The sequence below is a fragment of the Terrapene carolina genome, unplaced genomic scaffold (genome assembly GCF_002925995.2).
Source record: "Terrapene carolina triunguis isolate 2854851 unplaced genomic scaffold, T_m_triunguis-2.0 Scaffold189, whole genome shotgun sequence".
Taxonomy (NCBI): Eukaryota; Metazoa; Chordata; order Testudines; family Emydidae; genus Terrapene; species Terrapene triunguis.
The window spans coordinates 13,414,391-13,537,097 of record NW_020664540.1 but is presented as its reverse complement, the minus strand read 5'-3'; the positions used below and the strand labels follow the sequence as shown (position 1 = coordinate 13,537,097).

General features: G+C 42.2%; 1 protein-coding gene across 2 annotated transcripts; it reads right to left on the bottom strand.

Annotated features, from left to right (window-relative positions):
* Positions 1–12,137: 12,137 nt before the first annotated feature.
* DDHD1 (DDHD domain containing 1) lies at positions 12,138–96,167 on the bottom strand. Of its 2 annotated transcripts, XM_024205478.2 has the most exons (12): positions 96,000–96,167; positions 88,150–88,251; positions 81,404–81,532; positions 77,417–77,564; positions 53,928–54,034; positions 53,536–53,642; positions 37,519–37,778; positions 29,181–29,256; positions 23,440–23,589; positions 18,214–18,466; positions 16,516–16,710; positions 12,138–13,413 (listed from the first exon to the last, which is right to left on the bottom strand). In XM_024205478.2, exons 1-12 carry the CDS (start codon positions 96,151–96,153, stop codon positions 13,232–13,234), a joined length of 1,863 nt encoding a protein of 620 aa, XP_024061246.1. In that variant the 5' UTR covers positions 96,154–96,167; the 3' UTR covers positions 12,138–13,231. The 2 variants fall into 2 exon arrangements, with proteins under 2 accessions (XP_024061246.1, XP_024061245.1); XM_024205477.1 differs by lacking the exons at positions 12,138–13,413; positions 88,150–88,251 and having other exon boundaries at positions 16,511–16,710.
* Between the last annotated feature and the right edge of the window lie 26,540 nt (positions 96,168–122,707).

Genomic DNA, 122,707 nt, shown 5'->3' with positions numbered 1-122,707 from the left:
TTTGCTCCTCCCCCTCCCCCCGTCCCGATATTTGACCTCTGTCATCTGGTCACCCTAATACAGTGGTTCCCAAACTTTAACAACCTGTGAACCCCTTTCACTAAAATGTCAAGTCTCGCGAACCCTCTCCTAGAAATGAATATTTCCAGGGATTTTCTCCTTTACCTGAGTATAAATTATAAAAGCAGTGATCTTGGAAATATAAAATTTGTTTTCATGACATGCTTATTACACACTATTTATTATAAATTACTATTTATCATTACAGTATTTTTATTACATTATGAAAAGGGCAACATTCTTCCAAGATCTCACTTTCATAGCTTGTATCACTTTGAATAAGCCTGTTATAAGACAAGGCTCCTATGTTTCATCAAGGAGTATCAGATATGAAACAGCAGGAAGGTATTTAAGAAGCCAACTCAAAGAGTTCTTCCTACACAAGCATTCAGGTCTTGAGCAGTCCAGGCAAACAACGCACGTTACAACAAAGCTTAAACTTATTCTTCATAATAATTTTAAAAACAAGATTAGCTGCCCATTTAATTTTAAAAACAGCAAAAAATATCCATCTCCCTTTCCATTTCTTATAAGGAGTCTTGAAGTTTAAATCTCCTCAGTGTGATTAGATATGTTTGCTTTGATCTGCTTAGCTCTTGGAAGTCCAGGGGCTCCGGGCTGCTGGTCCCGTGCTGCCTGGGGTCCCTAAGGACAGCTCTGTCCACCATTAGGGAATTTTTTCCCGAGAACCCCCTGTAACATTTCGTGAACCCCCAGGGGTTCACGAACCCCAGTTTGGGAACCACTGCCCTAATACATATACACAGTATAAGTTTTAAACAAACAATTGAATACTGTACACAGCAATGATGATTGTGAAGCTTGGTTGAGGTGGTGGAGTCAGAGGGTGGGCTATTTCCCAGGGAATGCCTTACTACTAAACGAACTAGTGCTCGGCTGAGCCCTCAAGGGTTAACACGTGGTTGTTAATGTAGCCTCGCACTCTACAAGGCAGCACAAATGGAGGGAGGAGAGACAGCATGGCAGACAGAGAGACACACCCTGTGTAGGACAGAAAGATGTGCATTGCCCCTTTAAGTACATTGAGCCCACTCTAAGTACATTGCCTTTTTAAGTAGATCAGCAAGTTGAGACAGCAGCTGCTGCCAGCAAGCTCCCTAGGTCCTGAGCCCTGTCGTGCCCCCCCCCCCCGCTCTATAGAGATGGGGTAAGCAGGAGCATGGGGGAGGGGGACACCCTGACAGCCCCCCTCTCCTACCGCACAGCAAGCAGGAGGCTCCGGGGAGCAGCTCCAAGGCAGAGGGCAGGAGCAGCACATGGCAATGGGGGGAGGGACAGCTGAACTGCCAGCAATTGATAACCTGGTGGATAGCTATGCACAGGGCACTTAGGGGAGCTGATAGGGGGCTGCCGGTCCACCCTGGTTCCAAGCCCCCACCAGCTAGCTCCAACGGACTGCTCTTCCTGCAAGCAGTGGACACAGCAGGCGGCTGCCAAACGTTGTAAGGGAGCATTGGGCAACTTTAAACGAGCATGTTCTCTAACTGATCAGCAACGTAACAATGAAACGACGTTAACCAGGATGATGTTAAGTGAGGAGTTACTGCATAGTCAAACTGTTCCAAACCACTGGTTGTAAACACTCTGCATTTGATGTAAACTGTGCTTTCATTGTCACTGGTGCAGCCAACCCTGGCTTCAGACAATACTTGTTTCAAAACTGAGTGAGCTGCACTGGTACACAGCCCAGTTCACGCTGGTGCAACATACCTACGCTAGGGGTGGCTAAAACCCAGTGTTGACAAGGCCCATGGGTTATTTCTCTGGCAGTGGCACAGCGCGCACACCTTCCGAAATAACATTTTTATTTTGTCATTTTTCCTCATCTCTTTACTGCACTGAATCCACAAACTTCTCTTGGGACACTGCCCAGCAGCTCATCTGTAATACTGGTTGAAGTTTATTTGAAAATTAAAAACAAAAACCTTAAACAGAAAGTGAGAACTTCATGTAACTGGAAACCCGTGCAGCCTGTAGAAAATGCAAATGAGAAACTTTGTAACAACTATTTCAATAGAAGTGGCTGTCTCGTCCTACCATCTTGTCTCATGAACAAAGGAATCCAGCTGAGACTTCTGATCAAAAGAAACTCAACATAAACCCTCAGTGTAAAGGGTGTATTAGTAAGGAGAAATGCAGTCACGATTCTTTAGCTAAGGCACTTCTTCTCTGCACATTACATCAAGTTATGTATCGGACGCAGAGGTTAACCACAGATTTTTATTCTCATTCCAGCAAAAGAAAGCTAAGGGCCCTTCACATTCCAGCATGTGAAGAACTACCTCTTGAAAGTACTAGTGGTATGCAGTCATGATTTTCCTGGAATAAATTCCTTTAATTCTGCAGCCATGGAGGAAACTGCATTGATTTTGCTTCCTCATTTGTACCCTGCCAGCTGACTTCTATTGAAACTACTTCCAGCTACAGATGAGCCCAAATTGTAGTGCTCAATACAAAAGCCACTCCAAGCTCCAGGGAAGTTCGGATCCAAATTCCGTCTTTGCAGCTCAGGCCCCTTGCTGCTCAAACCTCAGTTGGTGTTAATTAGCATTGCTCCATTGTCGTTATGCCAGTTTGCACCAGCTGAAGATCTGGTGCAACATTCCAAACCTCGGAGCAGCTTTTGACCAGCCACTGTTTTGTTTTTCCAAAGAACCTGGTGAATCAACCTTTTGTTCTTCCCCAGACCATATGGATCCTTCCCACACAACAGTTAATTGGTTGAAGTCCAGGAATGAAATTACAGGTGTAGACCAGTGAGTGACTAAATTCCTGAATTACATGAAACAGCAGGGCTAGAAATCCAAGTTCTCTCTCATGGGAGAAAACGGGGAGTGCAGACTCTTTCCAGTGTTTCACAGACTCATTTCTAGGTCTGGTTGGTCACAAGGCAGTGCTGGACATTTAAATTGAAACACCTTGATTGATAGAGAAGATGATGATCTTTTTCTCCTGATGCCTATACACAGTTGGACTCATGTTGTTAAGGCACTTTGGCTTTACAGACAAAGGGATGTGAAAAAATAGCAATAAAGATTTTGCACTAAGTATAAACTTTGCTGTGAAATGTTTGGCAAAAGCGAGATACATGTTGTGGTGTGGTGGCCAAAAGGTTACTGGCAACAGATGTCTGGGTTGGCTTGCCGAACTGATTCAGGGGTTTGACACTTGCAAAGTGACTAACTCAAATGCCAATGCAGCAGCTTTTTCTTTTTGTATGCGGACGTTAGAGCTTGTTGTGCAGGTGCCGTAACGAGAGGATAGCCACTGAATCAAGGGAAGCTAGGCATTGTAAACTGCCCTCCAGATGTCGAGTGAGGCACTCTTCCATCACATGAGTTATTGTCTGCAGCACTGCCCTACAGTCACAACACGGGGAGGAAATCAGGCCAAGCCACTGCATAGTTGCTGCAATTCCAGATGAGCCAGAAAGTAGCCTGTTGAGTCTGGTCTGGACCTACGATCAAGTGGACATGGAGGCTGGTGCAGTGATGGACTTCTGAATTTACTTGGTGTGTCAGACTCTATTTTCCACCAATGCTTTCACTCACGCCACCCGTGCATGGGAAAAGGCCAGTAGCGCTCTTGTCCAGGAGTGGGTGAGCTGCTGTAGACAAGGGGTGGCGGTTGAGAGATCAGCTGTGGTGGCATACCCTGGTCCGCAGGAGCGGGATTCCTCCCCTGAATACGTGCAAACCTTTGAGTTGGTGCCACGTTTCCTGTCTGAAAATGGAGAATAGGTCAAATAGAGATGTAATAAGTTGGTTTCACCTGTCACAGCTCTCCAAGCAGACTTAACAGTAATAGCATCTTGTCGAAGGTCTGGCAGAGCTACGTGCTTAGCACATATGAACTGGAGATTGGTGGAGAACTCAAGCAGCCACTAATAAGAAGAGAGGATGAATTCAGCTCGACAACAAGCTGAGTGTGGCAACTGCTCTCTCAAACTGCAGAACAGTATTCAGTTGGAGCAAACAACAGGCTCAATACACATGTACAAAAGACCAAAGGGTCTGGTCCCCAGGAGGTTCCCTACACTTTCCTTCATCTTTCTCTTTGCTCCTACTGTATTTATAGAACCTCTTCTTCTTGTCTTTTCTGTCCCTTGCTAGGTGTAACTCATTTGGTGTCTTAACCTTTCTGATTTTGTCCTTATATACTTGCGCTATTCTTTTGTATTCTTCCTTAGCAATTTGTCCGTATTTCCACATTTGGAAGGATTCCTTTTCTGATTTTCATGTCATTAACGAGCTCTTGATGGAGCCATATTGGCCTCTTCTTATCCTTCCTATCTTTCCTTCACATCTGGATAGTTTGCTGTTGTGGCTTTAATATTGTCTCTGAGAAACTACCAAACTCTCCTGAACTTTTTCCCTTAGTTTTTCTTCCCATGGGACCTTGGCTACCAGTTCTTTAAGTTAGTTAAAGCCTGCTTTTTTTGAAGTCCATTGTTCTTATTCCGCATCTCTAACTCCTTCCTTTTCTTAAAATCAGGAAATCTATTATTTCATTATCACTTTCACCCAAAGTGCCTTCAGCCTTCAGATTTGCAGCCAGTTCCTCCCTGTTGAACAGAGGCATAAGACCTACAATAATCAACTGGAGGAAGCATTTACACACCTGGAATGTTACTATTAATAGCTACTATCTATAGATGAGGTAATATTGTGACAAATTTCCACGTTTATGGCCAAACAAATACAACTTCATAATGAAGTCAAGAACAGCAAAATGCAGTACACTTTGGTTAAGAAATTAAGAGAGAAGTTAATAAATCTGTGGCAGACAGTCACATAACGGGAGAACGAAAATGAAAGCCTCTTTCTAGATAAACTATGGAGGAATTCAAAACCACATGAGATTACACATGGGACTAACTCATGTTTGCAAGAGACTCACTGACTCCTCGTACTCTTACCCAAAAGATCAGCTGAGATGTGTTAGCTGGCAGTCCCTACAATTTCATGCACAGTCATCTAGGGTGACCAGATGTCCCAATTTTATAGGGACAGTCCCGATATTTGGGGCTTTTTCTTATATAGGCTCCTATTACCCCCCACTCCCATCCCAATTTTTCACACTTGCTATCTGGTCAGCCTACAGTCATCGGAGGTTTTTGCCTTAGCGGTATCCATAAGGTCGGCTGTGGCACCCTCTGGAGTGCTGCATCATACGTCGGTATATTAGGTGCCGCTGGTCCTATGCCCTCTCAGTTCCTTCTTGCTGGCAACTCTGACAGAGGTGCAGGAGAGCGAGTAATGGAATGGACATGAGCAACACATCTTGAAGAACAGTTATGAAAGGTAGGTAACTTTTTTTCTTCGCATGCTTGCTCATGTCGATTCCATTGTAGTTGACTCTCAAACAGTATCCCTAGAGGTGGGCTCAGAGTTCACTGCAGTGCAGCTGGCTGCTCTACCGAAACCAGCATCGTCTCAGGCCTGCTGGATAAGTGTGTAACGTGATGTAAACATATGGATAGACGACCAGGTAGCGGCCCTGGAGACATCTTGAATCAGCACTTGGGTCAGGAAGGCCGCCACCAAGGCCTGCACCCTAGCTGAGTGGGCGGTTACGATCATCAGTGAAGGCACTTTTGCCAGATCATAGCAGCAACGGATGCAGGCAGTGATCCAGGATGAAATTATCTGAGCAGACACTGCACGACCTTTCATCTTGTCTGCCATCGCAACAAACTGTGTTGACTTATAAAACAGCTTAGTCCTGTCGATGTAGAAGGCAAGCGCTCTCCTGACATCCAGAGAGTGCAATTTACGCTCCTCCTCCGACTTATGAGGCTTCGGAAAGAAGACAGGTAAGTATATGTCTTGGCTGGTATGAAACTGTGAAACTACCTTGGGCAGGAACGCTGGGTGTGGCCACAGCTGGACCTTGTCCTTGTAGAACACTGTATAGGGTGGCTCAGAAGTAAGTGCCCTGATCTCAGAGACCCTGTGGGCAGACATTGTTGCAACCAGGAAAGAAACCTTACAGGAGAGGAGGAGAAGGAAGCAGGAAGCCAGAAACTCGAAGAGGGGACCCATGAGCCGTAACAGCATGAGATTCAGGTCTCAAGGAGGGCCAGGGTCCTGGCCATGGGGATTGAGTTGCTCCAGACCTTCCAAGAACTGAACCATCATGTCGTGAGCACAGACCAGTCTGCTCTGGAGTGGAGGGTGGAAGGCCAAAATAGTGGCCAAGTGGACCTTAACTGATGACAGGGATAACCTTTGGAGCTTGAAGTGCAAAAGATAGTTCAGGATTGCCTGCAGCGAGGCACCTTGGTCTGAGGACCAGCATGAGAACCTTTTCCATTTGGCCAGGTAGGTTGCTCTGTTGAAGGGCTTTCTGCTACCCAACAAGACCAGCTGGATACAGGCCGAGCATTCCTGTTCTTCCGTATTCAGCCATCTTGTAGCCAGGCTGTCAAGTGCAGCGCCACCAGGTTCGGGTGCAGAAGATTTCTGTGGTTCTGGGACAGCAGATCCGGCCAGAGAGGCAGCTGCAGTGGGGTAGCTACTGAAAGGTCCATCAGTGTGTTGAACCAGTGCTGATGAGGCCAAGCCAGGGCTATCAGGATCACCTTTGCCTTGTCTTGTTTGATCTTCATGAAGACTCTGTGGACCAAGGCCACCGGTGGGAAGGCATACATTAGAGCCCCCAAGCATGGGCGCAGGAAGGCGTCCGACAGGAAGCCCCTGTTCATCCCCCGAATTGAGCAGAACACGTGGCACTTCCTGTTCTGACGGGACGCAAACAGGTCCATCTAGGGAGTTCCCCACCTTTGGAAGATCACACTGACCACCTCCTGATGGAGCAACCACTCATGGTGAGAAGTGAAGGTCCTTCTTAGGCGATCTGCTAACACGTTCCTGGCCACGGTTAGGTGCGCAGCCATCAAATGAATGGCATACTGCACACACAAGTCTCAAAGGCGGAGAGCTTCTTTGCATAGGGCTGAAGACCTGGCTCCACCCTGCTTGTTGATGTAATACATTGCAGCGGTATTGTCCATCAGGACCTGTACCACCTCACCCTCCAGGAAAGCCTGGCCGGCCAGGCAAACAGCTTTGAGCTCCCTGATGTTTATGTAGAGGGACCAATCTTCCCACGACCAATGACCCTGTGTGCTGAGCTTGCCCAGGTGGGCTCCCCAGCCCAGGTCTGAGGCATCAGAAACCAGGGTCAGTGATGGGGACAGGGCTACAAGCAGAACTCCCTCCGATCCCGGGTCCAACCACCAATTCAGGGATGACCATATATAATCCGACACCCTGACTACCGGTCTAGATTGTGCCTGTTGGGGATGTAGACTGATGCCAACCACGCTTGCAGTGGCCAGAGATGGAGCTGAGCATGACAGACCACGTACATACACACTGCCATGTGGCCGAACAACTTCAGGCAGATGTGAGTGATAGTGAGCAGGTGGTCCTTCACATGGAAAATCAGGGCTGACACTGCCTGGAAATGGGCCTCTGGAAGGAAGACTCTGCCCACGTGGAGTTGAGGACCACCCCTCTGAACTCTATCCATTGCACCAGCCTTAAGGTTGATTTCTTTTTGTTTATCAACAGGCCCAGGTTGTGGCAAGTGGAACATATCAGACTGAGGCTCCTTTGGTACCAGTTCCCGAGACCTTCCCTTGATGAGCCAATTGTCGAGATACAGGCAGACCTGGACACTTCGACGCCTCAGGTAAGTGGCCACTGGTGCCATACATTTTGTGAACACCCTCAGGGCCGACGAGAGTCCAAAGAGCAGTGCTGTGAATTGGAAATGGTGCCAGCCCATTACAAAATGGAGGAACTGTCTGTGCCCTTGGAAGATGGAGATATGGAAATAAGCATCCTTCAAGTTGAGAGTGGAGTACCAGTCTCCTAGATCCAGGGAGGGGATGATGGAGGCCAGGGAGACTATGCAAAACTTCAACATCTTGAGAGATTTGTTGAGGCGTCGCAAGTCCAGGATGAGTCTTAGGTGCCCTTTTTCTTTCAGGATTAGGAAATAATGGAAGTAGAACCCTTTTCCTCACACTTCCAGAGGAACCTCCTCCACTGCCTGCAGCTGCAGGAGGTTCTCGACCTCTTGAACGAGGAGTTGCTCGTGAGAAGGGTCCTTGAAGAGGGACAGGGAAGTGGTGGGGGGCGCCAAGAATTGGGGGGTGTAGCCAGAGAGATAATTTCTAACACCCAGCGGTCTGAGGTCACACATGACCAGGCCAAATGGAAGGGATGTAGATGGTTGAGGAAAGAATGAAGTGGATCTGGGAAGTTGACTGGGATGTCACTCTTGAGCACACCCTCAAAGTGAGTGCTTCTGGCCTGTGATGTTTTGCTGGGCCAGGTTGTGCAGGTGAGTGGGAGGAGGAAGGGTGGCGATGACTAAAACTCATGTTTCTATCCCTTCTCCTTACAGATCCCTGCTGCGGCTGCCAAGGCCTTGGCGGAGGGATGGCCAGAACTGCTTCCTCGCCGACTGCAGCGTACGCAGACTCAGCGAGCAGAGAGTGGCCCGAGTGTCCTTCAGTCCATGCAGCCTCGCATCCATTTGCTCTGCAAACGGACAATTTCCATGAAACAGGAGGTCCTGGGTGGAGGGCTGCATCTCCTGCGACAGGCCTGCGATTTGAAGCCACTGCCTCATGACCACTGCCGACGTGACCACCCTGGCTGCTGAATTGGCCTCGTACCACGCCATTTGGAGGTAGCATCTTGCCACTGTTGTACCCTCTTCAACTAGGGCCCCGAATTCTTGGGCCAAGTCCTGCGGCAGGGAATCCTTGAACTTACGGAGGGAGTCCCATAAGCTGAAGTTATATCTCTCCAAAAGAGCCTGGTGATTTGCCACCCTGAAGGCTGGCCGATGAATACATTTTTCTTCCAAAAAGGTTCAGCCTCTTGGCCTCTTTATTTTTGGGGATAGAATTGGTTTGCCCCTATCTGTCTCTCATTGGCCGCAGAGACAACCAGCAACCCCAGAGGCGGGAGGATATACAAGTATTTGAACCCCTTAGCTGGGACGAAATATTTCTTTTCAGCCGTCTTGGAGGTGGGTGGGCTGGAAGACGAGGTTTGCCAGAGAGTTTTGGCTATTTTTAAGACCCCATCGTGCACTGGTAGCACGACACGTGCAGGTGTTAATGTTGAGAGCACATTAAACAAGGTGTCTGATTGCTCAGTCATCTCCTCCACCTCCAGACCTAAATTTGTGGCCATCCTTTGGAGCAGGGCCTGATGTGACACTTGACCTTCACATGTGATTCCCCCAAGCACTTCAGGCAGCTGCTATGGGGGTAACTAACAGGCACAGGCCTGTTACAGCCAGAACAGGGCTTAAAACCTGCAGACTGGGGCATGCTGCGCCTGAGACAAAGTCCCTCCCAGGACAATAACTTACTAACTACACTACTTACTAAATACTGTAAACAAACTATTTACAAGACACTTAAAACTCAAAGAAAGGAGAGAACCGCTAACCAGTTGCTAGGCAAGGGAAAAAGGTGCTCTGACCAACTGCTATGGGCAGTAAGAAGGAACTTATACCGATGCATGAGCACAGCGCTCCAGATGGCACCACAGCCGACCCTATGGATACCGCTAAGGCAAAAATCTCCAATGACTGTGCATGTAGGTGTGCACACAGATTCCCAGCAGGTGAGGCAGCGCTTGAATCTCAGAGATCCTGGCATACCCCAGCAATAAGCCCCAAGGACAACCCCAGACAAAGGGGGAAAAGGAGGAAGAGAAAAGATTAACAGAGAAAAAACCATCGAATGAAGTAAAGGAACTATAAAACTATACATAAAAGAGGAAATTCTAAATAACTACAAGAAATGAATACTAGAGAAACCTAAGGCTAAGCTAAAGGTTAAGTTAGAAGTAGGTATGCTAGACACTCCATCTCAGGCCAAAGCAGCTGAGATGGAACTGAGGGTGGTTTGCCTGCGCAGCTCTACGTATCCTCGGTGTGGGGCATGAGGATGTCTGGAGCGCATGCATGGGCTGAAAAGGCACTGCTACCAAATATCTGACCAAAGCCACGTGGACACATCTGGACATGGAGTACCCATGAGGACACTACTCGAAGACATGTTCTTCCAGAACAATGATGCCAGGGAAAAATGCCTTTGAGGTCATAATTCCATTTTTAATTATGGTCCATGGGCCAGGGTAAAAATTTAGGATTATAAAACATCCTCAATTCACTGAGATAAATGGAAGGTTTTCACAAAGATCAAAATTAGAGCATAGCCTTTTGTAGGTATGATATCAATGGGAGAATACGCCTCCTTTAGGACTCTTCTATTTCTGCCTTATCTCTTCCCTCCCCATCCTCCATTTTCACCATCTTTTCTGTCTTTGTCTCTCTTCTCCTTTCTTCTCTCTAGCTATTACCAAATTCTTAGTCCCAATCTATGGCCTTCCTTTCCAAATTCCCACCAATAATATAAGCAATGAAATAGCTAATGCTCACACTAAAGTGTCTTCAGATTTAACACCCCAAGGGGTGCACATCTCTCAGATGTCGTTTCATAGAATCAAAGGACTAGAAGGGACCTTGAGAGGTCATCTAGTCCAGACCCCTGCTCTCATGGCAGGACTAAGTATTATTAAAACCATCCCTGACGGGTGTTTGTCTAACCTGCTATTAAAAATCTCCAATGATGGAGATTCCACAACCTCCCCAGGCAATTTATTCCAGGCAAAAACTTCCTGTCAGGGAAGTTTTTCCTAATGTCCAACCTAAACTGTCCTTGATGCAATTTAAGCCCATTGCTTCTTGTCCTATCCTCAGAGGTTAAGGAGAATAATTTTTCATCCCCCTCCTTGTAACAACCTTTTATGTACTTGAAAACTGTTATCATGCCCCCCCTTAGTCTTTTCTCCGCACTAAACAAACCCAGTTTTTTCAATCGTCCCATATAGGTCATGTTTTCTAGACCTTTAATCATTTTTGATGTTCTTCTCTGGACTTTCTCCAATTTGTCCACATCTTTCCTGAAACGTGGGACTCAGAACTGGACACAATACTCCAGTTGAGGCCTAATCAGTACAGAGTAGAGCGGAAGAATGACTTCTCGTGTCTTACTTAAAATAATCCTAATACATCCCAGAATAATATTTGCTTTTTTTTTTTTGGCAATAGTGTTATACTGTTGACTCATATTTAGCTTATGATCTACTATGACTCCCAGATCCCTTTCTGCAGTACTCCTTCCCAGGCATCATTTCCCATTTTGTAGGTGTGCAACTGGCTGTTCCTTCCTAAGTGGAGTACTTTGCAGTTGCCCTTATAGAATTTCATCCTATTTACTTCAGACCATTTCTCCAGTTTGTCTAGATCATTTTAAATTTTAATCCTATTCTCCAACACACTTCCAACCTCTTCCAGCTTGATATCATCCACAAACTTTATAAGTGTATTCTTCATGCCATTATCTAAATCATTGATGAAGATCTTGAATAGAACCGGACCCAAAACTAATCCCTGCGGGACCCCACTCGGTGTTGTCCTTCCAGCATGACTGTGAACCACTGATAACTACTCTCTGGGAATGGTTTTCCAACCAGTTATGCACTCACCTATAGTAGCTCCATCTAGGTTGTATTTCTCTAGTTTGTTTATGAGAAGGTCATATGAGACAGTATCAAAAACCTTATTAAAGTCAAGATATACCATATCTACCTCTTCAGGCTGTCTCCAGCCTCAGGAAGACATTACTGCATTTGTTTACACTGGGTTTGCATCTGTTCGCAACCACCAAGGACCCTTTTTAAAAAAAATATGCAGCGTAGGTCACATGAACACATCATCTGGGTCCAGCACACAGGTCATATATTTGACACTTCTGTTCCAGAGCCTTAAAATTCTGTTTTATGATCCCAGAATTGACTAAGTGATTAATTTGAAGATTTCCTTTCTTCATAACAGTCCTCTCCTGGCTCCTTGGGAATTTGATCCAGCTACAACTGCAATCCTTTTACTGAAATCACATGATGGGGTCTGATTTTCATAAAATGAAACACTGGCAGAACTCTTTTGTTTGGCTTTTAATAAAAAGTATCACACTGTTTGCTTCTGATATCAATTATGCAAATGCTTCTGAGCTCACCAAATTCATTTTAAGTTGCACTCTTTCTTCTCAATACATTATTGCACATATTTTCAGTAGCAGTAAATGGAATACACTTCGCTACTGCAAATTAAGTCTAATGAGAGGTCCAAAATAAGCCTTCAGTCATTTGTGAGACACGTGACCAAAAAGGCAGGGGCCTATGAAAGAGGTTACTTACCTCTGAGAAGAATGTAACTAGTGTCATTTGTGTGAAACCACAAAGATTTATTTTTAATGAAAAAAATACTGAAAGTGTGCCACAGTGTCCATATATTCATTTGAATAGTACAAAGATATGTATATCTGAGAAAAAGTCTTAACACTGTAGAAAATAAATGTGGTTCTTAAATTAAGCCAAAAGAAACCAGTAAAAAAGTAATGTTTTGTACACTGGAATAAATGAAGCAATTAGTCAGAGGTAATAATAAATTATAATTACAGTATTTCAAATATTTGTTTCATGCTTTTTCAGCAGTTTCTAAACAAGTTATGTGTAATACACCCTTGAAGTCAGCAGTAAGAATGGTCTGTCAATGGAACTGTGGGTAATATCCTGTAGATTTCAATAAAGTCTTAGAAAAATGATACCAATGTTTATTATTTACTGGTACATAAAACATAGGAACATGGCAGTTTTAGGTTTGCAACTAACATATGTTTTGTTAATTAAAGTTAATTTAGTTTCAGTTGACTAATCTTTATATTTTAACGAACTAAACAGTAATGATGGTCATTAGCACATATGTCACCCAAGCACAGTGCTTATGTGATGCTACATGTTCTGGCTTGTTTATACAATCAAAATCATGAGAATTTGGAATAATTTTCTGCAAATGTTTAAAACTAAATGTTTTTAAATGCAAATCATTTTTGCTCTTTAAAAACAGGAAAAAATCCAAACATGCACTTAAACCTGAAACTTCCATGCCTTAGAAACTACGTTTTAACAGTAAAATATCAGTTTTGTGCCATTTGTTGTAAAATTCCCACCCTCCTCAAAATAAAAAAAAATAAAAAAAAAACCCAAAAAATTCAAACAGGGTCTAAATTTGATTTGTCAGCATCTTCTTGGTCCTGTTTATACATGAAGGTAAGAAGAAAGAGAGCAATATCCATAGATGACCAATATGCAGTGTGCGATGTTACTGCAGACCAGTATCTGCTCTCCACAAGACCTTCCCTGAGCTCAAAGTCAATCCTGTGCTCCAGTTCCACTAGAAATGAAATAAAACAGAAACAGGAAGAGTTACTAGATCCATACTTTGACAAAAGAAAAACCACATGCTAATTCTTCTATCATTTGGTTTTGTTTCTACTTGCCTGTATATAAAAAGTACCCAATATTCCTGTGCTGAGGGTTTAGAGTGTTCTCTTGTTTTGTAATTTGTGTGTGTGTGTGTTTTTTTATATTTATATATATGCAATTACTACAAATAACAATACTAATGGATAGATCATGCAGAAAACTCTGAAGGTGTTGGAAAGAACAGTTTAACAATCTTATTCTTCATGTAACTAGAGGGAATTACTCAGCAAGTATCCTGATCTTTTCTTCTAAAAACAGGCTTAGGCCCAGATTTTCAAAAGTGACTAGAGAGATACTGATAACTTAATTTTTAGGGGCCCAACTTAAGACACCTGGAAGGTTCTCAGATTTTCAGAAAGTATGGAGCATCCGCCCTTTGAAAATAAAACTCCTTTAAAATGTCTCAAGTTAGGCACCAAAACAAATAAAGGCATCCGACAATTGCTGACGCTTCTGAAAAATGTTAGCTTTAGTCCCAGTCCCTACCCAGAAAGTCAGTCCTTTTAAGTTTCCAGATTTTTCCAAAATGTTTCAGCAGCTTCCCTTTTATTTCAACAGCTGCTATTGTAATACCACATACATCAAAGCAGCCTTTACTGCACATTTAACTGGCTTAGTTGCTACCACAATTAACACACTGTTGTCAACTCATTTGTAGAGATTTTCTTAGCTCTAAAGAAGCAACCGCATGAAATGGATAAACTAAAATTCTAGTTAGCCACAAAGGCCAAAAAACATACTGGGGAAAAAATAGAATTGCTTGTCAAAGCCATTGGCTCAAAGTAAAAAACTATATCACTCAAAATCTCCACAATCATGATATCAACAACATTCAGGGATGTATAGGGCAGTGGCTCTCAAATTTTTTTTTTTACTGGTGACGCCTTTCACATAGCAAGCCTCTGAGTGCGACCCCCCTTATAAATTAAAAACACTTTTTTATATATTGAACACCATTATAAATGCTGGAGGCAAAGCGGGATTTGGGGTGGAGGTTGACAGCTCGCGACCCCCCATGTAATAACCTCCCGACCCCCAGTTTGAGAGCCCCTGGTATAGGGCTTAATATTTTCCAACCAACATCTAACTGGTTTCCAAATACAGTAAATCAGACGACTCTGGTTTCTCTGCAAGCCAACTGCTAAAACACTTCTATCTCTCGGCGATTCCACTATAGAACCTTGGGATACAAGCAAGATTCACACACATCCATGCAGTAGGCCTTTCAGAAGTTAACACTTCAGCCATGGATTGAGTCAGCCTGGCTGGGCTAGGCTGTGGGATCTCCATCTATAGAACACAATAGAGAGATACTGGGATTGGGTGGCAAGGCTGGAGTTGCTGAGTTTCCTAAAAAGAACCCCCCACTAGGATTTAACCACAATCACTGTTACTCCTCCATATTTTCCCCTACGTTTAAAATTAAACCTCTGCCCTATATGATGAATGAGTCACTCAGATTATCTTTTGAAGCTCTGGGAGGAGGGATAGCTCAGTGGTTTGAGCACTGGCCTGCTAAACCCAGGGTTGTGAGTTCAATCCTTGAGGGGGCCACTTAGGGATCTGGGGCAAAATCAGCACTTGGTCCTGCTAGTGAAGGCAGGGGGCTGGACTCGATGACCTTTCAAGGTCCCTTCCAGTTAAAGCTAGCTCTTATCTAGAGCTAGAACTGTGATGTACCATGTGGACGCTACCATAAGATGCAGCACTGCTTATATTCTTGACTCAACTGTTATACAGAGATAATTTAAGATGCACGAGCCCAATCCAAAGCCCATGTTGACCACAACACTTACATTTTTCAGAAAAGGAAAAACAAAACTTCAGCTTTTTCTTAATTCCAACATTAAAATTGTCAGAGTGAAACAACTGACTGCACATACAGAGCTTGGACTTCCTATGATTATTTAAAGTCATCTCTTTGAACTTGACTGATTGGGCAGGACTGTGTATATGCATCTAGGGAAAACACCTTTGAGAGCGTGTGAAGTCAAAAGAGATGAAACAAGGAGTCACTGAAAAATTGTTGAAAGTTTAGATTAGATTAAATCAGATTTTTGACAGTAAATGCCTTGACAATAGAGTGATTGAAAAGTTTTGAAATTAATTTTATCAACATTTTGAATTTTGGCATAGGAAGTGCTCTCATTTTCATAAAAACGTTTGCTAAATTTTTGTCCTGTATTTGGACCAGCTCTGCTAGGGGCAAGGACTGTTTCTTTCTCTGTATTTTGTACATCACCAAAAAGTATGTCTTAGTGCCAGACATATACTGGAGAATTAAAAAAAATGCATTCTACTATAAATGAAACTGGATTTCTGAGGCAATTATGTTGATTTTTCCAATGATATTTTAGAGACCATTGTAGCAGAGAATGGACAGTAGAACCTCAGTGTTACGAACACCAGAGTTATGGACTGACCAGTCAACCACACAGCTCAATTGGAAACAGAAGTATGCAATCAGGCAGCAGCAGAGAAAAAATAAAAAGCAAGAAAGCAAATACAGTACAATACTGTGCTAAACGTAAACTACTAAAAAAATAAAGGGACAGCAGCATTTTTCTCCTGCATAGTAAAGTTTCAAAGCTGTATTAAGTCAATGTTCAGTTGAACTTTTGAAAGAACAACCATAATGTTTTGTTCAGAGTTACGAACATTTCAGAGTTACAAACAACCTCCATTCCCGACGTGTTCGTAACTCTGAGGTTCTACTGTACTAGCTAAAGTTCTGTGAAATATATGTACCATGTAAAGAGCAAAAGAAAAAAAAAAAAGAACAGATCAAAGAGATTTAAGCCTCTGGAAATAATTGAAAAATATTTAATGAAAGGGTATGAACCCAGTTTTTATCATCGTAAAGCTACCCAGGAAACAATTATAACACACATTTCCATGTCCCCCGCCCCCCCACAACAAATGCATCCAAAGTCAACTTAAAAAATAGTCTCCATTTCCAAAAGAGAAGCCAGAAGATACGGCTAGCTGCTGAACGTAAAGGTACACTAACATGTGGGGTCAAGGAAGCCGGAGCTGCTGTGTGGGAAGGTCAACGTTCCAACAGTAGAATGAATGGCAACTGGCTTCTTGTCTTCGCCTTCTGTTCCCTCTTTTCCAGTCTCAGATGTTTGTGAAGTGGGTGCACTTGATCGGCCAAATCTTGAGAACAACATCCCTCCAAGGCCCTTCCCAATGCTAGCAGCTCCTGCATTCAGCACAAAACAGGACAGGCACCATGACTTAAATCATACCACAAATTAAAGTGGCTATAACACCCATCAATTACAGCTGAATGACAGTGAAAGAAAAACACTACTCATGTTTTTCCAGGGTGGGAAAAACAGCTTATTTAAATTAAGTCTACATTTTTTATCATGTGACTCAAGTCTAGCGTACAATCAAGGTTATAATTCAGAAACTGTAGTCAGGGAAACAAAAATATGCAAGAACAGTTTTGGACCAATAAAATAAAATCCAATACTGAAAAGGTCTATTTTAATTCCTGTTTTACAGACAAATTCTTTTAAGATCTCATTCATTTTGCTACACAGTAGGTTTGGGTACTTCACAATAATTACAGTACCTTCTATGTGAAAGAAGAATCACATTATCATCTTTAATGAGAGGACACTCCTTTCATCAACTTCTTATGCTTGCACCATTTTTAGAGAGACTTAGAAGTGCTAGATTATCATTGAAAGGGGATGATTATTGTTTGAGAATCACTGCATGAAAGTTTAAGATAGTTTACAGATTCATAACCTTAAGAGTGATAACATTTTCTCCTGACTTTGCTGCCATCTTGTGGCTACGTTAAAAAGTTACTTTCACAGTAAAACAAAGTTAAAAACATAGATCTTACATGGAAAAAAAAAGCTGTGTAGTGAGATGTGTCAGATCTTGCTTAGGAGTATTATATAAATCAGACTAATTCCTTAAGAAGATAGGAAATATGGATTTACTTGCTCACTAGGGAAGAAACTCAACAGCAGGCTACCTTGTTTAAACTTTTTTCAAGTTATTTTAGTATAAAACCCAAACAGTGTAGGCCCACACTGAGCAACGCTCTTAGGCACATACTTAACTTTAAGCACAAGAGTAACCCCATCAAAAGCAAAAGAGACTGCTCATATGTTTAAAGTTAAGCTAGTGCTTAAGCTGGATCAGGATGCTAAAGGACAATGAAGGGGACAGAAAAAAATTTCAGGTTAGAATTTTGCATCTGGAAATTCATGTTATATTAAGTTAAATAGAATCCGAACATTTCTCATTACTAACTAAGGACCTTGCTGCCACTAACCAATACTGTGAAATGTGATTTTAATGCAAACATTTTAATTCTTCATGCTGCAAAGTAACAACATTTGATTATTGGATACTGACTGACGCATCAGGATGTTATTTCAATTAAACATGCAACAAATAAGATAGCAGTAGCAAAAGAATAACATTGGCTGTAGTATATATAAACATCTCATTCCCTTAAGTAAAAGTTTATTTGGATTTAAATTAGCACTGCACTTATGTTGTGGAAGTACAGGAAAGATACCACTACAGCACATTTATTGTTATGCCTTCAATATCACAAAGGAAAAAAATGAAGCTTTATATGAAAATAGGGCTCTATTAACAATTAATCAAAATGTTATTCCATGAAACCTAATTGCAAAATGTTATGTACATATGAAAAGACTTAATTAGCAGTTACCTAATATACTTGCTTTGCCTATATTTGTTATTGACTCCCCATAATGCCGTCGAACCATGACTGGTGAAGTAGCTGGGCTTGGTATGGTTGGTATACTTTCATTCTCGGTGACTGAGGTAGGTTCTTTTGTTGGGTTGAGAAAGCTTGGCTTCATGTGCTCATAAGGTAGAGGGTTTGCAGTGTTGTACCAGTGGATCTGGACAGGTGAAATGTTGCTGTAGTGCTTCAAAATTAAAGGTTCTAGTCTATAGGCCTGCAAGATAAATTCAAGAGAAGAAAATCCTGAGCAGTGACAGACACTGAAAATTAAATTTACTTACCAATATATAGCGCTCTTCATCCTCAAATTACTGAACAAACTCTAATGATTCATCCTCACAGTCCCCTGGGGATGAATGGATAAATGGCAGCAATCCCATTTTACAGAAGAGATACATACAAAAATTAAAATAACTTGCTCAAGGCAATAGAGTGAGTCAGTGGGATAGTCAGAATTAGAACTCAGGAGTTCCTTGCTCCCAATCCCTGTCACTCTGTTAAGAAAAGAAATCTTGCTACTGTGAAATAGTTGCAGCAAATTAATAGCCAGAAATTGACTAATGTTGAAAATACACTGTGGTCATGTTTATTTTCATTTTCCTGGAAAACTGACGAGTTTCCTCACTGCTTATGCACATATCCTTGTATATTCCTCTGCAACACTGCTACTACTATATTCTTTCATCAGAAGTGAAAAGTACTGTTAATAGTAGGCTATTACAGTACAGCAAAAGACTTATCCTTTCTATATGGATAAACTGATTCTGCATTTCACAGCAAATTGCTAAAACTGGCTATTTAATTTTGCTCGCACAATCTGAACAAACCTCTGTTTATTAGGCAAATGTGGAAATTGTAGATACAATTTAGGTAGTGAGCTTTGAAAGTCTGATGAGTAAGATAGAAGTCTTACTATACTTATTTTCAACAGAAGACATTACTGGACAGTACAGGTGACAGCAAGTTTTACCACTTTTCTGGCATCTCCTTGTAACTCACCACTGAGGCCTGGTCTACACTGGGGAGAGAAAAGGGGAGGGGGGGGGGCGCGACCTAAGTCGGTCTAAGTTACGTAACTTCAGCTACGAAAATAGCGTAGCTGAAGTCAACGTACTTAGAGCTACTTACCACAGTAGGTCGACTGTTGACCCTCCCCCGTCGACTCCGCCTACGCTTCTTGCTCCGGTGGAGTACCGGAGTCGACAGGAGAGCGCTCGGCGGTCAATTTATCACGTCTTCACTAGACGTGATAAATCGACCCCTGCTGGACCAATCGCTCCAGAGGCAAGTGTAGACATGCCCTGAACAAAATCTAGGTAATCTTTAGGATAAAGAACAAATGGTTGTAGGCTGGATCAAATGTGTGGGGAGGGCCACACTAGCCTTTGAATTAATTGGCACTCAATTAGCTCAAGGTAAAAAAAAGTCTATTGTAGACGTACCCAATGAACAGCTCTTCTGTAGATGGGCTGAGGTGGGGAGGGAGAAATAAAAACTATGGCCCTAATTCAGCAAACCATTTAAATGTGTGATTAGTTCAACTGAACTTGAATGAGACCATTCATGAACTTACATACTTTACTGACTTGGGGTCTATAGTGAGATGATAGTAGTAGACTGGCATGGAGGGCTTTTACAGTCCCATGACGGCTTTTATAGTCAGACAATTCCAATATCCTTAATTTGGTTTCAGGGAGCAGAGATCTTGACCTCCCTTTTGGGATATGTATTTGGCTAGGGCCAGATGACAGGATGGCATGTCAGTTTTCTAGGGCCCCTGTCACCAAGAGTTAAACAGCAGCTTTCTTTAAAATAAATCCTTCTTATATGGATCGCTCTGCAGCATCAGTCAAATAAGCTAACAGAACGTTAGGAACGGCTAGGAAAGGGATAGTAAGACAGTAAATATAATGCCCCTATATAAATCCATGGTATGCCCACACCTTGAATACTGCGTGCAGTTCTTGTCTCCCCATCTCAAAAAATATACATTAAAATTGGAAAAGATACACAAAAGGGTAACAAAAATGATTAAGGGTATAGAATGGCTTCCATATGAGGAGAGATTAAAAAGACTGGGATTGTTCAGCTTGGAAAAAAGACGACTAATAGATGTCTATAAAATCATGCATGGCATGGAGAAAGTGAAAAAGGAAGTGTTTAATCCTTCACATAACACAAGAACTAGGGGTCACCCAATGAAATTAATAGGCAGCAGGTTTAAAACAAACAAAAGGAAGTATTTCTTCACACGACACACTTGTTCCCAGGGAATGCTGCGAAGGCCAAAACTATAATTGGGATTAAAAAAGAGTTAGATAAATTCATGGAGGATAGGTCCAACAATGCCTATAACCCAAGATGGTCAGGGATGCAACCCCATGCTCTGGGTGTCCCTCAGCCTCTGACTGCCAGATCCTGGGACTAGATGACAGGGGATGGATCACTTGATAATTGCCCTGTTCTGTTCATTCCTTTTGAAGCCTCTGGCATTGGCCACTGTCAGAAGACAGGATACTGGGCTAGATGGACCATTGGTCTGACCCAGCATGGCCATTCTTATGTTCTTACATAAAAAGATATTAGCCCATTAACAAAGCTTGTATCATACATGCGGCTAATTGAAAATTTCCAACTGAAATTATATGCAGGGTTATTGTAACCATTCTGCTGGGGGAGAAGAAACAAGCTTTCAAGTCACACCGAGCCTTGATGTGCACTACATATTTACTTTGGTATAACTACGTTGTCGCTCAGGGGTGTGAAAAATCCATCCCCCTAAGCGACGTAGTTATACTGACCGTAACCCCTCCTGTGGAGGTGGAGTTATTAAGCCGATGGGAGAGCTTTCTGCCTCGGTGCAGCTGCACTGATGTAAATTTGTAGTGCAGACCTGTCCTCAGAGTGTCACAGCTATGAGGCAGTGAGTGGGAAGACTGCCTAGGATTGCTGAAGGAAGACTTTGGTACCCAAGAAGGGGAAACACATAGTGACCTGGCCAGAGGGCCAAGTCATGAAGAAGTTGCAGATACGGGTGGAGAGACCGACAGAGGAAAGCACAACACCTGGAAGGAGCTAATCCCCAGAGCAGCCAGGAGAAGTGGACCTTGTGACAATGAGGTACACTACATGTTGTGGGATTTCTGGATCTTGAAAGGCGCGTTGTGGGGGGTACTGATCATTGTAGCAGTGGAGCTATGTCTGCAAGTTTTGCATCTGTTCTGGCAGGGTCTGGTGCCGCTTTGAGTTGGCGTGTCCTGGTCTGTGAGGAGCTTGCTTCTGATGATGAGCTTCGAGAGATTGGAGGGGACGGGGGTGGTTTGAAGAAAAATGGGTTCAGGAAAGATTTCATTCAGGATGGGGTCCCCATTGAGTTTGGATTGTAGTTTGATGATACCCAAGAGAACCTGTTTCAATACAGAAATAAACCCCCCTTTTACTGCACACCCTTGGTTGTCACCTACCACCCCATCCTGGAATCCATATGGGGGTATTTGGGTGGCCCATTACCATGATGTGATCTACTTCTCTACAAGGACACTCCACCCTTTTTGTCCTATGACTACAGGGGCATTAACGGGCCATTTCACCTTGAATGGTCCCTTAGAATATGGGTTAACCACTTGTGCTAAACAATCTGTTCAATCTTGTATTTAGCTGTGACACTGAGTACCTTTCCCAGCCCTGAAGAGCTCTGTGTAGCTCAAAAGCTGGTCTCTCTCTCTCAACAGAAGTTGGTCCAATAAATGAGATTACTTCACCCACCTTTTCTCTCCAACTGAAATTGTACTTTCGCATGCCAGTGGAATTTTCAGACTGTCTTAATAAATAACTCAGTTACTGTACATGGATAAAAGGCTAGTTTTCAGAAGTCATTATGTATTGATCTGTGGGCATATGGATTTTCATTAAGAAATTACATTCAGTATGACCCTTTCAGTTTTCTTTGTTTTCATAAGGTAGGAAAGTATTTTGCACCTTCTGAGTCCACGTAAAGAATGTTTCAATTTGTGAGAGGGTCAGAGTCAATTACAATCTGATTGACCTCTTTTGAAAATAAAAAGCCTAATGGAATTTGTGCTGTCTGGCAAGTTAGAGATGTTGGACAGATCCTTAGAGGATGTAAATCAGCGACGCTCCACTGCAGTCAGATGATATTTGGCGACAGGCAAAGTTAAAAAACTGCTAGCAACACTTTAATGATGTGAAAATAGAAGTTTTATCACAGAAGTCTCGAAGTTTTTAACTGGAAAGCGCAGCTTCTTTGTGAATGCAATATTATATCATTTGTAGGCTTGGCAGTATTCAATTTTTTTCTACTTCTGACAATTAATATTTATTTTTATTTTTAAGATGTTTTCTATTTTTAACCATTTTTATTTTTACAGTTGCTAGAAATGAAAGGGGGAAGGGATGGAGTTAGGGTAGCGTTGATAGCAGGGCTACAGTGGGTTCCCAGTACTGACAGCTGGGCTGCAGAGGACTCCCTACATAACCAAGGGGCCCAAGACACCCTGGCACAAGATGCAGGGGAGGATGCAAGGCCAGTGACACCCGATCCTTGCAGATATGCTGTTACTGACAGATTTTTTTACGTCAATTTCACTTTCAGCTGAAATCAACATTTACCTAACCTTTGGAGGAGGGAGAGCTCAGTGGTTTGAGCATTGGCCTGCTAAACCCAGGGTTGGTGAGTTCAATCCTTGAGGGGGCCACTTAGGGATCTGGGGCAAAATCAGTACTTGGTCCTGCTAGTGAAGGCAGGGGGCTGGACTCGATGACCTTTCAAGGTCCCTTCCAGTTCTAGGAGATGGGATATCTCCATTAATTTTACCAACTGAAATCGAATCCTACCAAGATTAATCGTTAGTGATTAGCAGTGTTCAAATTATGCATAAAAAAATCACACTGTTACTGAGTAAACTATTTCCAAAGGAAGGATAAGAACTGCATAGGACATTATTGCATTTTCTAGTGATAATTTATTTTGCAATTACAAAACCCAAGACACTGGAAGATGACTGGCAGAAAGCTGTTCTGCAAAACCATATTGCATGCAGAAAGATACCTATGTTGATGCAAGTACTTTGAAGATCACTTCTTACATATTGTCTTTTATTGTCCTTCAGCACACTTTATTTAAAAATACGCTTGAGGTAAAAGCTTGTAACTGCAATAAAAACTCACCACTGGATCTGTTGGATGAAAAATGTTTAGCAACCGGTTACAAATAGTTCTGGGCAGAATGTGATCTTGACTTCCACTGTTTCCTGGACGGATGCCACGCAGTGCCAAAAACACTGCTAATGGAGATCCCATACAGAAGAAATTCTCAACCTAAGGAGACATTTCATTTTATATTAATAGCTGAAGGAAATGTAGCTTTCTAACACACAGTGGGGTTTGGTTTAAATCTCAATGTCTCAACAGAGGGACTTCAGAAACATGTTATGACGAACTAGTAGTAAAAGTGAAGAAGTCCACAATACATTACAGGTAAACTTTCCAGCTCCCTTAAACACGATAAGAAATTTACATGTTACTGCACAATGTAAGACAAATTTTGGAAATCTGCAAACACTGTCTCAGTTCAGTATGATACTTCAACTGAAGGAGGCATATACGTGTTACAGGGGGTGGGGTGAGGGAGCTGATTTTGGAGGATATTAAAGAAAAAATTATGAAGTTCGTAATGCTGAAGTCTGATTTCTCATGAAATCGCAGGAAGCTTACCACCACTACTAAACTTCACTTTAAAGAAGTGCTCTGTGGCTGTTTCTGATACATAGACCATCAAGGAAGCAGAAAAGCAAGTTATATTGAAAATCAAGAACTACCTACATTGCATTTGTAGTACTCACATGCACGCGCACACACACACACACACACACACACACACATACACACACCAGTGTTATGCACAACCTCTTAAAAACATCTTAGGTTGAGTGAATGGTTTGGTACTTGTGAAAAGGTGCCAGTATCACACAGACTGGGAACCGTTACACACAGAATAGGTACAGTACAGCGGTAGTTTTGCAAGCTCCCCTCATATGGACCCAATCTACTGCAATCTTGTTCTGGAGGGACTGCCTCTGACATTGAGAGGTTAGTTCAGTCTCCACTGGCGATTTAAACTTGCAAACCTGTCCCCTGAGAACTGGGCTGAGACCACTAACTTGTCTGACATAGGTCACTGAACATGCATCAGTGGTAACGACTTTTGGTCACTACCAACCTGGGCCGGGATTCAACATTGACCTAGAGGTGAATGGCTTCGTATCCCATTACCAATCCTCAGACTTCCAGTCCCCTAGAAACATCAAATGTAAAACTCTGTAGTCAAATATATTTTCACAAGTCAAAATTAACTTTTCAACCTTTAGTATATTTTCTTATAAGAAAAATTCATTCTATCATTATCAGAACTTCATTGTAACTTTCCCGATAAGCTGGCAGTGCATTACAACAGAATCATTACTAGGGCAATACCATTTAGCGGACAAAAGAAATGGCTGCATTTTTATTAAGTGAATATGCTGAATGCTTGGATTCTTGAAGCAACTGTTATATGTCAGGCAGCATATGGAGCAAGACAGGGGAAATAATGGTCCATTTCATTCACCAGACTCCAGTGCTGCTTAAGAAATTCTTCCTCCTCTAAATTGGTCTTGGTAACATACTTCTGAACGCGATTCTTTCTTCAACAGGAATGTTCTTTTCAAACTCCATTTTAATATAAGGACTTTATTTCTACAGCAACGCCAGCCATCTTGCAAGCCACAAAACATTATCTATATTACCGCTCCAGTCAATTACAGAGCAGATCTTCTCTTTTATAACCAAGCTTTGCATAGAATCCTGTATTTTCCTAATTGGATGAAAGCTTCATTTTATCTTCAATAGCAACAATAAAAATGTGGTGACCATTAAATACAGGAAGATTATCATTGCATAATCCTTTAAATCATACAAGTAGCTTCAACCCTGCCAATCTGACACACCTGCATTCAGGGTCTGCGCAATTCCTGTTTCAGAAAGGGGTATCATGAAAGCTACTGTGATTGCCATGTGATACTTGATAGTGGATACTTAAAAAGGAGATTTCAGTAAACTCAGCTTAGGTGAAATGCAGACTAGACAAGTATTTGAAAAGGTAAATAGATCCAGTGATTACAAGACACAGGAGGGTTTTTCCTGTTCCTTCAGGCCCACTGATAATGCATCACTGACAATGTCCAGGTGGACAAGGGCTTCCTTCTTGGGTCAGTGTTCTTTACTATATATTCTCCTATAGGAAGAAGTCTTTTGATGTGGTGTTCCGGCTAGGTTAGACTTGTAGATTGAAGACTTAATCAATTGTAGAGTGTATCCCATGTAATGGTTCTGATTAATACCAAAAAGTGAATCTCCACAGAATCAAAAGAGAGCCTTTCAGAAATGAAGTCCTTCAAACTGAGGAACTGAAGCCATTAGACTCTCGGCATTATCAAGCTGGTAGTTTATTTGGAAAGTTATCATATGATGATCTATTGAGGTGAGGAGGCCACAGTCTTTAAAAACTAGGTAGCATTCATTTGGATAGGCCAGACGTTGAAGCAGCGGTGGGGAATATTACCTATTTGTGTGAAATACAGCAGCAAGTTGTCAATGGCACAGTTTAATAACAGAAGCAACATTTATTTTTAATGTTGCGCTCCAAAGATAGATTATGATGACAGCTATGATTCAGAAGACAAACTGAATTACTGGGGAGGAATGATACACAAGGAGCAGAGCTAAGCTACTTTAGCAACAAAACCCAAATCACCAACAATACCATTCAAGACTTTGTGTAATTCTTCCAGACTAGAAGAGCAGCTGAATGAGAGAATGAATGTGTGACAATGCACCTTTCAATGACACAATGTGTGCAAGTGAAGGGGACACATGGGCATATTTACAGGTGAAATTAAAATGGGAGGGCAATGAAGATAACTGCAGCATATGTTTATATATTGCCTTTCATCCAGAAGAATTGCAAAGAACTTTACCGACCGAGGAAATACTTCAGTTGAGCATGAAACTGCAGCCACCTCTAGACTGTAGCCCACAGCCCTTTAACTGCATCAGAAACACCATGCAACTTTTGAGGACAAGAAATGAAGGGACGAAGCTAGTAGATTAGCATTACATGGGGAATTTAACTAGGCAGTTCTGTTCTGAATTGCTGCAGAGTGTTGCTACGAGAAGTCTGAAGACCTCCTTTTCTCTCAGATATGGTTGCATTTCAGTTGTACTCCTAGTAATTCATCAGTGTCTTTTCAACACCATTAACAGCTTTGGATAGATAGAGGATGCTGCTGTACAAAAGTTGAGTTCTAATATGTTGAAAATTGCCCAGGGAACCAGGGTTAACTGACCTTAAGAATCTTTGTGAAAAGTGCCACAGAATCCTGAAATAGCTTGGGTAATTGTGTTGACAAACACAGAGTTAAATAAACTAATCACTAGCTTTGGTATCAGGAAGTAATTGTGGTATGCCCCTCCTCTCTTCCACGTCTTAAAGGAAAATCCTTCTATCATGCTGTTATCTTTGACCACTGAAGCAAAAATGACAACTGACATGCCCCAATGCCATAGAGCGGCTAGCTTTCCCAGCATTTTTACATTCTTCAGATAAGAAACATATAGAATTCTTCCTTAGCCTCTTCTTCCTTTTCCACAGCTGTTGTCCCACAGACAAGGCCAAAACGAGACTGCATCCCTAAACTTTACATGTCTGGTGAGATACTAGTAGAGTTCTGGCATTCAATTCCTGGTCCCCTCAGTGAGGCCTACCATTCCTAGCCCTGAGAGTTTTAGTGAATCCCTCATTAGGGCTATCAGTGGGGAGGAAGTCTAAAGTCCTTAACTCCAAAGATCCTATTTCGGTGGCCATAATCTTGGCCGGGATGATGAGTTAGGAGCACTGACCAAAGACCCTCCAAATCTTCAGGTTTCCCCCCCCTCAGAAGGAGCAGTTATATGCACCGCTTCCTTTCACATTAATCACCAGGCAATGTAGTTTCTGGATTTCTTCCTGAACTTATCTTGACAGAGAAATGTGTCTATTTGCTCAAGGTCAAGCAAGCATTTAAGTCTCACTTAAATAGGACTAGTGACTCTCCCTGATCTTAGGCACTCTGGTGACCACAGTAGTGACCACATTTTTCCATCAAAGTAGTACAGGCCCATTCAATCCTATATGAAGGCCAGATGTGACCACTATGACCATCTACTCTGATTGTCTGCCGGTCTTCTTTGGACAGGCCAAAGAATTTCATTCAGCAATTACTACATCAAGCCCAATAACTCCTGGTTAAACTAGAGCGTTATTAAAGGAATAGCTCTGTCTGGGTAGAAAGAGCCAAGACTTTGGTGGATGATATCTACACAGCAGTTACTTGTCGCCACGGTAGTCACATACAACCAGCTGGTCTAATATGCCGCTGTGAAGTTGTCCTTCAGTGGAAGCATCCCGTGAACTCTTCCTTTAGTAGAAGCATCTTGCTCTCATATATTTAAGGTAAGCCTCTCCTCCTCTTGAACTGCTCTCCATCAGAATGAAGGTACTCAGAAACTACAGTGGCAGGCAACAGTATAAAACCCTTTGATACACTATTTAACAGTCTATGGAAGATTTAGCAGGATGAGGAAGAGAGAGGATGTATGACAAGGGAAAATTACCTATGAGTAATTTGGTTTGTCATAGTTCTCTCCTCTTTCCCCATCCTACTCCCCTTGCTTTGTGCCCCTTCGTAGGGCTCTTGTTCTGAAAACGTTCAGACTGAATGCAAGTGAATGAAGGACAAGTCTTTGTTCAGAATTGAGGGGTGAAGGGTATCAATCTCCTGCTTCCCAACCGGTAGAGATAATAGCATGATGTAGATTATGTTTTATTAAAATGATGGTGAAGAGAAGAGGGTTAGGACAAACTGAATTACTAGTAAGCAATTTTTCCGTTTTTCTATCAGCTGATATTGACTTTAGTTACTAAGGCCCAGATTTTTAAAGCTATTTAGGCACGGCTGTGCTCAATGACGCAATGCCTCACTGAGATTTAGTCTCAAGTGTCTAAATCCCTTTAGAAAATGAGATTTAGGCTCCTAAATCTGCTACACATTGCATCACTGAGCACAGCAATGCCTAAATATCTCTAAAAATCTGGGCCTATGAGTACAAAAGCAGTGACATCAGAAGGAGAAAAAAAATGATAATTTTAAAAACTCTGAAAAATGAGCTAATTTTCTTTTTTACATAATGTCATATTTTTAAAGTCCAATATCTCAAGACATTATAGGACTGTTAGCAAGTCTTGTGCAACCAATTGGAAAGCTGGGAATCGCCTCTTTCCAATGGCATAAAGCTCCAGTAATTGGCTCTATTGGCTTATAAAGTATCAGTCTAAACCTATCACTAAAAACTGCTTGTCCCATGTCTCAGCAGGCCAGTGTAATCTGGGGGAAAATTCCACATTTGGAGGAAGTTCAGCCAGGTTTGAAGCTGTTCAGAGGTTTGGCATGTTAGAAGCAGTCCCAGGGCAAGATGGATTAGTGGGCAGAGTAGAGGTGAGACTGTCAAAGGTGCATGATAAATGCAAATTTACAAAATGGATTTCACCACCACATGTGGTATAAACAAACATGTAATATTAATATAATTCATATAATAATATATATTTTAGATATAAATATATATTATAAATTTTAAATTGAAGAGCAAAAATTAAATATATGAATGTATATTAATCCTTTTATATACATATGTGAATATTTAAAAAAAATCTATAAAAATTACCTCAGTACAAGCAGAAAAAGAAACTTGGGTAGAGCGTATTGAAAGCAAACTTTTATAGCAAACACAATAAATATTCATTCATTCAATAAAAATCCATCGAACATACATACCTTAAATTTTAAGGCAGGTGTTTTCGATATGGTTGATGCCTTTAATTCATGTAACCTTTCTTCTATCTCTCTCAATCTAGAAAAAAGGGGTGTCTTCATTAGGCATGGTGCGGACAAAAAGCAGTTAGCCAATTTTTGAGGTTGTATGTTGTTTCCATTCGGAGAAGGAATTGATGCTGGAGTCAGATATTTGTTTGACGCAGTCCTATTTATTTACAAAGAACATACACAAAGTTCTGTTTCCCTGAGCACAGCAGGAATCAAGCAGCAGGAGACAGTTTCTTTGCTCACAGTCCCAACCCTTTCTCAGCCAGAATTTTACCCAAAACCTCTCTCTCAGCTTTTCTCAGGGTCATGGAACACGTGCATCCCCGATTGCATCTTGGCTTCCTTCTCTATCTGCTTCTGTGGTTGTTTTGCGGCTTCTCCCCTTCTCCTCCCTCCCTGCCCCCAACTCACAGCTGCAATCAAAACGATCCCTCATTCCTGTGTTTATCAGACCCCAAGAAACCTTTTGGACTGCATGGCCCAGCCACTGCCTGTATTTGAATGCAGTCTAGTCCACTGCTTCAGCTATCACTGGGGGCATTTAACTGTTCCCTTGTTTTGCATGAATGTAAGGCAGCTATCATGGCTGCCAGCTTTCCTCAATCCACAGCAGAACAATAGTATTACAAATTATTTACAGAATAGAAGAAATGACTATTAAATTTTCGAAGTGTGTTTTATGAATAAAATGTAGAACATATCTATTCTGCTGTGTATCAGTCTAACTAGCAAAAAATGGGTTTTGGGGACTGACGTTTACTGAAAAGCAGCATTTTCAACAGTCTACATGTGTTCAAGAGTATGACTCACTCAGCAAAGAAACTGAATATTTATCTCCACCCATTACATATTAAGAGGTATCATATGCTGTAATCACACATGCCACTTATAGAACATTATAGAGCGAAGTACAATTTAAAACATTTAAGAATACAATCAAACTACTCCAGGCACAAAAATTTTCACAAGCCCAATGTTGCTTTAGAAAGATTATAAACTTTGAAATCCTGACGTTACAGATTGTAACTGTATGTTTTATAGAAGCATACATATTAGATTTGTACTGAACTGCATTAATAAAATTTAAAGATGGCTGTATTCATTGATAAATGCATATGCTGCGTAACATTAGGATTAATGAGGATCAAGCTTGGAACATTTTTGCGAATGGATAGGCAGCTGGGGCAAGAGTATGGACATGGTGATGGCCACTGGTCAGATCCTAATGACGTCTAAGAGGTTATCCTTCCTCCGCATGTTTTGGGATGCTGAAGAGGTTTCTTCATATTTCTCTCAATTGAGTTGCACGTTAAGAGGGAATAGCTGCTAGCACTTCACCGTGGGGTTGCCAGGGCTGGCATTAGACTTGCTGGGGTCTGGGGCCAAAGCCCGAGCCCCCACTGCCCGGGGCTGAAAGGGCTTCAGCCCTGGGCAGTGGGGCTCGGGCTACAGGCCCCCTGCCCAAGGCTGAAGCCCTTGGACTTCGGCTTTGGCCCCCTCACCCAGGGTGGCGGGGCTCGGGTGGCCTCAGGGTTTCAGTCCCCCCTCCTGGGGTCGTGAAGTAATTTTTGTTGTCAGAAAGGGATTGCGGTGCAATGAAGTTTGAGAACACCTGCTCTATCTGGAGGCATCACACTAGCCAACTGGTAACATAACAGCATGCAATTGGATATCCAAGATAAGATCATTTGAGTGGATACTGGATAGCCCTTCATTCTGTACACACACGTGATCAAGAGTTGTATCAAAGACCTAAAAGGTATAGTCTGGTCCAGATAAAAAGCTAAAGCTCTCTAACATCTAGAGCATGAAGCCTCTCCTCACCTTTACAACCATGAGGTTTTGGGAAGGTCAGTAAGAAGACAGCTTGGTTAATATAAAAACTGGAAACCACCTAAGTAAGAAACCTTGGATAAAGGCAAAGGTAAACTGTGTAGAAAACAGTCTATGGAGGATCTGATACTAATGCTCTCATTCCCCCCCTTTACTAGCCGATGTAATGGTCACTAAAGATTCATCCTCCACAGAAAGGTGCAATAGGAAGTAGGATGCTGGAGGTCCAAAAGGGGAACCCATCAATTTCGCTAAGACTAGAGTCAAGCTGCATGGGGAAACAGGATCCTACACCTGTGGAAATAGTTTGTCCAGGCCTTTTAAAACTCTCATGGACAACAGGTTGGAAAAAAGTGAATGGCCATCAGTAGGTCGGTGGAAGGCAGAGAAAACCACAGGTGCACTCTGAGTGAACTGTTAACCCTCGATGCTTTAGGAACAGAAGATAGTCCAATACGTGCTGAACAGAAGCATGGACGAGGGAAACGCCTTTCAGTCTGGACCAGTTAGAGAACCTCTCTCATTTACCTAGTTTTCTACTATTTAGCAGCACATACCGATCTCCTCTAAAGCAGGACCCCTCTGCAGATGTCAGCCATGAAGCCTCCAGACAGTCACATAAAGGGTCTGTAGATTAGGATGGATGGGGTGGCTGCGTTTATGTTAAATCAAGTTTGTGTCTTGTGGGAGTGACAGCGGAGGACTGATTGATAGGGATAACTCTGAAAAACAGTGTTGTCAGGGCCCTGCTGAGGCAATAAGTATAAGATGAGCCTTGTCCTGCTTGATTTTGCACAGATCTCTGGGCAAGAGAGGAATGGGAGGAAAAGGCATACATAAGTCCATTTGACCATGGCAGTAGAAAAGTGTTTGTCAACAAACCCGGGCTGTGGCCTATTTGGAAGCAAACCTGGGGACATTTTCTGTTGTCTTTTGTTGCAAATAGAGCCACTGGTGGAGTTCCTAAAAATGGAAAATGGAACTTGTTATGTCTGGGCAAAGGAACCACTCATGGTGATTGATAAACAGTTTGCTTAGGCGGTCAGCCAGAGTATTCTGGATCCCTGGAAGGTAAGCCACTTTTAGATGTACAGAGCTGGCAATATAATAATTTCAAAGCAGAATCACTTCCTGACACACCAGCAGAGGTGAAAGTAAGCCGGTCTGGTCCGGCACCGCATACTGGCAAGAGCCAGTACGCCGTGACGGACCGGACCGGCTTCCCCAGGCTGGCGATTTAAAGGGCCCAGGGCTCCGGCTGCTCCTGGGGGAGACTGAGGATGACCCCTAGATGGAGGTACACCCCGAGGGGAGGGAAGGGAAGGAAGTAGCCCAGGGACAGCCAACTGTAGTCTGGCTCCGTCACTGCCTGAAGCCAGGTCAGCGTGTTGTGGCTGGAATCCCTGCTGACCCCAATGGCGGAATACTCCACCACTGTTAGGGCCCTGGGCTGGGAAACAGTGGAGTTGGGTGGGCCCTGGGTCCCCATACACCCTGCCACCCCACACCTGGGATAGCAGCCTCCCCATCATAGGCCAGGAGGCCTGCACTAGTCTACAGTCCGCTAAAGCTAGGACGCTAGATTCCTTTTGCTGCTCTGCCCTGATCGCAAGCTAGAGCCCCGACTGTTTGCTGCCCACACTGCCTGAGTGCCGAGGTTCATAGACTCAGTATTGCTCAGCCCAGTTTAAGTGGCCTGAGCTTTAAAGACAGTTAATTCCCCTCTAATTGGTTGCCGTGCCAAGGGCATGACAGTGAGGAGGTGTGGCCTCCATCAGAGATAGACAAGGAGGGACGGCCACGCTCTCTTAAAAGGCTCCTCCTTGTTTGTTTACATAGAACATGGCTACTGCATTTTTTATCAAAATCCTACAAGCCCCTTCCCTGGATGTGCGAAAGAAATGCCATGCAAACGAAACAGATTACCTATAAATGTCAGGGAGTTGCAGGTTATTTTAGATTACACTGTGTCTGTATGAGACCCAAGACAGATCACCAACCCAAACCCAACGCATCCGTGACTAAAGTGAAAGATTGTTGAGATGGAGTGAAGGGATCTTCCTTGCAAACGTTGGAAGGTTCTGTCCATCTATCTAGGGAGGATAAGAACCAATTTGGCATATGGACATGATAGTTCAGATAATGTTTCCTTGATGAATACACCTCGGCCAATCAGCTCTGTAAACTCTCTGAAACGTAGTCTGGCATACTAGATGGCAAGCCTGCATTTATGTTATGTGCCATAGCAGCCTCAACAACTACTTACTGTGGGGAGGAGATATGTCTTTAAACCTAGAATGATGCCTTGCATAGTCTGAAACCTTGACGGTAGAAGGAAAGCTTTGGCCATCATGGAATTGAGGACCATTCCAATAAATTCTATTTTCTGAATCAAAGACAGGATGGACTTTTCTGTGCTGATCAGTAGGTTGAGCGCATCAAACCTGGACAAGATAATGTTTATACTGGACAACGTTTATGACCTGGATCGAATTTTTACTAGCCAGTCATCCAGATAATGGGAGACATGGACTCCTGATCTCTGGAGGAATGCTGCTACCACTGCCATACGCTGTGTGAATACATGAGTCGGCCAACAGACCAAAAGTCAGCACTGTGAACTGATAGAACTGTTGATAGAATCTTAGAATCTTTCTGTGGCTCTGATGAATTGCCACATGAAAGTAAGCATCTTTTAGGTCAAGGAAAGCATACCAGTCACCTGGCTCAAGGGAAGGAATAATGTAAGTTATAGTGACCATCCGGAATGTCAATTTCTTTAGGAACTTATTTAACTCTCTCAGATCTAAAATAGGCCTGAGACCCCACCTCCCTTTCCTTTCGGGATCAGGAAGTAACGGGAGTACAACCACTTTCCTCTGAGCAACTGAAGGACCTACTCTATAGCCCCCACAAGAAGAAGCGATTGTATCTCTCGCAAATAACACAGCTTTGAGAGAGAGGTCCCTGAAGAGGGATGGGAAAGGGGGGCTAGGAGGGGGGCTAGAAAGAAATCGAAGGGTTTATTCCACTTCCACCATGCTTAGAACACACTGAGCCATGGTGATGTGGGCCCAAGCATGAAGGAAGTGGGATAGGCAATTTGCAAAAATCAGAGAAGGCAAAGATGGCACTCTTGGAACTGATACTCTGCTCTTGACCTACTCAACAAATTGTGTGCTAGGAGGATGCAGTCTGCCTGGATGAACCAGCAGCTGCAGGGGCAGAAGGTGAGGGTGGAAATTATTTATTTATTTATTTTTTAAACTCCTATATCTTTTTTCCTTGGTTTGAGCTACAACTCCCAGAAATTGCTGGGTCTGATAAGGACAGAAGGACTTCCTCTTTGCCCTCGGAATATAAATCCTCAGGAATTTCAGAGTTACTCTGGAGTCCTTGAGACGATGCAGAGTGTCACCAGTTTTTCCTGAGAAGAGTGATGACCCCTCAATGGGGAGGTCCTGGATTGTTTGTTGACGCTCTGGGAGAACAGAGGATAGCATCCATGAGGACCATCATGTGATGATGATGGAGACCAGGCAATGACTTGCAGAATCAGATCCATCATGACCAGACTGCAGAGCTGTTCTAGAAACTAACTTGCTCTCCTCCACCATCACCTGAAATTCTTGTTTCATATTGTCTGGAGCTCATCCTTAAACTTCAAAATTGTATCCCACTGGGTAAAATCATAGTGCCCCAGCAGAGCTTGCTGGTTCACAACACAAAGGTGTAACCCTTCTGTGGAATAAAGCTTCCTTCCGAACAAGTCTAGTTTTTTGGTTTCAATGCCTGGTGACCTTGCCTCTAGATTAACAACAGATACTACCAGGGAACCCTGAGAGGCAGGACTGTAAAAATGTTAAAACGCATGAGAGGGGATGTAGTATCTCCTCTCCGCTATCTTTGCAGTAGATGGCAGGGACGATGGGGTCTGCCAAAAAACCTGAGTAGGCTCCAGAACAGACTCATTAATAGGCAGAGCTATCCTTGATGGAGCTGCTGATGTTAAAAATGCCCACAAGCCTGTTGGACTTTTCCTGGACCTCCTCTTGATGGATGCCTACAACCAAAGACATCCTTCGCAACAACTCTTGATGGGCCTAGTAGTCATCCAGTGGCAAGGAAACAGGCTCCACCATGACAGCCTCATATGGGTTGAGGAAGAACATGCCAATGACCCTCGGGGCTTATCCGGTTTCAACTCTTTTCAGGAAAGCTCAAGAGAAGGATCCTGCCCCTGCACAGGGTGGGCCCACTACCAAGGTTGGGCTGTTTATGGCGCTGATGTTCTTGATGACTAGCCCAGGAGGTAGAGTGGGGAGGATGTGGGGACTCTTGACTGAGGGAGGAACCCCCATGGGTTCCCCAAAAGCCACTGATATGGGTCTGGCCCCCAACTGTGTGCAGACAGAGTCCTTGCGGTCTGCACCCTGCTGGAACAGAGGCTGAAACCAGGGTGGGCAGGCACTGCATACAGGTTACTGGACATGTCCAGACTGAGACACATATAAACCTACTTTAGAATTCGAAGAAGAATCCACTTCTTCAGACCATGCAGGAACTGTCCCCTCAGTACCAGAGAGGTAGGCTCAGATTCTGGAGAAGGGGACAACGAGATCCTCTGTGGATTTCCCCTAGACGGTACCATTTTAGTCAGTATGCTAATTGTCAAATCCAATAGTTCCACATGGTGTGGAGCTGAACTGCGACCATCAGTGCCGACGCCAAGCAAGAATCTTGAATTCCCAGGGAGGGCGGTATTGACAGATTCAACAAACGCCTCAAGAGTGGATGGTACAGGGAAAGTATTCTGGTCTTGTGGCACTGCAACCTGAGGTGACAATAGTGAAGCTGGTACTGAACTGGGCTCTGGAGCCAACAAACTCCCATTCTGAGGCTTGTTCTGGAGAATGCCTCCTTTTTAAGCACACCTTCGAGTCCTTGGTAGAGGCTCAACTTCTGCGCCACTGATCTTGAGGTGCCTAGTACCAAGTCCTTAGATGACTTGTGTTACCTCTTCTTTGGCACCAGTGAAATTGATCTGTCTCTCGGTACAACCAAGGCTGGAGGAGCACTGCTGCCCGATGCAGAGGCACTTCGTACCCGGATTGTGCAAGAAGGCTCCAATAGAGGATGAAGCTCCAATTCCAACTTAAGCAGGTACTTAAGTCTAGCTGCCCTGTCCTTTTGGGATTGGGGCTTAAATGCCTTACAGATACTGCATCTGTCACTAACATGAGCCTCCCCCAAATACTTAAGGCAGCTGGACTGCAGGTCACTAATTAGCATTAGTTTGCCACAAGAGTGGCAGGGTTTCAAGCCCGAAGAATGAGGCATAACTCCAGTACGCAGATAGGAGTCGGTGTCAAACAGTGCCCCCCCCCCCCCCCCCCAAAAAAACAACCACCCTAAGGGCAGGTCTACACTTACTTCCTGGTCCGGCCTTAAGCAATCGATCTTCTGGGATCGATTTATCACGTCTTGTCTAGACGCGATAAATCGATCCCGGATCGATCCCGGACGTGCTCGCCGTCAACGCCGGTACTCCAGCTCGGCGAGAGGAGTATGCGGCATCGACGGGGGAGCCTGCCTGCCGCGTCTGGACCCACGGTAAGTTCGAAGTAAGGTACTTCGAATTCAGCTACGTTATTAACGTAGCTGAATTTGCGTACCTTAGTTCGAAGTGGGGGGTTAGTGTGGACCAGTCCTAAGTTAAGCTAAACTAAACACAAACTGCTCTATAACAACAATGGGTACTAATGACAGTAACCATGCCGCCCCACAGGTACTGATAAGGGAAAACTCTCCAACAACTGCACTAGAGTGCACATATACCTACAATGGAAAGGATATGTGCAATTCCTCAAAGGAGAACCTTTATTCCTTCTCCTCTCCTCAAACCTGGATAGGTTCAGAATACTTAGTTTTTTATTTTTTAAAGAACAGTAAGTGCTAGAAACTCAGGAAATTCACAGCTAAGATTCCAACACCAACTATAACTCCACCCTGTATCACTGCTCATTTCCCACCCATGGGCAGTGTGCAGCCTCAGCTTCACCACAGATCTAGTTACTTTATTGGAGTAGAGTACTGTCAATAATGTCTTTGGAGGGCCTTGCATTATTGTTCCTTGCTGGAAGTAGTCCCCAAATTGATCAGCTGGCAATGAACAGATGATTCCTGCTGGCCAGCTGTTTGATTCTGGTACAGCACGCAGGATACGGGCTCAGAATTCCAGTCACTGATCCCAGCTCCCCTTACCTTTGACAGCTTCACTAATGTGTTTGTCCTGTGGTTAGAGAATTCCATTTACCATTGCCATTCAATGCCAGCACAGGTGCAGCAGTGGCCAGGCATTTCTAATAGAAGTAATGGTAAGCTCTGGAAAGCTCCTAAAGAGTTTCATTTAGGGATGCAGATTTCTCCTTAATAATGAGAATGTGGAATACATTACCGTTGTTTAGTTATGTAAAGTTCTTCAAGCAAATGTTGCTCCTCATAGCTCATCCAACGGTCTTCAAGATCCTCCTCTTCCTTCTGCAGCAATTGTTCATAGAGTCTTACTGGATTCCAGCCAGTCATTATGTCGTAAGTGATTACACATCCCAGGGAATGTGACACAATTGAGACTTTCCCTTTTTCTTCAAACTCTGGATTCCGAGAACAGAACAGCATATATAACCGGTTCAGCTCCTGTTGAAGGCCTTTTACTAGCTGTTTTAAGAGAGAAAACATTGTGTTAAGATTTCATCATTATCTATTTAATCTCCCTGTTCCTGTTCATCTTACTAGGAGTTCAAAGATGGGACTGCTTCATGGCTGTGTATGTGGCCATTCTAGTATGCACTAAATGTGACTCTTGAGAATTTTGCTTTGTCAATGAGTAACTTAAAACTGTCCAAAAGATAACCATTTATAAAAGAAAACAAATTAAACCTGACTCTAAATCTCCTGTTTTAAAAAAAAGTTCTAAGGATTTTATTCTTAAATTTCTGACGTACTCTCTATCCTAACTCCATTTTAACTCAGTTCCCTGTCTGGGAATTTCCAGGGCTTTAGACATGTTTATGGGCAGGGAGCAGGGTCTCTATGGTGCTTTGGAGAGAGGCCAAGAAGCAAGGAGAACAGCAGGATTCACTATGGCTAGGGGAAATGTGGAAAGCTTAGTTATGCAGGCACTCTGACCTGGCAATAAGACACACCCTGTGCTACTTAGGAGCTCTGTAAGACTACAGGAGTCATCCAGGTTCAGAACTGCAGTCCAGCTGCCTTTGCTGGTGGACTGATGCTGATTCACTTGTACACAGGGCGTCACAGTGTAAATTCCCAAAGCACCCTAGTTTCATATTAGCTGTAAGAAAGTAATTTTATAACAGTGCTCACAGAAACCGTGACTTCCAGAGACCTCTGTGACATTTCTGCTCGGGGTCTGGAGCTGTCAGCAGGCAGCACCGCAGCTCTCAGCCACTGCCGGCAGTGGGTCCCCAGCAGCTCCTAACTGCCAGGCAACAGGGGAGTCCCAGAGCTCCTAGCCGCTGGGCAACAGAGGGATCCTGCAGCTCCCAGCCACCAAGGGCAGTGGGGGACCTGCAGCAGCCAAGCTGCCCAGCCACTGTGGGTGCTGGACCCTCCATTTTGTCAGGGGTATTTTTAGTAAAAATCACAGACAGGTCACGGGCTTTTGTGAATTTTTGTTTATTACCCATGACCGGTTTGTGATTTTTACTAAAAATATCCATGACAAAATCTGAGCCTTAAATCATGAATCTTTTGATTCTTCGTTTCTCTGTGATCATCAAGACTTATCCTTACTCCCCAAAATTGGGACCAATAAGCGCCATCGGCAAGGGGGAAGCTGTGCCACTTCATGTCCGTTTTGTGGAAGTGAAAAAGTGAAAATTTTGCCGCCTGCCCGTGGTTAGATAGGGGCCCAAGATAGACAGTGAGTACCATACACAAACCAACTCAGATGGACCCAGAAGTATTAGCTCCAATTGCCATGAGCATTCAATTGGCATAAGAGTTTGAGATGCACCCAGCATATAGAAGAGACAAATAACTGAACACATCTCTTTTACTAAGAGGCTGGAGATGAGGAATTAGAGCAGGCTCATAATCACCCATAAAACCAATACTGGTCCTTTTGGTGAGTGGTGGTGTAAAGGTTGACAGCAGCTGACTACATCCAAGGCTTCTGATTAAATATTTCCCAGTAGTGTCACTCATCTCAGTTTCCTAATTGTAGTTTACCCAGCAATTCACGTATTTTTCCAAAATCTGCTTTATAAATGTAGCAACATTTAGATTCCTTCATATACAATGTGATATTAAAGGACCAATTAAGACTGCATTAAAATTTTGCATGTTAGTAATGTGCCTCAATCATCTAACTATATCAGCTCTATTATGTCATCAATGCTTGTATAAAAATGTGCCACAGACAAGTGCATTTACAACCACACCTGAGGCTGAGACTGTGTATTATTCTTTATATGGATTAATGACATATATGATTATGGATTATTTAGAGCTCCTTGTGTTCAATAGTACTGATCAGCTTCAAGAGTTTTATGAAGATATTTTGTGTGTAAAAATCCAGAAAACATTTCCCCCAAATTGCTTCTAAGTTGCTGTAAGCGCTACCTGATCTGATCAAGAACTTTACTATTCTGCTCACTGCTTGGTTAAACTATGCCATAAATAACTCCTCTGAACACTGCTCTGTCACATTTCTCCTGCTACTGGGCATCTCTGTAATTAGCGTCATTTTCCTATTATACCAAAAAGAATGAATAAAAAGCCCCACAAAAGGCAGAAAGAAGCTGTTTTGGAAGAAAAGCACAAATGAGATAGGTGGAGCTGGCATCCACTGAATTTGAAACGCAGAGAACAATGCTCAAGAAGAGAGGATCAAAATTTTACCAATAATGCAGTATAGTCTACAAGCATGTATTGCAGTAGACTAATCCTATGGTATTCCTAAAATGATGGTATATTGTTCCTATGCTAGTTCAACCTAACAGAAACTTCTAATCTGCTCTCAAATCCTGTGTGCACACACATGAATCACAAAGACAAGATGCATGGAGAAAACTTACCTTGGCAGAAATACTGACAACCACAGAGGTTAAGGAATGAGATCAAAATAAAAGCAGTTCTACATGTAAAACCCAACCCGGTCAATAACTGAAGTGATGTTTCCAGAATTTGGCATAAGGGGTAGCCAAGAACATGCTTTCATTGGGGAGCAAGCACAGTAGCACCTCCCGCTCAGGGATGGCCTGGTATTTACCAGATGTAGGTTTTGCCAGGTAAAATCAAGGATTTTACTGCTCTGGGAAAAACTAGGTACTCCCAGTTTAAAGCATTTTCAATTTTAAAAACTGTTGGTTAATGCACACCGCATTACACTTAGTTTTAGTTACATATTCAAATTGTGGTTACATAAGGCAGTAGATTTGTAGATTAATTCATGGCTGCACAAATAAAAAGTAAAACTGCACTGGGTGTAATACTAATATATGTAATTATACTGAACACCAGAATGCCTGTATACATTTTGGTTTGGTATTTTCTCAAGGACTCATATTTCAGTTTTCAATATTATATAAACAAAAGTCAAAAACATTTGATTATATGAAAACAACAACAATGCAGAGTTGTGGGCTTGAAGCATGCAGGAACCAGAAGCACGCAGAGTTGCAGATTACCACTCTAGGTCCATTTGGCCATGCAGCATTCTATAGCAGAAGACCAGCTTTGATATAGTGGATAGACCGAGCCTAATCCCCAGTTTTGAATGGATGTCTTCAAAATTTGAAAAAAGACTCGTTCTACGCTCGCTCAACTTGCTGGACACTGATGCAATTATATTTCTCCGTTTCCTCGTTTAAACCTGGTGTAAGCCAGTATTTACCAGCACCCTGTCCTAAACTAGTTTTTCCGAGGGAAAAACCAACTCTGCCTATGCCCCCAAGATTGCTACAGGAATTTTAATTTAAAAAATAACAGAGATCAAGAATTCATTTTTAACTTGTATTTTTCAAAACGCTGTATTCTATGAATCGATACTGCATACAAATATGAATGGCAGCTGTGGTTACAAACGTTTGCAGCACGTTTCACTGCCAGACAGTAATCATTTAACATCCTCAGCTTCAAAACATTTTAAAAACATTAATGAATCCTTACAACAGCCTTGTGAAATAGACAAGCATTATCTCCATTTCAAAGTAAATTCTTTGGGGCTAGGACACTGCCTACTTTGATGTTTGTACTGAGTCTAATACATTTTGGGTATTACTGAAAACAAAATAAATAACACTGAATAACACTACAGATAAAGAAACTGATTCAGAGAGGGTTACCCAAGGGCACAGAAAAAAAAAAATCAGTGTCACAGCTGGAATTAGAACTCAAGACTTCCCGCCTAACTGTCCTGTGCTCAGGTCACACCATTCCTACATGTTATATTTTTACTGGGATGGCAGAGACCTTCTGTGGAAGAAGAAAAATATAATTGGAACCACCCCCCCCTTCATTTCATGGACATCTGCATCCATAAGTGACCTTCAGGCATTTATGACATTACATTATGAATTTCTCATTTTCTACAGATCTTGGGGTAGAACAGGGTATGTTCCTGTCAAGCACATCTGAAGTATCAAGTTATCAACCTGATAGGCTGTTTCTATCTAATCTTTAAAAGCATACTGTTATCGGAGAGTTAAACTAACACACCAAAATGTACGTATGGTAGGAAAGAAACTCTGCACATGGACTTCTCAGCCGCTGTAAATTCAGAAGCAAAAGAGAGGCCTGATGACCAGATTACAAGGCTGTAGTTCAACCTGATCATCTGACAGAGATTGTTTCTAAACCCTAAATCACTGTATACCTAACCTATCTGCACAGTATAATTTACTACTATAGCTAAGCGGTAAGATTTCCGGTCACTATTATCATTAAAGTGTCATGAATTAACTGAGTATCCAAATATTTTGCAGCTATAGTAAAACAAACAAACTCTAATTGCAGCTGTAAAGCACCGTTTCCTCTGACTACATGGGTCTATATCAGCAGTAGGATTATATAACTGAATCTTTTGGTATTTAGTAAGTAAAAAAAGAAAAGAAAAAGCGGCTTACATTTTAAGTCCCAGCTAAGATATGATTTGGGTAATCAGTGTATGTCACAAAATTAAGATATTATTTAACCCTCAACAAGCTTTCTCAATCTTAAAAGGACAAAATATTCTGGCCAGCAAAAGGAGAGCTTGGTCTGAGAAAATTCTTCATCTTGTTAAAGGTATTTTAACCCCACCAAATCGGTTGTCATTTTATCCTGTTATAAACCTCATCTCCTCTCTATAAAATGCATTCACTACAAAACTCCTTTATGCTTCTTAAATCAATGGCCTTATTTTTTCACGTCCAAAATCAAAAGTACTGCTTTAATTCTCCACTGAATTTCCTTTCCTAGACTGCTTTTTTAAAAATTCAAATACAAACAATTCATTAGCTACAACTACTAATAAATAACTCAATATTGGCTTGTGTTATACAGGCAATCAGACTAAATGACCATAGTGTTTGTTCCCTTCTGGCCTTGGAATTTATAAATGTTTCCAGTTAGGTTACTTCAAAATATTCTCTTCTCTAAAAAGGTTAAATAAACCCAACTAATTTACCTTTTCCTCATAAATGATTTAAAAAAATCCCCAACTTTAAATAGGCTTAGATTTGGGGGTAATATTAATTCCCATGAGAATGTAAACAAAATTGAACACTGTTCTGTATGCTGCAGGCTTTAACATCAGTCTTTGTATCATCACTTTTTATATTTACAAAAGAGAGGTTAAAGCCTAGTGGTTTTCTTTGCTGACTTCTCTCTTTTTTAAGCAATATATTTATTTGAAGTGTTGCTCTCCCTCTTCAACCACTGAAAAGTTAAATTAATATTTAGTGGCACAAAAACCTCAAATTGATGTTTCTAAAAAAAATTAAACCCCAGGTTGTTTCAAATTTAACTGTAAGCTCTTCGAGGGCAAGAACCATGTATTCCTGTATTTATCCTAGCATAATGAAGCCCTGATTTTGATTGGGGCCTTTGAGTGTTACTGTAACACAAAAAACAATAAAAAAATTAAAATACTTCAGTTGTTTGGGTTTCTTCCTTAAAGAGAGGATCCCCGTCTTTCTTGTTTCTAGACAGAGCCAGCATATACCCTCCAAACACTTCATGGGTTATGTAAACCTGCACGTGGCAAGATCTAGGGAGCTGATGAGAAACTGTAAGTTGGGGGCTGGTGCAAGGTGGGATAAGGGTTTACTCATTCAGGAAGTTACTGGTATTGCAGTAGGAGGTGCAAACAGCTAGCGTGCCTCAGTTTCCCCTGTGTGTCACAAAAGTATCTAGGTGATTGCTGCAGAAACCCCGAGAGGGCAGGTGTGACTGCCATATAGCAGCCTGGACCCAGAGAGCCTGGACACTTTGTAACTTAGCAACTGATGGCCCAGAGGCTCACCCAATCTTGGGAGCCAGCCAGTTTTGACCAGCAGGAGAACCAAGGGCTGAAGAAAGAGTCCAGGTGATCTGTTTGCCCAGAAAAGAGACAAAGGATGGAGGAGGGGCAACTGAGCGTGACAGAGGGTGGGCTGCTGGAAGCTGGTCAGTCTCCTGGGTTGGGTTGGGACTCAGGAGGGAGAGCCCAGGGCTCTGGATCCCCTCCCCCAAGATGGACTTTCCTGAAACTACTTTCTACTGACTGCCTACTTTCTGTGCTAACAAGAACTGTTCTACATTTTGTTCCAGATGACTAATAAACTGTTTTACAACGCTGGCTGAGAATCACTGCTGATTGTGAAGTTGGGGTGCATGGCCCCTTTGGGGGGTGCATGTAAGGCCTCCCCAGGTGTCCTATCCAGGTGGATTCACTGCAGGGAGCTCATGGTGTGAACAAGAGTGCTGAACGCTCGGAGGTCAGACCCATGGAGGCCTGCCCTAGTGAGAGTGTGCCCTGAGGGGTAGTCACATTACAAGAGGGCCCTGTCTGAAGTTCATTCAGAGCAGTTCTAGAGCACCGAGACTGTTCTCTGGTGACACTTACCAATGCAGAAGTGCATAAAGATGTCATTTGAAGCACCACAAAGGGCTTCCTCTGGCCCTTGAAGCAAAGAATAGACCAAAAAGGCTAAGAGTGGGGACACATCCATGCTTCACCCTGCTTGTGATTGGAAATGGATCTGTTAGATCACTATCAACGCTAAGTCTTCCAGCCATGCCTCCATGGAACTGCCAAATGAAGTTAATAAATTTGTCTGGACACCCAAATTTAGTGAGGAATTTCCAGAGGGCAGTGAGGTTAACTGTACTGAATACTTTGGTTAGATCCAAAAACATAATGTACAAAGGTTGGTGCTTTTTGCGACATTTTCCCTGTAACTGCTGAATGATGAAAATCATGTCAACAGTGCTCCGCTGAACACAAAAGCCACCCTGTGATGGAGATAGAATGTTGTTGATTTGGGTCACAAGACAGGTCAAGAGAAGCTGTGCAAGAATCTTGCTGGCCACAGAGATCAAAGAGATACTGTGGTAGTTACCACAATTGCTTTCAGAGCCTTTATGCTCTGAGATGTTGGCATCTTTCAGTTGCTGCAGAATAACTGCTTGAAGCTAGATGTAAGAAAAATTCAAAGAGCTTGTCAATGCAAAGATTTCCCTCATGTCTGAAAACCTCTGCTGGAATGGCATCGGGACTAGGGGATTTATTATTTTTCATTACTTGAACACATCGGCTCATGTGGGTGGATCGGCAAGTGCAGCAGATGCCGACAGTTTATAGACATTATTCAGTGACTCAACAGGAACGATTAAGTAGTTCAATAAAATGTTCAAGCCACTGTTGGTGTATAGCAGTATGATCTCTGATGAGAGATTCACCATAGGCACTTGTTAGCAGTGTCAAGGCATATCAGGCAGGGCCATACACAGCTTTGACCACATCATAGAAACCGTTGGAGTCACCTTTATCAGCAAGGGCCTGTAGTTCCTCTGCATTATGGTTAAACCACATATTTTGCATTTGATGGAGTTTGTGTTGGAGTGTACTGCAAGCTGCCCTATATCTGGCCAGAGATACAGGTCAGCTGAGAGCACAGCATGTGCTCGTCGCTTGACATCTGAAAAATTCAATCTATCAGGATCATTACTGTCAAACCAGTCTTCATGACAGCATCTCATGTACCCAACACAATCCACAATGGTATTATAGTGTCATGCAGGGATACCCATTCAGCAGATACATCATCACTGATTGTTGGAAGAGATGCAATGGTTTAGTAAAAACAGTAGTTAGCTATGTTGAAAATTGTTTGATGATTGATAGATCATTCAGCCAGGCAACGTTTACATACTTGACAGGATTTTATGCATTTTCAACCAGATAGAGAGGGAGAGCTTTGAACAAACAAGACGATGGTAAGTCCAACAATAAGCTCTGCGTAATACCCAAGTTATGTGCACATCTCGTAGATCCCACTGTCAGACAAACACAGTCAATCAGATGCCAGTGACCTGAGCAAGGGTGCATCCAGGTCGTTTTATATTTGTTGAAGAGTCAGAAGACAGTATTTGTAATAACTAGATGGTGCTCGGTTAGTTTGCAAACTAAGGACAGAAAATAAAATTCCAAGTTTTTCCCATATATGGTAGCAAACTGACATCATCTAAAATCTAGGCATGTTTACAAACAAAGCAAGAAACTTGACCTCACAGGATCAAGTTGCTAAAAGGTCATCAGCTTATATCTCACGACTGAGAGGGTAAATGCACTATGACCTTCATGAACCTGATTAAGGGCTTTCTACATGCTCATGGAAAGCCATAATGACAGTCAGATAAAATTCAAGGGGAAGATATCTATAAACCAGACTGACAATCAAGCAGCTTGAATGGGTCCTGAGAAGCACATTAACACTCACACTGTGGAGTAGCCCCTTGAATCTGAATTGGAGGAATAAAGGCTGAGAGGATGTCACAAAGATAACTACAGGGCTTATCACATTGGACTAAAGTGTACACTCCCATTCAAGTCTCTTGACTTCTGACAGGGGCATTCTATTCTGTTGCCCCTGTTTCAAGGCCTTCTGATCCAACTTCAAGCCACACTTTTTTGCTTCCCCCGTCTAAATAGCACAGCTCCCTAAAGTAGCACTGTTCTACTCCTCTCACTTGAAAAGAGCTGCTCTCTGCTGCAGGACACCTCATTCTGTTGAAATGTTGAGGCTGGCCAACTGAAAAACTCATTTTCAGAATCTTACTGTCTGCTACAGTCATTTGGGATAATTTAAGTATTTTGGTACAGGCACATCCAGTATTCTGGCATATTACAAAGTTGAGAAGACATTCAAGGACAAGCAGATAAATGAAGTAGAAACAAAAAACCTGTAAAGCAGTTCTTTAGCTATTCGGTTCAGCAGACTAAGCAAACACAACATTGCATCAATCTCAGTTATCAGTATAAGTTAGAGCTTCTGGCTTCACAAACCTCTCACTTTTAAACACACAAAAACAAGTGCATACTCTTGATGCCAGGTAGGCTGTGCAGTGTCAGGAGGCTTCAAAGGTAAACTTGACATCAAGAGGGCACTACAGAGAAGATACAGTCCAGACAGCGAAAAGATTGGAAAATGGGTTCCTTTTCAGCTTATCTTCTTAGGTACTCCAAGAACTACCTTTTAAAGATTACGCTATCGGTGTGATGTAGTTTGGAAATATTTCCTGAATACTTGAGGTTTCAAGTTCCAAAAATAACAGAAGTTTCTCCCATTCAGGTCCATACTCTGAAATATTGATAACACTTAATCTTCATTTGAATAACCTTTTAAAATATGAAAGGATGTTAAAAAAAGAATATTAGATATGAGGCCTGTCAAAACTTGTGCCAAACCACTGCATCTTTGTAAACAGGGTTTTAATATAGTAATTTGCAAGATATTAATAATGCAAAAGTTGGTAAATTTTTTCTTTGTTCAAAATTGCAAGAGTATAGCTATTAAATAATTATTACTGAATATTTAGATATTATGAAAATATCAAGTAATTTCAAGGAAGACTAGGGAATACCTGCACAAGGAATCTCCTTGATACGCAGTCTGCTTATTAATTGGCCTAGTAAAGCACATTATCTTCCTTTTCTATATAGTCTGCAGTCATCGTTCCTCAGATCTCACTAAATATAGGCTGGAATGGCCAGACGGGAGACCTTCAAGAAAAGCTTAGCAGCTCCAGAAGCAGAGCTGGTCATCTGTCAGTAGGTGGCACATTTCCTTAAATACTGAACCAATGCCTAATATAGTGATAGGGGACACTGTTTCTTTGAAACATAATACAAATGTCTTCAACACTTGTAGTCAAATGGAGGTTTCATGAAATGTTCTGTTAGAAAAGAGTTGTTAATCATGATATCCTGGCCAAATTTTAATTTGTTCAGTTCTTCTGTAGTTTCAACTGGTTATAGTATTTTTCACTTCCTGTCCTATGCTATTGTGAAATGTTGCTTTATGTTTTTGTTAAATAGCAGCAGCATTCCATCCTAGCAGTGCCTGCATTTCATTAGTGGACAGAGTGATCCATATGCAGCTCCTACCAACTGTGGGTAGGTGTTGCAAGGCTTAATATAGAGAAAACATTTAGATATCCCTGAATGAAATGTGCAAATTACTATTTATACTGTATTCAGAGAACATTTTCTGCCAAGAAAATACATATAAATAATGTACAGATTACAATGAGCGTAGAAAGTTTAAGTATAGTGCAGATCACTGAAATGAGCATTTAACAAGAGAAGATAGGTGACAAAATGCTAAATTTATATTGTGTCAATTAGTCTTTTTAATCTCTGCAAAACCGTTTATTATTAAAGAAACACAAAGCTACTGTTACATGGTTGTGAAACTTTGAAACCCATTGAAATCATCTTCACACAAAGTTACACTACCATAAATGGACACCAAAGAGGAGAGTATTAAGGTAAGTGATGACTGTTCACATATATGTAGGAGATACCTGCATATCACAACAAATTTTATCATCGTTTCCCACTATTTTCTACCTAATTTAAAACATTAATATATGTGAATAATATGCTTTTTGACTTATTCATACCAGCCAACTATCCAGTTAAAATCAGAAGCAACTTTTGGAGTTCTGCCACTGTGTTACAGACAAATGCCAACTAATGTTGGAGGTGGAGGTCTTCTGCCATGTTGTCATAGTATTCAGCACAGCAATCCATCTACATTAGCAGTGTGTTTGTGTGCTGCTTCCTGATTGGGACTGAGGGTATGTTTATAGTGCAATTTGTGGGTGGGTGAGTGGGTAGGTAGGTAAGTATGTGTGCGGGGCACGTATAGACATACCCAAGCTAGCTTTAATCTAACTAGCTTGGGTACCAATAACAGTGACATTGTGGCAGTGCAGGCTTCAGCTTGTGCTTGCCTACCTGAGTAACTACACAGGATCTGGGGTGGGCTTGTATAGCTTGCACTGAAGCCCATGTTTATGCATGCAGTAATTAATTCCCCTATGTGCCCTTGCCCCCACCCCCACACTCTGTAGTGCAGACGTACCCTAAGTGACATGACACCTCAGTAAGTGAGAGGGGAGCGGAAATAAAATGGTGGCTACTGTTCATGAATCCATTTGGTCAGTTTGCTTACAAGGGTCAAAAGCTGTAAAGCAGCAGTTACACTCATAGGTGGCGAGTTATATGGGCCCGTGGTGCCCATGCTCCACCAATATTCCTGAAGGTGGGCCCAGCTCCACCAATGTTTGGGCCCCAGGCCCCATGCTTTGGGGGTCCCTGCGCCATGGGTTGGCAATGTGGGGCGCTCTCACCTCGGGGGCAGCTCCCCCACTCCCCACAAGCAGCTCCCCCGTCCCTGGAGTCGCTGTGTGCTGCGGAGAGCCCCCCCGCGCTGATCCGGCTCACAGTCCATTAGCCGGGAACCACAGCCAATGGGAGCTGCAGGGGGGCGGCACCAGAGCTGCCTGGCCACGCCTCCACAGCAGGGAGGGGGAGGGAGCCACAGGCCCCGGTCCAGCTCTCAGCCCTGGGCAGAGAGAGAGCAGCAGGAGTCTGTCCCTGTCAGACAGACACAATCACAGCTGGTGAGCCAGGGGGTTATGGGGGCAGTCAGACACAAGGACACAGCCGGGGGTTGTGGGGACAGACAGATGGAGCCATGGGCAGGGGAAAGGAGCAGTGATGGGCACCCCAGGGCTGGCATAAAATACACAGGACAGAAGGGGCTTCCCGAGGGGGCTATAGCAACACCTCCCCCCGCCCCCGCACAGACCTGGGCTGCGGCTGGCTCCGTCCATCACTCCCCCCCACCCCACAGAGACCCACACAACCCTCTGCCCCCCCGAGAGACCTCCAATGGCCCCTGTGGCCCTGTCACCCCCCTCCAGAGAGCCCCCCTTTGTGCCAGACAACTCCCCTCCCCCACTGTCTCCCCTGCTCCAGAGCTCCCTACAATCTCCCCCTTTGCCTTCCCCCTCTCCCCCAGCCCATTGGCCGGGGGGGGCTCCCAACCTATTGGCCAGCACGGCCAATGGGAGCTGCACCTGAGGCAGGGCGCCTGCTTGCAGATGCAGACCTGCCTGGCTGTGCCTCCACAGCATGGGGAGGGGGAGTCACAGGTGAGCAAGCCCCAGTCGTCATGATCACAGGCACAGCAATTCTCTGGATATTTAATTCCACTGAGGCAAGTAATTCAATCTACTCTTCCTTTCCAGACAGTTTGTGGCTTTTCCTGTAAGAACACTTACAATTTCTTTGCAAAGAAGTCCATTTGTAGTTTTTTCACTTGAGAAGTATATTTTCTGGTTGTTCATAAGCTCATTTATTTTAACTCGGTTTTATAGGCAATTTTAAAAGTCACTTGAATTATACCTATTTTTTTCCATTGGTCCAAAACCACATGGAAGATGTGCAGATTTTTATCTCTGTGGGCCAAACCACCCTGTGTAGAAATGTAAATGTCAGAGACAGAAAAGCTCTTTAAGGGTAAGGGTCCCTTCAGGAAATTGTCCTCAAGTCATTCACTCTTCTGGGCATTCCATTCTATTGTTCCCTCCTATAGTGATAGTGATCAGTGTTTCCACCCACAGGGGAGAGGCAGAAGACTGGGTCAACCCTGCATTGACTCTGCCTCTACCCTTGTTCTCTGTCTGCTCCCTCTACCAGCCCCTTTGGTCTCCCTAGGATTGCCCCTACCATTACTCCCTCTGGGTCTTCTTTCTCTGGAGCTTCTATCTCTGTAATGTATTTAATTTTGATGTATTTATTAAGTGTTAATTAATGCACTATGGGAGTCCCCTTCAGCCATCTGTATAAATTGATCCTCTTTTTTCCATATGTTTTGCCCATAGGGTTTTCTGCAGCGCTAGGGCAGCCAGCAATAACCCCTGTGCCTTTGCAATGGGGTGAGGGAAGGTGACCATGGGTTCCCTATTTATGTGATTTGCAAGAAGTGTTATCATTCCTCAAGGTACCAAATGTGTTTAAATGATATAAGTGCCTTGTAAAATCCCAAAGCAAGCTCATTTTCATTTCTCATGTAATAATCTCATATACAGTATACACACATTTTTCATTAATTGTATGAGTTGAATTTATTATTATTATTATTAGCTAGGTTACTGTTTTGTTTTTTTTTCAATGTGGCAAAAAGTGTGCTATTTTATGGGTTGAATGACATAATACTAACACCCCCCACCCCAATGTCCGTCACTAAGTCCAGTAATTTTGTCAAGTGTTCGTCGCACAACATGGTGGTGCCTACCCCTGCCTTGTGCTTCAGGGGGTCACAGGATCCAGGGCGGCCTGGGGACTTAGAGGGGGGCCTGGTGCTGGCAGCAGCGAGTGACCTGGCCCCAGCCCACTCCGCTCCACCTCGCTGGCTCCTGGCATTGCTCGGGGCAGGGGCTTTGGGGAAGAGGTGGAGTGGGGGCGGGGTGGGCAGAAGCGGGGCGGAGCAGGGTTGCTCGCTGCTGTCGGCGCCAGGCAGCCCGCTAACCCCCCAGGCCACTCTGGAGCCCGCCTCCACCTGAAGCGCGGGGCCCCCCAAAGCGCGGGGCCCGGGGCGGTTGCCCCGGTCCATCCTATGGATAGGACAGATCCACTTGGGCACCACCAAAAATTATACAAACCTGCTGCCCATGGTTACACTAGTTCTACCCTGTTCTAAATTATGATGTAGATTTGCTAGGTAGAATAGCTGCTGCATTCCTCCGCAGATATGGCTGAACTGATCCCTACTCATTGCTTAATCTACCTCACAGGGGCATAATGAGGTTTAATTAGTTGCTTGTAAAGTACTTTGAGATATTTGGATGAAAAACATTAGAAGTGTGAGCTGCTTGAAGAGAAACTGCTCAATGTTATCAGCAAACAGGAATGCCAATTCCAAGCAGGAAGTATCCAAATGAATACAATGAAAACAGAAATATATAGCAAGGAGGCTAATTTAAGTTAGAATAAGTGCTCTGAACAAGATATCACAAAACAGCAGTATAGCAAAACATTTGCCAAAATACAGTTCTTTCAACAAGGTGCTTTGCTTGATAACATGCATCACAAGCTTACTGAAAACGAGCTAAAAGGATGAGAAGGAACTAAAACACAAGGATCTTTCCTGTCATTACAGGTAAAGTGCAGTGTAATAAGTCAGGAAAGTAACAAATACTTTCCCCATGGATTATATTTTCTAAATGGACAACCAACCTAATTCTCAATTACTGAGGGACAATCTCCACTCATTGATATATTTTGCTTTCCGCAACCAAATCTCTGTACAACTTTTCCTGAGTGATGTACCCGAGTATTAGGATTCTAATATCTAAACTGTATTGTTAAACCTATTCACCTAAATTTGGGTTATTGCTGATTATGTACTCTATGTATCATATGACTTTTAAAAACTAACTTTATATTTGTGGGTAATCTAAGCCCTATACCAGATGTAAAGACATTCTTTTCCCAACCTATGTATTGTATAATTTTTTTTTTAACATTAGCTTTAATAAAAATTTTAAATCTGTTAAAAAATTAAGAGAGCTACACAATTTCTTTAAAAAAAATACTTTAAATATAACAAAAAAAATCAATCAAGAAGCTACGTTCTTGAGTGCCTAATGATATAGCCTACGGCACAGCTCAACATGAGAATGCATAACAAAGTACAGAAATTTTTCTCCCCAAAATGTTTTTGTTAACAGTGGTTTAAAATAAAAGACATTTCAACACAGACAAGTGACAACTGATTACCTTTCTGACTCTTTTCATGGGACGAAGAAAAGAACCTATACGTTCTAATACTAAAAAGCTAAATCAGACAGAAGCAAACAGCACATAAATGGTGTTGATTAAAAATGGTCAGATACAAAGTTCAGTACTGTTATTGGGATATATAATATAAACCACTCTCCGCATATTACAAGGTTTGGAATTTTTAAAAATTATTTAGATGTTTGTCTTTACCATACTGACAACTTTTTGTAGTACTCATAGAATCATAGACGATTAGGGTTGGAAGAGACCTCAGGAGGTCATCTAGTCCATCCGCCTGCTCAAAGCAGGATCAACCCTAACTAAATCATCCCAGCCAGGGCTTTGTCAAGCTGGGCCTTAAAAACTTCCCTAGGTAACCCATTCCAGTGCTTCACCACCCTCCTAGTGAAATAGTTTTTCCTAATATCCAACCTAGACCTCCCATACTGCAACTTGAGACCATTGGTCCTTGTTTGGTCATCTGCCACCACTGAGAACAGCCGAGCTCCATCCTCTTTGGAACCCCCTTCAGGTAGTACTATCATGTTTGTCACTGAAATCCTACATTGCCCCATCACAGACCACAGCACACTGTGAAAGAACTTATCATATAAATGATTTTGCCATAATAGAGGCCTTTTGTAAGTCTAACTAGTAGCTTCTTTTGTAAAACAACTGAATATCTAGTTTGAAGATATTCAAAGCAACTGAACACCTACAAAAATGACACCTACAAAAAAATACATCAAGGTTTCTGCCTTACCACACAGTGCAAGAGCCAGTGCTGAGATGCCACAATCTTATTGCTGGAACCCATCCTTACCATCCTCCCTTTATTGTTTTGCTACCACAGTGTTGCACCATGAATGGAACTGCATTCCACACTCTAGGACAGAAACCCATTTGTGTTGCACAGGACCTAGCAAAAATCTGGGAGCTATTAATATTAACGGAACTGAACTGAATACAAAGACCACCATATTTAACACGTTTTTTATAGTTCATAGACACCCCAGGATGAGCCTTTCCTTTTTAGAAGAGGGTGTAAAATTTTGTTTAAATTCTGAAGTGCAGTTTCATTTCAGCCATTATTTGCCTTGCTCTAGAGCAAAATACAAAAAACACACTTACTTCATCTCTATAGAGAGGACTTGTATAATACATTATATCCATTGCACTGCTGTTCAACATATCCCTTAAACCACGTACTTTATCAGGAGTAATGGAATCAACAGTGTCTAGAAAAAAAGAGACTCAAGTGTTAGATTCAAAGTCTTACAAGGTATATTGATGAATAAAATGTGAAAAAAATCCAGAATATGGCTACATAATTCTGAGAACACAATTACAAAATTATGATTTATGATGCATCTAAAAGGAGTTAAGTACTGAAATTAACACTTCAAGTCAACCTAGGTGTCCACTTTTCCCATATTTGTCCCAAAGAGAAGAACTTTCCAATATAAATCACTATTTTGTTAATACTTCTGCATGCCTAAAAATTGTATTTTCAGTGACTGTACCTCCATCAAGAGCAAGTTTTGATCTCCATTCAACAGGCAGAAACTCAACATGTGTTGCAAGATTGCAAAAGTACTTCTCTTCTATTTTTCTTGCAGTATCTCGCATCCTAAAAGAATTAAAATTGTTATGTTAGCTAAGATTCAAGTTGCATCAAATAAAATTACAATATTTCAAATTAAAAGTTACCTTATATACACAAATCGAACTCAGTTACTTTTCAATTATTACAGTACACATCAATAAAAATATCATGCTTACTGTTACTTCTAAATACCATGTGACCTTAAAATGTACTGTACTAAGGTACTTAATTCTCATATAATGGAAAACTTTGTATATTAATTAACCAAGAGATAAAGTATTTGAAATTGCTATTGAATTATATTAAAGCCGTGACCCAAAACCTATTAAAGTCAAAGGGAGTCTTCCCATTAACTTCAATGGGTTTTGAATCAGGCCTAGTGGTTAAATCCTGGCCTCAACTGAAGTCCATGCTATTGATTTCAATGGGCTCTAGATTTCACCCAAGTGATTCGTCTTGTACATAAAGCAGCTAATTTAGATTTTTAAAATATGACCATGAAAACAATTATCAGTTTGACTACATGTAGCCCAAAGAGTTAGACTGTCGCTTTAGAAGTGAGATGGCAACCAAGGGAGAGGTCGGAAGGCTTGAAAGGCCTCAAAGCAAGCAACAGGAGCATTTATTAGTATTCAAACTGGTGGCAATGGCTGCAAATAAACTAACTGTCCTTTAAAGCTTTCTTTTCTTTTTTTAAAGCACACTGGCGCATAGGCATTCATGGGGCTTATTTGAATTTCGTTAATTAAAAAAAAAAATAAAGTATTTTCAAGCACTGAATATGTTTCTGACTCCCTGACATTTTTAGGGCTTTTATAATCATTTTCCTTAAAAAAAAAAGTCTCCCTCCTCTGCTGCTGTGTGAAAGAGACTCAAAAAACAAGGGAAGCTGGCTAACCACCTATAAAAAGACGACAGTAAAAATATATAAAAATGCTATATAACGCACAAAGTAAACAAACTTAAGTAAAGGAAGTTATGTTTTTCTCTACTCTCTTTCAGTCACAGTAATCTTGGGTGTTCCTGACAACACTAGCAGGTAACAATTTTCAGAAAGAAGTGTGACTTATGTTGATGGTGTTCCTTTTTAAAAAAACTTGTAAACACACACAAAAACTGGTTTTAAAAAGGCAGTAGTCCTGAGCTAAGAAGAGCCATTTCCAAAATGACTGTTTATTCCTCAATTACAGGCATTCGAGTTTGTTGTGAAAAGAGGGAATGAGACTTAGTCCAGTGCTCCAACGTGCAGATTTCTTTTTAAAGCAAACTCCTTTTAGTGCCTTTAGCTGGAGTAGTATCATTATTATAGACTTGCCTTCAGCTAGGCAATTTTAGGAAAAACATCCCATTGGTATTGAAGCTAGTGTAGAGAAGTCTGTCAGTTTCCAGGTTTTTTCCCCCCTTCTTTCTTTTTAAATCATCATATCAATTAACTAAAGGTGAGAAAGCTGGAAGTGGCTGGAATCCTGTCTACACTAGGGTTCCCACACAGGAAATACTGGTTCAGATGAACTGGTGGAAGCCGGTGTGAGATTTTTCTCCTCCTTAGGTTCTCTGGTGTACATATATTGTCTACCCTGGACACAAGTGACAAACTCCCATTGTACAGCTCTGCTTTGCAGGCATGCCTACAGATTTATGGGTAAGCTGCACTTGTGGAGTTAGAAGCAACTGCATCTAGTGGAACGAACATGCAGCAGGAAACAAGGTAATCCCAAGTTCTACCCCAGCTCTGGCACTCATTCACTATACACTGCCTTATTCAAAGCTCACTGAATTTGATGGAGAGATTCGAGGTGGCTTTGGGCAAGTCACTTCTATGTCTCTGTTTTAGTTTCCCCACTTCTAAAATACGAAGCATACTCTACTCTCTCACTGGGAGGTTGTGAGGAGAAAGTAGGTGATGTTTGTGAGTGCTTTGAAAAATATATTCTCTACCAACATAATATTTGGACATTGTTTTTAAAAACAATTCCCTCCTCAAAAAGTACACATTATATCCCTCAGAAATCAGAAAGCTTTTCATTTCAATAAGCAGTTGAAGCTAACTATTCCATAAACTAGATATAAAACTTTATTTCATTTTGACTGAAAGGATTTTGATTTTTGAGGGAACGAATGAAAGGAAGGGAAATGGCCCTTTTTCACACTCATTTTAAAACAGCGGGGATGACCAAACGGCCCCCATTTTTAAAATCTGGGTTTGGTTGTACTCCTAGCCTCTTGATCCCCAGACCTATGGGATGGTAAGTGATTAAGAGGTACAGCAGCATGCTCAGCCCACAAGAGAAGGAAATGGAGAAGTCTACTCAGCAAGAAAGTTCATTCAAAGGATAAAGAAGTGGTACTGACCGGCTCTGAAGGAAGCCCCATTAGTCCTCCTCAGAAGGATGTCTCGGATATGAGTAGGGTTGCCAACTTTCTAATTGCACAAAACTGAACACCCCTGCCCCGCCTCTTCTCCAAGGCCCCGCCCCCCCTCACTCCATCACTCACTCTCCCCCACCCTCACTCACTTTCACCGGGCAGGGACAGGAGATTGGGGTTCGGGCTCCGGCCGGGGGTATGAGCTCTGGGATGGGGCCAGACATGAGGGGTTCCGGGTGCGGGAGGGGGCTCTGGGTTGGGATGTGGGAGGTGGTTCAGGCTCTGGCTAGGGGTGTGGGCTCTGGGGTGGGGCAGGGGGTTGGGATGCGGGAGGGGGTGCAGGGTGTGGGCTTTGGGAGGGAGTTTGGGTGTGGGAGGGGGCTCAGGGTTGGGGCAGGGGTTTGGATGCGGGCTTGGGGAGGGAGTTAGGATGGGGGAGGGGGCTCTGGGCTGGGACAGGGGGTTTGGATGCGGGATGGGGTTCAGGCTCCAGCTGGGGGGGGTGGGGGTTAGGGTGCTGGAAGGGTCTCAGGGCTAGGGCAGGGGGTTGGGATGTGGGAGGGGGGTCAGGGTGTGGGCTCCAGTTGGGTGGCGCTTACCTCAGGCGGCTCCCAGTAGGGCTAAGGCAGGCTCCCTGTGGAGGAGGGCGGAAACTGCTGGCATCTCCCTCTGGAGGGGCCAGAGCGCTCGTGGTGGGGGCAGTGCGTGGAGCCCCCATGGCTGCCCCTGCACCTATGAGCTGGACAACTGCTACCGGTGGGAAAATGTGCCAGTTGCAGTTTTGCCACTACCCCGGCTGCTTCCTTAGCCCCGCTGCGCCACCAACTGGACTTTTAGCTGCCCAGTCAGCTATGCTGATCTGAGCCGCCAGGCTCCCCTTTTGACCGGGCGTTCCAGTCGTAAACCGGACGCCTGGCAACCCTAGATATGAGGCCAAACGAATAATGTGGTGGGGGTAAATAGAGCAGCAGAAGAAAGAAAATCCTCAGATTTCCTGGGGACATCCTTAAGGGAAGGAGAAAGGAGGAGATACAGAATGACCACACAGAACGATACAAACACCTCAACCACAAACTGACCTAATGCTGGCAAGTAAAGAATCTACTATGCCATTTCTTACAAGATGGTTCCAGAGAAACTCATTTGAGAGCCTAACTTTACTCCCACAGAATCTCCATTTTAGAGATTATCAAGAAGTTAATGCAGGAAATTCGGTAAATATATTTATAACACCACCCTTAGCAAGCCACATGCGTAGCAAAACAAAAGAAAATACACTTGACTGAATAAAATAAGTTCGCCATATAGCACAAGACACAGGAAAAGTTAAAAACTTTAAAATCTAAAGAGACGTTCTTGGAAATACTAACACTCCTTAGGCAGAGACTAGAGAAGTTCTTGCCTCTTCTGAGAAAGAGAACAGTTTGTGGCGTACTACTAACATAAGTTCGGAAATACTAACATCAATATTAAACAGATTGCATCCTATCAGTTCCTAGCTTCAAACAACTGGTAAAAGCACAGAAGCACCAGACATGCAGAATGCACAGAATTCCACACAATAAGTACAAGAAGTTAGGATAGCAGAGAAACACCTTTGTGAAATAACTGGGTCCTAACAGTAGCCGGAGAAGGTAAAGGATTCATACAACGGTGGAAGTTGTAAATATAAAAAACAATACAAATTATAACCAGGAATAAAGTATTAACTGAAACAGTACATCAGAGTCCTTTAAGATTGGGATGATATGTCGTCAAATACTGCAGCCTTCTTTCTATCAATTAAGTTACTAACCTTTGTTGGGTTTTTAAAGATGTTTAGTTGTCTGATAAAATTCACCCAAAGCTTGGAAGATTATGGGACCACAAAAGTCAATCTCATCTCAGTATCCGTGGATCTCTTCTTTCTTTTCAGAAGCAATGGGGTATAGTCTAGGCAAATTGGAACCTTCACGTCATGGAATACTGAGTTCCCAGAGGCCCAGGTTGTGCGCAGGATTCTATTCCTGTTTGGAAGGGTTTGGCATATTACTAAAACCACCCTTGGGCAAGCTGATGAAGAGGATTTCCTGGTTAGTCTCCATTACAAACAATCATCCAAATTTGGAGAAGCAGTCCACCCTAGCAACTCTAGGGGGGAGGGATAGCTCAGTGGTTTGAGCTTTGGCCTGCTAAACCCAGGGTTGTGAGTTCAGTCTTTGAGGGGGCCACTTAGGGATCTGGGGCAAAATCAGTACTTGGTCCTGCTAGTGAAGGCAGGGGGCTGGACTCGATGACCTTTCAAGGTCCCTTCCAGTTCTAGGAGACAGGACATCTCCATTAAATAAATATAAAAATAAATAAATTATCAGCAGTTCACCAAAAAAATCCAACACCCACACACTATTACTTTTTTTTCATTTTTCTCAGGGACACCAACCAAGCACATTTTCTAGTTTGATATTTATTTCCGGATTTTTTTTATTAAAACCACCTTAAGACTCTGGAGACATTGCCCAGTCACTAGTAGCACAAGTCCAAACCTTTTGTCACAATGGATTAAAGGTAAAATTTACAAAAGCAACTAAGTCCCATTTTCAGAAGAGACTTAGGCCTGGTCTACATTTAAAGACTAAATCAACCTAGCTAGGTCACTTCAGGGCTGTGAAAAATTCCATGCCCTGAACTCCATAGTTAGGTCGACTTAACCCCCAGAGTAGACACAGGAAGGTTGGCAGAAGAATTCTTCCATCGACCTAGCTACTGCATCTTGGAGAAACTGATTAACTACATTGATGAAAAAACCCTTCTGTTGATGTAGGAAGGGTCTACACTACAGTGCTACAGTAGCAGATGTAGTGTAGACATGCCTTCAGAGACTTTGGAGCCTAAGTCTCATTGAAAGTCGATAGGATTTATGCACATCTGAAAACATAAGTCAGTGGTCCACCTAACTCTCATTCTGGGTAATGAGGGTCAGTCCCTCAGTCACTGTAGAAGAGTTGGGTTTAACATTTAGGAATGATAAACAAAGAGGGTACAACAATATCCTGTCAGTTTTAAGAAAATATTTACAGAAAGAATATGAAAAACTGACAAAATCAAAGCAAAACTACAATCTATTTATTTTATGACTTCCTCAAATCTCTCATTTTGTAAAAGAGTATCCTATCCTGAATTTCTAGTTGGTTGTTTTTTTAATTTCCACTCTCCACATTTCAAATCATATTACAATCAAGTTCCTCAAAATGGGTTTAAGTATTTTCCAGTCAGATTATATACTGGACATATTTGTCTGACTAAACATATTCATAAGTCACTAAAAATATTGCAAGTCAACTTACAAATACTGTTTTATTATTTTTTCCCCACCCAGTAAGCATTCCTGTGGTATCCATCTCAATGTTTACAATACCAGGGCAAATACAGTCATATCTACAGGGAATCAAAAGGTCCTGCAATTGGACTCGGTCTCTACTCCTACTATCCCACAGCAGCAGTGTCACATAAGGTTTCTTCTGGCCATACAGTTCTCTCATACATTGAAACCACTTAGCAAACAGCTTATGCAATCAACGCAAGGGTCCAATGGATAAAGGGCTCATCTGCACAAACATCAATATACAGTGGCTTCCCTTTAATTTTGACCAAAATAAAAATCTGTTTGAGTTTCCTTACAAATAGTCAGGGGTGTACATCAGGATGCATAACACAGGATTTATAAAATTAACATATGAATAACTTTTGGTGATAGTCCTTTTATCATAAGGCTTCTTTGTGCTCCCTCTGTTTCAATTTACCTAAGAATTTTAAGCTACTTTATTTTATTTATTTTTGTTAATGTAGACATCCTATCTCCTAGAACTGGAAGGGACTGTGAAAGGTCATCTAGTCCAGCCCCCGTCTTCACTAGCAGGACCAAGTACTGATTTTGCCCCAGATCCCTAAGTGGCCCCCTCAAGGATTGAACTCACCAACCCTGGGTTTAGCAGGCCAATGCTCAAACCACTGAGCTATCCCTCCCCCCCGTGTTATTAGATAGCACTTCTCTGTAGCAAGTGGCTGAATTAATAATACCCAACTGAAGTGATAAAAACTGATCCACAACAACAAGTGGAAATTTGTCTTCTTCCAATTACAGATGATCTGGTTACTGAAATTTTGATCATATTAAAGGGATAGCCTTCTTGTAAATCAAATTAGTGCAAGTGACTGTAGTTCTGTTATTTTAGGATTTATATAAAAAGACAAAAGAATATTAAAAATGGATGCAATGCAGACCTTAAGAGACATTTTGTTACACAGGTATAATTTTATGTATATAGAATGGTGTATTGAAAATAAATGTTTTGGGACATGTCATGAATAAAATTACAGTGCACTTTCATTCTGCTGCCTTTATTTCTGTGACTAAAATAATGAAATTATGATCCTTTAATTTAGCTGATGTGCATTACAGACTTAAAAAATCTTTACCGTTATCACTATGACTTTCTCTTTCATTACATTACTAAGCTTATTGACAATCAATATAAGGAAGGTTCAATACAACACTGAGAACTGGAAAGCTTGCAAGCAAATTAGCTTCATAGTTAGTATAGCAAGTTTACAGATTCAATTTAATAGCTGATAACATAGAAAAAGTATAGTGTCTGAAGAGCTGAAAACATTATTCAGAGTCACTAGTGTCTACTCTTCTCTGCTAGTGCTTCAATCTGAGATCATCCATAACTGAGAGAATAAATGGGTCCTTAACCCAACTCTCTCAAGATCAGAAAATATTAACACAGCAGTCAATTTCCCAGAGACTAGTCTGGTCTCTTAAAAACTTAACAGATAGGGCAATGAAAGAATGGTCTCTTACACACAGGACTGGGAATCAGAAGACTAAAGTTGTATTCCTGGCTCTGCCAGATGGTGACACGGATAAATTAAGCTCTCAATACTTCATTTTACTAATCTGTAAATTGGGAATAATACACCCTTTGTAGGATGTTGTTCACGCATATTAATGCAAGGGGTTTAGAGAAAGCTCCATCTATTGAGGATCATAAATTCTTCTATTTTTTTTCAGAAGGGAACCCGTATATAAATGTATGGCTAGAACAGCAAAACCAGTAAGTCATTCCCAAAGAAGTATAAATGGAACTGTCGTAAAAGGACTCAAATTAAGGAAGTCTTGTGGAGGTGTTTCTGTGGGAGGGGAGATAATCACCATAGGCCCAACACATTCCTTCGACTTCTACTCTTCTGGATTTTGTTTTCCACCATCTGGCTGACTGTCTGGTGGAGAAAGGAAGGGTAGAAAGGCCAGCCAGGTGAAATAACTGGGTCTTTAAAATAAACGTGTTAGTCTCTAAGGTGCCACAAGGACTCCTCGTTGTTTTTGCTGATACAGACGAACACGATACAGACTAACATGGCTATCACTCTGAAACCTGGTTCTTTGGGGTATGTCTACACTGCAGCTGAGTGTGCCACCTAGCCCAGGTAGACAGAATCACAGCTAGCTCCACTGGAGTTTGCACGCTAAAAATCAGCAATGTGGACATTCCAGGAAGGGCAGCAGCTTGGGCTAGCCACCTGAGCTAAGACCCAGGGAGTCAGGGAGCTTGGACTCAGGCAGCTAGTCCAACCTACCTTCTGTACCAAAATGTCCACACTGCTATTTTAGGCACAGTTACTCAAGCAGAGCTAGCACAAGTCTGTCAACCCAGTCTGGAAGGCTCACTCCCAACTGCAGGGTGGACATACTCTTTGCCTCCCCAAGTGCTGCTCTTTCATCCACAGCTGGAAGAAGTATGCTATTTTAATACCTGGGAGGAGCCATAAGAAAGGGTGGCTTTTGTGAGGAGCAGATCCAGGATAGGGTACAGGAAGGGAGGACAACATGATGATCAGAATAGTCTCTGTGACCTTGTGCTCCCTCCTTCTGATTGTTGTATCCACCTGTTCTCTCATCTTACACTTAGATTGTAAGTTCTTGGGGGCAGGAGCTGCCTGTTTGTAATATGCCTGTACAGTGACTGGCACAGTTGGGGGCGTGGACTCTAGGCACTACCACAATACAAACAATAAATACTACTACTAATAAAAATAAACTTGTTATAAAAACTCAGGTGAACTACTTTTCTAGTTCTTGTTCTACCACCTGAAGAATTCTTTACTGGTTGCCAGATGCAATTTTCAATGATTTTTTAATGGAAGGGATTCCAAAAAAGTCTTTTTAGCTGACACATCAATAAGCATTTACTTTGTTGGAGACACAGGCTTTTTGATAGGTCCAAGTAATTTTCAGAATGATAAAAGTGGCAACACGAACATCTTTGATCCCACCAGTCTTTAAAAGTTTCCTTCACTAACAGGCCACTCAACCACCTCAATTTGCAGAGATGAAATTCAACATCCTGAAACCTGAAGGCATAAGACTTCAGCAATACAGATATTTTAGAGACCTAATCAACTTGTAATTTCCAGAAAAGCTTCTATTCACTAAGCACTACAAGTGAATCTGGAGGACTTGGTTCATCTGGTGCAGAGAGTACAATCTGAATCCTATTCAAGTGACCTTCCAAGGCATCCTGGAATTTTCTGTTGGCAGGCTTCCACAAGGGACTGAACTGTAGCGCTCCAAGTGACAGCATTACAGGCATTCAGTCCACAACTGGAAACAAAGGGAGAGCTGAAGTTGACTATATCCAGTTTTACATTTATTAGGGTTTTTTTATTAGTAATTTTTCTCCCCATAGGTATTTTGGTCTCTTGATAACTAAGGCTACGTCTACACTACCCGCCTGAATCAGCGGGTAGAAATCGATCTCTCGGGGATCGAATTATCGCGTCTCGTCGGGACGCGACATTCGATCCCCGAATCGGCGCTTGTACTCCACCAGGGCAGGTAGGAGTAAGTGCCGTCGACGGGGGAGCCGCGGAGGTCGATTTGCTGCCGTCCTCACAGCGGGGTAAGTCGGCTCCGATACGTCGAATTCAGCATCGCGTAGCTGAATTTGCGTATCTTAAATCGACTCCCCTCCCCCCCCCCCCCAGTGAGGACGTAGCTTAAGACATCAGGATTTACCATCTAAGATGCATCCCATATTTGCATATAAAATTCTAACATATCTAGTTCTTGTTCCCCCCACTCGGGGAAATTATCCTTAATATACACTCTTCCCAGAAGTGGAGTCCAGATTAACAGATGTTTTCATTATGAGAAATTAAATTACAGACCAGGAGTATTTTTCACTTTTTGGCAGCTGTTTCAAAATCAAAACATTAAAAAGCAGATTTTGCACAGAAAGCTCCACTTACCAAAAAGTTTGAGCCCTACCCATTACCTAATTTTTTTTTAATCAAGTAAGTTTGCTTCAATGCCACCTTGGAGATTCTTAGCGTAGTACATTAGGTTCCTCTCATACAGCAGATAAAGAGTACTTTTCAATAGTGGACACAAACTGACAGTGCAGGATAAACTGAATTTATGTGGCTAAAATTTAATGGGAAAATATATGTAACCTGCTCATTCTTGATTTAATACATGGAGTTATGCATTAGATGTCTATAAAATAAAATCCACAATGCAAAATTTTAGGAAAGCATTTAAAATTGTGGGGAACACTGTTCAGTACCAGCTGCAGTAGACATTCTAAGCTGAACAGAATTATTAGTTATGTTAAGAGGCTTTATTCAACTGCTATCATTTTTTTCCTCTTTGCTGCCAATTAGATACTGCTAAGCTCTAGTAAAGCTAAAGTACTGAACGTTTCACTTCATTTACCCTGCAAGACAATCCCCAGTTGAGAATGTTAAAACAGCATTAGCCATTTGAATTCCTCAGTTAAAGATGAAAATTTAAGCGTAGCCACCAATGACAAACTATAAATAGGCAGTTAGCTGTGTCCTTATCAAAGCCAGACTACTGTCTATCAAAACAGAGTCAAATAGGTAAAAGGAAAACTTAAAACTGCAACAGCACCCTTAATGCATTCAAGTTGTTCCAAGGATAGAAGAAACATATATGAGGTGCAAGATATCCCTCTATCTACACTTGGACATTTACCAAAATAACAATTCCAGAAAATTTATTCTAGAATAGCTATTTCAGTAAAATTTCCGAGCATAGACAAAAAAGGCCAGCAAAACTTTGAGAAAGTTAAATTATTCAGGAATGAAGGTAACCTAGAGAGATTAGAAATATGGACAGAAAACAACACTTCAGCTAAGAAAAAAATGCCAACTAGTATGCCCAAGGAAAAATAATGATTTAGAAGAGTAAGAATCACTGTCTGTTTCAACAAAACTCAACACTATGAACAGGCATTAATCTAAAAGAACAAAACACAAAAATATCCATCCAAAGAGGCCCCAAAAAGCATGTAGGCAAATTAACAGGATATCAGAGATGCATTTTCTTCATTTAGGATTGTTCAAGATTAAAATCCCCAAAATAGTAAGGTTGGGTCACAGGGAATGCTGGGAGATCCAAAACCAGGAGGGATGCATTATCCAGAAAGACAGTACTGAAGAACGTCTTTCCATTCTTACATTGTAATGCTGCATTAGACTGCAAATCAAAATAACCAATAAAATAAACTATGCCAGCGGCTCTCAACCTTCATTGCACCGTGACCCCCTTCTGACAACAAAAATTACTACGTGACCCCAGGAGTGGGTAGCGAAGCCTGAGCCCCCTCACGTGGGTCGGCCAAAAGCCAGAGTTCCACCACCTTGGGTGGACAAGCCAGCCAAAGCTGAAGCCCAAGGGCTTCAGTCCTGGGCAGGGGGCCTGTAACCTGAGCCCAGCTGCCCAGGACTGAAGATCTCAGGCTTGGGCTTGGGCCCCAGCAAGTCTAACGCCAGCCCTGGCGGCCCCTGGGGTCGCGACCCACTTTGGGGTCCTGACCCACAATTTGAGAACCACTGAACTATGCCAATACTCATCTATCTGAGATTAGAAACCTATGACATTTTCCTCCATAAGCAATAATGATCCACTCTGCTATGCTATCCAGACAGAACATAGTGCAATATCTTGTTTATGTTAAGTAAGGTGAATAATTGTTCTAGCTGAGCAGGAAGTACTGTCCCTTCTTAAGATTAGTTTTGTAGCTAATATCAGCTTTGACAGGAACAGCTTGTGCCAGCTGCCAAGCTACATTTAGATAGGAAATGTGTTTAAATACTACAGTGAGGAAACAAAGTTAACAGATACATCATGCCACATCCTTCAGAAGTCTATTTCATCTGGAACTGGATTCCACTGACAGATCTATAGATCCTATCTACTTACAGGAAGACTCCCATCAGCAATGTATCTGAGCACCTCACAAACAACGATGAGATTGCACTCCATATTTTTATGCAATTAACAGATAAAGTTTAAAACCATACTTCATAAAGTAGAATTTTGTTTTGACCTTTGCAATGAACACCACCTAACCAATGGTGATTTCTGTCAGAGCCAGTGATTTGAAGATAGAGCACGCTACAGGAGCCTTGGTCCAGGTCACTAGCCCATCCATAATTACAGTTAAAATGTCCTCCAACTGGGTCAGTGTGAGAACTGTGAAATTTTTAAAACGGAAATTCAAAAAAAAATCTGTGCAGCAAGGCTGCAATTTTTTTGCCATGAGCAGAGGTGTAGATTGTACATGACTTGGAAATAAAAATATGAGATTCATAGAGAGGCACACCAGATACAGGCAAAAGTTACAGTTTATGCTTATGCCCAGATCACCCCCCACAAAGGTCAAACCCATAGGAGGGTACTCTAGTGCAGTACTCTAGGCCAGGGGACACTCCAGTGATTTTCTGCAGGGCTGGAGAGAAAGAGACAGTGCATGTTTACACTCCCTTAAAGGCCTGGCCACTGACCTGCCCGCTCCTTCCCTGCACCCTCTCCCAAACTCTACAGAGAGGCCTTCACCAGGCCTGGCGATGGATGGTGCCATGGAGGCTGATGAGCTCCCCATTCCATGCAGAAAGGGAAGATCAGCACATGGAGGTCCGATCCTCTATGCTGATCTACGGGGCCTGATTTCTCCCTAAAGTATGCATTGAGTATGGCTGCAGACACAGATTCCTTATTAAACCATACGTATTTAAAACCATACTGAACTATTTCCCCTCTACCCCCACCACACACTCTGTTTTGGTCTTTAAAACCTGGAGAGCCTTAAAAATATTTCCTGTCCATTCTGTGTTTTTCCAGTGGGCAAGATCTGATTTTCCCTACCCTCGTGTTTCTAATGGAGCACAAACCAAGGTGACTTATTTTGTTTATTTCTCTATTTGTGCAAAAGTATCAGCACAAAAGTGCACTGTGCTGCTAATATAGTTTGTGAAATCAACTGTCATGCTGGTGTGGCAGATATTTCTTGAAGAAGTCACTACTTTGTTTTTTTTTTTTTTTTTTTAAATCTTTTCCCTGGAACATAGCTGATAATCCCCCATTGATAAATTTGAATCTATGGGAAAAAAGATTAAGCGACCCTTTAATTGCATATTGTCCAGGAGAGACAGACTTTATCATCATGCAGTGTTACTGTAGCTGTGTCGGTCAGAGGATTTTAGAGAGACAATGTGGGTTAGGTAATTTATTTTATTGGACCAACTTCCATGAGTGAGAGAGACAAGCTTTTGAGCTACACAGAGCTCTTCTTCAAGTGTGGGAAAGGTACTCAGTGTCACAGACAAATACAAGATTGAACAGATTAGTTCAGCCTAAGTAGTTAGCACATATTGTAAGGGACCATTCAAGATGAAGTGGCCTATTAACACCCCTCCAGTCACAGGACAAAAAGGACGCTTAGTGGGTTACAAATTATTGTAACAGTACAATACATTAGCTTTTAGCTAAAAGTTGTGCAGCCGCCAATTCCGAGAGCGAGCCGGGGAGACCTCACCCACCTACAAGGGGGAAGGGACCTTACCCCCTGAGCCCCAACCTCACCGGCCACTTCCAATGCTGAGAATGAGCCAGGGAGACTTCGCCCACCCACAAAGGGGAAGGGACCCTTAAACCCCCTCCTACGAGACCTTACCCCCGGAGCCCCGAACCCACCCAACCTCACCGGCCACCGCCAATTCCGTGAGTGAGCCGGGGAGAACTCGCCCACCCGCAAAGGGGAAGGGACCCATATCCCCGCCCCCCCCGAGCCCTGAACCGGCCCAACCCCACTGGCCACCGCTGATAACGAGAGTGAGCTGAGGGGACCTCGCCCACCCGCAAGGGGGAAGGGGCCTATATGCCCCCCCTCCGATGGGCCTTATCCCTTGAACCCTGAACCCACCCAACCTCCTCGGCCACCGCCAATGCCAAGAGTGAGCCGGGGGGACCCCCCCCCCCCCCAAGGGGGGAGGGGCCCCTTATCCCCCCCCCCCCCCCCGCTGGGCCTTTTTCCCTGAACTTACCCAACCTAACTGAATCCCACCACGTGAGGGTCGCCCCATCACCATTACCCAGCCCACCTACCTGTACCCATGACTATTTGTACCCTCTATGTGGATGATTGACCCTCACCGCTTGCCAACTGTGCCTTGATCTCGCCCACTGCTTACCCCCCCCCATTGGAGACATCACAGTCTGTATGTACTATGTGTGCTGCCAACCCTGACATAACATCCTCCCCATACTCTGTATGTTCCCCCAATGATCGACAACTGACTCTTCAAATCTTTTGTACTGTTTATTTCTTAAATATGCTCTATGTTGGCTCTCCTGCCGACAAAAAACTTCCACCCTCAACGACAGGGGTTAGCTTTGTTGGCAGGAGTGCACCATTCATACCTGCACTTGTCGCGGCAAAACTTTTGTCTTTCGGGGGGGGAGGGGTTAACACCTCTGAAAGACAAAAGTTGTGCCATTCAATTGCCAGTGGAGACCTAGCCTAAGATTTTTAAAGTCTAGCAAAGTTATGAATTTAAGCTCCCAGACTTGTTTTTTTGCAAGTGTTGTGCAGGTTTCCTTTGAGGATGAGGACTAATAAGTCAGATATAGAATGACTGTTTTGTGAAAAGTGTTCACCCAGAGGTGATAGGGTGTTTTTGTCTTATCATTTTCATGAGTGAGTTCATTCGAGAGCATAGTGATTGTCTAGTTTTACCCATATAGCTGTTATTGGGGCAGTCGGTGCATTGGATGAGGTACACCACATGTGTAGGACACAGATCTTGAAAGGTGTGTTGTGGGGGGTGTTGATCATTATTTCCACTGCTACACGTCTGCAAGTTTTGCATCTGTTGTTCTGGCAGGGTCTGCTGCTTTGAGTTGGTGTGTCCTGGTCTGTGAGGAGCTTGCTTCAGATGATGAGGTTGTGGGGTTGTTTGAAGGCCAGAAGAAGGGGTTCAGGAAAGATTTCTTTCAGGATCGGTCCCCAATGAGTATGGGTTGTAGTCTGGTGACATACTGTACGGGTTCCAGTGTGGCGTGGTAGGTGGCAACCATGGGTGTGAGGTCTCTACAAGGACACTCCACCAGAGAAGTAGATCACCACCCAAATACCCTGAGAGAACCTGCTTCAATACAGAAATGAGACCCCCTCTTCTTCAAGGAGCTTCCCTGTGAATGCTCCACTTAAGGTTACTGTAGAGCAGTTCTCTCTGTGGAAGGAAGGGGCTTAGGAGTTGCAATAGTGGCAGATGATAGAACCGCAAGTCCCAGTAGAGCGTCTGATGACAAGTGCTGCTCTATGGAGTAATGTGTGAACATATGATGGACACCCAGGTTGCTACTTTGCAGATGTCCATAGTAGGCACATTGTTGAGGAAAGCTATCGATGTAGATAGTGCTCTGGTGGAGTGTGTGTGGGTCCCCGATGGGGGTTGTAGTTGTTGATGGGGATAGCAAAAATCAATGCTGTCGGAGATCTATTTCAACAGCCTTTGTTTGGATATGCTCGTTAGATCCCTTAGATCGTTCCGTAATGGAAAGAAATAACTTTGGTGATTTTCTGAAAGACTTTGTCCTTTCAATGTAAAAAGCTAGCACCCTTTGGATGTCCAGGATATGAAGCATTGCTTTTCATTTGTTCCCATGAGGTTTTGGGAAGAACAGTGGGAGATGGATGGGTTGATTCAAATGCAATGCTGAAACTATTTTAGGTAGGAATTGGGGATGTGGTTTTAGGGTAACTTTGCTGTTGAAAAATACCGGGCCTGGCGGGTGTGCCATGAGGGCCCCAGCGCCACTACTCCTCAGGTGCATGTGATAGCAACGAGGAAGGCCACAGTCATCGAATGATGGAGAAGCGAACACATCACTAACACATCACTAAAGGTTCAAAAATGGTTCCCGTAAGGCACTGAAGCACCAGATTGAAGTTCCATGATGGGGTAGAGCCTTGTGTTTCAGGTTAAAGACCCTAGAGGAAGCATTTAGTGGTAAGGTGAACAAAGATTGAGAACTCATCCACATCGTGATGGAACACTGTGATTGCCATGAGGTGTACTCTGATCGAGCTCGAGAGATCAGATTTTTTGAGTTCCAGTATGTAATCCAGCACCATTGGTAAAGGAGAAGTAGTGGCCATCGTTTGCTTATTTTGGCACCATGCATGGAATCTCTTCCATTTGCGCAGGTAGGTACACCATCTAGCAGACCTTCTGCTGTTTAAAAGAATGTCCTTTACCTCCTCTGTGTGGGGAGTTACATTGAGTCTGCCTGGTAGGTGCCGGCAGAGAGAGACACGGAAAACCCCAAAATGACAAGCTTACAGGTGTTCACTGACAGAGATAGCCAAGTGCTCAACAACAACCCCTTATATGGGAACAATGGTCATGAACGAGGGTAAACAAACAGGAGCAGGGAATTTAGCAGGGAAATTAGAGGGCAATTATTGGGCCGAGACCAGAACTGCCCACCTGGGGATGGGGAGGGCTGATGATTACAATAAAGGGGAAATGCAAAAGGATCTCGGTGTTCTCTCCTCGGGATGTGGGGGAGGTAAACGGGTGGTACAGCTATGCTTCTGCAGGGTGTAGTTGAGCTTCTGCTACAATAAACCGAGCCGTAACGGAAGATATTGGATAAAAGTAATAATTAATACATTTATGTTATGGGAAAATGTGAGAAAGAATGGCCCAGAGCAGACCCCAGATTTGGCCTGACCATTAGAAAGAAATACGCCTCTCAGCCTGCTGAGTCTGTGCTAACTGAAATATGCCTGTCAGTTTACAAGGTCTGTGTTAATTGTAGAAGCACATCCTGAGACAAAAAGTCTGTTCTAAAGTGATAAGATTACCATTAAGGACAGTTGCTGTTACAACTGTTTTCCTGAACTCAGGAATAAGATCTGTTAACCCCCCACTCTTGTATTTTTATCTTGCTTGCTTTTCTTTTCATATGTAACAAATGGTATGAATAGGTTTATTGGAGTCTGTCATGCCCCAATGATTTTAGAATGGTTATGTTAAAGAATGAATAGGTAATAAAATATAGATGTGATAGGAAAAATGCTAAGTGAAATAGAGTGTGATTGCGGTTGTATGTTTGGATGGGTAATAAAAGGTTGAGGTGCCAGCCTTAGAATCATAATAAATGATACCACATCTGGAGGAGGAAAAACCAACTACCCTCCGACAGGACCGTTTGGCCAAAGAATGTGCTGGGCGAGATAACCCGATAACCCTGAGGGCACACCAGAATCCACCCCCAACAGCCCCAAGGACAGGGGGATCGAAGAACCAAAGAGCAAGATAACAACAAACCGTCATTGCTGTGCCATCTGCATGATTGATTATCACTTCAAATGTGAGAACAGCATGACAAGGCAAACCCCATAGACTTGTATGAGGATGGATCCCTATAAAGACAGACTCTAAAGACTGAGGACTTTGGGTCCTTATCATGCGTATGACCTTGGCTAAAAGGGGGGGTTGGGGGAAAAGCGTACAATAGATGTGCATCCCATTTGAAGAGAAAAGCATCGCCTAGAGAACGGGGTCCCAGTCCTGCTCTGGGGCAAAAGTATGGGCATTTGGCATTCTGGGTTGTTGCAAAGAGGTCTCTATTGGGAACTCCCAGTGTCTGAATATGCTCTGTAGTACCCTGATGTTCATTTCCCACTAGTGGTCATGAGAAATTTTTCTGCTCAGTGCATCTGCAGTAGTGTTTTCGCATCCTGGTAGGTAGGAAGCTGAGATGTCGATATTGTGGTGGATGCACCAGTTCCATAGTAGCATGGCTTCTGTGCATAGGGAGTGTGGCCTTATCAGTTTATATAAAACATACAAAGCGACATTGTCTTTTCCTGATCATGGCTATGAAGTGTGAGCATTCATTGCGGACTGCCTGCATCTCCAGTAGGTTTATGTGTTGTGTGATTACAATGGGGACCAGCAGCCTTGGATCGTGTGGTTGTGCAGATGTGCTCTCCAACCTAGCAGAGAAGCGTCCGATGTGAGTATCATTGATGGAGGGGTCTGTGCAAAGGTCGTGTGGTTGAGTCCACCAATATAGAGAATTTTTTTAGTGTGGTTGGCATTGTAAGACGCTTGTTTGTGTGTGTCTGGGTGGAATATACACTGTCCTGAGCCAGTCTTGCAGGCATTACGTGCAGTCGGAGTGTTTGACAACAAATGTCATTGCTGACATATGGCCTAACAGTTGGAGGCAGGTCCTGGCCGATGTCTATAGGCTGGTTTGCATTGTGATGATTAGATTGACTAGAGTGGTAAACTTGTGAAAGGGAAGAGAAGCTGTAGCTTCCAGAGAGTCGAGGTAGGCACCGATTAACTCATCTCTGCCCCGGTGTGAATGTTGATTTTTGTTATTTGTAGACCTAGCTGTGTGAAGAGAGCTACTGTCTTTTGGGTAGCTTTTAGTGCCTCTTCTTGAGTCAATGCTTTGAGCAGGCAATCATCCAGACAGGGGAATATTATGACCACTTGTCTGCAGAGGTGGGTTGCCACCCCATAGACTTTTGAGAATACCTATGGAGCAGAGGATAATCCAAAGGGGAGTACTTTGTACTGGAAATGATCTGTTCTCAGAACAAACCTCCCTGTGTGAGGGATGTATCATTATGTGGAAATCTGCATCCTGGAGGTCAAGGGCCAAGAACCAGTCCCCTCATTCTGGTGCTGGAATTATCATTGCTAGTGTGACCATCCTAAAATCGCTGAGTCTTCACAAATTTGTTGAATCTTCTTAAGTCAAGAATGGGCCTCCAACCTCGTTTTTTTTCTAGGTTAGAAAGTAATGGGAGTAGAAACCCTTCCCTCTGTGTTGTGTTGGTACTGGTTCTGCTGCTCTTAGAGGCATTTGCGATGGTTTACCTCCCGTCGTCATAGATGTTCATGAGAAGGGTCCCTGAAGAGGGACGGAGAGGGAAGTATACTGGATGGAATATCCAGTCTCGATTTCTAATACCCATTTGTCTGATGTGATCATAGAATATCATAGAATATCAGGGTTGGAAGGGACCTCAAGAGGTCATCTAGTCCAACTCCCTAGTGATGTTTCGTCACATTGGATGAAATGGAGTCAGACGGTCTCTGAATGGATGGATGGTGTCGGATGGGCCCAGCAACAGAAAAAGTGGGAGATGTCTCTGGTCCTCAACCAAACCCTGAAAACTGTTGTTTAGAAGGAGGTTGTTAGGACATTGAGGGCTGGAACGGGAGCAGTATCTCCAGGGTATCTGCAATCGGCTTAAACAGTTCCTGGAACGGTTTAAAGTCATTCCCCATTGTGGATGGGGGCAAGGTAGAAGATGAAATATTTGCAGCTGGTGTGACTTCCTGATCCAAAGTCTCCTCCAATTCCGCGACTGCCTCTTCCGGAGGTTCTGAAGGTATGGGTACAGAGGATGATGTGGAATGCCTTGACCTCTCCCTGAGTGGATTGGGAGGCTTAGGATAGTGTTGGCAGTATGCCGCCCATGGGTCCCAGTAAGGCCACTGTGGTGGAAATGGCATAGGTGGGGCATCCATGGACGTCTGTACCATCCTTGAGTTTCAGGTCTGGGTGGTATTCATGGTACTCTGGTGGAGCTGGTCTGGTAGCTGGGTGAACAGGCAAGGAATAATGGGAGGAGTAGATATACTCTTCATCATCATCCACGTCGCTGGATAAACGAGGAGCTGATCTGGGTGGTGTGGTAAGCTGGCACGGTACCGAGCGTGCTGGAGTAAGGTCAGTACTGAGGAGTGGAGATTCTGGTGCTGAGGAGACCAGAAGATCTTTATGGCAGAGAAATTGGAGAGCATCAGTACCGATGAGTGTTGTCGTCAGTGGTACCGATGCCTTTACTGCGATTGTCGGTGACAAGGGTCGTGCACTATGCGCTGTGGAGGCAGAAGGTGGTGCCATAGACTGCGATGCCATAGACTGTAGCCCAGCGGCTCGGTTTCACATGTTTGAGCAGCTCCAGCAGTACTGAGGCAAGGATGGTAGGTTTCCCTGTAGTGCCTTTTTCTGAGTCAGCCCACTTAGGGTCTTTGGTTCACATGATACCCGTGATAATGGATGGTCCCGCTACCTCAGAGTGGACAGTCTTGGTGCAGTTGGTCCGTGATCCTGGACACAGAGACTTCTCCATCATGAGGAGTTTTAGCAGTAGGTCCCTTGCTCTCCTGGCATGAGCCTTGAGATTGTAGCAGTGGGAGCACTTTTATGGTATGTGTGTCTTGCCAAGGCAGCGGACACACTGGGAGTGCCCATCAGACACCAGGATTGAAGATCGGCAAGTGAGGCAACGTTTAATACTCGGGGAGCTGGGCGTGCCCCTTAGTATAGGGTTTTTCCTGTGAGGGTAACTATACTATACTATACTAAGGGGTATCTGAAATAACAAACTTAAATTCCTAAGAATTTTATTTTAAAGAAAGAATAAATGGGGAAGAGGTACGGTATTAAACTATTAACTAACTAACTAGTGTTCTAAAGTTAAGCTAGACTAAATATAAAGTTCAGAGGCACTGCCAAATGTTCCGTCTCAAGCCAAGGGCGGTAGAGAAGGAAATGAGGGAGGGTTGGTCGCACAGCACTATGTAACTGCCTGAGACAGTGCGAGACGGGGACAGCACATGTGTGACCCAGTCAGGCACGGCTACTAAAAATCTCCAATTACAAATGCAGGGGTGCAGATTCACCTAAAGTGGAGCACCCAAAGGGACACTCCTCGAAGAAGAATCTAAGGTTTCATATGCGTTGCTTTGGAGATTAGCCCTGTCATTTTATCAAGGGATCCTGGTCTCTGCCCCTTTGTTTTACATTACTTGCTCTTGAACTTTTAACATGTAGGAGCAGGAAAGCACTAGAAGAGAATCAGGCTATGTCTACACTACAAATTACTTCAGTATAATTTACATCACCGAGGGGTGTGAATAATCCACACCCCTGAATGATGTAAATTATGCCAATCTAAGCATCAGTGTGGACAGCGCTACGTTGGCAGGAGAACTTCTCTCGCTGACATAGCTACCGCCTTTCACAGAGGCAGGAGTTATTAAGCAGACAGTAGAACTGTCTCCCGTCAGCTTAGAGTGTCTTCAGCAGAAGCGCTACAGCGACGTAGCTGCATCAGTGCAGAAGCACCGCTATAGCTGCTGTAGTGTAGACCGTCTCAGACCAGCACATTGCTGCTGTAAGACGACAACTTTTATCTTCTACAATAGTTGAAATAAAAAGGTTTACTTGGTTTATGTGACTAGTACAGCAAGAAATCTAATCTATCCTAAGAAAACACGACAGAGTTGAATGATAATTTAAGTTAGCTGAACACTTAGATAATATACCAGTCCACTTCATAACTACAGCAATAGAGTTACTGATGCATCAGCACTGGATCTAGATTTTATTGAAGAATCTAAATGAAGGTTTACATAGTAGCTATCATTTATGAAGTCAGGTAAAAATATAGAACCCAATGCTGCACATACTTTCACATGTAATATTCTTGTTAGTAGTTACACTGACTTTTGTGAAAACATCAGTGGAACTACTCATATGATTCAAGTTACTCACATGTGCCAAACTGTTTGCAGAATCACGTCCATAACCTGAACCATCATCAGAAGTTTTTAAGAACTGGTTAAACAAACACCTGTCAGGGATGGTCTCTGGGTATATTTAATCCTGCCTCAGTGCAGGGGGCTGGTCTCCTCTTGAGGTCCCTTCCAGCCTTATCTTTCCATGATTTTATGATTCTATGAAATGAAATTTCAGGTATCTAAAAAGGTGTCATAAGGAGGAGGGAGAAAACTTGTTCACCTTAGCCTCTAAGGATAGAGCAAGAAGCAATGGGCTTAAACTACAGCAAGGGAGGTTTAGGTTGGACATTAGGAAAAAGTTCCTAACTGTCAGGGTGGTTAAACACTGGAATAAATTGCCTAGGGAGGTTGTGGAATCTCCATCTCTGGAGATATTTAAGAGTAGGTTAGATAAATGTCTATCAGGGATGGTCTAGACTGTATATGGTCCTGCCATGAGGGCAGGGGACTGGACTCGATGACCTCTTGAGGTCCCTTCCAGTCCTAGAATCTATGAATCTATGAAATTATTAAATCTTTACCATCAGTGTACCTGACAAATAGATAAATATAGTTTAGCACCTCAACACCAAGACTCCACAACAAATCCTCTGTTGTCTAGCAAAAAAATAAACAAACGTTTGTCGGGCATGAGTTCTCTGAGTCCCAAGCATGGCTCTTCCCTACTCCCAACAGCCCTCTGGCATGGTGGTAACCTGGCCTCTGGAGAACAAGTGACTTCCTGTGCACTCCCATGCCCCATCAGCTCAAACTCGATTAAAAAATTATATCAGGGCATGCTAGCTAGGACTATTAGACTGGCTAGGAAAACAAATTTTAAGGCTTCTGCTATTACATTTTAATTATCAAACTAGCTCTTTAAACTAAATGAAAACATTTAATAAGCAAACCAATCTTACACGCACCTCCTAAAAAGACGTATCTACTCAGATCTCACTAGGACACATCAGTATTTTATTGAGCTGCCACACAAGACAAAATAAAAACTGGATTTTCATTCTTAGAATGGATGAGGCACAACATACTCAGATGATCAAGTACACTTTTTTAAGAGCCAAAATGCTGATAACTCTCTTCCAGTAGATGATTTTAGGATCAGCCTTCATAGACCAGTGAAGAGTCATGAGCTTGGCTATCATACACCATAGCAAGTATGACTGTCAATGAGTGTGTGTATATATTTTATCGTCTTCACAAATTCATAACATTCACTTGTCAGTCTCATCAAAAGATGTTTATGGAAAGGTTTGGTGGTCATTAGTAAGCTTTGGATACGTGTTTCTCTTTCCAGTAGATCTCTATGCAGAATAAGTCAACCTCCACTCATACTTAAATAATCTTGGCCTTCTACTGTCAGAGTGACAATAGCCAGACTGACTCCTCATATTCCTTCTCCCCTCCAAGATACCTTTAAACTCACCTACTGTTCTGCCAGTCAAGGACAAGATGATATTCACTCTGATTTGAAGCAAGGGAACACCTCTCCTCACCTGACCAAGTGAGCCACTGACCACCAGTCCTAGAAATCCTCTGCCCTGCCCCCATATGGTGAAGGGTACTGGCCAGGACTAAAACAAACTAAAGGCCATGTCTGTATGTACAGCGCTGCAGCAGTGCAGTGTGTCTGAGGAAGACGCTCTATGCAGACAGGCGAGAAAAAAAACCCATCTCTGCAAGCGGCATAAGCTATGTCGGTGGGAGAAGCGCTCCTGATGGCATAGCGCTGTGCACATGAACACTTATGCCGGCGTAACTTATGTCGCTCAGGGGGAGGAATATTTACACCCGAGCGACATACGTTTTGCTGACATAGGCTGCAGTGCAGACATAGCCTTAAAATCTTGTGCTTCTTCCAGGCACTGCTCTAACTAGGCACAAAAGTTTAAACTTTAAGGTGAAAAAAAGCAATGAACATTGGCGCATCCACACTATCAAAATAAATGGCCCCAGAAAAAGGTATGTCTTACACTGAAGACTAGGCTGTCATTTATAAGCTACCTGAATAATGTCAGCAGAGTCTTCATATTGACTTCAGAGTCACTACTGTACATATAATAAAGCACTCACATAGCTGTGTTTTTGATGATTCTTCCTTGGTCCATTTTCTGCCCAATACCATGCACAACAAACACTATGTGAGTAGTTTGCGACGGCTTGTCTTCTAATGTAGCTTCTTCTACATAGCCTCTATGAAGCCTTGTCCCACTACTTGAAGCTGTAGGAAAAAAACAATTACCCTGGATCACAATTGTATTCCATGAAGAATGACACTTCCATATACACGGACAGAAGAGGCACCAGCTTCAAACCAGAACATTGCAAATTATATTTTGCAAATAAAATACATTTTCAAAAATCAGCATTCACAATGCTGAGATCTTCAAAGCGGCCTAAGGGATCTGGATAAACAATTTCCATGACCCCTATCAGCCACCTATGGATTTACATGTCATTTCCAGTGAGGATTTTGCTAATTTCATAGCTGTTTTGGAAAATAACTTTAAAGCAGCTGAACAATGCACTATCTATTTTGTAATACAGATAACTTTCTATACGCTTGAGTTATTAATCATTAAATTTTCTCACAGTTCCACAACACTCCTTCAGTGGTCAGTGTATATGTAAAGATTCTTGGCAAGTTTATTTCTAAACAATGGGTGAGAAAGCATCATCAGCTTGACTGAGACACAACTCCCTCTCTCATCCATGAGTAGAGCTGGCCCTAAAATTTCAATAGGACCATTTTCCATCAAAATTGAAACACTTGACATGATTTTGCTCATTTTGCTCACATTTTGTTTTAGAGGAAAACATAGAAGAATTCCTCTGAGAATGCTGAAATGTCTTGTTTCAACATTTCTGGAATGCAACTTTTCAATTTTTGTTTCACTATATAATATAAGATAAAAAATAAATCAAAATAAAACGAGATAAAAACATTTTGATCAATTTGAAACAATTTTTTCCCCAAAAACTTTTTTCAGAGAGAATTTCAAAATTTTGGGGATTTGTTCTGCATAGGAATGAAAACATTTCAAAATCTTGAAATCCTTTGTGAAACAAGTGTCTCATCAAGTGATCCTTCCCGTCACCCATTCCCAGCTTCTGGCAAAACCAACGCTAGGGACACCATCCCTGCCCATCCTGGCTAATAGCCATTGATGGATCTATCCGCCAGGAATTTATCTAGTTCTTTTTTGAACCCTGTTATAGCTTGGCCTTCATAACATCCTCTGGCAAGGAGTTCCACAGGTTGACTGTCGTTGTGTGAAGAAATACTTCCTTTTGTTTAAGCCTGCTGCCCATTAATTTCATTTGGTGACCCCTAGTTCTTGTGTTATGAGAAGGAGTAAATAACACTTCCTTATTTACTTTCTCCACACCAGTCATGATTTTATAGACCTCAATCATATCCCCCCCTTAGTTGTCTCTTTTCCAAGCTGAAAAGTCCCAGTCTTTTTAATTTTTCCTCATATGGAAGCTGTTCCATACCCCAATCATTTTTGTTGCCCTTTTCAGAACCTTTTCCAATTCTAATATTTCTTTTTTGAGATGGGGCGACCACATCCACACACAGTATTCAAGAGGTGGGCCCTGGAACTCTTCAAGCTCAGCCTATGGTCTGAAAAAATGCCTGAATTTTATTGCCAGCTGGATACATCACGGCTATTTCACCCTCAGCTTTTGGAAGATCTATGTCTTGTTTTGGGTATCAGACATTAATAAGCAGAGACATTAAAGTGGACTGAGTCTGTTTGTATAAAAAGGATTAGTTCCAATACAGTGAGTTATTTTAAGAATACATACTGGTCTCCCTTTTTGCTAGGACTTCTACACAAAAATCACATCTGATGCGATATGCAAGTTTCCTCTCCAGCCTCTGTTACACCATTTGTACCCATGGTGTCTTTATTCTGTGACTATCTCATAACAGCAACACATGCCCTTGGAATCTCAAAAGCCTCATTTATTCTAAATTTTTCTTTGAAGGGCTCTCAGCAGAGATGCTCCATTGCTTGCTTGCAATGGCAAAATTGCTGATTGGTTTTAGCTAACATGACCATATTATGCTGACCTTGTATGTTATATATGGGCTGCCTGCAAAGAGGTGGACGGACTGACTTTAAATTGACACAACTGATCTTTAAAATTATTAGTGGTGCTAGTGCTGGCTATATTTGACAACTGCTTCTACAGGCTAATACTGATGATTATCTACCATATCTTCCTCAACATTTTTAAAGATCACATTTTAAGCTTACAAGTGATGTGCTGGACTCTATGGTGTAGAACACAGACCCCTATAAAATCCAGCTCACTTTAATCACCTCACTTGTAAAAATACTTTGGGAGGAAAATATTTTGGGACTATAACCTCCCCTTCTAATCCATTTCAGCTACATATATGTGTGTGCATATAAGCAAGCCCCCTTCATTTGTTTCTAGGAGTTTGTATTTTAGCAGGGTATTTTACTATATTCCTGTATGTAGTTTTCTTTTGTTGTACAATGTCGTGTGGTATGGAAACAGGGCAGGAGCTGCTCCTGTGTTCCCTCCACAGGAGGCAAGGAGAGGCCGGGGAGATAGGATTGGAAGAGTCTATAACCACTTGAGCACACTCTCTGGGCCTTGCAGAACCTGGAACTGAACCTGTTATTCCTCAGTCTCAACAATCCTTTGCTGTCTAACAAATAGCTGTGAAACCAACTGGCCAAGTGTGTGTCCATCTCCCTCTTGGGGCAGGTCCATATAGAAGACAGAAGCCTTGCACCACTACCAGTTACTCCATCAGTTCAAGTGGTAGAGGATTGTGCTGTGAATCTGATTATCCCTGCTGATGGCCAGGTTGGGAGTCAATATAGTTCCATACTATATATTTTTAAAAAAATTATGAAATTACAGTAAAAAATTTACATTGGGATGGACAGACTGCTCATTGAATGGCAGATATGTTTATCCTCATCATTCAATGTGAGGCCCTATGCATTATTTACTGCACACCATCCAAAACCTGCACTTAGTACAGAATTATTTAATTTCCCCAAGAGTTTTTCTATGGTGATCTCAAAATAACATCTTAGTTCTTTACAAACATTAATGAACTATCTTCACAAACGCTGTGAGAGGTGGGGATATTATCATCCCAATGCTACACTCGGGGGACTGAGGCACAGAGATTAAGGCCAAAATCGTTAACTAGTTTTGGTTGCCCAATCGGAGATGCGTGGGGTCTGATTTTTCAGTGTTCTTAGCATTTTATAGCACTCTGTGTGTTCGGAGCAGAGCTCCCACTGTCCTGAATTGTAGTTAGGGATGCTCACCCCTTTTGTAAATCAGACCCCAGACACCCAGAAAATGAGGACACATGGTGGCCACCTGTGCACATTTTGGTTTAGGGACTTGCCCAGCATCATTAAGAACTCTGTGGCAGGGGCTGGGATAGAATCCAACTATCCAGGGCAGCATTCAACTGCCTTAACCTTTCTCTTTGTGCAATCCCCTGCCTCATTCACTACATATCTTTCAACTTCTGCAACAAAATGAGACAGGGTACTATGGACAAAAGCGTCCTTTGCTACATAACCCTTACTCATCACCAGAGCAGGTACATTCTGTGCAGTGAATGAGGCAGGGCTCCAGTGGCAAAAAACAGTATGTGATCATGTAATTAAAGACCATTGTAATGGTTGCATACTGGGGGGGTCAAATTAAGGTTGCACAGACAACATTAATTCTGGCATTTCTTAGCTTCGGAATGCTCGACTTTGTAACCTTAATGTACTTTAAGTTATATGAAACTATATCAGAGTTATTTGGTAATAAGCTGCAGTAAACCTGTTTTATTCTTAATTACAAATGTGCACGACAACCTAACAGCGCCTTTGAGTTATTCTCCCACCAGAGTGCAATCACAAAAATTAACTATGCATTAGACAAAAATTTCAAACTTGAAATTATGGATGGAACCTGGAATTTTCTTCTCATAGCATTAAGTAACAAACTATTAAAGCAATAATCTTTACAAAATTATTTACAAATGCTGAGAAGTATTACCTTTGGAAAATCCCAACTTTTGCGTAACAGTTCTTGCAATTTTAGATGTTGTTGCATCACTGTAAAGATACACTTCATCTACACTGTGCCAGTCCACGTGGTTGCGACTCAACTTGAAACTATGAACAGCTGTAGCAAAAAGGAACAAACCTTTAATTTAAAAGTGTTAACAAAATATGGCTTTAAAAAGCCAGGTAAGAGAGAGATGCACATAGGTATGACTGAACTCTAGATTTGAACTTAAGTCCATTTATAAAGGTAAATATTTCTTCTTACCTTTATATTTTGGATCTACCAGTCCATATCAATTGGGTAGTTCCTTTTGGGAATCCTCCCACACCCTTTTTTTTTGGAGGGGGGGGGGGAAGAGTAGGGAGGAGAGGCTCCCTAAGGGAGAATACCCTTAGCTGAAAGGAAAACATGAATGCTCTCTCTCTCTCTCTCTCACACACACACAAATTCTGCCAAACTGCCCAAGAGCAAAAAGAAAAATTGAGATCCACATCCACAAGGTGAAAGTGTTTGCTAAAAGCTGTACCACTGAGACACCAGGGGGGCTGAGGTGGATGCATCTCCCCAAATAATGCTTGAGTAAGTTGATGCAGTGGTAGGTGTACACTTGTGCTCATAATGTTACACTCATGCCATCTTTTTGTTCTGTTTGTAGAGCTCGTAGGCACTATGGGGTAATACAAACAAATAATAATGAACATTCTTTCCGGTCTCCATTACTAGCAATGAATGTTAACACATGCAGTCACTTTGGGGACCACATCGTACTAAGTTTATGAATGTTTTATGTATTTTGTGGGCCAGTGATTGTAAGCTACTCTATTGGGTGTGGGGGAGGGTTACCACTGTTCCTCCAAGAACTGAAAGGGTGGAAAGACTTAGGCTTATGAGGGCCCCATGAGATAGAAAACATACCAGGATCCACCTAAGCGTACAGAAAGCAATAGAAGTTCCTATATGCTTTCTCTGTAATGCTTTTAACCTAAGAATAAATTTATTTTGCTTTGTGAAAGCTGGTTGGTAATTAGTATACACCACTGCAACCCTTGGAGAAAGGTTAACCACAGTTGCTGGACCTGGGTCAGATCTGCTGGGGAAATCACAGTGAGATGCAGAGGGACTGCACCCTGAATCTGGAGAGGAAGAGAGACATGGGTCTCCTTCTGAGAGAGGAGACAGCCAGGAAGCTCAAAACCTTGATGAAGACTGAGGGGTTGAGGTGGTGATGGCAGCGGGGATCAAAGATACAGTTAACCCTGAAACTGGGACATATATAGTGGCAGTTATGACAGTGCGGAATTGCCAGTGAAGTGCCAACAGCAGCGAAAGCAAGTACTATAGAAGGGAAAAGCACAGAGAAAAGTCTCAGTCTTTTCAAGACTGGAACAGCGATAAGAGATGGTAAAATGAGTTATGAACAGCTGAAAAAAGGTTGTCTAATTGAGATATGCAGAGAAAGGCAACTCATCTCTGAAGAAAGGACAAAGGCATAACTAGTCAACTTGCTATACTCTGGAGGACCAGAAAAAAGAATGATGGTCTAGGGCAGTGGTGAGCAATCTGCGGTCCATCAGGGTAATCTGATTGCGCGCCGTGAGACATTTTGCTGATGTTGACCGTCTGCAGGCACGGCCTCCCACAGCTCCCAGTGGCTGCGGTTCGCCGTTCACAGCTAATGGGAGCTGCGGGAAGTGGCGGCCAGCACATCCCTGCGGCCTGCCGCTTCCCACAGCTCACATTGGCTGGGAACAGCGAACCGCGGCCACTGGGAGCTGCGGGGGGCTGTGCCTGTGGACGGTCAACGCCATCAAAATGTCTCACGGCGCGCAATCCGATTACCCTGATGGCTGAATGAGGCCCACAGGTTGCCCACCACTGGTCTAGGATCACAGAGAACATCCAGCCCACTGTCAGAGAGTCCAGCAGGCGGGGAAAATCTTGGAGACACTAGAAGGGATCAGGGAAGAGGCAGACAGAGACAGCAGCCATGTTCTATCCAGAACAAATGCATCACTTCAGCGGAGATACTGGACAGATCTACAGTTAGAGCAACAGAAGCTGGATGGGGACACAGTGTGTCTGGAAACCCAGCTGCTTGCTGGCAGGGAGAGAGAGAGAGAGAGAGCAGTCTGGGAGAAGCAGTATCAGCACAAGGGGGAGAGAAGGACAAGGAATGTCAACATGAGCTCGAAATGGAGAGACTGTGCCAGTAAAATACTGATCCAGTAGGTGGAACCAGACCCCATATACCCAGTGGATGGCACAGACTCCAAATTATTTCCTCACTTTAGAGAAGAGGATGATATGAATGTGCTTCCAAATCCTTTTGAAATGGGATATGAATTGAACAAGGTGGGACACAAGGACATGGTATGGGGTCTGGCTCTGCTACTGTCAGGGAAGGCCTTAGACACTTTCACCCATATGGACAGAGAGGGTGATAGAGATAATGGGCTCTATAAACAAGCTTTCTTGCAAAAGTTTAAATTGACCCCTCTCCCCCACGGGTACAGAAGTTCAGAAAAAGGGGATATGAACTATGATGAGGTTGCAACTTGGATTAGGGGATATATCAGAAAATGGAGAACTGGTTGTGAGGTTACCACATGCAAGTGATTGATTTCCTTGTCTACACCAGGGATTTAGACTATTGAGTAGGTACACAGAAGGGTGAAATCATAGTTAATTCCAGCCTAGACAAGGCTTTGGTCTTACAGTCCTATGCAAGGAAGCTACATTTTCTGGAGAGGCAAGAGCAATGGCCCTACACCAAACAAGAACGATTTCGCAATGTCATCAATCCTCAACCAAGAGCCTGGCCTGAACTCAGGCAAAGCAGGTTTTTTAGGACAGGTGAAGAGGTGTCCTCTGTTTCCTATTTGAGGCCACTGAAGAGGATTTCCTTCTGCTCTCATGAATTCATTCAGGGAAAGGTTGAATTATTATGCCTTGAACAATTACACTTCAGAGTTTAAGTCACTTACATTACAAGACCGCTACACAGAAATGAGCATTCATGTCCATTCCTGCTGTATGATTTTTGGTCTCATTGTCAGGGTATGTGAGTATGCCATCTGATGATAAATTAAGTCAGCACAAAGGGCAGCAATGAATTAAAAGAGGATGAAAACATACCCATGATACAAAACTGCTTTACAGACAAATAAGTGAAACTATATAGTTGCTCGGGATTGGTGGCTCCAAAGGACAGAAAAATAAGTTTTAGTTCTGAAACAGAAGCAGAAATATTTTTAAGTGGCAGAAAAACCAAAGAGGAGGTATGTGGATTTAGGGTGACCTTTGGCACGTGTAAAAGGCCACTTTATATAATCATTCAGTGGATTATTGAATGATACTTCCATTTAAAGTTAGCCACTGTAATCTCAAGACTCCATGCTCACTTTGTTTCTAAGAGCAGGGATGAGACCGTGTCCAAGGACCTCTGCTTGGAGTTGAGAAGGGAAAGGAGGGCTCCTTTCCCTTCTCAACTCCATACTTCTCCTTCATGACATCACAGAATTCCCTGTGTGGGGGCTGTGGCTCTGAGTTGGAAGGAGGTTAGGAGGACTGGGAACGGAGGCAGACAACTTTCCTAGGTATCTCTGTGAAATTCTTCCCTCCCCAAAATCCATGATCACAGTAGTGTATGTTTATTTCATACCAAGTCTGCAAGAACTGATGCTGCTTCCCGGTTCATGCTGTGGAACATCACACTGAAGTGAGTCTCTGGGGAAGCTGGGGATCAACTTGGAAACGTGGCCCCTGCAAATGCCATTATGTTCAGGTACTGTAGCAAGCTGGGATCTGGGTTAGGCAGCAGTGCAGTGGCAAGACACCTGTTGTGGAAGTTCCTTGCTTTTGGACAAATGGTGGCCTGGGCTGGCAGAATCCTTGACCTCTTCCTAGGACCAAACCCTGCCTTCCTAATGGCAGGATTCCACAGGAACTCCACAAGTTTCCACTAACCTACTTGGGTTATGGAGAATGGGGACCCCAACATTTACTGCTACATTATTCTCCGAAAAAGTATAGACTGAATGGCACCTTGTTTGCTTCCCAGCTGTCAAAGAGCAACTAAGAGCCACACACTAAGGGTGTCATAAGGAGGAGGGAGAAAACTTGTTCACCTTAGCCTCTAAGGATAAAACAAGAAGCAATGGGCTTAAACTGCAGCAAGGGAGGTTTAGGTTGGACATTAGGAAAAAGTTCCTGTCAGGGTAGTTAAACACTGGAATAAATTGCCTAAGGAGGTTGTGGAATCTCCATCTCTGGAGATATTTAAGAGTAGGTTAAATAAATGTCTACCAGGGATGGTCTAGACAGTATTTGGTCCTGCCATGCGGGCAGGGGACTGGACTCGATGACCTCTCGAGGTCCCTTCCAGTCCTAGAATCTATGAATCTATGTATTGTAAAAAGCAAGCAAAAAGTGCAACAATATTTCTCTGCATATTTAGCACTGGATATAAAAAACTAATGTTAAAGATTGGGGCCTATTTTCGCCATGAGCAGCATGTAGAACTACTACTGACATTCAGTAGAACTGTCTGAGTCCACCATGTGAGAATACAGTATATTACCTTATGTCTGTTGAGTTCAAAGTTAAATACTTTTTAAAACAAATATTTGAAAAGCATCTGCTCATCTTGCACTTGCTAACCAGAACCAAAGTAAAATTTATTGCTTTTTATTTCTTCTGTAAAAATCTACAAAAATCAATCCAGATAACTGCAATCCCTGAAGTGCTGTAGCAATTAATGTAACAATTGTGCAAAAAGGAAACCCGCTTTGGTCAGATCTAATATCCAAAGGAGAGGGACCCTTTAACAAATTTACTTTTAATTTTTATCTCTACATGTTCACACATTATATATTTATTTTTAAAAATGTTTCATTTTGGAAGTTTTGTGGATAATAGTAACACAGGCTTCATTATCAACCACATGCAACAAGGTGAAGGAGATGCAGATACGTTATGAAATCTAGAACCAAATTCTCCTCTTAAATACATGCATGATTTCCTAGTGACATCAGCAGGAGTTCCACAGTATAACCAGGAGTAACATCTGGCCATTTGTCTGGACAATTCTGAAGTCTTGATACATAAAATTGAGGCTAAAATCTCTGCTGATCTAAAATGCAGTTTTATTTTTAAAGAAACAAAAGCGTTGCCATTCAACCTAAAAAGACTATTGTTCTTAAGTAAATAGGGCTGTTCTAAATTGTTCACATTATTTACATTATACCTCAATTTATTCCTTGGCATATCAATTTGTCAGTGTCACAATATACCACTTTTAATTCAAATGCATTGAAGATCACACTTGCACGTTTGGGTAAACCAAGTGTTACTATTAGAGTTATATTTCTTGTATATAAGTAAAAATGCAGGACAACAGTACAATTATTAAATGATTACAGATTCAATCCCACAAAGATTTACTCGTGCTTTATTTTACATACTGCAAGTAATCCCAAAACACGTTTTGAAGTTAGAAAGGCCAACCTTTATGCTCCTCAGTTTCCCAATTTTTCACATGGGACTCCTTGTTTATCTTTGTAAAGAGCTTTGAGTCCCATCGATGAAAAGTGGTACACAAGAGCTAAATATGAACAGCTTGCTTTCAGAGATTTTCATTTTGGACTCAATTAAGGAAAATGCAATTAAAGAGGTCAGAGGGGCAATATTTTTATGTGCCAAATGATATAGTCTTTTGGGTGAGACATACTTAAACACATCTATATCCAGGGTCATCCAGATCTAGGCGAATACAGGGACAAGTCACAATAACGTCACAGCTACCATCTAAATTTAAACTGTAGGTCTAGGGTGGGATTTTCAAACTCACTCAGTATAGGGCTAACTCTGCTCCCCCTGAAGTCAACAGGATTTTACCATTGGCTTCAAAAGGAGCAGAAATAAGCCAATGCTGAGTGGGACTTTTGAAAACCTACCCCTAATCACTAACGGTTCTTAAGGATCCATCCTGTCTATGAAGTGCACTGATTTACATCATGTGAGTTCAATTACTTAAATTCCAAGTTTCTTTTTCTGAGGAATAATGTCCTGATCCCATGGGCAACAGCCTCCCCTTTCTCTTTCAATTGCCTGAAGCCTCACTTCAGATCAGTGCTGACTCCCATTGCAAAATATTAATTTAATAAAGAAAAGGAAAACATACATACAGTGCAACTAAGTGAAAAAACACACAGAAATCTACATTTTTAAAATGTCAAAAACAATTTAAAAAAAAGGAGAAACACACGATGAATGTTACACAAAAAAAGCGATCACACAAAAAAGCAACCTCTTAATTCTACCTAGTGTTTCTTTCCTTTAGCTCCTATTTCTTCTGACATAATTTATCTCTAGGTCACATCTACTTGTGATTGTAAGCTCTTTGGTGCAGGGACCCTGTCTCATTGACTGAAAAGCTCCATACATACCAACAGTGCTGCAAAAATAAATAATGCTTAAATTTTTCATAATTGTCATAAACACTGTAACGAAGTGTTAGCACATATATATTGTTAGTTTCTACTTTTCTCTAAGAGTCACAATGCTTCTACTTTTCCTCTAAGATTCAAAATGCTTTTTCTTCCCCTTCCGAGGGAAGATGACACAAGAACTGGAAGCACAGAGATCTAACACATTTCACTGAAATATACAAGCTACAATTTAAAGCTTCCTAAGCCGGGAGGAAACTACAAGAAAGAAATCTACAATTACTGTACCTTGGGAACGCTTTCGTTTAAGACATGCAGCATCTGTACTCTCCTTATTTCCTCTCCATTTGAACAGAGAAGGGAGGGAGAAGGGAGGGAGGTGGTAGACAACTAAAAGTAAAAACACTGAGCTTCAAAGTAAAATTTTAAAAAGGGGCATCATTTCTCTTTTCATTAGTATCATTATCACTGAAATGAATTGTCAGATTTGGAAAATCAAAAATACTGCAAGCACATAATTTCTTTTTTTTAAATGGATTTTGTAGCAAAAATGTCAATTCATCTTAGCCAAATGTTATTTCTTCAGTTCTCATAAACCAAACATTTATATCATCCTGGGTATGGCACATCTAACACCATCAGTAAAAGACAAACCATGCCACAATGTGATTATCAACTCACTCAGTGCCTTTGCATTAGCACGTACAAAAACAAAAAGTAGTACATTCGTGCAATGGGTAGTATGCAGGAATCTTAAAAGTAATCTGTAAACAATAAAAAAGTTAGTAGCTTTAAGGACAGCTGCTGGATGCCTCCCTCAGTAGTATGAGGATATGGTCATCGGAAGGTAGTTAGGCTAAAATATCCTACTGTTTTCCTATTTCGTAGGTCTGTAAACAGCTGCCTCTCAGAGTCATTCAGCCCAGCATACACTCTGCTTGAGATATCCCTTCCATTCTTGAACACTGAAGTTTTCTCATGGTGGTAAGGCAAGTCCATCATTTTTGTAAGGTTTTCAATAGTCTTGTTTCATTCCTTCTAGGATATAAAACAAGACTATTGAAAAGAAAACCCTGGGACTACTTTGCAACATTTGATGGCCTTACCTTACCCTCAAAGGGAGGCACCAGTGCTGTTCAGTTATGGAAGGGACACCCTGAGAGGAATGAAAGTTACGGTATCCCACCAGGCGGAAAGTTAGGTGATCTGGAAGAAACTGCTCTCACACACCTGTGAAACAGGAAAACAATAGGTACCTTAAAGGTCAGTTTTGATTAACTGCTATTGTACTTATTTGGGGCTTCCAGCAGCTAGTCTGAAAGTGAGGCTCTCCCCCAAAATTGACTGTGTAAAAATGGCATCTTCTTAACTCAGTACAACTGTTCTGTACGTATTCATTCAGTCATATCTTCTTTCTTTAGTGACTAAGGGCCAGCCTACATGGTATCTAAGTCCACACTAGCTGGGGCGTAAATTCTAATGCACAGTAGCGTGTTGTGCACTAATTAGTAGGTGTGGACCCTGCTAGCACACACTAAGGCTACATCCTCACTACGGGGGGGAGGGGGGGAGGGATCGATTTAAGATACGCAAATTCAGCTACGCTATTCGCATAGCTGAATTCGACGCATTGGAGCCGACTTACCCCGCTGTGAGGACGGCGGCAAATCGACCTCCGCGGCTCCCCCGTCGACGGCGCTTACTCCTACCTCCCCTGGTGGAGTACAAGCGTCGATTCGGGGATCGAATGTCGCGTCCCGACGAGACGCAATAATTCGATCCCCGAGAGATCGATTTCTACCCGCCGATTCAGGCGGGTAGTGTAGACGTAGCCTAAAAGTTCCCTACCACAGGTTAACTTAGTACTGCTTGAAACAGGACTACATTAACTTGCACTAAAGAACTTTTAGTGAGTGCCAGCAGGGTCCACATGGGCCAGCTAATGTGCTAGATGCTGGTGTGCACTAGAATTTACACCCCAGTTAGTGGGGACAAGCCTTAAGGAAGCTTTCCCTTTTATTAAAGAAACCTTTTAGCTCCAGAAAGCCAATATGGCTAAGAATATGTGATTAAATTCTGAGAGAATGAAATGGATTCTCTATTCTGGTTCCTGAATCAACAAAATCACTACATTCCAATTGAAGGGACAGGTAAAACTTCCACAACCCCACTAAAAACAATGGGCCTCATTCCTCCTTTCACGTAGATCAGTATAAACTGGGAGGAGATCCACCATGTGAAGAGAGTTACAGAAGTGTAAAGCTGATGTATGAGAGCAGAGAATCAAGCTCAAAAGGGCTGCACTTGTGTAACTGAAGAGAGAATTTGGTCTGCAGTCTGTCACTGCCTGATGATTATACACTAGTCAGGAAATGCCTGGTTTTACTTTCCCAGGTTGAATTTGTCAGGTTGGCAATTAATCAAAAAATCCTCCTTTAAAAAAATTAAAAAATTAGGGATGTCAAGCAATTAAAAATTAATTTTGATTAATCGCGCAATTAAAAAAGTTAATCGTGATTAATCGCGCTGTTAATAATAGAATACCATTTATTTAGATATTTTTGGATGTTTTCTACATTTTCAAAGATATTGATTTCAATTACAACACAGAATACAAAGTGTATGTACAGTACTCATTTCATATTATTTTTATTACAAATATTTGCACTATAAAAAACAAAAGAAATAGTATTTTTCAATTCCTCCATTGCAAGTACCGTAGTGCAATCTCTTTATCGTGAAAGTTAAATTTACAAATATTTAAGTAAGTAAAAAAAAAAAAAAAAAAACAACAACAAAAAACCCCCTGCATTCAAAAATAAAACAATATAAAACTTTAGAGCCTGCAACTCCACTCAATCCTACTTCTTGTTCAGCCAAGTTTGTTTACATTTGCAGGAGATAATGCTGCCTGCTTCTTGTTTACAGTGTCACCTGAAAGTGAGAAAAAAGTGTTCTCATGGCACTGTTGTAGCCGGCATCACAAGATATTTACGTGCCAAATGCCCTAAAGATTCATATGTTCCTTCATGCTTCAACCACCATTCCAGAGGACATGTCCATGCTGATTAAGGGTTCTGCTCGATAACAATCCAAAGCAGTGCAGACCGATGCATGCTCATTTTCAGCATCTGAGTCAGATGCCACCAGGAGAAGGTTGATTTTTTTTTTTTTGGTGGTTCGGGTTCTGTAGTTTCCGCATTGGGACTGTTGCTCTTTTAAGACTTCTGAAAGCATGCTCCACACCAAGTCCCTCTCAGATTTTGGAAGACACTTCAGATTCTTAAACCTTGGGTCGATGCTGTAGCTATCTTTAGAAATCTCACATTGGCACTTTCTTTGCGTTTTGTCAAATCTGCAATGAAAGTGTTCTTAAAGAAACAACATGTGCTGGGTCATCATCCGAGCCTGCTATAACATGAAATATATGGCAGAATGCAGGTAAAACAGAGCAGGGGACATATGATTCTCCCTCAAAGAATTCAGTCACAAATTTAATTAACGCATTATTTTTTTAACGAGTGTCATCAGAATGGAAGCATGTCCTCTGGAATGGTGACCAAAGCATGAAGGGGCATACAAATGTTTAGCATATCTGGCACGTAAATACTTGCAATGCCGGCTACAAAAGTGCCATGTGAACGCCTGTTCTCACTTGCAGGTGACGTAAATAATAAGCAGGCAGCATTATGTCCCGTAAATGTAAACAAACGTGTTTGTCTTCGCGATTGGCTGAAGAAGTAGGACTGAGTGGACTTGTAGGCTCTAAAGTTTTACATTGTTTTGCTTTTGAGTGCAGTTATGTATCAAAAAAATTTACATTTGTAAGTTGCACTTTCACAATAAAGAGATTGCACTATAGTACAGTAACTCCTCACTTAAAGTCGTCCTGGTTAATGCTGTTTTGTTGTTACGTTGCTGACCAATTAGGGAACATGCTCATTTAAAGTTGCCCAATGCTCCCTTATAACGTTATTTGGCAGCTGCCTGCTTTGTCCACTGCCTGCAGAAAGAGCAGTCCGTTGGAGCTAGCTAGTGGGGGCTTGGAATCAGGTTGGACTGGTAGCCCCTCTATCAGCAACCCGTGTGGCAGCCGGCCAGCAGGCTATCAATTGCTGGCAGTTCAGCTGTCCCTCCCCCCACTGCCATGTGCTCCTCCTGCCCTCTGCCTTGGAGCTGCTCTTGGGAGCCTCCTGCTTGCTGTGCGGGGTTGGGGTGGGGCAAGAGGAGGACTAATGTCAGGGTGTCCCCCTCCCCCCTGCTTACCCCATCTCCATAGAGCGGGGGGGGGGGGGGGGGACGGACGAACGACACACAACAGGGCTCAGGATGGAGGGAGCTTGCTGGCAGATGCTGTCTCAACTTGCTGATCTACTTAAAAAGGCAATGTACTTAGAGTGGGGTCAGCGTACGTAAAGGAGCAATGCACTCTCTCACACACACACATAGGGTGTGTGTGTCTGTCAGCAATGCTGTATTCCCTCCCTCCATTTGTGCTGCCTTGTAGAGTGTGAGGCTACATTAACAACATGTTAACGCTTGAGGGCTCAGCTGAGTGCTAGTTCATCATTTAGCAGTAAGGCATTCCCTGGGAAATATCCCACTCTCTTCCTCCCTCTGACTTCACTACCTCAACCATGCTTCACAATCATCATTGCTGTGTACGGCATTAAATTGTTTAAAACTTACTGTGTGTGTGTGTGTGTGTGTGTGTGTGTGTGTGTGTGTGTGTGTGTGTGTGTGTGTGTGTGTGTGTGTGTGTGTGTGTGTGTGTGTGTGTGAGAGAGAGAGAGAGAGAGTCTTTTGTCTGGTGAAAAAAATTTCCCTGGAAGCTAACCGCCCCGCCCCATTTACATTGATTCTTATGGGGAAATTGAATTCTCTTAACATCATTTTGCTTAAAGTCGCATTTTTCAGGCACGACTACAATGTTAAGCGAGGAGTTACTGTACTTGTATGAGGTGAATTGAAAAATACTATTTCTTTTATCATTTTTAAAGTGCAAATATTAGTAATAAAAATAATAATATAAAGTGAGCATTGTACACTTTGTATTGTGTTATAATTGAAATCAACATATTTGAAAATGTAGAAAAACATCCAAAAATATGTAATAAATTTCACTTGGTATTCTTTTGCTTAACAGTGTGATTAAAACTTCGATTAATCAGAGTAAATTTTTCTAATCATGATTAATTTTTTTGAGTTAATCGCGTGAGTTAACTGCGATTAATCAACAGCCCTAAAAAAATATTTCTGATCTGATCAATCTGATCTGGATTTACTGAGGCAAACAAACAAACAAGGTAGCCCACAATGCAATTTTTACAGAGTCAGTTATTGGAGTACAGCCGCATTTTAAACATGCAAGCGCATAACAAAAACAAATACGTAGTAAGTGAAGGTTTCCAACATGAAACTCACTCAATTTCAAAAAAAGTAAATTTCAAAATTCATTTAAATGAATAAGACCTATGCTAAACTGCCTCAGAGTGATTTTCAGAGTGATTTTCTGACCTACGAAGAAAGGTTGAAAAAAACGGGCTTGTTTAATCTGAAGAAGAGAAGATCGAAGGGGTACATGATAACTGTCTTAAAGTATATAAAAGATTGTTATCAAGAGGAGGGTGATAAATTGTTCTCCTTATCCACTAAGAACAGGATAAGAACTAACAAGCTTAAATTGCAGCAAGCAAGATTTAGGTTAGACATTAGGAAACGCTTCCTAACTGCAAGGGTATTTAAGCACTGGAACAAATACCTAGCAAGATTGTGGAATATCTGTCATTGGAGGTTTTTAAGAGCAGATAAGACAAACACCTATCAGGGATGGTCTACATAATACTTTGTCCTGCCTCAATACAGGGGGCTGGACTAGATGACCTACTGAGGTCCCTTCCAGTCTTACATTTCTGTGATTCTAATTTTATGAGGCTTAAGAAAGAAGAAAATCCCACCATGGGCAGGTTATTCCATTAGGGGGTTTCCTGCACTTCCCTCTAAAGCATCCAGTACTCGCCACTGCAAGAGACAGGACACCTGACTAATGGACTATACCCTGATCTAGCAAAGCAATTCTTACTTGCCCAAGACCTACCATTGATATGTCTTAAAGGTCCTGCATAATTCATGGTTATTTTCCTTGATGAGGGATTGGAATCCAGGATCAGAATTAAGGAAAGGGATAACTCGACTCAGGCTTTCTCCTCCTACAGAGTGGGACATTCCCCTGAAGGGAAAACACAGAACTAAGAAAGACACTGATATGAGAGTAATACTTGGGCTATGGCTCTAGGTATTATGCCCTTCACAACTGGTGCATATGGAACGCACTGCGATGACTTTCTGCACACAGCAAATACGAATACATTTGCTCTCCTTGGCACTTTTTTGGGGGTTCACATTTACTGGGATTATTCATGTCTAAAGAGAGAGCAGCATCACTTGGCATACACTTAAGCTGTGTGATTCTACTCCAAGTGCTGCACTGTGGGATTGCAGAAAAATGGAGTGAGAAACATCTGATAAGCTATTGGTTTATTTTCTGCAGAGGATCAGCTGGGCAATGGCAACAGAAGAGAAGATGAAATAGTAGAGAGGATGTGCCTCAATCACTAGAGTAAAGGATACCACAGGCTGTCCCAGGGTTTTCAAGCCAAATTAGGGAGAAAAAGTTGCCCCTAAAATGAAAGCAGTTAAAAGGAACTAAACTACTTCCTGTCTATAGGGAGGGAGGGGGATTTCTGCTCTGAAATTCTTCAGCCTACAGCCACCTTCTGCATATGGCTGGGGCCAGCTCCAATAGTATAATCTGGATTACTGATGTCTGGTATACAAACAATGTGCTTTTTTATACTATAGGTTAGTTTTTAAATATAGATTAATATTCCATAGTATATTTTGCGAAAGTAATTAAGTCTCACTATTCTGCTAATAAATCTTTGCTGAGAATTTAGGACTTCTGTTGCTGATTTGTTAGCATCAGCAAATTTCTATAGTGCTCTCAATAAACAGTACAGCTATGAGTGATAATTAGAGGTCTAGTCTACCATCAGTTAGTATTAATGAGAGCTACATATGAGCCTTGAGAAGATAAAAGACTGCTTATTGTAGCACACTATTATATCAATTGTAGCAGACGTATACAAAACATTTAATAAATTTACACACATAATACACCACTTTCCCAATTAACTACTCAGGGGAACACTTCCAAGCACAGGGCCGCTTTCGGTAATTTCTGTCCAAAGTATTTTTAAATGTATATTTAAAAAAAAAGTTTAACAGTAAAGTTGTCTTAATAAAAAAAATGAAATCTAAAGCGCTATTTAATTAATTTATATTTTGAATCTCCTGTAATTGCAGTCCTCGGTTTAATGGGAACTTGACAAATAGTGGCAAGCAAGGACAAAAACTAGAAAGTTAAGAATACTGAATTTTTGTTGTGCTGTACTTACCCAGAGCAACTGATTCTACTGCCTGTGGTAATTAGTTCAACAACAGTAATTTCAACAGTAAGCGGGGTGATCTTAAAAATGTGAAATCACTTTGACTCACAACCTTGAGAAACATCAGCTCAGTGTTTTCAGCCTGATCATTGAAATACAGGGATTTCCATCACAAAAGCAACACACAGAATTTAATAAAATTGCAAACTACGCTGATAAAGTCCTGTATTGAGCCAGAATGAAAAATGAAATATCTGATCTGTGAAAATGATGCTCCCTTCAGGTAGAATTAAGGTAATTGGCTGGACTTTTAGAGCCAGTTTAGACTGAGGTCATCAGCACTTTTCTTGGCCCATGGACAGAAAAGTTTAGTTTCAAGTGAGACTTTCAGATACAATAAAAAGCCACAACATGAAATGAGGCAAAATGGAGATATGACAAGAAATTCACCCACGAGTTTAGTTTTACATAGAATGCTGTGAATGGTACCATTTTTGTGATTCAGTAATAAATCCTAGAACCATCAAGCTACATTGAAAAATGGGAAAAGCAACCAGAGCAAATAATTGCTAGTCGCCATGCAAGATTACAGAATACACTAAACATTCATATTAATAGAAATCTGTTTCACAACCACAGTAATACAAATAAAGAATAATGGTATGAACAACAGTCCAGGCAATATCTTACCCTCTTTCCCATCTACAGGTTTTGATACTTCCATATCAAAGTTCTCTTGCATTTGTTGGCCTTTGAAACAACTGAGATGTTCTTGTTCTATTAGATTACTTTCTTCTTCTTCTAATGGCTGCCATGTACCATCAATAAACCACTGCCCACGCATTACAGGGATTTTATCCGTTTCTAAAAAGCAAACAGGAGGGATTTAGCATTCAACATACCAGAAATTGGCACTAAAGTAAAAGAATTCAAATTTTGTTATGTTTTGATGACAATCTAACTTCACGGTTGGAACCCTTAATGTGGTAATTACTGTTGACTTATTACTAAAAAGTAACTTTTCCTTTGGGGCCCAATTCAATATTTTTAAAATGGTCCAATTTACATGCTGGCAAGAAGGTGATTTTTAGGGATTTCTTCAGTATGGAAGCCAGAGATTCTATTAAAACATAAAACTGCATTCTCACTAAGGGCCAAATTTTTAGTCTCACTCCAGACTCTAAATCTGCATGAAACTATTTGTATTTACAAAATGAATAGCTGGGCATTCATCTTCCCCATTTGCACACAAAACATCAGAGGCCTGTGCTGAAAGTTTGCACCCAAGTGTATCCTTATAGTCATTTGTGGCTGTTGCCCAATGTAAGTGGAGGATCTGCAGGTAGCAATCTGCAACCCCTTCCCATTTGCAAGCTAATATTATATTCAAAGTGAAAAACTGGCACACTGTAGTCAGGGGTGTCACCATGAAGCGTTTCAGTGGAGGACAAAGGAGTTGGGGGAGAAGTGGGAAGCAAAAAGTGCATCTTCTCCCCCTCTCAAAATGAAGAGCTGGGACACTTTTACATAAAGGGCACAGTGGGAGAACAGTTTTTATTCCTTTGTGACCATTGTGCTGTTCGCTCCTAGTCCCAAATCATTCACCTCAAACCTCTCTTACCCTTTCATCACTCCTACACTCTCTCTCTTTTGGACACCTACACCTCCTCCATGTCCAGGCTCAGAACTCTTCCTCCTCCTACCTCACACCCACCAACATCAAGCTCCAACACCCTACTCTCCCTCTGTTCAGAACGCGCACACACACACTTGCTGGGAAGGGAAAAGCAGGAACAAAAGCATATTCTCTTTCCTCATGGCTCAACTGATGTAGTTCCACAAAAGCCTATATTCCTGGCTCGGTGCCTTCCATCTAATGTACTGCTGAGCCAGAAGTCCTTGGTGGAAGTCAGTTGTCCTGTAGTCTTGGGGTTCGAGCAGACCACGCCTCACCAGAAGTCCCTCAGAGGAACCAGGTGAGCCACTGATTTCTTACAAAGGTAGGCTCCAAAGAAAACAACTGGGGCATGCATAGCAGGTGTATATACAGCTAAACAAATTTAGACATGTTCTGTATGTCTGGGAGCTAAGAACTCTAGACAATGACAAGGAGTTCTTCAGAAAGAGACTAACAAAGAACATGGCTTCATTATTGAAAAGAGCCAGGCCCCCCTGGAAAGAGAGATTTTTTGGGGAGAATGGAGAAAGCAGCTCTCCTCTGGACAGTTTGTCAACAGCTGGGGGGAAATGAAAAGAAACAAATGGAGGCACAGACAAGGACTGTAAGGGTTATCACCACTAAGTTTTCCCCTTTGTCATTAGGAGTTCTAACCAACTGTAGTAAGGTTCTCTTCAGAACTTGCCCACATGAGAATAAGGCAGATGTTCTATATTTTATTCTTTGTTTTTACCAGTATTTTCTCCTTTTTGTTTACAAGATACCGCTTAGTTTTTCTGAGCTTTCCATCTAACAATACACACACTGCATTGGAGGTATAATCCTTACAAGTTCATGGGAGAACCAAGAGGGCTAGATCTCTCAAGCATTCGAATACAATCGCTATATAGCGCATACCTGTTTGCACTACATTGGAAAAGCTATTTGAAAAACATTTTCACAGGAGGTTCACCAGAGGGAGAAGCTGCTTCCAGAGCATCCTGAATGGCAACCACCTTCCTGTCTCCCTGTAGCAGGGAGCTGGGACGTAACGGGAGGGGAAAGGAAAGCGGAAGAAATGCAGATACAGCCACTTTGGGAGTAGAGCGTCAACTGGTTCTGGAGCAGCTAGGTATAGCTGGGGGTGGATGGGTGGTGATCCTGGGCTGTTGAGGCAGTCAGGGTGCTAGGGTGTTCTGCAGTGTTAGGAGTGTGTGGGATAGCTTGGCACAGCTGGGGGGTGGGTAGAGTAGAAAGCCTGCAGCAGCTGGAGGATTAGTGATGGGAGCTTGTTGCAGATGGCCTGGGAGGAGCCTAGGGCTACAGTTAGCTTCCTTCACTTGGTGCTGCCAGCTGCTGAAGAAGCAACAAGAGAAACCTCCTAAGATGCCTGCAGGGTATGCATCACAGAGTCCACTAGTGGCTAGGAGAACTGCAGGCAGCCCTGTAAGGCAGCAACAACCCTTTAAGTCCCAATTCCTCCCCACAGACAAAACTCCTTTCCAAAACTCAGGCTCCAAACAGTGCAGGCCTCTCTCACCCCCAGGTTCCTCTAGATGCTAGATATTTCCCCCCAGTCCCAGCACATACCAGCTAAACCCCTTCCAGGGCTCCCCAAAGACTCCCCAACTTCTGATGCTCCCAAACACTGCTCCCCTTCTCACCAGAGCCCAACTCTCTCTGCTGCCCATTCTGCCTCTCTCTGTCACTAGTTATGTATAGAGCATAGCTTGTGAGTCAAGGCAGGCAAGGCTGGCAATGTCATTCAGAAATCAAAAGCAGCAGACAACTCAAAAAAGTTTCATCAAACTTATGGTTGCACAGCTCAGAACAGTTATTCTGTGTAAGGATCAAAAGTTGTCTATGTCCAAGATATTTTGTGTGTGAGTGTGAGAGAGAGAGAGATTTGGGATTTGTGAGGAATCTGGTTAACTACAGGAATACAAAAAAATGTGAGGAAAATAGCAAAATTTCTGAAAGGGTGTCCTTTTAAACATCTGCTCTGCAAAAGATAGTAAATATTTCATTTGACATGCAAAATTCAGTTGTCCTATGAAAAGTTATTGTGCCATGTCTGGACTCTAAATTCAGTCATTAAAAGTGTGAAATAAAAGGCATTTTTGGTCCTGTTTAAATGCAAACTTTAACTATGGAGTCACCAACCACCACTTACATAATACAAGACTAGGGTGGGGAGCAAAGAGTGAATTTCAGCTAGTGGGGCCTCATAAACCAGTTATTCATTTTAAGCTGTGCTGTATTCCCCTACATTTTACACCTGTCACATATATGTTTCATGATGGAATTAATTTGTACACACACAGTAAGGCTGCTCTTTGCAACAAAGGAATGTGTGTGGTAAAACTGAATTCACATAATGTGTGGGTGTTCATGATGGAATACATTGTTGATGGAAGCCAAGATGCAACTATTCCACGCATAAATCTTTACAAGAAATTCTTCAGTTCTTCACTAAGTATCTGATCAGATTACACTCCTTCCATAGCTTCTTAAAACTGTATGTACTTTAAAGCTGTCATCAGAACAAGTGATCCCAAATTTTACATTACAGATTAAATGACTAAAACACTGCTTTCAATTTTTAAGGACCCCAAAACTTTTCAACTGTAATTTTCCTGCCCACAAATCTTCAAAACCTAAATTTTAAAATAAAACGTTTAATTTTAACATTTTCAAACCCTTCCTGACAGAATTTCTCTTGGTGGTGCTTTGCTGCTGCAGGCTGTAACATTCAAAAGCAGTACCCAGGCTATTGACAGGGACAGTCTCCCCCTCACAGACAATCTTAGTCAAGGTGAGACTAGTTTTGAAAAGCCAAAATTGGATTTTAAAAAGTTGTTAAGGTGGCTTAATTTTGAAGGAAACCAACCATATTTCAGGTTCCATGTATGGAACGGGCATGAGTTCATGTGAGAGTGTAACATTCCAAAGATGCTTTTTTGGTAGGGTAGGATTGTTGACCATGATTAGAGTAATTACATTCTGCCTCCCTAAAGTCCCAATGAAGTTTCAAACGGAAGCAGTATTCTTCCTTTCTTCCTCTAAACTGCTGTGCAATACAGCTATACCCATACTACCCTGAGCTGTAATCTTGTCAGATTTCACAAGGTAAAATAAGATAGGTTTGGTCAGTACTTCAGTGAGAGACCTGGAAGGAAAATCGAGATGGTACAGGAAAACAGTCAGTAAGTGGCAGTTTTCCTTCCGTGTCTAATGACATTGTCCTACCACTGTATTAGGGAACACTAACTTTCAGATGAGAAACAACCAACCTTGTGACCATTTTTGATCACTGAATATTCCATGGGACTTCTCACAAAAGTAGGAATGTTTGGTAAAGCTGATATGAATAGTTTTTCATTAGCATTTGTGTTTAATTTTCTTCACAGATACTACAGTAATGGGTGTATTAGAAATGTTTAGACAGGGACTTTAGTCCTGGGCAAATTCTAGTATGGATTATGATGTTCTAACGACCTAAAATTTCCCTGCACTTTCAGTTATACACCATAGTCTTCATTTCCTGCCTTTAAACTAGAGTGTAATAAATCCTGGATACTGCTAATCAGTTGTCATGTTCTGCTCACAAAGACTGCATTTCAGTAGCAAGTGGAGCAACTATATATCAGGATTAACCAATTACACTGGGTCAATTAGAGGACCAAAGGAGGTAAGGTTGGGAAAATATTACAGGACTTTTTTTTTTTTTTGGTAAGCTCTAATGGTCGGGGGGGGGAGGAGGGGGCTGCGACTCCATGTCTTAGAGCTATGCCCCTGGCTCTGAATGCAAGAGTTGCTGGATTCAAATTCCAGGGATGCTTTGGTAGCTGGGGTACATCTAATTCTCCTTTAATTGTGGTTTGTGTTATGAAGTAGATCAGATTAGATGATCAAAATGTACCTGTCTTGCCTCAAAAAAAAAAAAAAAAAAAAATCTATGAAATGTCTAGAAATTGGTTTGTAAATTGCACTTAAAAATTAGGATAGGCACAAAAAAAAAGTTATTATAGTTTTCACCAATGTACGGTGAAATCCCAAAACTTCCATTTCAGCCTCATAATTGTTTCAAGTGAATTCTTCATCTTAAGTTTTTTACTTTTTGTGAATGTTTAAGCAAAATTAATACAGCCATTTTGAAGACACACTTTCCCCTGATGTTTCAACTAAAATTTTTGCCAAAGCATAACTCAAAACCAGCAGACACCTAAAAACCACCCTTCAAACAAAGTATACTTCATAGTCCTCACTATGGAACATTACTGCTTCAAGAAAAAAAGGTTCTTTCAGCAGCCTAACCAGTGCACTCTATATAATGTATTTGATGCTCCTCCCCCGACTCCCTAAATTAAAGGTGTGCTGTGATATTTGTTCCTTCTCTTCCCTCATACCTTTTTAAAAAAAGGATTGGGGGGGGGAATTAATTGTTTGAATGCCAGTTTTTGAATTTAAGGTTGAGAAATCAAGCACTGAAAAGCTAGAAAATTCTAAAAATTAAGGACATTATTTTTATAAGCACTTAAGTAACTTAGAAGCAAAGCCCAATTGTGCTCCTCAGTGACTTAGACCCCTTTGAAAATTCCAACCTACAATTTCTACTATGTTATCTGGATATGTTGCATGTACTGTACGTACATTTTAGCCTTGATTTCCTTGGGAAATTAAACCCTTAACGGTATTTAGTATCTAACTTACACTATAAAATTTTGTGTCAAATCTTCATTTCTGGAACTTCCCAACTTCGATGTGTTAATGTCTCAGGCTTGGTCCACACTGGGGCGGGGATCGATCTAGGAAACGCAACTTCAGCTACGAGAATAGCGTAGCTGAAGTCGACGTTTCCTAGATCGAACTAAGTTTACTTACTGCGGGTCCACGCAGCACAGGCAAGGTCCCCCGTCGACAGCGCTTCCTCCTCTCGGCGAGCAGGAGTTCCGCAGTCGACGGGGGAGCGCTTCTGGGATCGATTTATCGCGTCCAGATGAGACGCAATAAATCGATCCCAGAAGATCGATCTCTACCTGCCGAATCAGGCGGGTAGTGTGGACCTAGCCTCAGTCTTAACATTGAATCAATGCTTTTTTTTCCACATTTAATGTTTTACTCCTTTGCTTGCCATTGGTGAAGTTTTACTAATTTTGTTGCTTTGCTTTACTTTTTGTCCCCAAAATTTTGATTCACACGGGAGGTATTTCCTTTGACTTCCCCAACTTTTACACATATAGTCTATAGTTTGCAATGACTTAGGTGTGAAGATATCAATATGTTTGGCTGGTTATTCATTTGCATGGTGTGTATATACAAGATCTTTAAAAACAAATTTCAATGCCAGAGATGACAAGTGGAAGAAAAAGGTGACAAACCAGAAAGTATTCTGTTCTAATTATTCACATAAATTTTACTAGTCTTATAAAAAAGTGTAAGCACAAGAAATTAAACTGCACAAAAGAATTACTCAATTTCATTCTTTCATAGACAAACATTTTTTTCTGGAAGGAGTTGTAAGAACGCTCTCACTGCAGGGAGTATGTTCATTGTAATGTAACAGTAAGACCTCCGTTTTGATATGTAGTTGTTTTAAAATCATTACGCGAAAATCAATTTTTAAATCATACAGCCATAAACCCAAACCAAAGAGATGTGGCTGACTATTTAGGCAGGCATTCCTAGCAATTAGGACTGAATAAACCTGCCACCATGGAATTTAAAACAATAAAAAGCAAAATAAAGCCATGAAACATCAAATTAGTGGTAGAATGATGAACAATCAATAGTTATTATGAATGAAGGGATAAAGGCCTGTGGATACCAATCTGAATGGCTCATAAGTCCTTTTGAAAGGAAAGGAAAAGGTAGTTTTTAAAATAGAATTTGTATGTATTTAAAAACACCTTTTCCTTTCAAAAGGACTTACTCACATTGTGTGTGTGTGTGTGTGTGTGTGTGTGTGTGTGTGTGTGTGTGTGTGAGTAATATTACATATTAGAGCCACTGGAAGCTCAGGAGACTGCAACAGCCATTTCATCGTATAGCAACTCTACATTACAATTTAGGACAGGAATTGAATACTGCATCCAGTTAAAACTGGACGACAAGTTCTGCCCAAACTGCAATTCCTCTTCACTTCTCTCCTTCACACTGCTCCGGAACCTTGTGATCTGCAGTGTGATTGTAGTGTGATTAAAATACTATACAATTTTAAAATCTTGACAGATACACATTGACACAGAAAGCGAGGTTTAAATGATTCCTCACTCATTCCACTTGAATCAGAACTGTAAATTGCTACACTAAAATGTACAGAGACAAATTATTAAAAAATTAAGCTTGAACAAAAAGCAATGAGGAAAACTGTCTAAAGCATATCAATAAAAGCTACTGTGACGTTGCACTCGATATGATTTTATGAAAATATGCTAATAAGTGTGAATTTAATGTAACTGGAATATGCTTTATGCAAAAGGTCTCTTGTAAGGTATCATTACAAAGCTTATAATCTACCGAGTGTGGTCATCCTATTTGTATAAATGTATCACTCTTGTATCTGAAACCAGATGAAATATAACTCTGAGGTCCTACTGTAATTATGCAAAGAGTGGGCCATTAATGGTGGTTTGGAATCTTGATGACTCCCATTAACCAAGACAATTGACTGCAGATGGCTCTGTTTACTTGTTAGTCTTCCTGTATATGTATGTGCTGGCAAATGGGTAATGAAGTCTTACAGTGACATGTGATCATGTCACCTGAACTGGAATCCATCTTTAACCTGGTGCTTTTCCATTTAGAAGGAGGGGTGGGAACCCAGAGAGGGACAAAGGATTCCCGCCTTGTGCAAAAGATATATAAGGGGGTGGAAAAGAACAAAGGGGGCTGCAGTCATGAAAAATCCCCTAGCTACCACCTGAGCTGGAACAAGGACTGTACTGGGGAAAGGATTGTGCCCAGACTAGGAAGGCATCCAGTCTGTAAAAGAAACTTATTGAAACATCTCTGAGGGAGAGATTTTATCTGTATTCAGTTTTCTTACTGTATTAGGCTTAGACTTGGGTGTTTTATTTTATTTTGCTTGGTAATTCACTTTGTTCTGTCTGTTTTTACTTGAAACCACTTAAATCCTACTTTTTGCATTTAATAAAATCACTTTTTACTTATTAATTAACCCAGAGTATGTATTAATACCTGGGGGGCAAACAGCTGTGCATTTCTCTCTATCAGTGTTATAGAGGGCAAACAATTTATGAGTTTACCCTGTATAAGCTTTATACAGGGTAAAACGGATTTATTTGGGGTTTAGACCCCATTGGGAGTTGAGTATTTGAGAGCTGGAGACAGGAGCACTTAAGCTGTTTTCAGTTAAGCCTGCAGCTTGTGGGCGACGTGGTTCAGACTTGGATCTGTGTTTGCAGCAGGCAAGCATGTCTGGCTCAAACCAGGCAAAGGAACTGAAGTCCCAAGCTGGCAGGGAAAACAGGCTGAGGTAGTCTAGGCACATTAGATGGCAGTCCCAAAGGGGTTTCTGTGATCCAACCCATCACAGCTACTATTCAATATGGTAAACACACACATACACAAAGAATAATAGTAGGATATGAGAGTTAGATACAATAAACAGTTTTCATTTCACTGCTGCAAAACTGACTAGTCTGTCAATGTTGCTGTTTGGTAAAGCTAAGGCAGTTCCAGGGCCTCTAGTTCTGCTCAGTCTGAAGTGAAGACATCTATATTGGTTTACACTCAGTTTATAATTGTAAGAACATCTTCACTAATAAGAGCTAGAAATTTAAATTTGACTTAAATAAAAGCCTAACTTTTGCAAAAATTAATGGCTTACTTTCAAACCTCTCAACCTACCTAGGTTCAAATGCAGAACAAAATATGTGACAAAGAATCAAAAATAAGATCCCCAAACATTATTCATGCAAGAAACTTAAAATCTGTGAGATTCCTTCCTTGAGCGTAAATAACTTTCTAGAAACTTAGTTTCATTATTATTATGGTTGTAAATAATTTGACAAGAGTCAGAGATCCCTGGGACCATAACGAATGGTTTCGAAATGAAAGACATTTGAGAGGTACATTTAGGGTAGGTCTACACAGCCTGCAGCAGCAAGCCTCCCAGCCTGGGGCCCACAGACGCAGGCTTGCGGGGCTCACACTAGCTATCATGCTAAAAATAGCTGAGTAGATGTTGCAGCTTGGGCTGGAGTTCAAGCTCTGAAGCCTAGGGAGAGGAGCGGGCTCCAGAGCACAAGCTCCAGCCCAAGTGACAACTTCAAAGCACTGTCTACACAGCTATTTTTAGCATGGTAGTGTGAGCCCCAGTCTGTTGACCTATTCCGGCAGGCTCACTGCCGTGGGCTGTGTAGACATACTGTTAGAGCCCCCGGCACTCATCAGTGAAAAATTCTCACTTGCTACTTGTAAATGGCTTTTTTTCAAGCCCTGCTAGCAAAAGTTAATCAGCTTCTTTCTTCAAACAAAGTGATCTGGATCATCACAAATAAGTAAACATATACAAAATTAAAAACCTGTTTGAACTATTGGAATGTACATGTGCTGTAGCCCTTTATCCTTCCCTACTCCATCTCCTTCCTGAAGGCTGTTACCTTCTTTCATAGTATCGTGTCTAAAATTATGTCTTCTGCACACAAAAAAGTGTGATCTGTAAAATTCACCTTCAGTGCAGTTTCACTGGTGGTCGCAAGAGTGTGGTTATTGTAAGTTATAAGGGACAGAACTTAGGTGTTTTTTACCACTGTGTTAACTCGAGTCCCATAAACACTACAGCTTGCACTATGACTGCCACTAGAGGTGCTACACTACTTGATAACGGTGGCCAACTGCTGGTCCTATTCTTGTTAATGCATACATGTTTAGAGTGTTAGTTTTTTAAGATAGGGAACTTGCCATTCTATTTGTTCTACTTCTCCCACAAACTTAGCCAAGAGTGCACTTTCTTCAAGAGAGAACTCAGAGGACAGGAAGTTTTATTATGAGTATAGCCGATTACCAAAAAAAAAACAAGAGTAAACCATCCAAGACAGATAGAGATAATTGAAGAGTTATATTTTACCCATGACAATTTTTTTTCTACATAATGTTTGAAAGGAAAGGTCTGTGCAACAAAAGCCAACCACTTGGAGTAACATCCTGGATTCCTTTTACAACTTGGTACTGTACAGATTTCTACCAATTCATCAAAAAATGATTTCAGAATGCAGTAGGTTACTACTATGAAAATGAATGGAAGTTACGTTGACTTTTCTATGTTTTAATGGAAAGGTGCGCAAACTGCTGTGTTCTTTTGTGAGGAACAACATAACCTAAAGGAGGAGACTTTAGGTCTCTCATTGACTTAATATGGCCAGGATTTCATCCAGTGTTCCAACTCGGGATTACTTTCATTTATAACGTGGTGAGGAATCTTCCCCTGCTCTACTCCCAATCAAATATTTCCAAACTATTTATTGAGGGATTTGCAAAAATTAGAGAGGCGGGGGTATTCTTGGTGGCTAAAAACATTAAATGCAATCTGCTAAACAGGGTGGATAAAAATCAATAATTTTTTTTTAAAGATAAAACAGATTTTTTAAATTTAAAATCAGATTTTTTTGATAAAATGCTTTTTGAGGAAAAACTTAAGGATAGTTTTAATGAAGATGCCTTATAGCTCAAAGATATCTCATCATGGAATAGGGACTATAAATTCTAATTCTATAGTATGAGACAATATATTCATGTAATGTTTAAGAAAAGTTTTGTAAATGAGTTCCAATAATTCATGGATTAGGGACCCAATCTTATGGGGTTCCAGGGGCTTCTGTATAGATTATTTAGGTTAATCTTTCTATCTACCCAATGGGACTCAGTGCTCAGTTTAGAAGATACCATCAGAGACGCGTAGTTTTGCAGTTCTCAAACTGTGGATTTGTGTCTCCAGAGATAACATGCTTGTTAACAGCAAAAATGTTTTTAAATAAAATAAATAAATAAATAATATATAGAGATGAGAAATAACAGATCTCAACCCTATTGTCCCTCTGCAAATTTGTGTACACAGGGTCAATCTCTTACCTCTCTCTAAAAGTGTAAAGTTTCAAAAAGTTCAATGAATAGAAGATGGTGGGGGCGGAATAGATCTGGACAAGGAGAAGAAGTCTGGAGATAAATGTGAGAAGGGAGGGACAGGCAGTAGAAACAAAAGTGAAACTGTTTGAGCAGCATATTCCAGAAGTCTTGAGGTCTTTCTGAGTGTAGCCTTCATTGATTTGAGATCTATCATACCATTCTCTCACTAGAAGGGATAGCCTATAATGGCAGCAGGCGGTAAAAGAGACCCAGTTCAGGAATAAGAACCATTCAAGAAATATATGTTTGCTGATGATGTTTTAAAGAAAATCACACCAGTGAACTGGTGGAAGTTTCTTAAGCACATGGATTCAGAGACTGTTGAAGTGATAATCTCACTTAACAGCAGTAGCTTCTTTTGCCCATGTAGAAAGAATATTTTCTTCCTTTGGACTAATTCATTCCAAATTGAGAAATTGTTTGGGACCTGAAAAAGCAGGAAAGCTTGTTTTTCTTTTCCAGATTATGAAAAAAACAGGAAAATGAAGGTGAATACGACTGAGCTAGCTACAGAAGCCAATATTTTAAAGTTTCTCATGTTGACCTGGCTGACACAGTCAATTTAATTTTTGTGGTTTTTTTAAATATTTCATTTAACTATTTTAGTTAAAAACAATTAACAAAAACAAACCTGATTTTAAAAAACTTGAATGTTCTAACTAAATTCAAAAATTCATATGCTTGTTTTGTTAAAATATTATATGTTTGCTGTTGAACAAAAAAATCCAGAATACATAACGTTGTTGTTTTAGTTAAATAAAGCAAACAATTTAAATGTCTGTCTGGTGATGTTCTCCTCCTAAAACAGCATGGCAAGAAAATCCTCCAAATATGAATGATTAACCTGTTGAAATGGAGATATTTATGAAGTCATTGGGAGGTGAACTATCTGCTTCAATTACCTTTGGTAAATGAAATAACCAAACAATCATTCGTTTTCTGATATAGCTGTAAAACTAATCTGAAAAGTTTTCAAAATAAATCATTTAAAAAATGTATAGTGTGTCCCTTCTAAAAATGAAACCTACATCTATCTCTGAGTTGTGAAGAATATGTATTAAGGTTATAACAACCAGCAAGAAGGCACTTTTATTTAGAAATCCATGATTAAATCGAGTCTTCCTGACTAGTGATTTAAATCAAATCCACCCTGCTGCTAAACAAAGATTCTCTTCTTTTTCCAGATTTAGGCCCTGATCCCACAAACAGTTACACATACAAGCAAGTTACCCATTCAACTCACATCTACTGTCACCCAAGTGGACTAAATGGGGAAAGGAACAAGGATTCCACTCCCTCTGTGAAAAGGAAATGCGAAGCTGCCTTATGTAAACAAGCCACTTCGGGTATTCTGCAACAACTTGTAAACACGTTTCTATGAAGCACATTTAATCAGTTTATAACATTGACCAGCAGGTTCCAAAACCATAAGACTTTCAATCTTCAGATCTAGTTCAATTATCACACGTAATGCACATGAAAGAAAAGGGAAGATGCCTCCAAACCCACACTCAGGTTACTACTATATATCACCACAAAAGAAAGATTCTGATCCCACTGACTGGAAGAAAAAACTCACTTAATTTCATACAATCAGGAATCATTCAGCAGACCAGCAATTGTTTGAGGTGGATCCTTTTGTTAATCATTCTTTTTTCAAGCCATTAGTAAAATAAAAGATTCTGAGTCTGATCAACTGTTTCCACAGATCTTCTATTAACATTCATGTCAGTTTCTTAATCAGGTAAAGACACATCTAAATACATATGGACTACTGCATTCAAATATAAAACAGGGCTACAGTTCCAGTTTTTAGGAAATTTAATTGATGGGGCTGTATTTTTTAAATATAAAGTAATAAGTCTGCGTCAGACTTCAGATTACCATAATTTAGTCATATATATAAAAATTTTGAAATCCATTTTACATAGGTCTAATATGAAGGTAAAGGAAACCAGCTCCCTTGGACTTTGTATCTGTAATCTATACTTTGCCTGGCAGAGTGGCTCTTGTTTTTAAACTAAACACAGCAAATTGACAGGAGACTTTCCAGCATCTATGGACAGCAATTCCACACTCAAAACTTTGGTTTCCAAAAACATACAAATTTTGACTATGTGGCAGGCAAGAGAGGTAGGGGAATAAATATTTTTCTTATCAGCAGATCCATTTGAGTCTTGTTAAACAATATTAGGAGATAAATTTCAGTAAAGGTTTGTGAATGTTCTTCTGTCTGAGCCTGGTATTTTTCAGAAAATAGCACTGTACCGGAAATCATTATATAATTAAGCAAGAACCTTATGACACTTCAGATTTTAGTGCCCAACCCAATGAAGGTTGGTAAAATTTAACTGAGATCATGTAGGGGCAATTTTGCTATCCTATCCAGTAAGAAGTCTCTGTGACGTGCAGTCTATATGGTTTTATAAAAATGTAATAATAAGTGAATATCATGTAACTGAGATATGCTTCATGCAAAAGGTCTTTTGTAAGGTATCATTACAAAGCTTATAATCTACCGAGTGTGATCATCCTATTTGTATAAATGTACCACTCTTGTATCTGAAACTAGAAATATGAAATACAACTCTGAGGGCCTATTGCAATTATGTAAAGTGTGGGCCATTAATGGTAGTTTGGAATCATAGAATCATAGAATATTAGGGTTGGAAGGGACCTCAGAAGGTCATCTAGTCCAACCCCCTGCTCAAAGCAGGACCAGTCCCCAACTAAATCATCCTAGCCAGGGCTTTGTCAAGCCTGACCTTAAAAACCTCTAAGGAAGGAGATTCCATCACATCACTAGGTAACCCATTCCAATGCTTCACCAACCTCCTAGTGAAAAAGTTTTTCCTAATATCCAACCTGAACCTCCCCCACTGCAACTTGAGACCATTACTCCTTGTTCTGTCACCTGGTACCACTGAGAACAGTCTAGATCAGGGGTCGGCAACGCTCGGCACGCGGCTCGCCAGGGCAAGCACCCCAGCGGGCCGGGCCAGCCCACCTACCCGCCGACGCAGCAGGCCCGGCTGGCTCCCATCAACCAGGACAATTGACTGGGGCTTTGTTTGCAAGCAAGCCTTCCTGTGAGTCAGGCTGGGAGGAATGAAGGCTTGGGGTCTTACAGTGACATGTGATCATGTCACATGAACTGGAATCCATCTTTAACCTGGTGTTTTTCCAGTGAGGGGGTGGAAACCCAGAGAGAGACAAAGGATTCCCGCCTTATGCAAAAGATAAATAAAGGGGTGGAACAGAACAAAAGGGAAGAGCCATCATGAAGAAACCCCTAGCTACCACCTGAGCTGGAACAAGAGCTGTACCAAGGGAAAGAATTGTGCCCAAGCCTGGAAGGTGTCCAGTCTGAGGAAAAAACTTACTGAAGCATCTCTAAGGGTGAGATTATCTGTATTTAGTTTGATTAGACATAGATTTGCGCATTTTATTTTATTTTGCTTGGTAACTTACTTTGTTCTGTCTGTTACTACTTGGAACCACTTAAATCCTATTGTCTGTATTTAATAAAATCACTTTTTACTTATTAACTCAGAGTATGTATTAATACCTGGGGGAGCAAACAACTGTGCATCTCTCTCTATCAGTGTTATAGAGGGCGAACAACTTATGAGTTTACCCTGCATAAGCTTTATACGGGGTAAAACGGATTTATTTGGGTTTAGACCCCATTGAGAGTTGGGCATCTGAGTGTTAAAGACAAGCACACTTCTGAGAGCTGTTTTCAGGTAAACCTGCAGGTTTGGGACAAGTAATTCAGACCCTGGGTCTTTGTTGGAGCAGACAGGAGTGTCTGGCTCAGCAAGACGGGGTGCTGGAGTCCTGAGCTGGCAGGGAAAACAGGAGCAGAGGTAGTCTCGGCACATCAGTTGGCAGCTCCCAAGGGGGTTTCTGTGATCCAATCCGTCATAATCTTCACTTACAGGGCTCTAAAATATCTGTTAAACAGAACTACAATCCAGACTCTGAAGAGCATAAAAACATCCCTTACACAAACACATGCATGCACATTCTGAATAACAGTAGGCATGGCATTGGATGTATGAATGACTATGGTCAAAAAGAGTTCTTTAGCTCTGTGCCAGTCAAGGCTTATCGGTGACTAACACCTTCTTTGCTGGTAACATCAGAAGAAGAGCATCGTGGAGAAACCCAAGGTTCAAGCACTGGTATCAGCTGAACTTGGTATTGACAAAACATACATATTTGAAAGATCTTGCATACATGATCCTTCCGAAGTGCAGACTGTGACACAGACCACTCTCGTTTGCTGCAAAGTGAAATTTCAAGCCAAGAAGATTGACCGTAATAAAACTGCCATACAACCTTGTATTCATTTGAGCCAAATCAATGATCCGGTCAAGAAACAGCTTTTTAATGAAGTAGCAGCAAAGACAGCCGGAACGAATTAAACTCCTTTAGATGCACAGGAAGATCTGGAGACAAGTACATACAATGCAGCAATCAAGAGTTTTGGAAAGAGTACTAAGAAAAATGTTGACTGGTTCGTAGACCATTCTGAGATACCGCTGCCACTCACTGAGAGGAAAACATCTGCTCTGATCACCTACAAGTCTACTACTACTGATTCACTCAGCAACCTAAGAGAAGCTTGTAAGGCTGTTCAAATAGCTTGCAGGAGGTGTGCTCAAGAATTTTGGCTGGGTTTCTGTGACAGTGTCCAAAGGTGACTGATGCAGGTGATAGTAGATGGTTGTATGAGGGCATTAGAAAGGCCATTAAGCTGATAAAGAACAAGACAGCTCCACTGAAAGATCTGGATGGCAATATCATAACTGATAAAAGGAAGCAACTGGTGAGGTACATTGAGCACTATGGAATGATATACTCAAGGGAGTCTGTAGCAGACTGTGAGTTAGACAAATTGCCTGGGTTTGAAGTTATAACTCCGCTGGATGCCAAACCTACACTAGAGGAACTTGAACAAAGCATCAAAAAGATTCCCAACAACAAAGCCTCAGGATCTGACTGTTCGCCTGCTAAAATCTACAAATGTGCAAACAAAGACTTGCTGCAAAGATTGCACGAGGTATTGCTACTCCGTTGGAAGGAAGAAACTGTTCCGCAAGATTTTAAGGATGGTCATTTCATCCAACTCTATAAAAACAAAGGAGGCAGAAGTGACTGTAATATCCACAGAGGTATCTCTCTTCTTAACATTGTGGGAAAAAATCTTAAGCTGTATTCTTATACCTAGACTTCAAACTTTAGCGGAGATTATCTATCCTGAGAGCCAGTGTTGCTTCCGCTCAGGAAGGTCCACAATAGCCATGGTCTCCTCTGCAAGACAACTTCAGGAAAAGTGCAGAGAAAAGCATATTCCACTGTACATGGCTTTTATAGATTTAACAAAAGCCTTTGACAAGGTTAGTTGGTCAGGGCTTTACATTGTTCTGAAGAAGCTTGGTTGTCCACCTATATTGCTAAACCTTGTGAAATCTTTACACGATGGCATGAAGGCAACTGTAATTTATGAAAACCAAGAGTCAAACTAATTTAACATCAACAACGAAGTGAAGCAGGGTTGTGTACTGGCTCCTATATTGTTTAATATTTACTTCTCATTCCTGCTTGAACATGCGTTCCACGTTGCTCAAGAGGGTGTCTATCTTAGCACTAGACATGATGGAGGTTTGTTTAAAATTGCAAGGTTCAGAGCCAAGATGAAGGAGATCATCATAAGGGACCTGTTGTTTGAAGATGATGCAGTCCTTTAGGCTCACAGTGTTGATGCCTTACAACTTCTTAATACCGAGTTCTCGGATTCATGAAAAATCTCTGGGCTAGGAATAAGCTTGAAGAAGACTGTTACCATGCACCAAGGCTCTTCAGAACCAGTTCCAGATATCACCTTAGATGGTATTTGTCTGGATGTTATTGACCAATTTTGCTATCTTGGCTCTACTGTTACCAGCAATGTAGATCTTGATGCCGAGCTCACTAGCAGGACTTTGCAAGACAGCATGGAACAATAACAAATTGTCAACTAAAGTGAAAATCCATATTTAAGAGACGTGTTTTATCCACTCTTCTATATGACTCAGAAACATGGACTTACATACCAAACAAACCAAAAGACTAAATAGCTTTCAAATCAGTTGCTTGCGTAAAATTCTTCTAATAAGATGGCAAGACAGGGTGACAAATGTGGAAGTGTTAAAATGTGCTGATGTGTCATTCATGGGAAGGTTGATTAGTAAGAAAAGACTCGGGTGGCTCGGACATGTCAAATTAATGCTGGATTACAGGATCCTGAAGAGTGTGCTGTACTCTGAAGCACGTGAAGGGTCTAGAAAGAGAGGCAGACTACTGCACTGATTTCGGGATGCTTATAAAGATGATTTAGTATCCTTTGGAATCTCTGTGGATGACTGGGAAAGGAGTGCAGAATACCGCTCTGGTTCCCAGAATATCAGGGTTGGAAGGGACCTCAGGAGGTCATCTAGTTCAACCCTCTGCTCAAAGCAGGACCAATTCCCAACTAAATCATCCCAGACAGGGCTTTGTCAAGCCTGACCTTTAAAACCTCTAAGGAAGGAGATTCCATCACCTCCCTAGGTAACCCATTCCAGTGCTTCACCACCCTCCTAGTGAAAAAGTTTTTCCTAAGATCCAACCTAAACCTCCCGCACTGCAACTTGAGACCATTACTCCTTGTTCTGTCATCTGGTACTACTGAGAACAGTCTAGATCCATCCTCTTTGGAACCCCCTTTCAGGTAGTTGAAAGCAGCTATCAAATCCCCCCTCATTCTTCTCTTCTGCACACTAAACAATCCCAGTTCCTTCAGCCTCTCCTCATAAGTCATGTGCTCCAGACCCCTAATCATTTTTGTTGCCCTCCACTGGACTCTTTCCAATTTTTCCACATCCTTCTTGTAGTGTGGGGCCCAAAACTGGACACAGTACTCCAGATGAGGCCTCACCAATGTCCAATAGAGGGGAATGATCACGTCCCTCGATCTGCTGGCAATGCCCCTACTTCTACAGCCCAAAATGCCGTTAGCCTTCTTGGCAACAAGGGCACATTGTTGACTCATATCCAGCTTCTTGTCCACTGTAACCCCTAGGTCCTTTTCTGCAGCACTGCTGCCTAGCCATTCGGTCCCTAGTCTGTAGCAGTGCATGGGCTTCTTCCGTCCTAAGTGCAGGACTTTGCACTTGTCCTTGTTGAACAACATCAGGTTTCTTTTGGCCCAATCCTCTAATTTGTCTAGGTCCCTCTGTATCCTATCCCTACTCTCCAGCATATCTACCACTCCTCCCAGTTTAGTGTCATCTGCAAACTTGCTGAGAGTGCAGTCCACGCCATCCTCCAGATCATTAATGAAGATATTGAACAAAACCGGCCCCAGGACCAACCCTTGGGGCACTCCGCTTGATACCGGCTGCCAACTAGACAGGGAGCCATTGATCACTACCCATTGAGCCTGACGATCTAGCCAGCTTTCTATGCACCGTATAGTCCAGGGGTCGGCAACGTTCGGCACGCGGCTCCCCAGGGTAAGCACCCTAACAGGCCGGGCCAGTTTATTTACCTGCTGACGCGGCAGGTTCGGCCGATCGCAGCCCTCACTGGCCGCGGTTCGCCGTCCCGGGCCAATGGGGGCGGCGGGAAGCAGTGCGGGCCGAGGGATGTGCTGGCCACGGCTTCCCGCCGCCCCCATTGGCCCGGGATGGCGAACCGCGGCCAGTGAGGGCCGCGATCGGCCGAACCTGTCGTGTCAGCAGGTAAATAAACTGGCCCGGCCCGCTAGGGTGCTTACCCTGGCGAGCCGCGTGCCGAACGTTGCCGACCCCTGGTATAGTCCATTCATCCAGCCCATACTTCTTTAACTTGCCGTCAAGAATACTGTGGGAGACCGTATCAAAAGCTTTGCTAAAGTCAAGGAATAACACATCCACTGCTTTCCCCTCATCCACAGACCCAGTTATCTCCTCATAGAAGGCAATTCGGTTAGTCAGGCATGACTTGCCCTTGGTGAATCCATGCTGACTGTTCCTGATCACTTTCCTCTCCTCTAAGTGCTTCAGAATTGATTCCTTGAGGACCTGCTCCATGATTTTTCCAGGTACTGAGGTGAGGCTGACTGGCCTATAGTTCCCCGGATCCTCCTCCTTCCCTTTTTTAAAGATGGGCACCACATTAGCCTTTTTCCAGTCATCTGGGACCTCCCCTGATCACCATGAGTTTTCAAAGATAATGGCCAATGGCTCTACAATCAGATTGGTGGAGTCAGCCTGTAGATGGATTGAGGCATTGCAAGGTGAACTGAATCAAGCTTTGTGATGACCAGCATTAGAGGAGGAAAGAATCTGCTGCTTGGATTCAGAGCACTGCTAGTGAGCGGGTATGCCCTACCTGTGGATAGGACTGTCATCAAAGAACTCATTGGCGCATACACCATGCTCTGAAAAGAGCGATGGTGCCATTGAATCCAGACTTGGAAGAGCATAAAAACACGCCTTACACACACACACACACACACACACACACGTTCTGAATAATAGTAGGGAATTTAGTACTTAGAAGGGAGACAGCTACGTAAGTTACTTCCATCACCAGCATCCTATGGATAGAATAAACATATCTTAGAACCCCTTCCCCCATCAACCCTCTTCAAACCCAGGGAAGAGACCTGCATTCTTTCAAACAATAGGCAGAGGCTAACTGAACCAGAAAAGGATGACTATTTGTCAAATGCCTAACATCACGATTCACGAAAGGTACATAAGCACGTCCTTAACTTTAAGCATTGACTTCAATGGGACTTAAGCACAAGCATATCCTTAACTATAAGCATAAGCACCTTCCTAACTGGGGACCTAAAATGGGACTTTGTGAGCAAACTACACTACAGGGCAGAGTAGCAATGGACAACAGATTAATAGTCTAAGTGAGAAGGTTTCTGAAATGTGAATGCCTTTTTAACTCCATTAAAAAAAATTGAGATCCTCCATATGGAGATGAAAACCCTTCCTAAAATATTAATGAACAAGAAAATAAGAGTTGTGAACTTCCCGCTCTCCTCTGTTTGCTTTTCCTTCCCCCTCTAGATTCTCTCCTCCCTCTTCTGTCAAGGATGCAGAAGTTTCTCATTTGCTTTCCTCCTCTAACCCTCCCACTTGCTCCAGTCACCACATCCTGATCTCCCTGGTGTCAACTCTCATCTCCTCCCTTATCCATCTCCTTAGCCTCTTACTCTCCACTGGTTCTTTCCCTTCACCATATAAGCATACTTTATTCTCTCTCATCTTAAAAACTCACTGTTATCTCCTTGTCTTTCCAACTACTGCCTCATCTCCCTTTCATCTCCAAGCTCACTGAATGCGTTGTCTGCAATAACTGTCTGGAATTCCTCTCTTCCGGTACCATCCTAGAACCTCTTCAATCGGGTGTCAGCCTGTTACACTCTACCAAAACAGTTCTTCCCAAAATCTCTAATGACCTTTTCCTGCTAATGCTCAGAACCAGTACTCTCAATTAGCCAAGACAGTCGGACACAATCCCATGCTCTGGGTTTCCCTAAACTTCCAACTGCCAATAGCTGAGACTGAACAACAGGGGATGGATCACTTAAAATTGCCTGGTTCTGTTCATTCTCCCTAAAGCATCTGGCACTGGCCACTATCAGACAGGATACTGGCCTAGATGGACCACTGGTATGACTCAATGTGGCGGTTCTTATGATCCAAGGTGTTATTGGTTACAGGTAAGAGAAAGGTTGGGATTTTTGTTTTAATATGAATTTACACTTGACAACATTCCTGAAATTTAAACTTTTAAGCCATCACATTTCAATTTTATTTTTACAGAAAAATTTACAAATCATTACTTGTGCAATTACATATTAAAGAAAAAGAAGGGAACAAGAGTTGGAAGGACTGAATATTAATATCGGCTGCAGCTATACAGTCAGGTTTCAATATGTCTGTAGGATAAATATAAAAAAAAGAATTAAAGTTTGCATAAATTTGGTAAAGGAAGTATATATGTTATAAAGAAAGCCCTGACTAGCAAGTAGAAGGAAGTCCTTGAAAATAGTAAGTGATAAGGCCAGAAGGAATAAAGTAGGGAGGATGCCTGGTTCAAAGAAGAAGATAAGGGGAAGTTTCTAAAAATAAGGCCTCTGACCGATAGGGATGACTGCAGATGGTTTTAAATAAAACAGAATCTGTCTTAAAATGAGCCAACACAGTCCTTCCTTACCCCACACACCAGTGTTAAAGCCTATGTGAACTCACATGCAATGGGAAAACTGCTTGACAGCAAGAATGAGGGGAGGAAAGGCCTTGGGAAGAAGGAGGTTGTAAATCTTATCAGGATTAATACTGGAAATAAGGGTGAACTGTCTCAATTTGGGTTTTAGCTGAAGTCAGTAATTGGTAATGACATCACTTGTTTGGTAAAGGGTATAAAAAGTAAGCTCTTAAAGGATTCATTGCTAATACCTGCCTGACCACATTGGAGCCGACCAATATGGGTCTAAGCACCTCTGGGTTTAGCCTGTTTGTAAGTATCTAGATCAAATGCTTCAAAATGTTTTGTTACTGCTTGGATGCAGTAAATTGCTTATTATTTAGGCTTTTTAGGCATGTTTAGAGCAATTGTATAAGTTAGACTTTGGATTTAATAAAAATGTGTGGTTAAATTAGTGTTTGGTGGTTTCCCATATTAATACTTTCAATTATTAATAATTCCAGCAACTTCCAAGAATTTATTTTGTGTTATTTGCATCTCTCCTACAGTTTAAATCACTATACTATCAAGCAATTAGGCTATTAGCAAATATCTGTTTAGAGTACTGGTCTCCACTAGCAGAGGTTGGAAAGCTTTCATCCCTCATAGTAAGTCCAGTCTTACTACTTTGTAATACTTCAAGCCTGTTTATTTGACAATTGGTGCACCTGGATAATTGCACCAAACTATTAATACTGTGCAGAATGATCTCTCTTGAATATTCAGGTTTCTCCTTCTTTTGCAATGTCTCCAAATAGCAACAAAAGCTGATGTTTTGAAGTATGAAAAGACAAGAGGATGTGCTCAAGGTGAAAGACTTTTAAACTGTACCTACTCAAAACCAGCATTTTAATAATCCATACAAACCCCAGCAGATATATTCTTAAATGTTAGTATCTGACAAAACACTAGCAAGAAGGAGAGTCCTAACTACTGATAAAAAAAGTGTCCTGGGAGAAATATATACATTTTATTTTTGTTAGCTCACCAACCATGATCACTACAAGAAAAGGTATGCACTGTACAGTGACAGTGATGTGTGAAAAACCCTTTTTCTCATCAACAGAAAGGATATGTTTTTACCAAAGGGTATACTACCTACTGGTACTCCGGCCAAATAAAATTCTAATAAGGATTAAACAGCATTAATGTGAAACTGAAAGGTGACCTGCAAAAGGAAATAAATGGAATTCTACTCTTTTTGCTGATGTGTGATATACAAAGGGTAAGTCTTCACTACCCGCCGTATTGGCGGGTAGCAATCGATTTATCCGGGATCGACATATCGCGTCTCGTTAAGACGCGATATATCAATCCCCGAACGCGCTCACCGTCGACTCCGGAACTCCACCAGAGCGAGCGGCGGTAGCGCAGTCGACGGGGGAGCTGCGGCCATCGATCCCGCGCCGTCTGGACCCCAGGTAATTCGATCCAAGATACTTCGACTTCAGCTATGCTATTCGCGTAGCTGAAGTTGCGTATCTTGGATCGATCCCCCCTCCCCCCCAGTGTAGACCAGCCCAAAGGCTGCCAGAAAGACTTTTTTTCTGCTTGAAATACAAAGTCGTCTCTTCCGTGTTTTTGCTGGCAATCTTCTTTGGAGTCTAGAGAACCTGAGTATGAGTTTTCAAAGGCCTTAATTGAAGACGTGGGGCATAATCTTTAACCTAGATTCCCCCCGCCCCCCGCCAATTGTTTGTTCAGGCATTTGAGGTAAAAAAAAATTAACAAAACCAAGTAAAAAAAATGGATTTTAATGAGTGAAGAAAAATTTCCTTCTTAGTTCCACAAGCTTCTCCTTGGTATTTGTGATGACATAGTCCTTTTAGCTCTGCGGTTGTCCATACAATCTTCCAGGAAAGACAGGGTAGATGAGACCTGAATTTCTAGTACAAAAAGAGAAGCTTAAAAATAGGTTCTCTCTCGCTCAAAAAAAAAAAAAATTATTAATGTTTCAGACTCTTGCCATATATTGCACATCAGCAAAAAAAAAGGAGGAACAGTGCCAAAGGGTTTCTTCTTTGTAGGTCAACTTTAAGGCGCGTGGAAGTATTACATCCCTCTTAAAATATAAGCAGTATTCTCATGCTCAGGTAGGTAATGTCCAAAGGGGTGGGGAAAAAAGAACATTTTGTTTTTATCCCGACAACAAAATTTTTGGCTCAAGTCATAAATTTCTATTGATAGACAGATGTCAGTTTACAGGATGGACAACCCTGACATGCAGTTAGAATTCAAAATAAAGAACATTCTGAGAAGTAGAGTTAGCAGCAGCAGAAGGGGATTGACTTATGAGAACAGATTAAAAAACTAAATATGTGTAACTTGGCTAAGTGACTACCAAAGGGGAACAGAGGTAAAGACAAAATGCCAATCTACAAATATTTGATGGATGTGAACACCAAGTGGGATGAAATTAAGAATAGGAAAACTAGGCTATCAGGACAAACCTTCCTGTCACCAGTACGATTAGGCTGTGGAACAGTCTGACTTGCAAAGGAAGGGGAAGAAACTATATTGCTTGGGATTTTGAAAACTAAACTGAGCAAAACTATAGAAAAATGTACTGTAGGAAGAGTCTTGCATTGGCAAGGGGATGGATTGGATGATCTAATAGTCATAGAACTCAGATGGAAGAGACCTATGAATTATTGCTATTTGTAATCAAATATTCATTGCCATGTCAATGGAAGAGACAGGGAATGAAACTTCAAGTTACATATTTATCTAGAGGCCTCCTCCAATAACTTTACTGATTTGCATGGCACCCTTGCTAGGTTTGCAATATTCATTAAATAAATCTCCACTCACTGGGTAAAGATAACATTCTCAATAATTAATTTCTTCAAGCTATAACTCAATCTGGTGGTTCTGATGTTATAACTGACTCCACAGATAGATCTAGGATATCTGAAGACTTCTAGTAAGGAAATATTTTAGCAAGCATAAAGTTTTAATCAAGTCCTTCCTGTCACTTGGGCAATAAATTTAATTGATTAATGAATTGTCAGTGTTCATTACTATAGGGCCTGATCTACACTACAGAGTTAGGTCACGGTAAGGCAGCTTACGTTGACTTAATTATATCAGTGTCTACATTACAGCCTTGCTCCAGCGGATGTAAGTGTCTTACTACAGCGGCATAATTCCACCTGCATGAGAGGCGTAGGACTTATGTCGGTGTATTTAGGGCAATGCAGTGTCTGTGTAGACACTGCTTAAATTAGCTGTAGGCTGTCATTCTTGTTAATTCAAGGCTCCTGCTGGAGCTGTGAAATTGACAAGAAAAGCTGGTAGGGTTCCTGCTGTGAACCTTGCTGGGCTCACAGCTGGGGCTGTAACCCAGAGGCAAATGGGGGGGGGCTCCAGCTCTAAGCCCAGCTACTGTCCAGGCTCTCAGCTCCCCATTGGGAGCCCAGCTACCGCCCCCCCAAGCTCTCGGCTCCCCGCCGGAGACCAACAGCAGAAACAGAGCAGTAGGCATCAGTGCATCACACAGCCAAGTGATGCAGGCTTGCTGGGGCTGGACAGGCTGCCTCACTTGGTTGGGACAATTAAGGACTCAGAAGGAGGAGGAAGATGAGACCCCATACTGGGGCAAAGAGAGGAGGAAATGTGAGAGTAAAGAGGGGGAGCTAGAGTAACAGATGATCAGAGGGAGGTCCCTGAAATACCAGAGGCTCTGTTTATCCATAATCCAACCCTGGTAAGGTCAAGCAGTGTTGTTTCAGTTAGTTTTCTATGGACAGAAAAGCATCCATCATCCTTAATCTTCTCAGTACCATGAGTTTATGTTCTCTCTTGTACAGTGCTGCTTTAGGTACTGGAATCTAGGAATCTCTCCTTTCAAACTTCAGAAATCTCTCTCTCTGAGCAGCATGTTATTATTTAAAACATCTGTTACTCAGACTTAATGAGACTGAATCAGCTTCCAAAATGGACAAGGCACGGGATCAAGAAATTAAATCTTTCAACTGTTGGGATGCACGGTCTCCTGCCCCACCTCACAGCTGTGTGCACTTGCTCCTGTTCTGCCCCCTGGCACAGTTGCTAGAGAGAAGAGAGCAGCTTTCCCCATTCCCAGGGTGACTTGCATAGTCTCCTCCCTGCAACCAGGGGCCAATTGTGTCCATTACCCATTCTCCCATGGCGCAAGTGCCAAGGTTATGGTAGGTGGGGAGAGATGAGAAGAGGAAGTCTTCTCTGCCTGCTGCTGGGCAAAGGGGAACAGAGAATACGAGGGATCTTCATGGTCTTCTCCTCATCACCTGGTACATCTCTCTAAGAGTCTGTCTACACAGCATTTTGGAGTGAGCCTCCCAACCCGGGGTCAACAGACCTGGGGCTAGCAGGACTCATGCTAGCACTCTAAAAAATAGCCGTATAGACAACACTTTCAAGTTGCGGCTCGGGCTGGAGTTTGGGCTTTGAAGCATAGGGAGCTGTCCATACGGCTATTATCAGAACAAGTGCAAGCCCCACTAGCTCCAAATCTATGAACCCAGACTGGGAGGCTCACTCCAAAATGTTGTGTAGACATATCCTCAAAGGCCCAGAACGTAGGGGAAGGAAAAGGACGCGTCTCCGAGTTCCCAAATAAACTATATTTGCTCCCCACTCCTTTGCCCATTCCACCATAGCTCAGGCTGCATGGGGACCAAGAGCAGTGCCCCCTATGTTGTACTTCTTCCACTACAGCTCTGTGTCTGTGTGGGGGATGATCTGAAAGAGTAGATAAACCCTACTCCTCAAGTGACCTGCACGGCCTATACCCCCCACGCTCACTCCCCACAGGATGTATGGGGAGAATAGAAAACAGGTGATTCCCCCAGTCTGCAAGGGATCTGCACTGCCTCTCCAACCTCCCACCATGATTCAGGGGGTGGGGGGCCCTTGGGGAGAAGACACGAGTCCCAAAAGTCTCCTTCCTGAGTCTGTTCTGTCCAGGATGTGGGTGGGTGGGGGTGCCCTCAAGTACACAAATGAGCCTGATAGCCTCCCTCCCACACATTCCCACCCAGGTGGGGCCTGAGGGGGCCAAGGGGTAACCAAGTGCCTGCTCCTTCCCGGGAGCTCTCCAGAGTAGGTGTTGGCCATCTGGGTAGGGAGTGACAGGGACAAAGGGGAGGCAGGTGCCTATTCATTCTCAGAGGCTCTCCAGGGCAGGTGCCCACCCGAGCAGAGACTGAGGGGAGCAGGGGCTGAAAGGGATAAGGGGGGGCAGGGGCTGAGGAGGGTGCAAGGGCCTGCTTCTGCACCGGGGCTCTCTGGGGTTGGTGCCCTGGGGGGAGACGGGGGAGGGGCAGGTGTCCGC

Bases quoted from the DNA above. Each gene is read 5' to 3' on its own strand.
- DDHD1 (XM_024205478.2), bottom strand. From the start codon at position 96,153: ATGCGTGGGCAGTGGTTTATTGATGGTACATGGCAGCCATTAGAAGAA. The intron at 37,779-53,535 runs GTAAGTGTGTTT...CTCTTAAAACAG, and splicing joins GTCCTCTCTATAGAGATGAA to CTAGTAAAAGGCCTTCAACA. The intron at 29,257-37,518 runs GTAATGTATTCC...CCTTTTTTCTAG, and splicing joins CTTTACATAACTAAACAACG to ATTGAGAGAGATAGAAGAAA.